General features: G+C 42.0%; 4 protein-coding genes and 2 long non-coding RNA genes across 6 annotated transcripts; all 6 read left to right on the top strand.

Annotated features, from left to right (window-relative positions):
• Nucleotides 1–3,171: 3,171 nt before the first annotated feature.
• On the top strand, nucleotides 3,172–8,958 carry LOC115177716 (uncharacterized). Its single transcript, XR_003872463.1, has 2 exons — nucleotides 3,172–3,209; nucleotides 6,244–8,958. It is a non-coding gene; the product is annotated as an uncharacterized LOC115177716 (long non-coding RNA).
• A 7,189-nt stretch (nucleotides 8,959–16,147) lies between these two features.
• LOC115178592 (cilia- and flagella-associated protein 53-like) lies at nucleotides 16,148–17,231 on the top strand. The gene is made up of 3 exons (XM_029739847.1): nucleotides 16,148–16,720; nucleotides 17,059–17,092; nucleotides 17,222–17,231. The coding sequence occupies exons 1-3, from the start codon at nucleotides 16,402–16,404 to the stop codon at nucleotides 17,229–17,231; spliced, it is 363 nt and encodes a 120-aa protein (XP_029595707.1). The 5' UTR covers nucleotides 16,148–16,401.
• On the top strand, nucleotides 17,123–41,240 carry LOC115178591 (zinc finger protein 569-like). The gene is made up of 9 exons (XM_029739846.1): nucleotides 17,123–17,156; nucleotides 17,292–17,469; nucleotides 23,607–24,304; nucleotides 26,167–26,505; nucleotides 26,674–26,794; nucleotides 35,561–35,757; nucleotides 38,451–38,492; nucleotides 38,606–38,783; nucleotides 40,236–41,240. Exons 1-9 carry the CDS (start codon nucleotides 17,154–17,156, stop codon nucleotides 41,144–41,146), a joined length of 2,667 nt encoding a protein of 888 aa, XP_029595706.1. The 5' UTR covers nucleotides 17,123–17,153; the 3' UTR covers nucleotides 41,147–41,240.
• Nucleotides 41,241–48,538: 7,298 nt separating this feature from the next.
• LOC115177695 (oocyte zinc finger protein XlCOF19-like) lies at nucleotides 48,539–52,674 on the top strand. Its single transcript, XM_029738645.1, has 3 exons — nucleotides 48,539–48,565; nucleotides 48,698–48,875; nucleotides 52,026–52,674. Exons 1-3 carry the CDS (start codon nucleotides 48,563–48,565, stop codon nucleotides 52,604–52,606), a joined length of 762 nt encoding a protein of 253 aa, XP_029594505.1. The 5' UTR covers nucleotides 48,539–48,562; the 3' UTR covers nucleotides 52,607–52,674.
• A 20,034-nt stretch (nucleotides 52,675–72,708) lies between these two features.
• Nucleotides 72,709–143,940, top strand: LOC115178590 (zinc finger protein 850-like). Its single transcript, XM_029739845.1, has 9 exons — nucleotides 72,709–72,739; nucleotides 72,875–73,052; nucleotides 79,893–80,709; nucleotides 81,956–81,980; nucleotides 126,479–127,206; nucleotides 136,089–136,104; nucleotides 138,254–138,280; nucleotides 138,416–138,593; nucleotides 142,474–143,940. The coding sequence occupies exons 1-9, from the start codon at nucleotides 72,737–72,739 to the stop codon at nucleotides 143,484–143,486; spliced, it is 2,985 nt and encodes a 994-aa protein (XP_029595705.1). The 5' UTR covers nucleotides 72,709–72,736; the 3' UTR covers nucleotides 143,487–143,940.
• Nucleotides 120,199–126,401, top strand: LOC115177717 (uncharacterized). Its single transcript, XR_003872464.1, has 2 exons — nucleotides 120,199–120,525; nucleotides 126,290–126,401. It is a non-coding gene; the product is annotated as an uncharacterized LOC115177717 (long non-coding RNA).
• Nucleotides 143,941–144,179: the final 239 nt, after the last annotated feature.

Raw genomic sequence — 144,179 nt, 5'->3', positions numbered from 1 at the left:
AATTGGTGAGGAAAGCACTTTTAAAGAGCAACCAGGCATCCTCTACTGACGGGATGAGGTCAGTATCCTACCAGGATACCCGGGCCAGGTCGATTAGAAAGGCCTGCTCGCTGAAGTTTTTAGGGAGCGTTTGACAGTGATGAGGTGATGGTCGCAGGGTGGACGCAGGCAATGAGGCAGTGATCGCTGAGATCCTGGTTGAAGACAGCAGAGGTGTATTTAGAGGGCAAGTTGGTCAGGATGATATCTATGAGGGTGCCCATGGTTATGGATTTAGGGTTGTACCTGGTAGGTTCCTTGATGATTTGTGTGAGATTGAGGGCATCTAGCTTAGATTGTAGGATGGCCGGGGTGTTAAGCATATCCCAGTTTAGGTCACTTAACAGTACGAACTCTGAAGATAGATGGGGGGCAATCAATTCACATGTGGTGTCCAGGGCTCAGCTGGAGGCTGAGGGGGGTCTATAACAAGCGGCAACAGTGAAAGACTTATTTCTGGAAAGGTGGATTTTTAAAAGTAGAAGCTCGAATTGTTTGGGCACAGACCTGGATAGTATGACAGAACTCTGCAGGCTATCTCTGCAGTAGATTGCAACTCTGCCCCCTTTGGCAGTTCTATCTTGTTGGAAAATGTTGTAGTTGGGGATGGAAATTTCAAAATTGTGAGTGTGCTAAAGCGGTGAATAAAACAAACTTAGGGAGGAGGATTCTGATGTTAACATGCATGAAACCAAGGCTTTTACGGTTACAGAAGTCAACAAATGAGAGCGCCTGGGGAATAGGTGTGGTGCTGGGGGCTACAGGGCCTGGATTAACATCTACATCACCAGAGGAGGAGTAGGATAAGGATATGCCTAAAGGCTATAAGAACTGGTCGTCTAGTGCATTGGGAACAGAATATAAAAGGAGCAGATTTCTGGGCGTGGTAGAATAGATTCAAGGCATAATGTACAGACATGGATATGGTAGGATGTGAGAACAGTGGAGGTAAACCTAGGCATTGAGTGACGATGAGAGCGGTTGTGTCTCTGGAGGCACCAGTTAAGCCAGGTGAGGTCTCCGCATGTGTGGGGGCATGTTGGGTGGGGCTGGGGGCTCTACAGTGAAATAAAACAATAATAACTAACCTAAACAGCAGTAGACAAGGCAGATTGACATTAGAGAGAGGCATATGTAGCCGAGTGATCATAAGGTCTAATGAGCAGCGATAGGTGAGTCAGGGAGAAATTCAGTAGACGCTACTACGCTAGGCGAGCTGGAGACACTGCAATTCAGAAAGCTAGCGGGCCGGGGCTAGCAGATGGATCTTCAGCGACATCGCAACGGAAAAGCCTGTTGAAACCACCTCGGACGATTACGTCAGCAGACCAGTCATGAGGGATCGGCGGGGCTCCATGTCGGCAATAAAGGGTCCAGGACAATTGGCAAAAGAGGTATTGTAGCCCAAGAATTAGCTGGTAGACCTCTTCGGCTAGTCGGGAGATGGGCCTAGCTCTAGGCTAGCTCAAGGATAACTGGTGCTTGCTTTGAGGCATTAGCCAGCAGTAGCCACTCGGTTGCAGCTAGCTAGCTGCGATGATCCAGTGTAATGGTCCAGAGCTTGCGGTAGGAATCCGGTGATGTGGTAAAGAAAAAGCAGTCTGATATGCTCTGGGTTGATATCAAGCTGTGCAGACTGGCAGGTATTGACCGAGCTGAAGCTGGCTGGTGTCCGAGTTAACGGTGAAGACCACTAGCAGTGGCTACCTGACTATTAGCTAGTAGTTAGTTAGCTGGCTAGCTAGCTTCTGATGGGGGTTCTGGTTCTAAAGTATAAAAATAGCAGATGCGTACCACATTGGGTGAGGCGGGTTGCAGGAAAGTATATTCAGTCCGTAGATGGAAAGTGATTAAAATGTATATGAAATATATACCAAAAAAAATAGGAAAACTATTATTTACACGGGACAAGACAAACACACGTCCGACTTCTTCGCCATCTTGGAATGTTTAGAGCTTGCATATTGCTAGTAGCTAGCTAGCTGTCAGCAAAGGTGACAGCTAGAGATGACATGCAAGAGTTTGCGATACAGCCTGGATTCAAACCAGGGGTGTCTGTAGTGACGCCTCTAGCACTGAGATGCAGTGGCTTACCACCGCTGTGCCACTCGAGAGCCCATACTGTTCTGGTATGCATACTGGTCTTGTATACATTTCTTCTTCTTTCTAGTGGCAGCTCATAGGTACAATAAAATATGAAAACTTCCTGTAACCCTGTTAAAAAATATATATTTGAAATGCTATTGATCTTCCTATGGGAATCCAGTGGGAATTTTTCATGAGGGCTCTACGTCTGTGTATATGAAGGTATTATTTGCAAGACGTAAGAGAAAACATATCTTTGGTTTGAAATATGACATTTTTTTGCTTATGGAAACAATACAGTAAATATTTTTCTAAACTGCGTTACCCACTCCAGTCAGCAGGTGGCGACTGTGGGTTTTTCAGGTGACGCTTCTTGCGTGATGTATAATCTTGTGAACAGGACGGGACGTTTCGTCAGCATCAACAACAAACACGGCTACTCTTTCAGCCAGGTTTTTATCTTGCTAGCTAACTTAAAACCGAAGCATTTGATGCGCTTTACACCATTTTTTATTTACATTTACATGTTTCAAACACAATTCTGTTTACGTATATCTACTGTAAACTTTAATCAAATTTGCTTGTTAAATTTGCAAACTTGTTAAGATTGATACTGAGCCTAGCACTAGGCTAGTCGCTAATGCTAACTAACTAACTAGCTAGCTAGCTAACATACCTGACTATGATCTCATTAAACTACTAAAGTTTAGAAGATGTCTGTTGTATGGAGAAAGAAGCTCTGGCGCTGAACATTGTCGTGAAAGAAGAAGAGGAGGATATTACAGTGAAAGAAGAGGAGGATATTACAGTGAAAGAAGAGGAAGAAGCTTTCAGAATGAAAGATGAGGAAGAGGAGGATATCACACTGAAAGAAGAGGAGGAGGGTGCTACTGTGAAAGAAGAGAAAAAACCTATTGTAGAGGAAGAGGGGATAGAGGCTGTCACAGTGGTAGAGGAAGAAGCTTTCAGAATGAAAGAGGAGGATGCTATCTCAATAAAGGTGAAGGAGGAAGACGTTTTGGGAGTGAAAGAGGAGGAGGACGAAGGAGAGGAAGAGGAGGATACTGAAGATCTGATTAACACCAGTGAGTATTATCTTAAAAACAGGGGCACAAATTCTCTGCAGTTGTTGAACCAATGTGTGGTTTTTAATTTTACTGAAGTTCTATACTTGTTAATGTTGTTATGTACTGAAGGGAATTTTTATTGACCCTTTATTTCTGCACCATGATGCAGGTATGGTTACCTATCAGAATGTAACAGGATCAGGAGATGTGCCAAATGGGTGGAATTTTGGTTTTGGAAGGGGGGGGGCATAACCTGGTCAGAGGGTCCTCCCTCAGAATTTTTTAGGGCACCTTAAGTTAATTTCCTGCATTTCTACTAGGGCTGTCCCCGACTAAAAAAAAAAGTACATTTATTTTGACAAATCGATTGGTCAAAATGTTATAACATTTATTTTCCATATATAGACACACCGACAGGGCTTGTGTGTAAAACTAACTAGTGATTTAATAATCCGTGCCTTCTGGGAATGCTATGAAGTCATAAAGTTATGGGCGGAGTTAGAAAGTTGACTGTGAGAAGTATTGCAATGTAAATGTGTTTTAATCCGTCTGCATCTTTCACTACATGTCGTATGAAGGTGCAGTGAGATACCCGATGGGTTGGACTATACTCTCTTCGTCAATCATCTTGCAAAAATGTCTGTTTCTTCGCTGGAAAATCAACCAACCCTCTATCGTTTCTAATAGTCGATTTCATTATGTAACAATTGAAAGAGCGACAGAGAGGAACAAAATGGTGCCATTTGAGGATGTGACGTAGAGCAGTTTTTTATTCAAACTGGACAGTTTGATCTCCATCTCTTCATTCAAAGACTCAATCATGGACACTCTTACTGACAGTTGTGGCTGCTTTGTGTGATTTACATTTTAGTCATTTCGCAGACGCTCTTATCCAGAGCGACTTACAGTAGTGAATGCATACATTTCATTTCATACATTTTTTTATTTTTTTCCCCCGTGCTGGCCCCCCGTGGGAATCGAACCCACAACCCTGGCGTTGCAAACACCATGCTCTACCAACTGAGCTACAGGGAAGGCCGACATGTATTGTGATGTATTGTTGTCTCTACCTTCTTGCCTTTGTGCTGTTGTCTGTGCCCAATAATGTGTGTACCATGTTTTCTACTGCTACCATGTCGTTGTCATGTTGTGTTGCTACCATGCTGTTGTTGTCATGTTGTGTTGCTACCATGCTGTTGTTGTCATGTTGTGTTGCTACCATGCTGTTGTTGACATGTTGTGTTGCTACCGTGCTGTTGTTGTCATGTTGTGTTGCTACCATGCTGTTGTTGTCATGTTGTGTTGCTACCATGCTGTTGTTGTCATGTTGTGTTGTTGTCATGCTGTTGTTGTCATGTTGTGTTGCTACCATGCTGTTGTTGTCATGTTGTGTTGCTACCATGCTGTTGTTGTCATGTGTTGCTGCCTTGTCTTAGGTCTATCTTTATGTAGTGTTGTCTCTCTTGTCGTGACGTGTGTTTGGTCCTATATTTATATTTTATTACATTTTTATTTTTAATCCCAGCCCTCGTCCCCGCAGGAGGTCTTTTACCTTTTGGTAGGCCATCATTGTAAATACAAATTTGTTCTTAACTGACTTGCCTAGTTAAATAAAATAAAAAAATAAAAAGTCTTATTTACAATGACGGCCTACCCGGCCAAACCCTAACCCGGAAGACGCTGGGCCATCTTGGTACTCCCCCACCATTGTGTTGAAGCCACCGTGCCTCCATCTTGGCACTCCCCCACCATTGTGTTGAAGCCACCGTGCCTCCATCTTGGTACCTCCCCACCATTGTGTTGAAGCCACCGTGCCTCCATCTTGGCTCTCCGTCACCATTGTGTTGACGCCACCGTGCCTCCATCTTGGCTCTCCCTCACCATTGTGTTGAAGCCACCGTGCCTCCATCTTGGCTCTCCCCCACCATTGTGTTGACGCCACCGTGCCTCCATCTTGGTACCTCCCCACCATTGTGTTGAAGCCACCGTGCCTCCATCTTGGCTCTCCCCCACCATAGAAATGCATTTATTTATGTCTACATTAGTTTTTGCCACGTTTATTATATTAGATACATATTAATGCATACTTTTAAATTATATTATGTGAGCTAAACATAAAGATTAAACAATCTATAAAAACATTTTCCTTAAAGTTTACATTTTTAGATATTACTAATGTTACTGTCCCCACTACAACAATAAAATACTTAAATACATGTCATTCTGTCTTTGAAACAGTTAATTGAAATACTGTAGAAATCCATTCATTCCTATGGAAGACTGCTACTGGGGAGTGCCAATATGGCCGACCGGTGGCTTCAAAGCCTGTCAATGGCCAATACATAGCATCCGCAAATCCAGGGTTTATGTACATCATTGATCGTACCCCATCAACAAAAAATATATATATATAAGCTTGTTTTACAACATTGTTTTTAAACAATGTAGGCGTAATTGTAAACAAAGACTTATAAAACTCAAAACAAGGTTAAAACTATAATTTTGATCTCATGCATGGTCAGTCCTTGCATCCAAAGTTCTATCTCTGAATTTGAGAGGGGATACATTTCTCCAACCCCCATCCCTCAGCGTTATTACCAAAACAGTGGCAAGGTGTCATCTGTTTTGTTGTTTGAACTGCAGATTTCCACTTTAGGTCTAGGAGCCTACCAAATAACAATAATGTATCCTATACTGACTAGTCTATTATCCATTAGGTCTAATACATGTATCCTATACTGACTAGTCTATTTATCCATTAGGTCTAATACATGTATCCTATACTGACTAGTCTATTTATCCATTAGGTCTAATACATGTATCCTATACTGACTAGTCTTTTTACCCATTAGGGCTAATATATGCATAACAACACTAAGTTTGATAGTGTTTATATTAGCCTCAAAGCACTACAGCCACTCTGTGATGACGCGATCACCTCTTTTATTGAGGGATCTAGTCTAGATTAAACCTCATAGGAAGACAGTTTTATCATGTGGAAGTTTCATTCAGGTCTCTCTGTTTAACCAAATACTCTGTTTATCTTTGACAGAAGAGAGACCAGACACTCACTCTGACAGCTGGAAGAGTCCTTCAGGGGAACCAGACCCAGAGACGTCCAAACCAGCAAGACCACACCACTGCTCCCAGTGTGGAAAGAGCTTTATCCGGTTAGGACACCTGAAAGAACATAAGAAAACACACACGGGAGAAGCCTTACCACTGTTTCCAGTGTGGAAAGGGGGTTTGTACAGTCAGGGCATCTAAATGTGCATGAAAGAAGACACACATGAGAGAAGCCATATCAATGCTCCCAGTGTGAAAATAAATGTTTTTCATCAGGGGAGCTGAAGTCACATGAGAGAACACACAAACACTCTTTAGAGAGGCCTTTCCAATGCTCTCAGTGTGGAAAGAGATTTATCCATTCATCGCATCTGAAAGTTCATGAGAGAATACACACAGGAGAGAAGCCTTTCCAATGATCTCAGTGTGGAAAGTGTTTTAGATACTCAGGACATCTAAAATTGCATGAAAGAACACACACTGGGGAGAAGCCCTACCGTTGCGCTGACTGTGGAAGGAGATTTACCCTGCTAGGGGATCTGAAATCACATGAGCAGACACACACAGGATAGAAGCCTTTCCAATGTTCTCGGTGTGGAAATACATTTTCCCTGTCAGAGGACCTGAAATCACATGAGAGAATAGAGAGCCTGTGTTCTGACTTATATTTTTTGTTTTGGTTTATTCCACATGAAATCAAATTGTATGTATGAAAGTTTCCTCAAAAAAATAGTTTTGTTTCTGTTTATCTTCTCAAGGCATGATCACATCTGAAATTTGAATATACTTTATATATTTTATTACGAGTTTTGATTGATTGTATATAAATGTAAACCCTTAACATGTTAATTTTATTATTTGGATATTTTTATTTCAAAATGTAAATTATTTTTAGATGAACAATAGAATGTGCATTTCTTTATTCTAACCTCTTGAATTTAGTTGGTGTGTTTCGTTTAGTTAATTTGTGTATTGGTCGTAATGGCATAATACCCAAGTCATCCAAAACGTTGACTCAAGTTTGCCAAAAAGCACCTGGACACATATCATTGCAATGTTAGGAGAGCAGGGCACTGTCCATATAGTTTAATATCATTATAGTTTAATATCATTACAGTGTTATGAGAGCAGGGCACTGTCCATATAGTTTAATATCATTACAGTGTTATGAGAGCAGGGCACTGTCCATATAGTTTAATATCATTATAGTTTAATATCATTACAGTGTTATGAGAGCAGGGCACTGTCCATATAGTTTAATATCATTATAGTTTAATATCATTACAGTGTTATGAGAGCAGGGCACTGTCCATATAGTTTAATATCATTATAGTTTAATATCATTACAGTGTTAGGAGAGCAGGACACTGTCCATATAGTTTAATATCATTGCAGTGTTATGAGAGCAGGACACTGTCCATATAGTTTAATATCATTGCAGTGTTAGGAGAGCAGGACACTGTCCATATAGTTTAATATCGTTACAGTGTTAGGAGAGCAGGACACTGTCCATATAGTTTAATATCGTTACAGTGTTAGGAGAGCAGGACACTGTCCATATAGTTTAATATCGTTACAGTGTTATGAGAGCAGGGCACTGTCCATATAGTTTAATATCATTACAGTGTTATGAGAGCAGGACACTGTCCATATAGTTTAATATCATTGCAGTGTTAGGAGAGCAGGACACTCCATATAGTTTAATATCGTTACAGTGTTAGGAGAGCAGGACACTGTCCATATAGTTTAATATCGTTACAGTGTTAGGAGAGCAGGACACTGTCCATATAGTTTAATATCGTTACAGTGTTAGGAGAGCAGGACACTGTCCATATAATTTAATATCATTATAGTTTAATATCATTACAGTGTTATGAGAGCAGGACACTGTCCATATAGTTTAATATCATTGCAGTGTTATGAGAGCAGGACACTGTCCATATAGTTTAATATCGTTACAGTGTTAGGAGAGCAGGACACTGTCCATATAGTTTAATATCATTATAGTTTAATATCATTACAGTGTTAGGAGAGCAGGACACTGTCCATATAGTTTCATATCATTATAGTTTAATATCGTTACAGGGTTAGGAGAGCAGGACACTGTCCATATAGTTTAAAATCATTATAGTTTAATATCGTTACAGGGTTGGGAGAGCAGGACACTGTCCATATAGTTTAATATCATTGCAGTGTTATGAGAGCAGGACACTGTCCATATAGTTTAATATCATTATAGTTTAATATCGTTACAGGGTTAGGAGAGCAGGACACTGTCCATATAGTTTAATATCATTACAGTGTTATGAGAGCAGGGCACTGTCCATATAGTTTAATATCATTACAGTGTTAGGAGAGCAGGACACTGTCCATATAGTTTAATATCATTATAGTTTCATATCGTTACAGGGTTAGGAGAGCAGGACACTGTCCATATAGTTTAATATCATTACAGTGTTATGAGAGCAGGGCACTGTCCATATAGTTTAATATCATTACAGTGTTAGGAGAGCAGGACACTGTCCATATAGTTTAATATCATTATAGTTTAATATCGTTACAGGGTTAGGAGAGCAGGACACTGTCCATATAGTTTAATATCATTACAGGGTTAGGAGAGCAGGACACTGTCCATATAGTTTAATATCATTACAGTGTTAGGAGAGCAGGACACTGTCCATATAGTTTCATATCATTATAGTTTAATATCGTTACAGGGTTGGGAGAGCAGGACACTGTCCATATAGTTTAATATCATTGCAGTGTTATGAGAGCAGGACACTGTCCATATAGTTTAATATCGTTACAGTGTTAGGAGAGCAGGACACTGTCCATATAGTTTAATATCGTTACAGTGTTAGGAGAGCAGGGCACTGTCCATATAGTTTAATATCATTACAGTGTTAGGAGCGCAGGACACTGTCCATATAGTTTAATATCGTTACAGTGTTAGGAGAGCAGGACACTGTCCATATAGTTTAATATCATTATAGTTTAATATCGTTACAGGGTTGGGAGAGCAGGACACTGTCCATATAGTTTAATATCATTATAGTTTAATATCAGTACAGTGTTAGGAGAGCAGGACACTGTCCATATAGTTTCATATCATTATAGTTTAATATCGTTACAGGGTTAGGAGAGCAGGACACTGTCCATATAGTTTAATATCATTGCAGTGTTATGAGAGCAGGACACTGTCCATATAGTTTAATATCATTGCAGTGTTAGGAGAGCAGGACACTGTCCATATAGTTTAATATCGTTACAGTGTTAGGAGAGCAGGACACTGTCCATATAGTTTAATATTGTTACAGTGTTAGGAGAGCAGGACACTGTCCATATAGTTTAATATCGTTACAGTGTTATGAGAGCAGGACACTGTCCATATAGTTTAATATCATTATAGTTTAATATCGTTACAGGGTTAGGAGAGCAGGACACTGTCCATATAGTTTAATATCATTGCAGTGTTATGAGAGCAGGGCACTGTCCATATAGTTTAATATCATTACAGTGTTATGAGAGCAGGGCACTGTCCATATAGTTTAATATCATTACAGTGTTAGGAGAGCAGGACACTGTCCATATAGTTTCATATCATTATAGTTTAATATCGTTACAGGGTTGGGAGAGCAGGACACTGTCCATATAGTTTAATATCATTGCAGTGTTATGAGAGCAGGACACTGTCCATATAGTTTAATATCGTTACAGTGTTAGGAGAGCAGGACACTGTCCATATAGTTTAATATCGTTACAGTGTTAGGAGAGCAGGACACTGTCCATATAGTTTAATATCGTTACAGGGTTAGGAGAGCAGGACACTGTCCATATAGTTTAATATCATTACAGTGTTAGGAGAGCAGGACACTGTCCATATAGTTTAATATCATTATAGTTTAATATCGTTACAGGGTTAGGAGAGCAGGACACTGTCCATATAGTTTAATATCATTATAGTTTAATATCGTTACAGCGTTAGGAGAGCAGGACACTGTCCATATAGTTTAATATCATTACAGTGTTAGGAGAGCAGGACACTGTCCATATAGTTTAATATCATTACAGTGTTAGGAGAGCAGGACACTGTCCATATAGTTTAATATCATTGCAGTGTTAGGAGAGCAGGACACTGTCCATATAGTTTAATATCATTACAGTGTTAGGAGAGCAGGACACTGTCCATATACACTGCTCAAAAAAATAAAGGGAACACTAAAATAACACACATGAATGAAATAATCTTATTAAATACTTTTTTCTTTACATAGTTGAATGTGCTGACAACAAAATCACACAAAAATAATCAATGGAAATCCAATTTATCAACCCATGGAGGTCTGGATTTGGAGTCACACTCAAAATTAAAGTGGAAAACCACACTACAGGCTGATCCAACTTTGATGTAATGTCCTTAAAACAAGTTAAAATGAGGCTCAGTAGTGTGTGTGGCCTCCACGTGCCTGTATGGCCTCCCTACAATGCCTGGGCATGCTCCTGATGAGGTGACGGATGGTCTCCTGAGGGATCTCCTCCCAGACCTGGACTAAAGCATCCGGCAACTCCTGGACAGTCTGTGGTGCAGCGTGGCGTTGGTGGATGGAGCGAGACATGATGTCCCAGATGTGCTCAATTGGATTCAGGTCTGGGGAACGGGCGGGCCAGTCCATAGCATCAATGCCTTCCTCTTGCAGGAACTGCTGACACACTCCAGCCACATGAAGTCTAGCATTGTCTTGCATTAGGAGGAACCCAGGGCCAACCGCACCAGCATATGGTCTCACAAGGGGTCTGAGGATCTCATCTCGGTACCTAATGGCAGTCAGGCTACCTCTGGCGAGCACATGGAGGGCTGTGCGGCCACCCAAAGAAATGCCACCCCACACCATGACTGACCCACCGCCAAACCGGTCATGCTGGAGGATGTTGCAGGCAGCAGAACGTTCTCCACGGCGTCTCCAGACTCTGTCACGTCTGTCACATGTGCTCAGTGTGAACCTGCTTTCATCTGTGAAGAGCACAGGGCGCCAGTGGCGAATTTGCCAATCTTGGTGTTCTCTGGCAAATGCCAAACGTCCTGCACGGTGTTGGGCTGTAAGCACAACCCCCACCTGTGGACGTCGGGCCCTCATACCACCCTCATGGAGTCTGTTTCTGACCGTTTGAGCAGACACATGCACATTTGTGGCCTGCTGGAGGTCATTTTGCAGGGCTCTGGCAGTGCTCCTCCTGCTCCTCCTTGCACAAAGGCGGAGGTAGCGGTCCTGCTGCAGGGTTGTTGCCCTCCTACGGCCTCCTCCACGTCTCCTGATGTACTGGCCTGTCTCCTGGTAGCGCCTCCATGCTCTGGACACTACGCTGACAGACACAGCAAACATTCTTGCCACAGCTCGCATTGATGTGCCATCCTGGATAAGCTGCACTACCTGAGCCACTTGTGTGGGTTGTAGACTCCGTCTCATGCCACCACTAAAGTGAAAGCACCGCCAGCATTCAAAAGTGACCAAAACATCAGCCAGGAAGCATAGGAACTGAGAAGTGGTCTGTGGTCACCACCTGCAGAACCACTCCTTTATTGGGGGTGTCTTGCTAATTGCCTATAATTTCCACCTGTTGTCTATTCCATTTGCACAACAGCATGTGAAATGTATTGTTAATCAGTGTTGCTTCCTAAGTGGACAGTTTGATTTCACAGAAGTGTGATTGACTTGGAGTTACATTGTGTTGTTTAACTGTTCCCTTTATTTTTTTGAGCAGTGTAGTTTAATATCATTGCAGTGTTAGGAGAGCAGGACACTGTCCATATAGTTTAATATCATTGCAGTGCGTGGAGAGCTTTATTGGCATTTCATTATATTGTGTAGCATACACAATGCTGTTTCATAAATGCATTTTGATTTGATTAGCTTGAACATGTGGTTACAATATATGCAATTACAGAATAAAATAAGAGGTGAACTATCAATTCATAGAATTTATTTGCATAGATTAAAACATGCCATCAACAACAACAACATGGACCAAGGTGTGAACAAAGTGGTCTTAAGCCTCCGATGGGCCTCTTATCATTCTCACCACCGCCAGAGAAAAGACAGGGAAGAAATCACCATTTATCTCTAGGCTGCTATACAGAGAGAAGACAGGGTAGAAATCACCATTTACCTCTAGGCTGCTATTCAGAGAAAAGACAGGGTAGAAATCACCATTTATCTCTAGGCTGCTATACAGAGAGAAGACAGGGTAGAAATCACCATTTATCTCTAGGCTGCTATACAGAGAAAAGACAGGGTAGAAATCACCATTTATCTCTAGGCTGCTATACAGAAAAAATACAGGGTAGATATCACCATTTATCTCTAGGCTGCTATACAGAGAGAAGACAGGGTAGAAATCACCATTTACCTCTAGGCTGCTATACAGAGAAAAGACAGGGTAGAAATCACCATTTATCTCTAGGCTGCTATACAGAGAAAAGACAGGGTAGAAATCACCATTTATCTCTAGGCTGCTATACAGAGAAAAGACAGGGTAGAAATCACCATTTATCTCTAGGCTGCTATACAGAGAGAAGACAGGGTAGAAATCACCATTTATCTCTAGGCTGCTATACAGAGAAAAGACAGGGTAGAAATCACCATTTACCTCTAGGCTGCTATACAGAGAAAAGACAGGGTAGAAATCACCATTTATCTCTAGGCTGCTATACAGAAAAAATACAGGGTAGATATCACCATTTACCTCTAGGCTGCTATACAGAGAAAAGACAGGGTAGAAATCACCATTTACCTCTAGGCTGCTATACAGAGAAAAGACGGTAGAAATCACAATTTACAACTAGGCTGCTATACAGAGAAAAGACAGGGTAGAAATCACAATTTACAACTAGGCTGCTATATTACTGTATATTTATTTGATTTGTCATTGTCGTTTTTCATGGGATTTTAGTGGTGATTAAAAATCATTTATCAGAATGAATTTGTCCAGAAATAGTTTTTCCAGCTCTGTGTATTGTCACATTTTAAAAAGTGAGGGAGCGCTGCTCCTCTGCACTCTGGCAGCACTACACCTCTGCTGAAAATGAAAATGTGAGGTTTTGTTTATGTCATTATTTCCATATGAAATCAGGTTGGATAAAAGCCTACTCAAAAAATACATTTGTATGTTTTTATTTATCTTACAGAGTGTGTTTATCATTAGTGATGGATATTTATCTTACAGAGTGTGTTTATCATCAGTGATGGATATTTATCTTACAGAGTGTGTTTATCATCAGTGGATATTTATCTTACAGAGTGTGTTTACATCAGTGGATATTTATCTTACAGAGTGTGTTTATCATCAGTGATGGATATTTATCTTACAGAGTGTGTTTATCATCAGTGGATATTTATCTTACAGAGTGTGTTTATCATCAGTGGATATTTATCTTACAGAGTGTGTTTACATCAGTGGATATTTATCTTACAGAGTGTGTTTATCATCAGTGGATATTTATCTTACAGAGTGTGTTTATCATCAGTGGATATTTATCTTACAGAGTGTGTTTACATCAGTGGATATTTATCTTACAGAGTGTGTTTATCATCAGTGGATATTTATCTTACAGAGTGTGTTTACATCAGTGGATATTTATCTTACAGAGTGTGTTTACATCAGTGGATATTTATCTTACAGAGTGTGTTTATCATCAGTGATGGATATTTATCTTACAGAGTGTGTTTATCATCAGTGATGGATATTTATCTTACAGAGTGTGTTTATCATCAGTGATGGATATTTATATTGTCTTTAGTGTGAAGAAAGAACAGATAGAAATGTTTTACAATCCTTTTCTAACAGTAATAGATGTATTTATTTTATTTAAGTGTCGTACACCAATTGGTGCCCGGCTTACAAGACACAATATCAAGTATGTGTGCTGTGCAAGTATGTGTGCTTTTACATTAAACAAATGAAAGTGTGTGTGTGTGTGTGTGTGTGTGTGTGTGTGTGTGTGTGTGTGTGTGTTTCTTTGTGTGTGTGTATGTGCATGAGTTTGGGTGTTGATCATTCCACTCAGAGATGAACTTAAATAGTGTAGATCAGTGATAATACTGACAGCTAGGTACAGTCAAGACCCCTTTTTTGATTGGCAATTGTAAGATGAGGTATGGACAGCATAAATATGTCTAACTCTTGCCCAGGGCTGTGAGCAGACCTTTTGGGGGGCATATAAGGGTAGGCAACAACACATCTGCCACGCTTATCCTCAACACAGGAGCCCCTCAGGGGTGCGTGCTTAGTCTCCTCCTGTACTGTGGCTTCCTGGCATCCAGGACCTATATACTAGGCGGTGTCAGAGGAAGGCCCAAAAAATTGTCAAAGACTCCAGTCACCCAAGTCATAGACTGTTCTCTCTGCCACTATCATGTGTCCTACCATGACTATATCTAACCCTACTCCATGTGTTGCCACTATCATGTATCCTACTTGGCTGAAGCTTTGATCCAGTGGAAGAAGTATTGAGGAGCAGGGAGGTTAAAGGTCACTTAAGGATATCAGTAAAGACCTATTAAATCTTTTTTAATTTTTTTTACCTAATTCTGTGTTTGTTTTTTTCACTAATTCCGTTTTCTCCGTTTAGTTTTTCCAGGTTTCTCTGGTTTTCACTCTCTAAATCACACTGTTAATAGAAAAAACAACAACATTGGATGTTCTAAGTCCACAATAATACTTAAACCACATCAGGAGACCACTTTTGAAGTCTGAGAAAAATCTAATTTGTTTTCATTTTTGTTTGTAGATACCCTTTAATTCAAGTGGCACCAGCAAGAGCCTTTCTTGGTTAGTGGTGTCTCTGTAGCACACATGTGACTGCAGAGTTTGCTGAACAAATCACTACTGGATTGATGCAAATAATCATGATATCATTCTGTCAGGTAAACATAGACTACTTTGTAGTTAACGTTTAATTGACAAACATTTTTGGGAAAGCTTTTCCATCAACCAGAAGATGGTTGTCATTAGCATCATCACTAATAGGGCTCCCGAGTGGCGCAGCGGTCTAAGGCACTGCATCTCAGTGCTAGAAGTGTCACTACAGACCCTGGTTTGATCCTGGGCTGTTTCACAACCGGCCGTGATTGGGAGTCCCATAGGGCAGCACAGCATTGTCCGGGTTAGGGTTTGGCCGGGGTAGGCCGTCAATGTAAATAATAATTTGGTCTTAACTGACTTGACTAGTTAAATAAAGGTTAAATAAAAATAAAATAAATAAAAACAGCTACTCATAGTGGTAGACAAGCGCACACACTCAGATGGGCATTTCTGGGCTGTTTCCTCTTCAGAAAGTTTAAGGAAAATACAAATCACTTAGGTGAATTTAACAACGACTTGCAGGCAGTGGGTTCAGTATAACTATGTAGAAAAAAATGAATACAGATTATACCACCACCCAAAAGGGCACTTTAGAGACTGGAAGGGTAAAGGGGCATGTGTTCTATCTGTCCATGTTTCCTTATGCAAAGTGGGCACTGCTTCATGTGGCAACAACAACACTCACATAAATAGCCCATATGCTACTGGGTGGGATAAGTTTTCATTGTATTTGGGCAGCATTATGTGAGGTGTTATTATGTGTTGTTACCGATGAGCCTTGGTCAATTTAGCTCGGAATACACCACCCTCTTCAATCTGTCACCTAATCCTGCCTAATGGGCAGGCCAGACCTGGAGGAAATGATTGGCTGTAAGAAGTAAGAGAAAACATAACATCTGGTTGTTTTTAAATTACTTCTCATGACGTTGCTTGCCAGAATAAACATTATATTGGAGATTTCTTTCCAATCTCCGTTACCCACTCCAGTCAGCAGATGGCGATATGAGTCTTTCAGGTGATGCTTCTTGAGTGACGTATAATCTAGTGGACGGAACTGGAGGCTTCTTCAACAGCGACAAAAGGCTTCTGATTCAACCAACGCGGTGGTTTGCTAGCGAACATAAAACTGAAACATTGAGGCTCTTTAGACCAATCTTGTGTATATTACTCTTAGTGTTTTAAACATAATTCTGTTTACCTATCTACTAGTTCATTTAAACGTAATTTGCTTGTTAAATTAGTAAATGTGTTAAATTGATACAGCGCTAGGCTAATCTCCCGGAGCATGAGCTCACTAATCAAGACGGAGAAAGAAGCTCTAATGAAAGAAGAGGTAAAAGCATTCAGAATGAAAAAGGAGGAAGAGGAGGCTATCACATTGAAAGAAGAAGAGGATGATATTACAGTGAAAGAGGAAGATGGGAAAGAGGTTGTCAGAGTGGAAGAGGAGGAAGTGGAAGCTTTCAGAATCAAAAAGGAGGAAGATGCCATAACATTGAAAGAAGAGAATGTAGTGAAAGAAGAGGAAGAACCTTTTGGAGTAAAAGAGGAAGAGGAGGCTATCTCAATAAAAGAGGAGGAGACTGAAGATGCGATTACCACCAGTGAGTACTGTCTTAAAAACAAGGGCACAAACTGTTGTTGAACTAATGTGTGGTTTTAAAGGGCCATTCTACTGAAGTTATACACGTGAATATGTTGTTCAGTACTGTAGGAATTGTTGAAGGGGCAATCTGCCATTGGTACATAGTTTTTAGATTTATTGAATTCTCCATGTGGTCTAAATTAAAGGGCACTTCATCTAATATAACAGGTTTTTAAAATTCAGTATTGGTACATAATTTCTACATAAAATATCAAATGGATGCAAAAGGCACCAATTTCGTTGATTGCAATGGAAGATCGTGAGTTTACCATCTGTTTGATGTTCTCATTCACACAGGAGAGAGACATGACTATCGTGGATCCTCTGGGGAGCCTCAACAACATCCTGATGCTGACGAGGCAGAGAAGAGTCTCTCCAGATCAGAACACCAGATGGTACAGCTTGGTCTGGTCTAGCATACAGCTTGCTCTATCTGGGTCTGGGCTGGGTTTCTGTAAAGCACTTTATGACAACAGTGGCATCAGCATCCATAATGATATGTGTCTGTGTCCCCTCTTTATGGTTACCAGGACAACGGTAGCCCTTCCTCCCTCCCGGAGTCCCTGTGTCGTGCCTCTCCCGGTAGCGCCTTACTGCTGGGTATGAAGAGGTTGTCTGTGCTGCTGGTGGACTGCAGGAAAACAACGGGGCTGAGTGGAACTGTGAGAGGAGGAGAAGAGAAGAAAGGATCAGATTTGACTCATCAAAGTAAGTGCTGTAGTTTAGTTTGAACAAATGAAATAGTGGTGGTGGTTGTTCCCAGTAGGGCTGTCCCCAACTAATACAAATACAGCTTTGAAGACTCTTGTCATTCTCTCAACCAGCTTCACCTGGAATGCTTTTCCAACAGTCTTCAAATCAAACTTTATTTGCCACATGCACTGAATACAACAAGTGTTGACTTTACCGTGAAATGCTTACTTACAAGCCTTTAACCAACAGTGCAGTTAAATATCAATTGTCCAGTGGGGATTTTTATGAATTGTTCAGCCGTCTAATGGCTTGGGGTAGAAGCTGTTGAGGAGTCTTTTGGTCCTAGACTTGGCGCTCTGGTACCGCTTGCCTTGGGTTAGCAGAGAAAACAGTCTATAACTTGGGTGACTGGAGTCTCTGACAATTTTAGGAGTTCCCACATATGCTGGGCACTTGTTGGGTGCTTTTCCTTCACTCTGCCGTCCAACTCATCCAAAACCATCTCAATTGGGCTTAGGTCGGTTGATTTGTGGAGGCCAGGTCATCTGATGCAGCACTCCATCACTCTCCTTCTTGGTCAAATAGCCCTTACACAGCCTGGAGGTGTTTTGGGTCATTGTCCTGTTGAAAAACAAATGATAGTCCCACTAAGCCTAAACCAGACATGATGGTGTATCGCTGCTGAATGCTTTAGGAGCCATGCTGTTTATGTGCGCCTTGAATTCTAAATAAATCTAAAAAAATGTCACCAGAAAAGCACCCCCAAACCATCACACCTCTTCCTCCATGATTCACGGTGGGAACCACACATGCAGAGATCATCCGTTCACCTACTCTGCGTCTCACAAAGACACAGCGGTTGGAACCAAAAATCTCAAATTTGCACTCATCAGACCAAAGGACAAATTTCCAGCTGTCTAATGTCCATTGCTCGTGTTTCTAGGCCCAAGCAAGTATCTTGTTCTTGTTGGTGTCCTTTAGTAGTGGTTTCTTTGCAGCAATTCAACCATGAACGCCTGATTCACGCAGTCGCCTCTGAACAGTTGATGTTGAGATGTGTCTGTTACTGGAATTCTGTTAAGCATTTATTTGGGCTGCAATCTGAAGGGGGCGTTAACGCTAATGAACTTGTCCTCTGCAGCAGGGATAACTGGGTCTTCCTTTCCTGTGTCGGTCCTCATGTGAGCCAGTTTCATCATAGTGCTTGAAGTTTTTGTGACTGAAGTTCTTGAGATTTTCTGGATTGCCTGACCTTCATGTCTTCAAGTAATGATGAACTGTTGTTTCTCTTTGCTGTTCTTGCCATTATATGGACTTGGTCTTTTGCCAAATATCTTCTGTATACCAACTCTACCTTGTAACTGATTGGCTCAAATGCATTAAGAAGGAAAGAAATTCCACCAATTAACTTTTAACAAGGCACACCTGTTAATTGAAATGCATTCCAGGTGACTACCTCATGAAGCAGGTTGAGGGAATGCCAAGAGTGTGCAAAGCATCAAGGCAAAGTGTGGCTACTTTGAAGAATCTCAAATATAAAATATATTTTGATTTGTTTAACACTTTTTTGATACCTACATTATTCCGTATGTGTTATTTCATAGTTGATGTCTTCACACCTGTTGATTGAAATGCATTCCAGGGGAAAATGACCGATAGGGCTGCCATGCTTCTAGCTCTTAGGAAACTTTGCACTATTTATTTTTTATGTGTTATTTCTTACATTATTTGGCCAGAATTTTTGGGGTGTTGTTACATACAGCCGGGATGAACTTTTGGATATCAGAGCGGCGGTAACTCACCAGCATTATGACCAGGAATTTGACTTTCCTGAATCAGATCCTTTGTTCGAACCCCGCAATTGAACTGATTCCAGAGGCTGTCCCAAAAAAAGGCTGGCGGAAAAGAGGTTCTCAGAGTGGGCTTCTAGTCTGACTCAGGAGGCACGCAAACCACTCACTGCTTCCGAGTGAACATCACAAATGTTCAGTCTCTGGATAATAAAGTTGACGAGCTCAGGGTGAGGATTTCCTTCCAGAGAGACATTGGGGATTATAGCATAATCTGTTTCACGGAAACATGGCTCTCTCGGGATATACTGTCTTAGTCTGTACAGCCAGTTAGGTTCTCAGTTCATCACACAGACCGGAATAAATATCTCTCCAGGAAGAAGGGCGGCATTGTATGTTTCATGATTAACTACGCATGGTGTGATTGTGATAATATACAGGAACTCAAGTCCTTTTGTTCACCCGACCTAGAATACCTCAATCAAATGCTGACCCTATTACCTCCCAAGAGAATTCTCTTCGGTTGTAGTCACAGCCCTGTATATTCCCCCTCAAGCCGATACCACAACGGTCCTCAAAGTACTTCACTGGACTTTATGCAAACTGGAAACCACATTTATTGTAGCTGGAGATTTTAACAATGCAAATTTGAGAAAAACGCTACCGAAGTTCTATCAACACATTGACTGTAGTACTCGCGCTGCTTAAACACTCGCTCCTAACATCACTCCCAACTTCCATGATGCCTACAAGGTCCTCCCCCGCCCTGCAAATCTGATCACGACTCAATTTTGCTCCTCCCTTCCAATAGGCAGAAACTCAAACGGGAAGTACCCATGCTAAGGACTATTCAACGCTGGTCTGACCAATCGGAATCCGTACTTCAAGATTTTGTTCACGCGGACTGGGATATGTTCCGAGAATAACATAAACTCAGTCACCGAATCAATGTATTTGTTTATCAGGAAGTGTATAGGAGATGTACCCACTGTGACTATTAAAACCTACCCTAACCAGAAACCATGGATAGATGGCAGCATTCGCGCTAAACTGAAAGCGCAGACCATCACATTTAACCATGGCAAGGTGACTGGGAATATGGCAGAAAATAAACAGTGTAGTTATTCCCTCCGTAAGGCAATCAAACAGGCAAAACGTCAGTATAGAAACAAAGTGGAGTCACATTTCAACGGCTCAGACACAAGACGTATGTGGCAGAGTCTACAGACAATCATGGACTACAAAGGGAAAACCAGCCACGTTGCGGACACCGACGTCTTGCTTCCGGACAAGCTAAACACCTTCGCCCCCTTTGTAGATGGCACAGTGCCACCGACGCGGCCCGCTACCAAGGACTGTGGGCTCTCCTTCTCCATGGCCGATATGAGTAAGACATTTAAGCATGTTAACCCTTGCAAAACTGCCGGCCCAGACGGCGTCCCAAGCCGCATACGCAGACCAGCTGAAGTGTTTATGAATATATTCAATCTGTCCCTATCCCAGTCTGTTGTCCCCACATGCTTCAATATGTCCACCATTGTTCCCGAACCCAAGAAAGCAAAGGTAACTATTGTCCTGTAGCGTTCTGTCATCATGAAGTGCTTTGAGAGACTAGTCAAGGTTCACATCACCTCTACCTTACCAGACACCCTACAGCCACCTCAATTTACTTACCACCCAAATAGATCCACAGATGATGCAATCGCCATCCCACTGCACTATCCCATATGGACAAGAAGAATACCTATGTGAGAATGCTGTTCATTGACTGTAGCTTAGCATTCAACACCATAGTACCCTTCGCCCCCAGGTGGTGAAGGTAGGAAACATCACCTCCACTCCGCTGACCCTCAACACTGGGCCCCCACAAGGATGCTTTCTCAGCCCCCTCCTGTACTCCCTGTTCACCCATGACTGCGTAGTCACGCACGCCTCCAACTCAATCATCAAGTTTGCAGACGACACAACAGTAGTAGGCCTGATTACCAACAGTGATGAGACAGCCCTACAGGGAGGAGTTGAGGGCCCTCGGAGTGTGGTGTCAGGAAAATAACCTCTTCCTCAACGTCAACAAAACGAAGGAGCTGATCGTGGACTTCAGGAAACAGCAGAGAGAGGGAGCACACCCCTATCCACATCGATGGGACCACAGTGGAGAAGGTGTAAAGCTTCAAGTTCCTCAGCATACACATCACTGACAAACTGAAATGGTCCACCCACACAGACAGTGTGGTGAAGAAGGCACAACAGCACCTTAAACCCTCACAAATCTTTACAGATGCACAATTGAGAGCATCCTGTAAGGCTGTATCACCGCCTGGTACGGCAACTGCACCGCCCACAACCGCAGGGCTCTCCAGAGGGTGATGCGGTCTGCCCAACGCATCACTGAAGGGAAACTACCTGCCCTCCAGGACACCTACAGCACCCAATGTCACAGGAAGGCCAAAAAGATCATCAAAGACAACCCCCTGAGCCACTGCCTGTTCTCCCCGCTATCATCCAGAAGGCGAGGTCAGTACAGGTGCATCAAAGCTGGGACTGAGAGACAGAAGCTGTTTTTCAGTCTGTCTCAAGGCCATCAGACTGTTAAATAGCCATCACTAGCATCTTAGAGGCTGCTGCCCTATGTACATAGACTTGAAATCACTGGCCACTTTAATAATGTTAACATATTTTGCATTACTCATCTCATATGTATATACTGTATTCTATCCTATTCTACTGTATCTGTCTATGCATTACTCATCTCATATGTATATACTGTATTCTATACTATTATATTGTATCTTAGTCTATGCTGCTCTGACATTGCTCGTCCAAATATTTATATATTATTAATTCCATTCCTTTACTTTAGATTTGTGTGCATTGTTGTGAAATTGTTACATATTACTTGTTAGTCATTACTGCACTGCTACACCCGCAATAACATCTGCTAAACACGTGTATGTGACCAATTAACATTTGATTTGATTTTACCTCATGAAGCTGTTTGAGAGAATGCCAAGAGTGTGCAAAGCTATCATCAAGGCAAAGGGTGGCTACATTGAAGAATCTCAAATATAAAATATATAGTTGGCTATACTTTTTTGGTTACTACATGATTCCATGTGTTATTTCATAGTTTTGATGTCTTTGTAGAACATTAATGTAGAAAATAGTAAAAATGAAGAAAAACTTTGGAATGAGTAGGTGTGTCCAAACTTTTGTCTTGTACTATGTACTGAACAAAAGTATAAACGCAACATATCAGATTTTCAACGAGTTACAGTTCATATAAGGAAATAAATTAATTCAGCCCTAATCTATGGGCTTCACATAACTGGGCAGGGGTGCAGCCATTGTTGTGAATGGGAGGTCATAAGCCCACTGACTTGGAAGACAGGCCTACCCGCTGGGGAGCCAAGCCCAGTCCAGACAATGAAGCTGTCCGGGTGGCAGGTCTAAGACAATGTGGAGGTCCTGGACTGGCGTGGTTTGTGGTTGTGAAGCCGGTTTGGTGCCAAATTCTCTATACTGAATTGAATGTTAATTAAAAATAAACATTAAATTCTCTGGCAACTGCTCCAGTGGATATTCCTGCAGTCAGCATGCCAAATGCACGCTCCCTCTGAGACGTCTGTGGCATTGTTTAGAGTGGCCTTTTTATTGGCTCCAGCGCAAGGTGCACCTGTGTAATGATCATACTGTTTAATCAGGTTCTTGAAATGCCTCACCTGTCAGGTGAATGGATTATCTTGGCAAAGGAGAAATGTTAACTAACAGGGGTGTAAACAAATTTGTACACCATATTTGAGATAAACAAGCTTTCATGCGTGTGGAAATATTCGGGGATATTTTATTTCAGGTCATGAAACATGGGACCAACACTTTACATATTTATATTTTTAATCTTTCCAAAATATTTCACATCCTTTTTTACTTTACTCAAAATATCGTGACATTAATGATAGTATTTCTTTTTTTTTTATTGGTTAAATTCCCCATATTTTAGGTTTAAGGAAGTGTGTAGGTCGCATTCTGTATCATACAGCTATAAAGGTTGTATATTTAGAACCACCTGCTCGATAGGAATCCAGTGATGTCTGTATCTTGAGTGTCATAGGACTGTCTAGTGTTTTGTGTTCTGACTTATAAAACAGAAATAAAAATAAGTAATGTAAACCTATCAGTAATTACCAGGATGCTCTACAACATTTGTTTTAAAATCACACAAAGATTGTTTTAAATTATGAAATGTTTGAAAGCTGGCCTCAGGTTATTGAGGAATCTGATTTGGTTTAAACCTCATAGCAAGGCAGTTTTATCATGTGGAGATTTCATTCAGGTCTCTTTTTAAATAAACACTGTCTTTGGCAGGAGGGAAACCAAACTTGGAACTGGAGATGTCCAAACCCACAAGGCGACACCTCTGCTCCCAGATTGGAAAGAGTTTTACGAAGTTAGGAAGCCTGAAAAGACATGCGAGGACACAAACAGGAGAGAAGCCATACAATTGCGCACAGTGTGGAAAGAGTTTTAACCAGTTAGGAAAGCTGAAAGTTCATGAGCGAATACACACAGGGGAGAAGCTTTTTCATTGCACCCAGTGTGGAAAGAGTTTTAACAAGTTAGGAAACATGAAATCTCATGAGCGAATACACACAGGGGAGAAGCCTTACCACTGCTCCCAGTGTGGAACTAGGTTTACCAAGTTAGGAAGCCTGAAAAGACATCAGAGGACACACACAGGGTCGAAGCCACACCATTGCGCCCAGTGTGGAAAGAGTTTTAACCAGTTAGGAAACATGAAATCTCATGAGCGAATACACACAGGGGAGAAGCCTTTCCATTGCTCTCAGTGTGGAAAGAGCTTTAGCCAGTTAGGAAGCCTGAAAGCCCATGGGCGAATCCACACAGGGGAGAAACCTTACCACTGTTCCCAGTGTGGAAAGCGTTTTAACCGGTTAGGAAAGCTGAAAGAACACATGAGACTGCACACAGGGGAGAAGCCTTACAAATGCTCAGACTGTGGGAAGACATATTACTCATCACAGTCACTTAAAAGTCACGTGAAAATCCACACAGGATAGAAGAATTACTTCTCCTAGTGTGTAAATTTATATTTCACATCACATTGACTTAATTACTTCTCCTAGTGTGTAAATTGATATTTCACATCACATTGACTTAATTACTTCTCCTAGTGTGTAAATTGATATTTCACTTCACATTGACTTAAAATTCATCAGAGAACTTGCACAGTGCTCCGTTGTCTTATATTGTTGACTGATAATGTGTTTACCTGTTTTTACCATATGAAATTGAATTATACAAAGAATATTCAAACATATATGTGTATGTTTTTATTAGAAAACATGAATTAAATATGGAGTATGTCAGTTTGAATATAGAGTAGGTCAGATTCCTTCTGTTTTAAATGGTCCTTTTTTAAACTCTGTGTGTGTGTTTATCTGGGTATGTCATTCCTCCAGCACTACAGATAATCAAGATAGATAATACAGTGATATTTGGATGTGACGCATTTGCTCCATTGTTTACATTTGCATTGTTGGCCCACTGATGATTTAATGAAATGAAAATGTTCACTGACTCTCCCACGGATTGCTGTTTATCATTGTCTCAATGAAGAGTTCCTCGTTCCACTTTCCTGGGGGCATTTACAAGCCTCCCACTGGTTGAATAAACGTTTCCGCGTCATTTCAACAAAATAAATCCATGTCATGATGTTAGACCAATGTAGAAAGCTGAATGGATTTGTAAAAAACCAACATAAGGTGCTTTTTTTATTCACTAAACTTGCAACGTAAATCCAGTGACAGGTGACATTTCGTGTAGATTTCATGTTGAATTCCCTTTAGTTGACAACTCAAAGAAATGTAAATAGAAACTAGATGTTGAACTGACGTCTGTGCCCAGTGTGATGGTTTGAATAAGCGGCAGGTGTTGGATCAATATCCACCTTAGTAGCTAAGTTTCCATGCAATTTGCGACAGATTTTCATGAAGATATTCTAAAAATCTGCATAAAACAATATACGCCTTTTTCCCCCAGAAATGTTTGCATTAAACAGACTTATTGCGGATAAAAGTCTTTGTGTGACAAATACATAGCTTTTGCTGTTAAATTCCCATGTACCGAATGAAAAATACAAGTTAAATGGGTTTCCATCACATTTTCAACTCTACTGATGGTTTTAAAAGCTGTTGAGTTATATAGAAAACGTCCTCTTGTCCTGTGCACTGTAGCCACCAGCTCACAGATACAGTGCTGGTAGGCTACCTACATGATGAGATTATTATGGATAAGAGCGCAAAAATTTTTTTGTTGTCAAATGGCAGCCAAGCATCGGTCATCATGTTACCAGGCCCTCAAAATGTATTGGAAAGGAGCATCAAGCTCATCACTTGAAGTTTCACCACCCTGTGAAGTTTATAACGTATTTAATATGTAGCCTAATAAACTGCATGGGTTCCCAAGTCGTAGTGGGAGGACCACACAATATATCATCATGTGACTCCAAGTTAACTAAGATGTGATGGTTATTAGTGTCACGACTTCTGCCGAAGTCGATGCCTCTCCTTGTTCGGGCGGTGTTCTGCGGTCGACGTCGCCGGTCTTCTAGCCATCGCCGATCCATTTTCCATTTGTTTTGTCTCGTTTTCCCACACACCTGGTTCTCATTTCCCTCATTATGTGTTGTGTATTTAACCCTCTGTTTCCCCCCATGTCTTTGTGTGGTATTGTTTATCTGTTTCCATGTATGCGCACGTTAGGCTGGTTGCGCTGGGTTATGTTCAACCCCGTGTTCGTTTCTGCAGTCTGCTTTTGGTTCACCAAATAAAAGGCTCCGTTTTGCTACCACATATCTGCTCTCCTGCGCCTGACTTCCTACAGCCCTTCACGCATACCTTGACAGAATACCACACTCATTATGGAGTCAGCAGGAGCAGGTACCGATGGTAGCGGAGTCGAGGAGCGTGTCCAGGAGCACACGGCGTTGATTCACCATCTCGGCACCGCCATGGACCGTGTGGTCCAGACGATGGATCGCTGGGAGAGACAGGGAGGTCCTCCAGTACCTCCCCCAGCACAACAGTGGTCCTCACTACCCGTCCCTCCTGTACCCGGTTCCAGTGGGATGCGTCTCACCCTTCCCGGGGAGTATGATGTGTCGGCGGCACGGTGCCAGGGCTTCCTGCTACAGCTGGACCTCTACCTGGGCACCGTTTATCCAGCTCCCTCGGAAAGGGAGAGGGTGTCCGCCCTCGTCTCGTGCCTCTCAGGGAGAGCTCTGGAGTAGGCCAACGCCATGTGGGGAGAAGGAGATGCGGCGTTGGAGGACTTCACAGAGTTCACCCGCCCAGTATTCGACCACCCGCCCAAGGGTAGAGCGGCGGGTGAATGTCTGTTCCACCTGAGGCAGGGGACGAGGAATGCCCAGGAGTTCGCACTGGAATTTCGGACCTTGGCCGCCGGAGCGGGATGGAACGACAGGGCCCTCATCAACCACTACCGTTGCAGCCTGTGCGAGGATGTTCGTCGGGGTTGGCCTGCAGGGATACCACTCTTACCTTCAACCAGCTGGTGGACATGTCCATTTGGTTGGATAACCTGCTGGTCACCCGCGGACGTCCAGAAAGGGCTCTGTCGATTCCCGTTCCCAGCACCACCGCTCCGGTGCCTATGGAGCTGGGAGGTGCTACGCACAGGGAGACCGGAGGAGGGGCTTTCACGTGTAACATCTGTGGCAGCAGAGGTCACACTGCTGGTCGGTGCCTTGTTGGTTCCTCTAGGGTTCGAGGCAGCAGGCAGGGCGCTCTGGCGTCACCCCAGGTGAGAAGGCACCATTCTCACCCAGAGCCCTCTGTTGCACACATATTTTTGTTTGTTACTTTTCCTGAGTTTTCCCCACATTCCCAGCATAAGGCGCTTGTTGATTCAGGCGCGGCTGGGAATTTTATTGACAGATCATTTGCCCATAGTTTAGGGATCCCCATCATTCCCGCGAATGTGCCCTTCCCCGTTCACACCTTAGATAGTCGACCATTAGGGTCAGGGTTGATTAGGGAGGTCACCGCTCCTTTGGGCATGGTGACGCAGGGAGGTCATACGGAGAGAATTAGTCTCTTACTTATTGACTCTCCTGCGTTTCCCGTGGTGCTGGGCCTTCCCTGGTTAGCTTGTCATAACCCCACTGTTTCTTGGCCACAGAGGGCTCTCACGGGGTGGTCGCGAGAGTGCTCGGGGAGGTGTTTAGGGGTTTCCGTTGGTGCTACTACGGTGGAGAGTCCAGACCAGGTCTCGACCGTGCGCATTCTCCCTGAATATGCAGATTTGGCTCTCGCCTTCTCCAAAAAGAAGACGACTCAATTACCACCTCATTGACGGGGCGATTGTGTGATAGATCTCCTGGTAGACGCTGCACTTCCCAGGAGTCACGTGTATCCCCTCTCACAGGCGGAGACGGAGGCTATGGAAACATATGTCTCCGAATTCCTGCGTCAGGGATACATTCGGTCCTCCACTTCACCCGCCTCCTCGAGTTTCTTTTTTGTGAAGAAGAAGGAGGGAGGTCTGCGCCCGTATATTGACTATCGGGTCTGAATCAGATCACTGTGAGGTATAGTTACCCGCTACCGCTCATAGGCCCAGCAATAGAGTCAATGCACGGGGCGCGCTTCTTCACCAAACTAGATCTCAGGAGCGCTTATAACCTGGTGCGTATCCGGGAGGGAGATGAGTGGAAGACGGCTTTCAGTACCACCTCTGGACACTATGAGTACCTCGTCATGCCGTACGGGTTGATGAATGCGCCATCAGTCTTCCAAGCCTTTGTAGATGAGATTTTCAGGTACCTGCATGGGCAGGGTGTAGTGGTGTATATTGATGACATTCTGATATACTCCGCTACACGCGCCGAGCATGTGTCCCTGGTGCTCAAGGTGCTTGGTCGACTGTTGGAGCATGACCTGTACACCAAGGCTGAGAAATGCCTGTTCTTTCAACAGTCTGTCTCCTTCCTAGGGTACCGCATTTCCACCTCAGGGGTGGAGATGGAGAGTGACCGCATTGCAGCTGTGCGTAATTTGCCGACTCCCACCACGGTAAAGGAGGTGCAGCGGTTCTTAGGGTTTGCCAACTACTACCGGAGGTTTATCCGAGGTTTTGGTCAGGTAGCGGCTCCCATTACCTCACTGCTGAAGGTGGGCCCGGTGCGCTTGCAGTGGACAGCTTAGGCGGACAGGGCTTTTAGTCACCTGAGGGCTCTGTTTACCTTGGCTCCCATGCTGACTCATCCAGATCCCTCTTTGGCGTTCATAGTGGAGGTGGACGTGTCCGAGGCTGGGATAGGAGCTGTGCTCTCTCAGCGCTCGGGTACGCCACCGAAGCTCCGCCCCTGTGCCTTCTTCTCGAGGAAACTCAGCCCGGCGGAGCGAAACTATGATGTGGGGGACTGGGAGTTGTTGGCTGTCATCAAGGCTTTGAAGGCGTGGAGACATTGGCTTGAGGGGGCTAAACACCCTTTTCTCATCTGGACTGACCACCGCAATCTGGAGTACATCCGGGCGGCGAGGAGACTGAACCCTTGCCAGGCAAGGTGGGCCATGTTTTTCACCCGTTTTGTTTTCACCCTTTCTTACAGACCAGGTTCCCAGAACGTGAAGGCAGATGCACTGTCCCAGCTGTATGACACAGAGGAGCGGCCCATGGATCCCACTGCCATACTCCCGGCCTACTGCCTGGTGGCGCCGGTAGTGTGGGAGCTGGACGTGGACATTGAGCGGGCGTTGTGTGCAGAGCCCACTCCCCTCCAGTGTACAGCTGGGCGTCTGTATGTTCCGTCTGCTGTCCGTGACCGGCTGATCTATTGGGCCCACACGTCACCCTCCTCTGGTCATCCAGGCATTGGTCGGACGGTGCACTGTCTGAGCGGGAAGTACTGGTGGCCCACTTTGGCTAAGGACGTGAGGGTTTATGTTTCCTCCTGCTCGGTGTGCGCCCAGTGTAAGGCTCCAAGGCACCTGCCCATAGGTAAGTTACACCCCTTACCCGTTCCACAGCGGCCATGGTCACACCTGTCGATCGATTTCCTGACCGATCTTCCTTCATCACAGGGAAACACCACGATCCTGGTCGTTGTGGATCGTTTCTCTAAGTCTAAGTCTAAGTAATATGAATGTTCAATACACACAATAGGTTGATCGGTTGCCAGTCAACTGCTACGTCTTTAGCCGCACAGCTAGCTAACACAGCTAGCTAACACAGCTAGCTAACACAGCTAGCTAGCTAACACAGCTGGCTAACACAGCTAGCTATCAACAAAGTCAAAATGCCCTCCAGGCCTGGTGGTGGCAGCAGTGCACTACAACCACTGTTCACCGGAGCTTCCTGAGGGAAAATAATTAGGCTGTATACAGATTGATTAAACACGTTTCCATCCAAAGTTGTTATGTCAGTAAAGTGATACCGTATAAAAAAATCACGGCAGCTGGTATGGAAACAGGAAGTTGCGATCGGTGGTGGTGCACACTCCATAGGTAAGGCTGTACAGTCCAATATGAATGTTAAATACGCACAATTTGTTGACTGGGGAGATGATGTCCCAATAAGAGTCCTGCAATAAGAGCTATGACGCTAATATTTGTGTAAGCAATTTTTTTGGTCAACATTGCTAATTGATGGACAGCGAAATTTAAACCTGATTTGTCTCAGATTTTTTTTCAGCAGATTTAAGTCAGGACTGAGAACAGACCCATTAGGAACACTCAACAAGTATTGGAAAGACATTCTGGTGTGTCTTTGCATAAACATTTGTGTGATTTTTCCCTCAGAAAAATAAAATCATATCCCAGGGTTGGGTTTTCAGAAGACAGGTGGGTTTTAACTTTTTACCTTTGCTTTGCTCCTTTCATATTTTCCTCATCAATCTACACACAACACCCCATAATGACGAAGCAAAGACAGATTTTTAGACATTTTTGCAAATGTATTTTATAATTAAAAACTGAAATATAATATTTACCTAAGTATTCAGACCCTTTACTCAGTACTTTGTTGAAGCATATTTTGCAGCGATTACAGCCATGAGTCATCTTGGGTATGTCGCTACAAGCTTGGCACACCTGTATTTGGGGAGTTTCTCTCATTCTTCTCTGCAGAATCTCTCAAGCTCTGTCAGGTTGGATGGGGAGCGTCGCTGCACAGCTATTTTCAGGTCTCTCCAGAGATGTTTGATCGGGTTCAGGTCCGGGCAATGGCTGGGCCACTCAAGGACATTCAGAGACTTGTCCCGAAGCCACTGTGTGCTTAGGGTCATTGTCCTGTTGGAAATTGAACTTTTGCCCCAGTCTGAAGTCCTGAGTGCTCTGGAGAAGGTTTTCATAAATGATCTCTCTACTTTTTTTACATTTTATTTATTATTTAACCTTTATTTAACTAGGCAAGTCAGTTAAGAACAAATTATTATTTACAATGATGGCCTACCAAAAGGCAAAAGGCCTCCTGCAGGGACGGGGGCTGGGATTAGAAATAAAAATACATTTGCTCTGTTCATCTTTCCCTCAATCCTGACTAGTCTCCCAGTCCCTGCCCTGAAAAACATCCCCACAGCATGATCCTGCCACCACCATGCTTCACTGTAGGGACGGTGCCAGGTTTCCTCAAGACGTGACGCTTGGCATTTAGGCCAAAGAGTTCAATCTTGGTTTCATCAGACCAGAGAATTTTGTTTCTCATGGTCTGAGAGTCCTTTAGGTGCCTTTTGGTAAACTCCAAGCTGGCTTTCATGTGCCTTTTACTGAGGAGTGGCTTCCGTCTACCATAATGGCCTAATTGGTAGAGTGCTGCAGAGATGGTTGTCCTTCTAGAAGGTTCTCCCATCTCCACAGAGGAACTCTGGAGCTCTGTCAGAGTGACCATTGGGTTCTTGGTCACCTCCCTGACCAAGGCCCTTCTCCCCCGATTGTTCAGTTTGGCCGGGCAGCCAGCAGTAGGAAGGGTCTTGGTGGTTTCAAACTTCTTCCTTTTAAGAATGATGGGGACCTTCAATGCTGCAGAAATTATTTGGTACCATTCCCCAGATCTGTGCCATGGCACAATCCTGTCTCGAAAAAGGAATATTTCACATCAAATAAAGGCTACTTAAAGTTCATGAGAGAACACACTGCTGCCAGTGTGTAAAGGAATATATCACATCAAATACATATTCTATATGTGTAGGGAAGTATTTAAACACTTGCTTAGGTCCAACCTCTGATCTTTCCAAACATTTTTTATACACTTGTATAATTTTTTAAAATAAAAATAGAATTGTGCTTTAGGCACATTAAATGAAATTGTAAAAAGCTGTATGTTTTTTATTTCAACACGTGCCTCCTGTATACTGTACTGGTGCCTCCTGTATACTGTACTGGTGCCTCCTGTATACTGTACTGGTGCCTCCTGTATACTGTACTGGTGCCTCCTGTATACTGTACTGGTGCCTCCTGTATACTGTACTGGTGCCTCCTGTATACTGTACTGGTGCCTCCTGTATACTGTACTGGTGCCTCCTGTATACTGTACTGGTGCCTCCTGTATACTGTACTGGTGCCTCCTGTATACTGTACTGGTGCCTCCTGTATACTGTACTGGTGCCTCCTGTATACTGTACTGGTGCCTCCTGTATACTGTACTGGTGCCTCCTGTATACTGTACTGGTGCCTCCTGTATACTGTACTGGTGCCTCCTGTATACTGTACTGGTGCCTCCTGTATACTGTACTGGTGCCTCCTGTATACTGTACTGGTGCCTCCTGTATACTGTACTGGTGCCTCCTGTATACTGTACTGGTGCCTCCTGTATTGTTTTTTTGTGTTACTTTTTTTTCTTTACTTTATTTAGTAAATATTTTCTTAACCAACAATGTAGTTAAGAAAAATAAGAGTTAAGTGCTTGTCAGTAAGCATTTCACTGTAAGGTCTACTACACCTGTTGTATTCAGCATTTCACTGTGAGGTCTACTACACCTGTTGTATTCAGCATTTCACTGTAAGGTCTACTACACCTGTTGTATTCAGCATTTCACAGTAAGGTCTACTACACCTGTTGTATTCGTGACAAATAACACTTGATTTGAACTAAATATGGAGTATGTCAGTTTCAATGTTATGGTTTTGATTAAATTATATTTTCAAACTCAGGCTGTGTGTGTTTATCTCCATCCTTCCTTGATCATTCCTTGTGGTCCTGTAGCTCAGTTGGTAGAGTATGGTGCTTGTTAAACCAGGGTTGTGGGTTTGATTCCTGGGACCACCCATATGTAAAGTGTTTACACACATGACTGCAAATCACTTTGGATAAAAGTGTCTGCTAAATGGCATATATATACACTGATTATACCAAACATTTGAACACCTTCCTAATATGGAGTTGGACCCCCCCTTTCTCCCCCAGAACAGCCTCAATTCGTCGGGGCATGGACTCTACAAGGTGTCGAAAGCTTTCCACAGGGATGCTGGCCCATGTTGACTCCAATGCTTCCCACAATTGTGTCAAGTTGGCTGGATGTCCTTTGGGTGCAGTGGGGGCTCCTCAGAGGAGGAAGGGGAGCCCCATGCTCCTGAGTGATTTTCAGAAAAATAAAAATAGTAAAATATTTAAAAGTTATCCTTTTTAGATAAAACTATACCAACTATAATCACATCACCAAATAATTGATTAAAACATACTATTTTGCATCCTCCTCTGGGTACATTGACTTCAATACAAAACCTTGGAGGATTATGATTCTCAAGGCTTCCGAAGACTTACACAGTAATTATGATAACTTCTGGAGGACGTCCTCCAACCTATCAGAGCTCTTGCAGCATGAACTGACATGTTGTCCATCCAATGAAAGGATCAGAGAATGAATCTAGTACTGAAAGCATAAGCTACAGCTAGCTAGCACTGAAGTGCATAACATGTGGTGAAAAAGACCTGTGTGCACCTACTGTTGTAAACTTTCATTCAAAGGCTAGGTTGTAGCTACCTCATGATGGGTATAGGGAACATTTTTGTATCATGTAGTATCTTAGACCTATCATTGTTACATTGAACAGGGTGAATGGAATATGAATGACAGTCATCCAACATGCTGTAGTAGAAATAAGGCCATGCTCATGAAAAACAAAATGGTCCTCCCTCATCTTAAACGGCACTGACCGCCACTGACGGTGGTGGACCATTCTTGGTATACATGGGAAACTGTTGAGCTGAAAAACCCAGCAGCGTTGCAGTTATTGACACAAACCGGTGCGCCTGGCACCTACTACCACCATACCCCATTCAAAGGCACTTAAATATGCCTGTTGCTGTCTGGAGATGTTCATCGGTGCCCCAGCACGTTTTCTAGCGATAAATCCATTCGCTATAATAGAGAGGGTCAGAAGGGAATGACCAACGACCATCTCTTTCAAATGCCAGCGTGAATCCAGGAAGGAGATTCAATGTTGCGATTGGACTGCATGGAGTCAACACTCATCTCAAGTGAACCATTTCAGCTGACAGTTCCAACAGAGGAGGAGAACTTGACTCTAGAAAAGGTGTTTTCCACGAGAGGACGACACATCCTTCATCTCCACGTTAGAAGTCTTCTTCCTAAGATGGAGGAAATTTGCCTACTCTCTAGTAACTGTAAGGTGGGAGTACTTTGCTTTACCGAAACATGGTTGGATGGTTCGATTTTAAAAAAACCCAGCTGAGATTGAAGTTGAAAATGATGTAGTAATTAGAAGAGACCGCAATCGCCAAGGCAGGGGGAGTTTGTATTTATGTAAGATCAGATATTGGGTTCAACTATAGATCAAATTTAAACCATGACGAGATTGAAGCTGTGTGGTTGGACATTTTTATTATTAACAAAATATAAACCTATTATAGTTGTAACCTATTATAGACCACCACACCAGTACAAGTTGTATGAATTGTTGGAGGAGACTTGTTCCAACTGTACAGACTTTGGTCAATCAGAGGTTATTGTTACTGGTGATTTTAATACAGATATGCTCAAAAAGGCCTGTCCTTCTACCCAAACCATCATTGACCTTGTGTTGGTGTCGGATGGGTTGTAAACTATGGGCTCAGTGATCATTCCATCATTTTCTGTAGTAGGAATGTTCAGAAAACTGTTTTTAATTGTCATAACTTAATAAAAAAAATGAAGGCTATGAAGAATTATAGTGCAGATATTATTTGTTAATTGCTTGAACAAATTGGACTGGTCTGCTGTATTGAAATGCAATGAAGTGGAGAATGCCAATGCCAGTGGAGAAGGCAATTTTAGATCATTGTTTTTACATGTGGTAGATAAGCAGACTCCAGTAAAAAAGGTTTGAATTTAGCAAAGAACTGAACCGTGGATAAATGAAAACATTTTAAAGGCAATTAAGCGTAGAAATGAACGCTTTCTGGAGTTTAGGAAATCCAGGGCAGATATATTTATAGACTATAAGAAATGAGGTCAACAGTATGATACAGAAGGCTAAGAAAATAATATTTGAATGACAAAATAGTTGAAGATAGGAACAATCCGAAGTAAACGAAGTGTCTGAAGCTGTTAGGTTACAGTAACAGATTAGAGACCGAAGCTCCTGTGGTGGAATTATTGTGATCAAAAGGAGAGGCTTTTAGATTTCTTCAAAACAATAAAACTTCATTATTTAATTAGTGCAGTAATGGAGCTGGTCGGTCATCACACCTGGAGGTGATCACTGAGAACTAATCCAGCTGGTCAGAGCCACAGCATTTTATATCACCCCTGGAGGTGATCACTGAGAACTCAACCAGCTGGTTTGAGCCACAGCATTTTATATCACCCCTGGAGGTGACCACTGAGAACTCAACGAGCTGGTTTGAGCCACAGCATTTTATAGCAAAGTCCATCCTCCTTCAGTCTACATGACAATCACCAGATGTATAGAATGGGTCACAAGGTTAACATTAGTATGAAAGATACTTATAATTCACAGCAGACAGTTTCTGCTGTAAGAACGGTTCTCGTCATGGAGTGATCAAGGTCTGGCCCCCCCAACTCCATACTGGAGCCATCTCCCCCTGGTCCCCCAACTCCATACTGGAGCCATCTCCCCCTGGTCCCCCAACTCCATACTGGAGCCATCTCCCCTGGTACAACAACTCCATACTGGAGCCATCTCCCCCTGGTCCCCCCAACTCCATACTGGAGCCATCTCCCCCTGGTCCCCCCAACTCCATACTGGAGCCATCTCCCCCTCGTACCCCAACTCCATACTGGAGCCATCTCCCCCTGGTCCCCCAACTCCATCCTGGAGCCATCTCCACCTGGTACACCAACTCCATACTGGAGCCATCTCCCCCTGGTCCCCCCAACTCCATCCTGGAGCCATCTCCCCCTCGTACCCCAACTCCATCCTGGAGCCATCTCCACCTGGTACCCCAACTCCATCCTGGAGCCATCTCCCCCTCGTACCCCAACTCCATCCTGGAGCCATCTCCCCCTGGTCCCCCAGTACAGAAACATTAACTCATATTGTGGAATGCGGTATCACCCAAAGACATTGTAAATCTCCTGTCAGTGTTACATCTCCAAGAGGCCCACTTTCAGTTCACACAGACAAAATAGAGAGTGAAAAGAACCCTCTATTCTGTTGCATAAAACAACCATTTGATGCAATAAAAGTATTATAACATAATCTTGTAATTTCCACCATAGGGTGTAGATACCCTTTAATTCAAGTGGCACCAGCAAGAGCCTTGCTTGGTTAGTGGTGTCTCTGTAGCACACATGTGATTGCAGAGTTTGCTGAACAAATCACAACTGGATTGATGCAAATAATCATGATATCATTCTGCAAGGTAGGCATAGACTACTTTGTAGTTAACATTTAATTGACAAGGTTTTTGGGAAAGCTTTTCTATCAACCAGAAGATGGTTGTCATTAGCATCATCGCTAACAGCTACACATAGTGGTAGACAAATGCACTCAGACAGGGGGATTTCCGGGCTGTTTCCTCTTCAGAAAGTTGAAGGAAAATACAAATCACTGTGGCGAATTTAACGACGACTTGCAGGCAGTGGGTTTAGAATAACTATGACAAAAAATTCATACAAATTATACCACCACCAAAATGGCACTTTAGAGACTGGAAGGGTAAAGGGACATGTGCTCTTTAAAGACTAAAAAGCAGCATTCCTCAAGAGAGGATGGCTTTCACTTCAGCAGTGATAAATTCATGAACTTCTTTGACGAAAAGATCCTGATCATTAGAAAGCAAATTACGGACTCCTCTTTAAATCTGCGTATTCCTCCAAAGCTCAGTTGTCCTGAGTCTGCACAACTCTGCCAGGACCTAGGATCAAGGGAGACACTCAAGTTGTTTAATTCTATATCTCTTGACACATTGATGAAAACAGTCTTGGCCTCTAAACCTTCAAGCTGCATACTGGACCCTATTCCAATTAAACTACTGAAAGATCTGCTTCCTGTGCTTGGCCCTCCTATGTTGAACATAATAAACGGCTCTCTATCCACCGGATGTGTACCAAACTCACTAAAAGTGGCAGTAATAAAGCATCTCCTGAAAAAAAAACCTTTGACCCAGAAAATATAAAAAACGATCGGCCTATATCAAGTCTCCGATTCCTCTCTCGAAAAAAAGAAAAGCTGTTGTGCAGCAACTCACTGCCTTCCTGAAGACAAATAATGTATACGGAACGCTTCAGTCTGGTTTTAGACCCCATCATAGCACTGAGACTGTACTTGTGAAGGTGGTAAATTACCTTTTAATGGCGTCAGTCATGTTGCCTTTTGCAAAGTGAGCACTGCTTCATGTGGCAATACCAACACTCACCTAAATAGTCCATATGCCACTGGGTGAGAGAAGTTTTCATTGTTTTTGGGCATCATTATGTGAGGTGTTATTATGTGTTGTTAGTGATGAGCCTTGGTCAATTTATCTCTGAATATGCCACCCTCTTCAATCTGTCACCTAATCCTGCCTAATGGGCAGGTCAGCCCTGGAGAAAACTATTGGCTGTAAGAAGTAAGAGAAAACATAACATCTGGTTGTTTTTAAATTACTTCTTATGACGTTGCTTGCCAGAATAAACATTGTAATTAATACTTTTCCATTCTACGTTACCCACTCCAGTCAGCAGATGGCGATATGAATATTTCAGGTGATGGTTCTTGCGTGACGTATAATCTAGTGGACAGGAGGCTTCTTCAACAGCGACAACAGGCTTCTGATTAAACCGACGCGGTGGTTTTCTAGCGAACATAAAACTGAAACATTGGAGCTCTTTAGACCAATTTGGTGTATATTACTCTTAGTGTTTCGAACATAATTATATTTACGTATCTACTAGTTCATTTAAACGTAATTTGCTTGTTAAATTAGCAAATGTGTTAAATTGATACTGCGCTAGGCTAATCTCCCGGACCTTGAGGCCATTAAGCTAGACAGACAGAAGCTCTGGTGAAAGGAGAGGTAGAAGCTTTCAGAATGGAAAAGGAGGAAGAGGAGGCTATCACATTGAAAGAAGAAGAGGATGATATTACAGTGAAAGAGGAAGATGGGAAAGAAATTGTCAGAGTGGAAGAGGGCAATGTAGAAGCTTTCAGAATCAAAAAGGAGGAAGATGCCATAACATTGAAAGAAGAGGAAGAACCATTTAGAGCAAAAGAGGAAGAGGAGGCTTTCTCAATAAAAGAGGAGGAGGCTGAAGATCAGATTACCACCAGTGAGTACTATCTTAAAAACAGGGGCACAAACTCTGCAGTTGTTGAACTAATGTGTGGTTTTAAAGGAGCATTCTACTGAAGTTCTACACTTGAATATGTTGTTCAGTACTGTAGGAATTGTTTAAGGGGCAATGTGTCGTTGGTACATATGTTTTGGGGAATTTTAAATGTGATTAATTGAATTCTCCATGTGGTCTATATTAAAGTGTTTTAATTTAGTGTAACAGGCTTTTACAATTCAATATTGGTGCATTTGCATCATAAACAATATTTTAGGGAATCATGATGAATGTGGCGATTTTAGGCCCTGTTTAGAGATATTAATGCCTCTTGTAAGACCCTTTGTGATTTTAATAAACATTAATAAGTTTACCATCTGTTTGATGTTCTCATTCACACAGGAGAGAGACATGACTATTGTGGATCCTTTGGGGAGCCTCAACAACATCCTGATGCTGACGAGGCAGAGAAGAGTCTCTCCAGATCAGAACACCAGATGGTACAGCTTGCTCTATCTGGGTCTGGGCTGGGTTTCTGTAAAGCACTTTATGACAACAGTGACATCAGCATCCATAATGATATGTGTGTGTGTCCCCTCTTTATGGTTACCAGGACAACGCTAGCCCTTCCTCCCTCCTGGAGTCCCCGTGTCGTGCCTCTCCTGGTAGCACCTTACTGCTGGGTATGAAGAGGTTGTCTGTGCTGCTGGTGGACTGCAGGAAAACAACGGGGCTGAGTGGAACTGTGAGAGGAGGAGAAGAGAAGAAAGGATCAGATTTGACTCATCAAAGTAAGTGCTGTAGTTTAGTTTGAACAAATAAAATAGATCTGCCCATTGGTATCTGTTCCCATTAGGGCTGTCCCCGACTAATACAAATACAGCTTTGCAGACTCTTGGCATTCTCTCAACCAGCTTCACCTGGAATGCTTTTCCAACAATCTTGAAGGAGTTCCCACATATGCTGAGCACTTGTTGGCTTCTTTTCCTTCACTCTGCGGTCCAACTCATCCCAAACCATCTCAATTGGGTTGATGTCGGGTGATTGTGGAGGCCAGATTATCTGATGCAGCACTCCATCACTCTCTTTCTTGGTCAAATAGCCTTTACACAGCCTGGAGGTAACCATGCTGGTTAAGTGTTCCTTGAATTCTAAATAAATCACAGACAGTGTCACCAGCAAAGCACCATCACACCTCCTTCTCCATGCTTCACGGTGGGAACCACACATGCAGAGATCATCCGTTCACCTACTCTGCATCTCACAAAGACATGGCGGTTGGAACCGAAAATCTCAAATTTGGACTCATCAGACCAAAGGACAGATTAACACAGGTCTAATGTCCATTGCTTGTGTTTCTTGGCCCAAGCAAGTCTCTTCTTATTGGTGTCCTTTAGAAGTGGTTTCTTTGCAGCAATTTGACCATGAAGGCCTGATTCACGCAGTCTCCTCTGAATAGTTGATGTTGAAGCTGGTAATGAAATTGTCCTCTGCAGCAGGGGGTAACTCTGGTTCTTCCTTTTCTGTGGCGGTCCTCATGAGAGACAGTTTCATTATAGACGTTTTTTTCGACTGTACTTGAAGAAATGTTCAAAGTTCTTGAAATTTCCCAGATTGACTGACCTTCATGTCTTAAAGAAATGGTGGACTGTCGTTTCTCTTTGCTTATTTGAGCTGTTCTTGCCATAATATGGACTTGGTCTTTTTCCAAATAGGGCATCTTCTGTATACCCCCCTACCTTGTCACAACACAACTGATTGGCTCAAACGCATTAAGAAGGAAATAAATTCCACAAATGAACTTTTAATAAGGCACACCTGTTAATTGAAATGCATTCCAGGTGACTACACCATGAAGCTGTTTGGGAGAATGCCAAGATTTGAGAGTAATAAGCTTTAGTGCGTATGTAAAAAGTCACATTCTGTATTGTACAGCTATGAAGGTTATATATTTACAACCATCTGCTCGATTGGAATCCATTGATGTCTGTGTCTTGAGTGTCATAGAACTGTCTAGTGTTTTGTTCTGACTTATACAACTGAATTAATAAAATAATTAATGTAAACATATCAGTAATTACCAGGAAGCTCTACAACATCATTTGTTTTAAATTATGAAATGTTTGAAAACTTGCCTCCAGATTATTGAGGGATCTGATTTGGATTAAACCTCATAGCAAGACGGTTTTATCATGTTGAGGTTTCATTCATGTCTCTCTTTAAATAAACACTGTCTTTGGCAGGAGAAAAACCAAACTCTGCGGAACCAGAGACTTCCAAACCAGAAAGACAACACCTCTGCTCCCAGATTGGAAAGAGTTTTATCAAGTTAGGAAGCCTGAAAAGACATGAGAGGACACACACAGGAGAGATGCCATACCATTGCGCCCAGTGTGGAAAGAGTTATAGTCAGTTAAGAAGCCTGAAAGCTCATGAGCGAATACACACAGGGGAGAAGCCTTACCATTGTTCCCAGTGTGGAAAGCGGTTTCGCCAGTTAGGAAGGCTGAAAGATCACGAGCGAATACACACAGGGGAGAAGCCTTACCACTGCTCCCAGTGTGGAAAGAGTTTTAACCAGTTAGGAAACATGAAAAGACATGGGAGGATTCACACAGGAGAGAAGCCACACCATTGCTTCCACTGTGGAAAGAGTTTTACGGAGTTAGGAAAGCTGAAAGCTCACGAGCGACTACACACAGGGGAGAAGCCATTCCACTGCTCCCAGTGTGGAAAGCGTTTTAACCAGTTAGGAAACCTAAAATCTCATTTGCGTATACATACAGGGGAGAAGCCTTACCCCTGCTCCCATTGTGGAAAGCGTTTTAACCAGTTAGGAAACATGAAATTCCATGAGCGAATACACACAGGGGAGAAGCCTTTCTATTGCTCCCACTGTGAAAAGAGTTTTACGGAATTAGGAAAGCTGAAAGCTCATGAGCGAATACACACAGGGGAGAAGCCTTACCACTGCTCCCAGTGTGTAAGTAAGTTTGCCTTATTAGGATCCCTGAAAAGACATAAGAGGGTACACACAGGTGAGAAGCCATACCCTTGCGCCCAGTGTGGAAAGAGTTTTAACCAGTTAGGAAACATGAAATCTCATGAGCGAAACTCACACGGGAGAAGCCTTTCCATTGCTCCCACTAGATAGAGTTTTACAGAGTTAGGAAACCTGAAAGCTCATGAACGAATACTGATGATGTTAGATCAATGTAGGAAACTGATTTAGATTTGCAAAATGCCATCAACATTGTCGAGTCTTTGGCATCATTAAACTGAAGACTTATTTTTTTCAAAAGTTCTCTGTAATTATTATTACGTGATTAAACTAACTTAATAATGTAACTGTAATTAACTAGGAAGTTGGGGCACCAAGGAAAATATTCAGATTACATAGTTATAATTTTCCTAATATAACTTTCAGATATTTTAATATCTGATCAATTAGTCTTCTAATTAATGAATTATTCTTTACCTCACGTTAGTCTCATTCCAAACGTCGTAAATTGTTGGTTATCTGCACGAACCTTGTCTTAAATCATTTATTTATTAACTAACTAAATAATCACAGAAATGCACAAACAAACAAGTAGATATGGTTACAAGGAAATGATAGGGGAATGTGCCCTAGTGGGCTAAACCGGCATGGAGGCTTTGGTGGACAAAAGGGAAGTGGGGGTCGACTGAGATCAGACACCACAAAGTTGATAATTATAACCATTGAAATGCTAATCCTTTGCACATGAACGCTCACTCATTCGGGAATAATTGCAATCAATATATTTACGCTCAGTGTGTCGTTGTGATCTCTGTTGGAAAGTTTGTTTCTGTTGGAGAGTTTGTCCGCCCTCTCTCTCTCTGCCGTGGTTAGAATGGATAGTTCAGAGTAACATTCAGCAATGTTGTTATAGAATAGATGTTTCGGCGGTTGTCTGTCTTCGCGTTCGATGATACCTAATTCCTAGCTGCAGACTAGTAATTAGTATCAAAGATTTGTTCTTATTCTGTCGGTTCGATAGTCTCCGAGTTTAACCACGTGGTATGGTTAAGAATTCAGCAATCGTCTGAAACCTTAGCCCTCTCGTGGTTATCGAGGTAAGCTGGTCTCTACTCAAACCTTAGCCCTCTCGGATTTGAGAGAAGCATGGTCTAAAGATAAATTCCCAAGGTGGGGGTTATATTCGGAAGAGCAGAAAGGGGCTGTCCCACGACGCCAGATCAATGTCTGTGCTTATGGGGCGGGCCTATGATTTAGTTAAACTCCAAAGGGAATTGGAGTATCCTTCATTAAACAGTTTATAATCACATTACATAATTTCACAAATAGTTTCATCTTTACTCATTCATTTTATACAATAATTAGATGATAATTGGCTGTGTGTTTTGGGTCATTGTCATGCTGGAATACCCATCCACGACCCATTTTCAATGCCCTGGCTGAGGGAAGGAGGTTCTCACCCAAGATTTGACGGTACATGGCCCCGTCCATCGTCCCTTTGATGCAGTGAAGTTGTCCTGTCCCCTTAGCAGAAAAACACCCCCAAAGCATAATGTTTCCAGCATAATGTTTCCACCTCCATGTTTGACGGTGGAGATGGTGTTCTTGGGGTCATAGGCAGCATTCCTCCTCCAAACATGGCGAGTTGAGTTGATGTCAAAGAGCTCCATTTTGGTCTCATCTGACCACAACACTTTCACCAGTTGTCCTCTGAGTTATTCAGATGTTCATTGGCAGACTTCAGACGGGCCTGTATATATATTCTTGAGCAGGGGAACCTTGCGTGTGCTGCAGGATTTCAGTCCTTCACGGCGTAGTGTGTTACCAATTGTTTTCTTGGTGACTATGGTCCCAGCTGCCTTGAGATCATTGACAAGATGCTCCCGTGTAGTTCTGGGCTGATTCCTCACCGTTCTCATGATCATTGCAACTCCACAAGGTGAGATCTTGCATGGAGCCCCAGGCCGAGGGATATTGACAGTTCTTTTGTGTTTCTTCCATTTGCGAATAATCGCACCAACTGTTGTCACCTTCTCACCAAGCTGCTTGGTGATGGTCTTGTAGCCCATTCCAGCCTTGTGTAGGTCTACAATCTTGTCCCTGACATCCTTGGAGAGCTCTTTGGTCTTGGCCATGGTGGAGAGTTTGGAATCTGACTGATTGATTGCTTCTGTGGACAGGTGTCTTTTTTACAGGTAACAAGCTGTGGTTAGGAGCACTCCCTTTAAGAGTGTGCTCCTAATCTCAGCTCGTTACCTGTATAAAAGACACCTGGGAGCCAGAAATCTTTCTGATTAAAATGCAAATCAATTTCTAAAATTTTTGACATGCGTTTTTCTGGATGTTTTTGTTGTTATTCTGTCTCTCACTGTTCAAATAAACCTACCATTAAAATTATAGACTGATCATTTCTTTGTCAGTGGGCAAACGTACAAAATCAGCAGGGGATCAAATACTTTTTTCCCCCACTGTAGTTTAACGCCGATGTGCAAAACCGATGTCAAATCTGACGTGCATTCCTATATAATGTAGGTAGATGAGGTAATTACGCCACGAAAGTAAGTGAAAGAAATAGGTTTTGAAGATGTTTTACTGGTAATGGGGACATATGTAAATGCCAACAAAATAACTTTTTGGTCAGTGTGGTGTGTGCAACCTTTAACTAGGCAAGTTAGTTAAGAACAAATTCTTATTTACAATTACCCCGGCCAAACCCAGTGCGCCGCCCAAATAAAGAAAATCCCTTTGAATGAGTAGGTGTGTCCAAACTTTTGACTGGTACTGTATACCAGTGGTGGAAAAAAGTATCCACATGTCATACTTCAGAAGTAAAAGTATAGATACCTTAAGAAAGTTAAGTGAAAGTCACCCAGTAAAATACTACTTTAAAGTATTTGGTTGTAAATATGCTGAATTATCAAAAGTTAAATTATAAATCACTTCAAATTCCTTCTATTAAGCAAAGCAGGCGGTACCATTTTCTTGTTTTCAAACGATGCATTTGTATTTAGTGAGTCCGCCAGATCAGAGGCAGTAGGAATGACCACGTATATTCTCTTAATAAGTGTGTGAATTTGAATATTTTCCTGTCCTGCTTAGCATTCAAAATGTAACGAGTACTTTTGTGTGTCAAATGTTGCATATAAAATCTTTAGTACCTAGGCATTGGGTTATATGTTAGAATGTCTAATAAACAACTATATTGTATAAATTAACAATGTTGTTTTGTCATAATAAACTGTTACCTACATCTGTATGTAGACGATACAGTTGTGTACTATATTGCCCGCCCTGCTGATCAGGCTCTATCTGAACTACAGTATGCTGTCATTATTTTACAGAAAACCTTTACTGACCTTAAATTACTATTGAATCTGTGTAAAACTAAGTATATGTTGTTTTCTAGAGTGTACAAAAATGATTCTAATGATTAAAGTGAATGTACCTTGTATGGTGTATCTGACGTTGAGCTGTCTTTTAAACAACATATTGATAAGTTAGTTCATTAAGATGCTGAGTTGGGGTTTTAGGCTGGGTTTCTGTATAGACGTTAAGCTGTCTTTTAAACAACATATTGATAAGTTAGTTAATTAAGATTCTGAGTTGGGGTTTTAGGCTGGGTTTCTGTATAGACGTTAAGCTGTCTTTTAAACAACATATTGATAAGTTAGTTAATTAAGATGCTGAGTTAGGGTTTTAGGCTGGGTTTCTGTATAGACTTTAAGCTGTCTTTTAAACAACATATTGATAAGTTAGTTCATTAAGATGCTGAGTATTAAAAGGGTCTTCTTCTATAGAAATAGGTCAGGCCTCTTGCTTAATAGTACAAAGCAGATCATTCAATCGATGTTCTTACTGGTCCTAGACTATGGTGACATCATCTATATGAATGCTGCTGCCACTTCATTAAAGCCATTAGATGCATTTGACCATAATGCACTTTGTTTTATTATGGGTACAGGTTCAGTACACATCCCTGCATTCTCCATCAGGAAGTAGGCTGACCCTCTTTGTGGTGACGTAGTTCCATTCATTGCTCTCTTTGCATTTATAAAGCTCTTTGACAGTAACTCCCTCTGTAGCTAACATCTACAATAACCATTAGAGGTAAGAGTTGGTGTTATCATACACAGTCTCAGGGATGGCTAACTCTGGGAATTCCTTTGGTCTGTACAGAGTTAGGTAAATCAGCTCTTTGCACCTTACTTGTGAAATCATCTCCAAACTTCTCTAAAAGTTTGTTTTGGGGACTCTAGGTTAATTCAGACTGCTGAGTGAGGACATGTTACAATTTACTTACATGACTGAAACCATTCAGTCATGGATGTATGTAAACATATTTACCAGGTATTGCTTGTTACAGAAGACTACTGTTGTACATTGAATAGACATTCATCACTGTTACACCTCCTTGATGTGATGGTTTTCTATGTCTGTACATAGTGTGAATAGTGGTTTCCAAAAAGTTATTACCCCCTAAACCAGAATGTTAAATGACCTTTATGATATTTTATACCACTATTACTTTGGGGTTCTAATCCCCCTCTGTCAACATCCACACTGTGAACACATCTTTAACATTCCTGAACCTTCACTATCTTCATCGCTAAACTAGCAACAATAACTATTGTCTATTGTTATTCTCAATTACCTTCCTGGCCATATGAAATCCTAGCTAAATACAATGTTTTCATGTATTTGATTATGCAAACATTTGTTTATTAGATTATATTTCTCATTAAGATGAATGTTGTTTTAATTCTATATGGGTCACGCCTTGCTTTGGTCATGTGTTCTCTTATGTGTCAATGATTTCAATTAGAATATAGCAATGATGTTCTCTCCGCAATCACTTACAGTGCCTTCGGAAAGTATTCAGACCCCTTGACTTTTTCCACTTTTTGTTATGATTGTTTTATTTAATCCATTTTAGAATAAGACTTATCTCAGCAATCTACACACAATACCCCATAATGACAACGTGATAAAAGGCTTTTAGAAATTTTGGCAAATGTATTAAAAACAAAAAACAGAAATCTTATTTACATAAGTATTCAGACCCTTTGCTACTCGACTTTGAGCTCAGGTGCATCCTGTTTCCATTGATCATCCTTGAGATGTTTCTACAACTAGATTGTAGTCCACTTGTGGTAAATTCAATTATTTTGGGGTATTGTGTGTTGATTGATGAAGAACAAATTGAATTGAATACATTTTAGAATAAGGCTATAACATAAAAAAATGTGGAAAAAGTCATGGTGTCTGAATATTTTCCGAAGGCACTGTACAAACATCACATTGAATATTGAACTCACTTTCAAAAAGCTCCATGAGGAAGAAAGGATTCCCAGATGATCTTTTAGATGTTCTGTCTTCAGGATGTTCTGGGTTGATGGCTGTTGGAGAGGGGAGGAGCAGTTGAGTGAGCTGGGGCCTTTTATTGCCCTTCCTCTGGGAGCCTGTCAGCTTGTGACATGAGAGAGAAAGAGAGGGCACTGCTTCATGTGGCAACACCAACAACACCTGTAAGATATTTTGTGTTATAAACGTACTTCTATTTGAAGAGGTTTTCAGGGACCTAATCTCTAATTTATATTCTACGTTTAGTTTTTCAGGTTTTCTGATTTGTCCCTGTTTTTTCTGGTTTCCCTCTCTAAATCACACTGTTAATAGAAAAACAAAAACATTAGATGTTCTAAGTCCACAACAATTCTTAAACCACATCAGGAGACCACTTTTGAAGTCTGAGTAAAATCGGGGGAAAAAATCTAAGATATTTTCTTTTTTTGGGTGTAGATAACGACAACTTGCAGGCAGTGGGTTCAGAAAGACTATGACAAAAAAATGAATACAAATTATACCACCACCCAAAAGGGCACTTTAGAGACTGGAAGGGTAAAGGGACATGTGTTCTACACAGGTAGAGCCCTATCTGTCCATGTAGTCTTTTACAAAGTGGGCACTGCTTCATGTGGCAACACCAACACTCACCTAAATAGCCCATATGCCACTGGTGAGAGAAGTTTTCATTGTATTTGGGCAGCATTATGTGAGGTGTTAATATGTGTTGTTAGCGATGAGCCTTGGTCAATTTATCTCTGAATACACCACCTAGGAAAATGCTACCCTCGTCAATCTGTCACCTAATCCTGCCTAATGGGCAGGCCAGTCCTGGAAGGAAGAATTGGCCGTAAGAAGTAAGAGAAAACATAACATCTGGTTGTTTTTAAATGACTTCTTATGACATTGTTTGCCAGAATAAACATTATAATTAATATTTTTCCAATCTGCGTTACCCACTCCAGCCAGCAGGCGGCGAATTTGAGTCTTTCAGGTGATGGTTCTTGCGTGACGTATAATCTAGTGGACAGGAGGCTTCTTCAACAGCGACAAAAGGCTTCTGATTCAACCAACGCGGTGGTTTGCTAGCGAACATAAAACTGAAACATTGAATCTCTTTAGACAAATCGTGTGTATATTATTCATAGTGTTTTGAACAAAATTCTGTTTACCTATCTACTGGTTCATTTAAACGGAATTTGCTTATTAAATTAGAAAATGTGTTACATTGGTACTGCACTAGGCTAATCTCCTGGAGCATTTTTTATTTGTATTTATTTCACCTTTATTTAACCAGGTTGACTAGTTGAGAACAAGTTCTCATTTACAACTGCGACCTGGCATGAGCTCACTAAACTAAGACGGAGAAATAAGCTCTGATGAAAGGAGAGGAAGAAGCATTCAGAATGAAAAAGGAGGAAGAGGAGGCTATTACTTTGAAAGAAGAAGAGGATGATATTACAGTGAAAGAGGAAGATGGGAAAGAGGTTTTCAGAGTTGAAGAGGACGATGTAGGAGCTTTCGGAATCAAAAAGGAGGAAGATGCCATAACATTGAAAGAAGAGGAAGAACCTTTTGGAGTAAAAGAGGAAGAGGAGGCTATCTCAATAAAAGAGGAGGAGGAAGACGTTTTAGGAGTGAAAAAGGAGGAGGAGGAGACAGAATATCAGATTACCACCAGTGAGTACTGTCTTAAAAACGGGCACAAACTATGCAGTTGTTGAACTAATGTGGGGTTTTAAAGGGGAATTCTACTGAAGTTCTACACTTGAATATGTTGTTCAGTACTGTAGGAATTGTTTAAGGTGTAATCTGCCATTGGTACATATATTTTTGGGACTTTTAAATGAGATATATGGAATTCTCCATGTGGTCTATATTAAAGTTCCCCTCATCTAATACAACAGGCTTTTAAAATTCAATATTGGTGCATCATTTCTACTTAAAATATCAAAGGAACCTAAAGGGACCCATTTAGTGGAACGACCCTTTTACATTCACAACACAAACAATATTTTACAAAATCATGATGGAAGTGGCCATTTTAGACATATTCATGCCTCTTGTAAGACCCTTTGTGATTGTAATAGAAGATCATAAGTTTACCATCTGTTTGATGTTCTCATTCACCCAGGAGAGAGACGTGACTATTGTGGATCCTTTGGGGAGCCTCAACAACATCCTGATGCTGACGAGGCAGAGAAGAGTCTCTCCAGATCAGAACACCAGATGGTACAGCTTGGTCTGGTCTAGCATACAGCTTGCTCTATCAGGGTCTGGGCTGGGTTTCAGTAAACTCTTTATGACAACAGTGACATCAGCATCCATAATGATATGTCCGTGTCCCCTCTTTATGGTTACCAGGACAACGCTAGCCCTTCCTCCCTCCCGGAGTCCCTGTGTCCTGCCTCTCCCGGTAGCGCCTTACTGCTGGGTATGAAGAGGTTGTCTGTGTTGCTGGTGGACTGCAGGAAATCAACGGGGCTGAGTGGAACTGTGAGAGGAGGAGAAGAGAAGAAAGGATCAGATTTGACTCATCAAAGTAAGTGCTGTAGTTTAGTTTGAACAAATAAAATAGATCTGCCCACTGGTATCTGTTACCAGGACAACCAGCAGAGTTCTGTTTGTTGAAATGAAGATAGACTGGTGGATATGGATGTTATGAATATCATAACACTGAAAAAGGATTCTGCCAATGAAAAGAGAGAAACTAATAGACTATATTCAACCTTGAAAGTTAGCTTTAGAGATACATTTTAAAGATGATCTGATGTAAGGTGCATATTTTACAAAAACTTTCCCTATAAAATTGTGGATGTTACATTGCCTGTCCCAGTCAACCTCTCCTATCTTTACAAAACTCTAGAAGAGGCAGACAAAACTCCAGACACTTCAATGTGGTCTGTATTGCTTCATTAACATCTGAGCTACACAACAAATATATCGTTTAAAACAAACTCTGTAAGCCGTTTCTAAAAGCCATGAAATATGTATAACTGAAAAGCATTTTTTGTGAGACTTGGCCTCCGTCTCTGTAATGGACAAAATTCATTTAATTTCCTACTTTATCAGGTCAAATGATCTCCAACATATAGACTTTAAAGAACATTGTTTCATTTGGAAATTAGTAACATTTTTGATGTCAGTGTGCTGCTAACAGTTTAGTTTCCTCCACTGTCCCCATACTGGACTCAAACTAGTGATCCTCTGCTTCTCAACACATCTCCTTTACAATGAACCGATTGAGTTATACAAAAGGTACCAGTTGGATAGCTCCATCTGTGACGTTTCAAGCTAGCTGTGGAGTGATCTTACAGCACGTTCTTACCTCCATTACACTTGTTCAGGTTGACTTTCCCACGGAATCGACCATATATGAACGCTGCCCTGCATCCCCACCATCACACAATTACAGTTGTTGTTTACGCAACCAAAAATAAAAGCCTTTTGGACCTAGACTTGGTGTTCCAGTACCGCTTGCCGTGCGGTAAAAGAGAGAAGTCTATGAGTAGGGTGGCTGGAGTCTTTGACAATTTTTAAGGACTTCCTCGGACACTGCCTGGTATAAATGTCCTGGATGGCAGAAAACTTGGCCCCAGTGGTGTACTGGGCTGTACACACTACCCTCTGTAGTTCCTTGCGGTCGGAGGTCGAGCAGTTGCCATACCAGGCAGTGATGCAACCAGTCAGGATGCTCTCGATGGTGCAGTTGTTGAACCTTTTGAGGATCTGACGACCCATGCCAAATCTTTTCAGTCTCCTGAGGGGGAATAGGCTTTGTCGTGGCCTCTTCACGACTTTCTTAGTGTGTCTGGACCATGTTAGTTTGTTGTTGATGTGTCCTCCTTTTCCTGTAGTCCACAAGCATCTCCTTTGTCTTGATCATGTTCAAAGAGAGGTTGTTGTCCTGGCACTACACGACCAAGTCTCTGACCTGCTCCCTATAGGCTGTCTCATCGTTGCTCGTGATCAGGCCTACCACTGTTGTCATCGGCAAACTTAATGATGGTGTTGGAGTCGTGCCTGGCCGTGCAGTCATGAGTGAACAGAGAGTACAGGAGGGGACTGAGTACACACTCCTGAGTGGCCCCCATGTTGAGGATCAGCGTGGCTGATGTGTTGTTACCTACCCTTACCACCTAGGGGCAGCCCGTCAGGAAGTCCAGGATCCAGTTGCAGAGGGAGGTGTTTAGTCCCAGGTTCCTTAGCTTAGTGATGAGCTTTGAGGGAACTATGGTGTTGAACGCTGAGCTGCAGTCAATGAATAGCATACTCACATAGGTGTTCCTTTTGTCCAGTTGGGAAACGGGAGTGTGGAGTGCAATAGATATTGCATCATCTGTGGATCTGTTGGGGCGGTATAAAAATTGGAGTGGGTCTAGGATTACTGGGATAATGGTGTTGATGTGAGCCATGACCAGCCTTTCAAAGCACTTCATGGCTACGGATGTGAGTGCTACGGGTCGGTACTAATTTAGGTAGGTTACCTTAGTGTTCTTGGACACAGGAACTATGGTGGTCTGCTTGAAACATGTGGTATTAGAGGGACAGGTTGAAAATGTCAGTGAAGACACTAGTTGGTCAGCACATGCTTGGAGTACACATCCGTGTAATCCGTCTGGCCCTGCGGCCTTGTGAATGTTGACCCGGAACAGCTGATGCTCTCATGCATGCTTCAGTGTTACTTGCCTCGAAGCGAGCATAGAAGTAATTTAGCTCATCTGGTAGGCTCGTGTCATGGGGCAGCTCGTGGCTGTGCTTCTCTTTGTACTCTGTAATAGTTTATAAGCCCTGCAAATATCCGACGAACCTCGGAGCCGGTGTAGTACGATTCGATCTTAGTCCTGTATTGATGCTTTGCCTGTTTGATGGTTCGTCGGAGGGCATAGTGGGATTTCTTATAAGCTTCCCGGATTAGAGTCCCGCTCCTTGAAAGTGGCAGCTCTTCCCTTTAGCTCAGTGGGGATGTTGTCTGTAATCCATGACTTCTGGTTGGGGTATGTACTAGAGGTCGACCGATTTATGATTTTTCAACGCCGATACCGATTTATTGGAGGACCAAAAAAGCCGATATCGATTTTTATATATATATTTGTAATAATGACAATTACAACAATACTGAGTGAACAATGAACAATTTTATTTGAACTTAATATAATACATAATAAAATCTATTTAGTCCCAAATAAATAATGAAACATGTTCAATTTGGTTTAAATAATGCAAAAACACAGTGCTGGAGAAGAAAGTAAAAGTGCAGTATGTGCCATGTAAAAAAGCTAACGTTTAAGTTCCTTGCTCAGAACATGACAACATATGAAATCTGGTGGTTCAATATTCCCAGTTAAGGAAGTGCATAGGTCACATTCTGTATCATACAGCTATGAAAGTTATATATTTAGAAAATCCTGCTCGATTGGAATCCAGCGACGTCTGTGTCTTGAGTTTCCTAGAACTGTTTAGTTTTTTGTGTTCTGACTTGTAAAACAGGATGAATAAAATAAGTAATGTAAACATATCAGTAATTACCAGGAAGCTCTACAACATTTGTTTTAAAGTCACACCAAGATTGTTAAAACTGGCCTCAGGTTATTGAGGGATCTGATTAGGATTTACCCTCATAGCAAGGCCGTTTTATCATGTGGAGGTTTCGTTGAGGTCTCTATTTAAATGAACACACTGTCTTTTGCAGGAGAAAGACCAGACTCAGAGAAACCAGAGCCAGAGACGTCCAAACCATCAAGACGACACCACTGCTCCCAGTGTGGAAAGAGTTTTAACCAGAAAGGACACCTGAACCAACATGAGAGAATACACACAGGAGAAAAGCTGTACTATTGCTCCCAGTGTGGAAAGGGTTGTAACCACTTAGGTGACCTGAAACGACATGAGAGAATACATACAGGAGAAAATCTGTACTATTGCTCCCAGTGTGGAAAGGGTTGTAACCACTTAGGTGACCTGAAACGACATGAGAGAATACACACAGGAGAAAAGCTGTACCGCTGCTCCCAGTGTGGAAAGAGTTTTACCCACTTACGTAACCTGAAAACACATGAGATGATACATAGAGGGGAGAAGCCTTACCACTGCTCCCAGTGTGGAAAGCGTTTTATCCACTTATGTAACCTGAAAACACATGAGCAATTACACACAGGGGAGAAGCCTTACCACTGCTCCCAGTGTGGAAAGAGTTTTAATCAGAAAAGCTACCTTAAAAAACATGAGATCACACACAGGAGAGAAGCCTTACCACTGCTCCCAGTGTGGTAAGGGTTGTAACCAGTTAGGGGACCTGAAACGACATGAGAGAGTACACACAGGTGAAAAGCTGTACCACTGCTCCCAGTGTGGAAAGAGTTTTACCCAGTTATTGAACTTGAAAACACATGAGAGAATACACACACAGGGGAGAGGCCTTACCACTCCTCCCAGTGTGGAAATCGTTTTAATCAGTTAGGTAACATGAGAACACATGAGATAAAACACACAGGAGATATGGATGTAGGCTACTGAACAGTGGGAAAGAGGACAGATTTAGGCTGCTGAACAGTAGGAAAGAGGACAGATTTAGGCTGCTGAACAGTAGGACAAATATATGCCTCTGAACAGTGGGACATAGGAGAGGTGCAAGCCGATACGTGGTGGGAGAGTAGGCTGCAGAGACTCGGGAATTTCGTGTTAGGTATTTACTTTCCAGTGTTTTCCCTACTGCATGTATTTTTATGTAAATAAACTGTTATCTCAGAATGATGTTGGGGATAATTAAGCACTGGTGCTATAATGTCTGGCGCCGCCTCCACTGGCCCATATGGATGTGTTTCATAGTATCATAGGGATGTGTATCATAGGATATCATAGGGATGTGTATCATTGTATCATAGGATATCATAGGGAATCATAGGGGTGTGTATCATAGTATCATAGGATATCATAGGGAATCATAGGGATGTGTATCATAGTATTGTGCTGAATAACTGCTGAATAAGTAGTGGTCCTATAAAGTAAACTCCAACAGGAAATACATTCTAATGTATAACTTTCAAGTCTAACAAGATCATTTTCATTCTGGTTTCAATTACAGTTTCATCAAACTAACAAGCAAAATACTTTTATGAATTTATTGTTACAAAATCAACTTGCAATATTCCACAGATCAAGAGCAAAGCCTTGCAGATTGATAGCTGGGGCCCATCCAATGGTAAGAGTCAGGGAAGATCCAATAGACTTGTTATAAATGTATTGTTACAAATCAACTTGCAACGTTTCTAGCCACGTAGCCTGCTAACGTTAGCCTTACCAGCCTGCTAACGTTACATTAGCACTTTCGTGTCTTTGGCTATGCCGGATTAAGTGATATGACATGCTAACTTATAAAATGATTTCTCTGTAATTAATATTACCTGATTAAGCTAATCATGTAAATGTAATTAACTAGAAAGTCGGGGCACCACGGAAGAACGTTTATAGAGCCGTTATCTTCCGAATAAACTCTTAAAATACTTAGTAATATTTTACATCGATAGCAGTCAATATTAACCCTTATCTTATTTTCAGTCTCATAATGAAAGTTGTAAATTCTTGGTTATCTTCACGAACCCTGGCTAACAAGTTGAATCAGCAATACAAAATTGGGTTTAATTATTTATTTACTAAATACCTAACTAATCACACAGAATTACAAATACACAGAATACAAATGACGTCATACAGAAAACGTCCCGGTGGACGGAACCTGGTTACACAAAGGAAAGGGGGTTGGGCTTGAATGAGAGAGCGGGAAGATTTAGGAACAGAGAAACAGCAGCTATGCTATCGTAAATACATTATCTTATGCATTCTAAATTACCGCCCATTTGGAAAAAGAAAATGCAATAAATATTTACTCTGAGCTGCGCTTCGGTAGATTGGTCGTAGATGCTGGCCGGGTTGGCCAACAGATCTTCCTGTACTCGGAACAATGTCTCTGGTGGTAAATTGGATACGGGGTGGTATCTTCGTCTGTCTGTTAGACTGGATCCGTCGTCCGTCCTTTCCTAGCCCCCGTCGACAGCGGCCGCTGCTAACTCAACGGCTAGGAAGTATCACTTCTGTAGTGAATAAGCTCAAAGTTCATACCAGTTCATACCATAGCTCACGCCAAGGTTGGCTTAGTTCTGTCCTTGATATGGTTTAGTTAACATGTGTGTCCTTCAAACGTAGAGGCTGCAGACCTCACGTGCTGGAACTAACTGGTTATCTTTTCATCAAAGGCTTATATAGTGGAGAGGGGGAAAGGAGGTGTTTCATCGTTTATAACCCCTGTCTCTTCACAGGGTTGGGCCACTGATCGAGCAGGGCACTTTCCTTATGAAAACCCAATTCTCTCATTTGGAAGCTAAAATTACATTTAATCTCCTAACAAACAATTTCAATATCAAACATTTCAATTGCATAACAATTCCATGTGACTCTGATAACTAGAGGGTGTATACTTTCTCAGGTACAGTTTATGTCGTCCTGTCATCAATCATAATGTCCCAGATAACAATGAACTGACCTCCATACTCATTACGTTATCAAGCATATTTCCAACTGGTTTTATTACCAAAATATGGTTCCTTTCCCCATTTGTTTGATGTTCCCAGACTCTCTATATTTAACAGGACAGCAGTCCTTCAGTAGGGTCAGTAAGAGAGGGGAAGGGAGAAAGGTATTTATGGGGGGGGGTCATAAACCTTACCCACAGGCCAACGTCATGACAGCACTGAATGAGTCAGCCAGTTGGAAAGATCCAATAGACTTATTTGTTAGAAGTAGTGTAAGATAGTAGTTAATAGAGAATTTGAGTTGTGTAATTTTGCCAAATCAAATTGTATTGGGTCACGTACACGTGGTGAGCAAATGTTATTGCGGGTGCAGTGAAATACTTGTTATTCTAGATCGGACAGTGCAGTAATATCTAACAAATTACACAACATATACCCAATACACATAAATCTAAGTAGGAATGAATTAAGACTATATACATATATGGACGAGCGACGTCAGAGCGGAATGGACTAAGATACAGAAGAATAGTATAGAATACAGTATATACATATGAGATGAGTAATTGTTACGTGAATTAAGTTATCAATGTTCTTAAACCGAACTTCAATTAAACTACTCAGTCTGCCCCCCAGCCTAAAAGGGTCAAAACGTTTATTTATGAGAGCTCTGAAAATCCTTACAATGTACAAAGCCTTTTATATTAACACTCACACTAACTTACATCAGTAGAGAACTCCACCCAGCTTTAGGGGGTGGTATTTTTCCACAGTACCCAGACCACCTGTCTCCTTATCTTTTACCAGCCGAACTGTTCCCAGGCCGTTGTTTCTCTCCCTAACTTAGGGAGGCCTCTTCTGTTTCTTTCCCAAGGTCGTCTTATCAACTCTGCCCTGCTCATTTTAACAGTGTCTTATTCACACAGTATTGGAATATAGTTTTTAACCCATTATTATAGCCTTATTTCCAATACATTTCAACAGGTTATTGGAATATAGTTTTTAACCCATTATTATAGCCTTATTTCCAATACATTTCAACAGGTTATAAGGTTTTTGAGTGAAATCATTTAGTCAAAACTTTAATCATATAATTTCCATTACAATCCACCCGACTGACTAAATATTTCACAGACACTATAACACATCTATTTTTATTGGATTCAGAAATGTCACACAAAATCTAACTAATTCAGAAATGTCACACAAAATCTAACTAATTCGGTAATGTTACACAAAATCAAACTAATTCAGAAATGTCAAGGAAAACAAATGCATATATTGTCAACACATACTTATCGATGACTGTTCTAAGCCTATCTCCAATCATAACACTTCGGATTAGGATTTTCGTCATGATCTTCATTTAAAGAAACAGTCTTACTTAATCCTTAAAGATAGTGTCATCTAACATGGGCTCCTCATAATTTAATGAATCCTCCACCAGGCTTGGCGGTAAGTTGTTGTCCCACTGATCTGAACTTGGAATTGGTCCGTATCTCACCATCTGCTCCGTTATCGATCTCTCCAGAACCCTGGAAATGAGACCTCTCGCACACGGGACCAAACAACAACCACACAACACAAACACACTCATACAGGTGAAAGCAGCCCATAATACAGTTCTTACAACACTTTTCCATTTCCCAAACACGGGCTGTGTTATCAGGAATGTACATGCAGCAATGAACCTAATCATTCTACCTACACCATCCTCTTCTGCCAATAACATATCGAGAGTCAGTCTATTTTACCAGGTCATGAGGGAGGTGGTGGATAATTGGTCAGAGAACCTCTTTACTGCATCCCCGGTTTCATTCATGAATCTCTGTTGATTATAAAAGATGTCATTAATCCAATCCACATTTTTATTTTTTGTCAACCACCAAAATAATGTAGTGTTAAAGCCTTCACATATTTGATTCATAGCTTTGTAGTCATCTGGAACTTCCCTGAGGATGCCAATAGCATCCATCTAGACAAAGCTACTCCCATCCTGGTCAAAACTCCTCCTGTGCCTACTTTAGCCTCCTATAACTGGCCTCTGATGACTAACTCGAACTGGTTGGACCAACAACCCCGGGCGCAAGTTCCTAACCACCCTTTTTGGTAATTTCTGTCGTATGCGTCCTTTACTGGTACTAGCCCACCCTATATCAGTTATAGGTGCTATGAGGTTAAGAATTTTCTCTTGTGCTTTCAAACCTAAGTCAGTCACATTAACGATTACCTTTCAGCCATTAAAATCATCTAAGTTCTCGGTGCCATTCTTGTATCTATAACACTGGTACTCATCAGGAGTTAAGGTGAACCGAGGTGGGTTGGCTAAGCACTTCTATCTGGCCAACCCCAATTCCTGTACAGTTGTCTGCTTCCCCAGGAAAGTGTTTAATGTTTACCTTAAATTCTACATCTTGATCTTCTTTGATTCCTTATTCTGTATGTCACTCATCAGTGTATTATATAGTTTATCTTTTACTTCTTCTCAATGACAACGGTATCGTATGATTAGTACCGGAAGGTGGTGGATCTGAATGTATCAGAAAGGTTACCAAAACTATGATGCAGCTCAGAGTCTCTACTCTTCCCCAAAACCGCCAACCCTCTCCTGCCCTTAGTCTCTCAGCTAGGTACCACCCCATACTCACACCTCTAGGAGCACACACAGTGATGAACGGTCGGGATAGGGAATCTTCGTTAAGGAGGTAACCCCCGGACCCTGTTGGTACTCGGTTCTTCTCCTAACTCTGTGTGTGATCAGCAGTGGTCATATGTGTACATACCACCTTGCAGTGGATAACGTGGACCCAAGTGACTCTCTCAGCTTTTCGAATGGCAAAGGCAGCAGTGGTTTAACAGAACCTGGTATGGGCCTTCCCAACAGGGCTGCTTCCAGTCTTTTCTCCTCAGGGACTGGATCCACACCCAGTCTCCTGGTTGGATTGAGTGAATCACCTTCTCCTGTAATTCACCTGTTGGACACAAAATCTTGGACATACGGGTTTGGTTAACAAACAGTCTTCTCATGTGTTCTGCTAGTATTTCTTCAACTTCTATGTCTACCTGTTCTGGTATCTCTAACTCCGGCATTCTATTTGTTCAACCTGATTAGCTAAAATGTAATCCATCTAAAGAGATGGCTCCTAGTAAACCAACTCTAGGGATAATATCTTGACCTCATATTTTAGGTACCATAATCATGTCCACCAAGTAAGTTGGGAATGCTTCTACCCATTTGCTATACTTATCTATTATTGTTAAACACCCCTTCTTCCCCTCTCTTCGGAATATTTCAATAAGTCCATTTCCAATTGTTGGAATGGATATCCTAAAAAAAAAATGTTTAAGTAGTTATTCTCTAGGCCACTAGGTCTTTCCTAACCTGCAGTGTTTCCTTACCTGCTCTATCACCTGTTCTACTATCCTACCCCCCTGTTGACACCTGGCTCCGCCCATGTGTCAATATTGCCGCATATCTAAACAGTGTCTTTGGTTAGATTAGTAAATTATCCTTATGTCAGACCTTCTCTTGTGGGATTGCCCCCTTTCATTTTCCACATGTCCAATTCTCCCTGGGGCATTCATCCTTGGCTATCCTGTAACAATTCTCTGTCAAGTGTCTTATGTTCTTTAAGATTTAACAACTACTTTCAACAAAATGATCATATCTTTTCCTAGCGAATTTACCAAACATAACTTAAAATCAAAACTAAAATACCTGCCTCTCCTCCTAACTTTTCATATTTTTTAAAACCAATGGAGCCGATAGTCTCTCCATGAATTAATATCCTAAAGCTAAGTGAACCAAACTAAATTCTTTTCCTATCTTCTATTCTTATTATGTCTTTTCTGTCTGTCCCAGTATTATTTCTGTCCTCACCTGTTTATAATTTAACTATGCTGGTCTCCACTCACTAACTGTTATCTAATTCTTCTGTGTCCCTTTTATCTTCTCTTCCTTGCTTATGCTCTCCTCCTGCTACTTCCAACCCATCAAGGTCTCAGTAGTGCAGGGGAGGACTTCTCCGTCTGCCCTCCCTTCTATCTGTCTGTCACTCTTTCTCATAACAGTCAGTATCAAATATGGGTTGTTTCAAAATATTGACTAAATGTCTCACTGTCTCCTTGGTTGCACTCCTGAATTTTAGAAAAATCAACCTGTCTTAGTCTTAATATCCAGATTATTCCATAGCTACTTAAATGTATCTCGATACCCTCAATGATCCTGGATCACCTACATATGTCATATATTCCTGTCTTGTTGGCTTAGACAGAAAATACATAATAAGAATAGAAGATAGGAAGAGAATTTAGTTTGGTTCGCTTAGCTTTAGGATATTAATTCATGGAGAGACTATCGGCTCCATTGGTTTTAAAAAATATGAAAAGTTAGGAGGAGAGGTAGGTATTTTAGTTTTGATTTTAAGTTATGTATCCTCCTAAATACTTGACATAAGTCTACCATTATTAAACTTATTCAACAACAAAATATAATAATACTATTATAGAAATTATTGTGTTAAATCTCTTCCACTGAATACAACCACAGCTGACTTCCTAAGGGAAAATACTTATCTAGATAATGTAAAAAATACCCCTACTACTGGTCAAAATGTTTTCAAATAACGTAATCAGATCAAAATGACTAATCTGAATTACTCCACCAAGAAAAATTATTGTACCATTATCATCATTCTGTCTTCTCATCAGTTAAATTGTGTCAAAGAACTTTAACTCCATCATAATTATCAGTTCTACGAATTTCCTTAAAGTCAGTATCACAAATTACCTTAAATTCACTATCCAAATGGCTTTTCAATGCGGCTGATCAGACCGCAAAGGAAAAGTCACCAGAGGGGTCAAAAGTCATACCACCCTTTCAGAACTGTGTTTCGTACTACATTAGACAAATGAAAGCTAAGAACTTTATCTACATTTTGTATCCCAGGTTCCCAGAACATTCCCTATCAAAAGAATTTCACGTGTTTAATTAAAACTCAGAAAACAAAACTTCAACGATTCCATGGGTGTATAACTTCTAAGATCCCATATGTGTGTATACCCCTTTAAGATATCGTGGCTTCTAAGTGTACAGAAGGAACACTATTATCTCTCCAATTTAGCTTCTTGCGATACCTATCGGTTGAGGGACTGTGTTGATCTCCACTAATCATGTCTACCCAGTCTCTGATTTTCCTCCCCTGTGACACCCACTGGCCCATGTCCTCCCACCTTTCTGAGGGCTCCCTGGCGAGAGATACATGGGGGCTCCACCTTTCTCTGAACAATGTCTGGTCTTGTGGAAGTAGCTCCACTTCCACAGCAACATGAGTGCTGTCATAGTGTAACCACTTTAACCCTATAATTCTCTCTGGGGTTCTAAGTAATGCTTCCTTATAGACAGGATCTGGACCTGGGTGTTTGTTATACCAGAGAGTACAGTGTAAGTCATCGGGAGACATTTTAATGAGTCCTGGTACCAGTTGTTCTGAGAGTTCCATCAAGGTTTTAGGAATATTTGTTATCCCCCTCAGCAAATCCTGACTGTACCAATAACATGGTTCCCTGTCCCCACAGACGACCATATTGTCTCTAACAATGTATGCCTACATTCCCTCTCAGTGGGAGTGACTGCCACATTTAGTTTCATCATCACATCTCTGCCCAACAAGTTGACTGGTCATAGTTTAGATATTAGAACAGGGACAGTGGCTTCTCCCCCAGATGACTCATGTTTCAGGGTTATAGGAGCAGATAACCGTTCCATGAATTGATGTCCTGGTGCTGACCATACTATTATCTGTTCCCCATTACTTTTATCCCTTTGGGAGCCTCGTCTACACAGATTGCTGTGCGACACGCCCCAGTATCACACAGAAATGTAATTCTCTCTCCCATTAATGTTAGTGTCAAATAGGGTTTCTGTTCCTGCTGTAATGCCAAATCAATCGTAGCCAATTCAAAAACGTCACAATCACTGTTTATAACTAAATCCTGAAAATCCTGTTTCCCCTCACTAGTGTCTGCTCCCCCGCTCTCCATAGTTAGTCATGCCTCATCTTCCTCCTCCTCTGAGTCTGGCTGTGGGCGCCTGACCTTTTTCTCTCTGTATTTGTCTCGACCCCCTCTCTTGCCTCTCTTGCCTCTGTTATTGTTACAATCTTTACGAGAATGGCCTCCCTCCTTGCAGTGGGTACACGGTGCTTTACAATTTCTGGCAAAATGTCCTATCTTGTGACAATTGAAACATTTGTATTCCTCTTTCTTTCCTGTCCTGCTTTTCTGTTCTTTTCTTTCTCACTTTTCTTATACTGCTCATAGTGGACTGCATATCTCTATACTTCCTTCAGATCTGCTAGCCCCCACCCTACGAGGTTCTGTTTGATGGCACGACTTATCTCGGGACGCATTCCACTGAGGAAAGCAACCTTTAATTGCTGACAATACGGGGCATCAAATCCATCCACTACCGGGGGTTCTATTAACCCACTATTTGCATTGGACACGTCCTTCAATCTCTCTAGGTATTGACTTATAGTTTCACTGTCTTCTTGTTTACACTCGTGGACTTTAGAGAAATCTGCATGACGGTGATAGTGGTCCCTCAGATTATTACACAGCTGTGTGATTTTCTCGACATATTGTCCATCTATCGCCCAGGGCACTACTATCAAATCACCATGTCCTGGTACCCAATACATTTTTGTTTAACCATTGATTCCAATCTTTCAACATTTAAAAAGCAAATGAAAAAGGTAATTCAGATAACCAAATGCAACCTAGCTAATTTCCAAAGCATATGAAATTGTTTTATTACAGAGGTACCAAAACTATACTTCAAGGGCTCAGAGCGAGTGACCTCACCAATTAAAACGCTATTAGCGCGCACCACCGCGGTTACACTCACCCCCCTTATAAAGAGCGCGTCCTCGCGTTAGTTTGCGACTCTACGTCCTACAGGAACACGCACGCCGGCCAGGCACATGCACAACTGTGATTAATTTGCACTGTTCCTGCGAAATAAAATAAACTCACCCTGCAATTCACTTTACTGAACTGACATTGTTTCACGTAATGGAAAAAGATTATAAGGCTAGAATACATTCACTTCCTTCTCAATCCACTGGTGTTACTAAATAATCAAACCAATAATCAATAACCAGAAACTATCACAGAGCTTTTACGATTCAACTATCCAAACCTGAACCGCTTTACAGCCAGTATATATATTACATTTTACATTTACGTCATTTAGCAGACGCTCTTATCCAGAGCGACTTACAAATTGGTGCATTCACCTTATGATATCCAGTGGAACAACCACTTTAGAATAGTACATCTATATCTTTTTGGGGGGGGATTAGAAGGATTACTATATCCTATCCCAGGTATTCCTTAAAGAGGTGGGGTTTCAGGTGTCTACGGAAGGTGGTGATTGACTCCGCTGTCCTGGCGTCATGAGGGAGCTTGTTCCACCATTGGGGTGCCAGAGCAGCGAACAGTTTTGACTGGGCTGAGCGGGAACTGTGCTTCCGCAGAGGTAGGGGGGCCAGCAGGCCAGAGGGGGATGAACACAGTGCCCTTGTTTGGGTGTAGGGCCTGATCAGAGCCTGAAGGTACGGAGGTGCCGTTCCCCTCACAGCTCTGTAGGCAAGCACCATGGTCTTGTAGCAGATGCGAGCTTCAACTGGAAGCCAGTGGAGTGTGCGGAGGAGCGGGGTGACGTGAGAAAACTTGAACACCAGACGGGCTGCGGTGTTCTGGATGAGTTGTAGGGGTTTAATGGCACAGGCAGGGAGCCCCGCCAACAGGGAGTTGCAGTAATCCAGACAGGAGATGACAAGTGCCTGGATTAGGACCTGCGCCGCTTCCTGTGTAAGGCAGGGTCGTACTCTGCGAATGTTGTATAGCATGAACCTACAGGATCGGGTCACCGCCTTGATGTTAGCGGAGAACGACAGGGTGTTGTCCAGGGTCACGCCGAGGCTCTTAGCACTCTGGGAGGAGGACACAGTGGAGTTGTCCACCGTGATGGCGAGATCATGGAAAGGGCAGTCCTTCCCTGGGAGGAAGAGCAGTTCCGTCTTGCCGAGGTTCAGCTTGAGGTGGTGATCCGTCATCCACACTGATATGTCTGCCAGACATGCAGAGATGTGATTCGCCACCTGGTTATCAGAAAGGGGAAAGGAGAAGATTAATTGTGTGTCGTCTGCGTAGCAACGATAGGAGAGACCATGTGAGGATATGACAGAGCCAAGTGGCTTGGTGTATAGCGAGAATAGGAGAATAGGAGAGGGCCTAGAACTGAGCCCTGGGGGACACCAGTGGTGAGAGCACGTGGTGCGGAGACGGATTCTCGCCACGCCACATGGTAGGAGCGACCTGTCAGGTAGGACGCAATCCAAGAGTGAGCTGCGCCGGAGATACCCAACTATATCCCTGCGAGCGCTCACCCAACGTTCTGCTTTACCTCTATCGTAAGATTAAACATATGTTACAACTTTCTCCTGTCTTTCAGCTTCACACTTATGAAATGTCTATGACCTTAAATGTACCATGTAAATCACCAAATTTATAAATTACTTAATACAACTCCCTTCAAATAAGAAAAAAATAACATTTCGCTCGGTACTATTCTATCACAATCACCTATCCGCTCATTATAATTCATTAGATTTCGGTAACTGTCTCTTCAATTTAAACTAAACAAGCCATCAAAACGTTAGGTTTATATCTTAAAAAACCACTAACAACCGTATCTTTCCAGGCAAAACATACCAACAGTTGAATGGCAATCAGCAACTCAAATTTTAATCCACTGATGCATAGGCTGAGAATCGAACCCGAGCCTCCTGCATGGCAGGCGAGACTTCTACCATAGAACCACCAACGCGCTATTGAACTGGTGGACACTCCTCGCAAATAACCCTATTTATCAATGTCTGTAGTTGTAAAATTAGGCACATACTATCGATACAATTTCCAGAACATAGCCCTAATGTAAATGTCTAAGCCTTTCTCCTGCGACCGTTGACTCTGCCTCTCTCTTTTTCTACACTTGTCACACCCTGGCTATGTCTAACCCTCGACATGCTGTTTCCCTGTCTTGTCCCCACATACCTTATGCATCTTTCTTACCATTAGTCCCAACTTTTCCACATCCAAACTTCCATCGAATTCAGACTTCCTTCTCCACATTGGACCGAAATAAATATTTATTTTATAACATTTAACTCCATGTATCGCTCATCTCCCGTTAATTCCTGCACCTCCTTTGAGGATTTGCCACCCATGGTTATTCAATAACTATTTGTTATTAGGTTGCACAATCTATGTGAGTGTTTCTATAATCTGTTATTATCCTTAATCTATGTGTGTACTTTTACTCTGTTTCAATTTAAACCTTCTATGTCTCTAACAATCTATGTGTTTTAGAATAATTATTCTTATGGATCCTGACATATTGTTTATCTCTCACACGTATACGACCATAAGTTATACTTGTTTCCCGGTCCTTTCTCGAGATTGTTTATATCTCACATGTATATGACCATAAATTATACTTGTTTCCCGGTTGTTTCTCGCGACTGTTGACTGAACAATATTTTTACCTCCCACACGAACAATCAACCCAGAATAATCATTCTATCTCTCTTGAAACTTTATCTATAGAGTTGTTTGATCGGACACTAGGTCGCATACGTATGCAATTATAAGCTACTTTCCAGGGGTCGTAAAGCCCTAGTTAATGGCCTATTTATCTATTGCTCCATGTAACTGTTGACAATAATATCTCGTATCTCACTCCGCTATATTAGGTTTCCCTTCTTCCATAGAATAGTAAGACCAAGTTTTTGCGCCGTGTTAGGTCCCAACTACCCTCCCCGCTAATATATTCTAGATCAGTTATCCGTTAGATCTCAGTACATTAGCCCGCCTAATGTATATTGACCAATTTAACCGTTAGGCCTCAACATTAGATAGTTTACATTGGTAGTGGCCACAGATACCTAGGGTCATTACGGACCCCCGCTTCGTTGCCTAGGATGGCTCCACACCCAATTCCTCTCTTCCAATTGCATAGAATACTGCCTACATCAGGGTTCTCCATATTCTGAAGACAGGTCACCAGGTTAGTATGCCCTACCGGGAACGGATATTTTGGCGTTTAACACCTAGACTACACTAACTTCCTTCTCCACTCCATGCAATCATACAGGTATTATTCCCCAAATCCGCATAAATAAAGATTTACTGACCTTTGTCTTGTAGGCTGGGAAAAGCAATGTAGGTTGGATTCCGTCACCATCCCTGTCGACCTTAGATATTTACCGGCCTGTTATGGAACCCCAATTTCAGGGGACAGGTCTTTGATTCACGAGTCAATGACCCGCCCGTGCACGGTTTTCGGCGTGTTACCTTAGGAAGACAGGGACAGATTTTGGATCCCGGCTCAAAGGACCAATTGTTACGTGAATTAAGTTATCAATGTTCTTAAACCGAACTTCAATTAAACTACTCAGTCTGCCCCCCAGAGTGTGTAAGATTCTGGTTGAATGAAGCAGACGGAGAACCAGCCTACAAGGGTCAAAACGTTTATTTATGAGAGCTCTGAAAATCCTTACAATGTACAAAGCCTTTTATATTAACACACACACACACACACACACACACACACACACACACACACACACACACACACACACACACACACACACACACACACACACACACACACACACACTAACTTACATCAGTAGAGAACTCCACCCAGCTTTAGGCGGCTGTATTTTTCCACAGTACCCAGACCACCTGTCTCCTTATCTTTTACCAGCCTAACTGTTCCCAAGCCGTTGTTTCTCTCCCTAATTTAAGGAGGCCTCTTCTCCTGTTCCTTTCCCAAGGTCGTCTTATCAACTCTGCCCCCCTCGTTTTGAAGTGGTAACAGTGTCTTGCTCACACACAGTATTGCAATATAGTTTTTAACCCATTATTATAGCCTTATTTCGAATACATTTCAACAGGTTATAAGGTTTTTGAGTGAAATCATTTGGTCAAACCTTTAATCATATCATTTCCATTACAGTAATGCATAGACTAAGATACAGTACAATAGTATAGAATACAGTATATACATATGAGATGAGTAATGCCAGATATGTAAACATTATTAAAGTGACTAGTGTTCCATTCCTTAAAGTCGTCAGTGATTCCTAGTCTATGTCTCTAGGCAGCCGCCTCTGATGTGCTAGTAATGGCTGTTTAACAGTCTGATGGCCTTGAGATAGAAGCTGTTTTTCAGTCTCTCGGTCTCAGCTTTGATGCACCTGTACTGACCTCACCTTCTGGATGATAGCGGGGTGACCATGCAGTGGCTTGGGTGGTTGATGTCCTTTTTGTTCTTTTTGGCCTTCCTATGGCATCGGGTGCTGTAGGAGGGCGGGAAGCTTGCGCCCGGTAATGCGTGGTGCAGACCGCACCCCCCTCCGGAGAGCTTTGCCGTTGTGGGCGGTGCAGTTGCCGTACCAGGCGGTGATACAGCCCGACAGGATGCTCTCAATTGTGCATCTGTAAAAGTTTGTGATGGTTTTAGGTGTTAAGCCACATTTCTTTAGCCTCCTGATGTTGAAGCGGCGCTGTTGTGCCTTCTTCACCACACCGTCTGTGTGGGTGGACCATTTCAGTTTGTCAGTGATGTGTATGCCGAGGAACTTGAAGATTTCCACCTTCTCTCCTGCGGTCCCATCGATGTGGATAGGGGGGTGCTCCCTCTGCTGTTTCCTGAAGTCCACGATCATCTCCTTAGTTTTGTTGACTTTGAGTGAGAGGTTATTTTCCTGGCACCACACTCCCAGAGCCCTCACCTCCTCTCTGTAGGCTGTCTCATCGTTGTTGGTAATCAAGCCTACTACTGCTGTGTCGTCTGCAAACTTGATGATTGAGTTGGAGGCGTGCTTGGCCACTCAGTCATGGGTGAACAGGCAGTACAGGAGGGGGCTGAGCATGCACCCTTGTGGGGATCAGAGAAGAGGAGGTGTTGTTTCCTACCTTCACCTGGGGTGACCCGTCAGGAAGTCCAGGACCCAGAGCCACAGGGCAGGGTTCAGACCCAGGGCTTCAAGCTTGATGATGAGCTTGGAGTGTACTATGGTGTTGAATGGTGAGCTATAGTCAATGAACAGCATTCTTACATAGGTATGCCTCTTGTCCAGATGGGACAGGGCAGTGTGCAGTGTGGTGGCGATTGCATCGTCTGTGGATCTATTGGGGCTGTAAGCAAATTGAAGTGGGTCTAGGGTGGCAGGTAAGGTGGAGGCGATATGATCCTTGACTAGTCTCTCAAAGCACTTCATGATGACAGAGGTGAGTGCAACGGGGCGATAGTCATTTAGTTCAATTACCTTTGCTTTCTTAGGTACAGGGACAATGGTGACCATCTTGAAGCATGTGAGGACAACAGACTGCGATAGGGAGAGATTGAATATATCTGTGAACACACCAGCCAGCTGGTCTGCACATGCTCTGAGGACGCGGCTAGAGATACCATCTGGGCCGGCAGCCTTGCGAGGGTTAACACGCTTAAATGTCTTACTCACATCGGCCACAGAGAAGAAGAACCCACAGTCCTTGGTAGCGGGCCGCGTCGGTGGCACTGTATTATCCTCAAAGCGAGCCAAGAAGGTGTTCAGCCTGTCCGGAAGGAAGACGTCGGTGTCCGCGACGTGGCTGGTTTTCCTTTTATAATCCATGATTGTCTGTAGACCCTGCCACATATGTCTCGTGTCTGAGCCGTTGAACTGGGACTAAACTTTGTCCCTATACCAACGTTTTGCCTGCTTGATTGCTTTGCGGATGGAATAACTACACTGTTTGTATTCTTCCATATTCCCAGTCTTCTTGACCTGGTTAAGTGCGGTGGTTCGCTCTTTCAATTTTGCGCGAATGCTCCCATCTATCCACGGTTTCAATAGTCATAGTGGGTATATCTCCTATGCACTTCCTGATAAACTCCTTCACCGTATTGGTATACGTGTCTATATTATTATCTGAAGCTACTCTGAACATATCCCAGTCCGCGTGATCAAAACAATCCTGAAGCGGGGATTCCGACTGGTCAGACCAGCGTTGAATAGTCCTCACCACAGGTGCTTCCTGTTTGAGTTTCTGCCTATAGGATGGGAGGAGCAAGATGGAATCTTGGTCCGATTTGCCAATTAGAGGGCGGGGGAGGGCCTTATATGCATTCTGGAAGGTAGTATAGCAATGTTCGAGGGTTTTAGCAGCGCGAATACAACAATATGTTGATAGAATTTCGGGTGCCTTTTCTTCAAATTTGCTTTGTTTAAATCCCCAGCTACAATAAATGCAGCCTCAGAATATGTTGTTTCTAGTTTGCTAAAGTCCAGTGAAGTTCTTTGAGGGCCGTCGTGGTATCAGCTTGGGGGGGGGGGGGGGGGTTATTGACCGCTGTGGCTATTATTGATGAAAATTATCTCGGGAGATAGTACGGTCTGCATTTGATTGTGATATATTCTAGGTCGAGTGAACAGAAGGACTTGAGTTCCTGTATATTATCACAGTTAAACCATACGTCGTTAGTCATAAAACATATACCTTCACCCTTCTGCTTCTCTGTTTGTTCCTGTCGGCGCGATGTGCTGAGAACCCAACTGGCTTTACGGAATCAGACAGTATATGTCGAGAGAGCCATATTTTCTGTGAAGCAGAGTATGTTACAATCCCTGGTGTCTCTCTGAAAAGCAAGTCTCACCTTGAGCTCATCAATTTTATTATCCAGAGATTGGACATTAGCGAGTAAAATACTCGGGAGCGGTGGGTGGTGTGCACGCTTCCTAAGTCGGATCAGAAGACCACCTGGAGTACCTCTCCTCCGCTGGCGTTGTTTTGGGGTCAGCCTCTGGAATAAGTTCAATTGCGCTGGGGAGAGCAAACAAAGGATCCGCTCTAGGGAAGTCGTAATGCTGGAAGTTCTGGTGAGTTACCGCCACTCTAATATCCAATAGTTCTTCCCGGCTGTATGTAATGAAACAAAACAATTCCTGAGCTAATGACGTAAAAAAATAGTACATAAACAAACAAAATACCTCAGAGTTGCTTAAGAACTAGTTACAATGCTGCCACGATGCTCTCTGTCGGCGCCATCATTTTACAACTATAGCTAATACATTAGTTAGCAAGTTACCTTGTCAATCAGGTTGCTATGGGGAGAGTCATGTCTAGCAGTTTTACTCACAGCAGGGTATTCAATTAGATGATTTTTCATTTGAAAAGGTGTCTGAGTCAACTGTGCTAGAGAGGCTGAAAGAACTTGACTGTTCCAAAGCAACTGGGCTTGACAACATTCCTGACAAATTTCTAAAGGATGCTGCGATAATTATCACCCCCTGTGTAACTCACATTGTGAATCTGTCTATTGAACTAGGGGGTTTTCCCAGTGAACTAAAACTTGCAAGGGTCATTCCTTTATACAAATAGAGAATACGTTTGATCATGGAAACTATCGGCCTAACTCTCAATCCTGTGTTCTTTATCGAAGGTCATGGAAAAGATTATGCTCAAGCAGATTGACAGTTATATTTCCTTACATTACCTATTATATGAGCTCCAATCTTGCTTCAGGAAATCCCATTCCACTGACACCTCCCTACTATATCTGACTGACCACATAAGGAAGGACGTAGACGGAGGAACATTTTGTGGTACGGTTATGTTAGATCTCCAAAAGGCGTTCGATACAGTGGATCATGAGATTCTGTTAATCAAACTAAGAGCCATGGGCTTTAACAACTTAGCAGTAAAATGGGTCAGCTCTTACCTGCAAGGAAGAAAACAGATGGTGGAATGTGGATGGGACCCTGTCTAAACCCAAAATCTGGAACTGCGGGGTTCCCCTAGGGAGTGTGCTGGGTCCACTTTTATTTCTATTGTATATAAATGATCTGAAATCTGCCTGTACATGTGACCTTTACTATATGCAGATGATTCTGCACTGTTGGTTTCCCTTAGACAAAAATGTGGTTGAGAAATCCCTCAGTGCTGAACTTTTTTAAATGCCTAGTCCATCTTGTTCGGATCCAAAGCGAAACTGAGGAAATCCCCTGATTTTAAGGTGGTAGTCGGTGACATAGTAGTCATCGCAAAATACTATGTTAAGTATCTTGGATGTGTGCCAGATAACCATCTGACAGGGGAGAGCATGGCACAAAATGTTATTTCCAAAGTGAACCATAAAATTAGGTTCCTGGCTAGAACCTCCAAATATCTGGATAATAATGCAATGTGGACATTGGCAGGGGCTCTTCTTCAGTGCCACTTTGACTATGCATGCTCTTCCTGGGACAATAGTGCTCCCAAGATAATAACAAATAAATTGCAGTCATCTCAGAACAAATTAGGATTATTCTTAAACTTCCAGCACTTATGCATCTTGACTATTCCCACTTTGAACACCTTAGATGGCTTAAAGTGGAGGGGAGAGTCGCTCAGATAAAATTGTCTTGTACATCAGATTGTCCACAGTATGGTTCCCAGATACTTATGTAACTACTTTGACTTAGTAATCAATCAAATTAAATCAAATTTATTTTTAAAGCCCTTACATCAGTTGATGTCACAAAGTGCTGTACAGATACCCAGCCTAAAACCCCAAACAGCAAGCAATGCAGGTGTAGAAGTTATGGGATAACCATAGCTATTCAACTAGAAGGAGTGAAACTGGCGTTGTTCCTTTTAGATTTAAAGTGTTATGGGGAAAGACATGTTTTTTTTATACTCAGCTGCCATTCTGAATAATCTTCCAAAGAATTTGGTACTTGTAACTGCCATAGGTAGTTTCAAGTTCTCACTGAAAAAATTGCTAAATTGTAGCATATCTCAAAAGTGAGTGGTAAGATTAGTAGGTGCCGGGGAGAGGGAAATGCCCGGTATTGCATATGGTCTGCCTTTTGGTGCCTGTTGTTTATTAGATTGTGATTGTCTTCTGTATACTAGGGATTGATTGTTTATATGTTAAGGGTATGTGAGACAATGAAGATGTACCATAGTTGTTTATTAGGAAGGGAAATTGTATTAATTAATGGATGTTGTGAAACAAACAACAATTGTGTCTGTCATTGTCTGTTGTCATTACAATCGCTGCCTAACATTGTTGTATTCCCCCTTCCCCTTTCCCTCTTCAAAAGGACCTCCATGTATATATCTGTTAAGCATTATTGTGTTATCCTTCATGATTTTCTTAAATTGTATGTGGAGGCGTCACCAGCTGGAGCGCCCTTATGTATGTATTATACAAATTGTCAAATAAATTCAATCAACATACATGTTCATGTTGAGCTTCTACTTCTCTGTACAGGAAAGTATTATTTGTAAGATGGAAAAGAAAATATATCAGCTTATTGTTAAATTATTATGACGTTCTTTCCAATACAAAAAGTGTAGTAACTGTTGTTTCCAAACTGCGTTACCCACTCCAGTCAGCAGATGGCGATGTGCGTCTTTCAGGTGACGCTTCTTGCGTGACGTATAATGGACTGGACGGACGCTTCTTCAGGAACAACAACACGGCTACTCTTTCAATCACCACGGTAGCTTGCTAGCTCACTTAAATGCAAAACATTGACGCTTTAGACCATGTTTATGTACATTAGCTAATCTCAGTGTTTTAAACAATTCTGTTGACGTATCTACTGGTTAACTTTAAGTTAATTTGGTTGTTCAATTTGCAAACTTGTTAAAGATTGATACTGAGCCTAGTCGCTAATGTTAACTAGCTAGCTAACGTCACTGACCATGAGCTCACTAAACTACTCCTCCCCTGCTAAAGAAGAGGTCTACTGGACGGAGAAAAAAGCTCTGGTACTGAACATTGTCGTGAAAGAAGAAGAAAAAGAAGAAGAAGAGGGTGTTACAGTGAAAGAAGAGGAAGAAACTTTCAGAATGAAAAAGGAGGAAGAGGAGGATATCGCACTGAAAGAAGAGGATGAGGGTGTTACAGTGAAAGATGAGAAAGAACCAATTGTAGAGGAAGAGGAAGAGGGGGTAGAGGCTGTCACAGTGGAAGACGAGGAGGAAGAAGCTTTCACAATCAAAAAGGAGGAAGAGGAGGCTGTTAAAGTGAAAGAAGAAGAAGAGGATGTTGCTGTGAAAATATATAATGAACCTTTAGGAGTGAGAGAGGGGATAGTAGCTTTCAGAATGAAAGAGGAGGATGTTATAGGGAAAGAAGAGAAAGAACCTTTTAGAGAGGAAGAGGACGCTATCTCAATAAAGGTGAAGGAGGAAGTCGTTTTGGGAGTGAAAAAGGAGGAGACAGAAGATCAGATTAACACCAGTGAGTACTGTCAACAACACGTGTGGTTTTAAAGGGCATTCTACTGAAGTTCTACACTTGAATATGTTGTTCAGTGCTGTATAAATTGTTAAAGTTTCAATCTGCCATTGGTACATATATTTTTGAGACTTTTAAATTAGATTTATTAAGTTCTCCATGTGGTCTATGTTAAAGTGCACCTCATCTAATACAACAGGCTTTTAAAATTCAATATTGGTGCATAATTTATACTTATATCAAAGGGATGCAAAAGTCTCCCAATTCGTGGAACGACCCTTTTACATTTGCATCACAAACAATATTTAATAAAATCATGATGAAAGTGTCCATTTTAGGTCCTGTTTAGAGATATTAATGCCTCTTGTAAGACCCTATGATTGTAATAGAAGATCATAAGTTTACCATCTGTTTGATGTTCTCATTCACACAGGAGAGAGACATGACTATCGTGGATCATCTGGGGAGCCTCAACAACCTCCTGATGCTGACGAGACAGAGAAGAGTCTCTCCAGATCAGAACACCAGATGGTACAGCTTGGTCTGGTCTAGCATACAGCTTGCTCTATCTGGGTCTGGGCTGGGTTTCTGTAAAGCACTTTATGACAACCGTGACATCAGCATCCATAATGATATGTGTCTGTGTCCCCTCTTTATGGTTACCAGGACAACGCTAGCCCTTCCTCCCTCCCGGAGTCCCTGTGTCGTGCCTCTCCTGGTAGCACCTTACTGTTGGGTATGAAGAGGTTGTCTGTGCTGCTGGTGGACTGCAGGAAAACAACGGGGCTGAGTGGAACTGTGGGAGGAGGAGAAGAGAAGAAAGGATCAGATTTGACTCATCAAAGTAAGTGCTGTAGTTTAATTTGAACAAATAAAATAGATCTGCCCTCTGGTATCTGTTACCAGGACAACCAGTCTTGAAGGAGTTCCCACATATGCTAAGCACATGTTGGATACATTTCCTTCACTCTACGGTCCAACTCATCCCAAACCATCTCAATTGGGCTGAGGTCGGTTGATTGTGGAGGCCAGGTCAGCTGCTGCAGCACCACATCACTCTCCTAATTGGTCAAATAGGTCTGGGTGGCAGGTGGTAGGTCTCAGACGATGTGGAAGTCCTGGGCTGGCGTTGTTATACGTGGTCTGCGGTTGTGAGACCGGTCGGAGGTACTGGCAAATTCTCTAAAACAACGTTGGAGGTGGCTTACTGTAGAGAAATTAACATTACATTCTCTGGTAACAGCTCCTGTGGATATTCCTCCAGTCAGCATGCCAATTGCACGCTCCCTCAAAACTTGAGACATCTGTGGCATTGTGTTGTGTGACAAAACTGAACATTTTAGTGACCTTTTATTATCCCCAGCACAAGGTGCACCTGTGTAATGATCATGCTGTTTGATCAGCTTCTTGATATGCAACACCTGTCAGGTGAATGGATTATCTTGGCAAAGGAGAAATGTTCACTGACAGGGATGTTATCAAATTTGTGTACCAAATTTGAGAGAAATAATATTTCGTGCATGTGGAAAAATTCTGGGATCTTTTATATCAGGTCATGAAACATGGGACCAACATATTTATATTTTTGGAACATCTACCCAAAATATTTCATTCTTTTTTTACTTTACTCAAAATATCATGACATTAATGATAGTCAAAATGTATAAACATATGTGAACTTCTAAATAAAATGCCTTTTTTTTCACCTTTATTTATCCAAGTTCTCATTTACAACTGCGACCTGGCCAAGATAATGCAAAGCAATTAACAAAAACAACAACACAGAGTTAGACATGGGATAAACAAAGGTACAGTCAGTAACACAATAGAAAAGGTCTATGTACAATGTGTGCAAATGTAGTAAGATTAGGGAGGTAAGGCAATAAATAGGCCAATTTAGCATTAACACTGGAGTGATAGATAGGATGATGTGCAAGTAGAGATACTGGGGTGTAAAAAAAACAAATTAACAATATGGGGATGAGGTAGTTGGGTGTGCTATTGACAGATGGGCTGTGTACAGGTACAGTGCTCTGACAACTGATGCTTAAAGTTAGAGAGGGAGATATAAGTCTCCAGCTTCAGTGATTTTTGCAGTTCGTTCCAGTCATTGGCAGCAGAGAACTGTAAGGAAAGGCGGCCAAAGGGGGTGTTGGCTTGGGGATGACCAGTGAAATATACCTGCTGGAGTGCCTGCTGCGGGTGGGTGTTGCTATGGTGACCAGTGAGCTGAGATAAGGCGGGGCTTTACCTAGCAGAGACTTATAGATGGCCTGGAGCCAGTGGGTTTGGCGACGAATATGTAGAGAGGGCCAGCCAACGAGAGCATACAGGTCGCAGTGGTGGGTGGTATAAGGGGCTTTGGTGACAAAACGGATGGCATTGTGATAGACTACATCCAATTTGCTGAGTGTTGGAGGCTATTTTGTAAATGACATCGCCGATGTCAAGGATCGGTAGGATAGTCAGTTTTACGAGCATATGTTTGGCAGCATGAGTGAAGGTGGCTTTGTTGCGAAGTAGGAAGCCGATTCTAGATTTAATTTTGGATTGGAGATGCTTAATGTGAGTCTGGAAGGAGAGTTTACAGTCTAACCAGACACCTAGAATATGTGGACAACTACAAATACCTAAGTCAGAACTATCCAGAGTAGTGATGCTAGTCAGGCGGGCGGGTGCGGGCAGCAATCGGTTGAAGAGCATGCATTTAGTTTTACTAGCATTTAAAACCTGTTGGAGGCCACAGAAGGAGTGTTGTATGGCATTGAAGCTCGTTTGGAGTTTGTTAAAACAGTGTCCAAAGAAGGGCCAGATGTATACAGAATGGTGTCATCTGCGTAGAGGTGGATCCCCAGCAGCAAGAGCGAAATCATTGATACAGTTGAAGTCGGAAGTTTACATACACTTATGTTGGAGTCATTAAAACTAGTTTTTCAACCACTCCACAAATTTCTTGTTCCCAAACTATAGTTTTGGCAAGTCGGTTAGGACATCTACTTTGTGCATGACACAAGTAATTTTTCCAACAATTGTTTACAGACAGATTATTTCACTTTTAATTCACTGTATCACAATTCCAGTGGGTCAGACGTTTACATACACTAAGTTGACTGTGCCTTTAAACAGCATGGAAAATTCCAGAAAATTATGTCATGGCTTTAGAAGCTTCTGATAGGCTAATTGACATCATTTGAGTCAATTGGAGGTGTACCTGTGGATGTATTTCAAGGCCTACCTTCAAACTCAGTGCCTCTTTGCTTGACATCATGGGAAAATAAAAAGAAATCAGTCAAGACCCTAGAAAAAAATTTGTAGACCTCCACAAGTCTGGTTCATCGTTGGGAGAAATTTCCAAACGCCTGAAGGAACTACGTTCATCTGTATAAACAATAGTACGCAAGTATAAACACCATGGGACCACGCAGCCGCCATACCGCTCAGGAAGGAGACGCGTTCTGTCTCCTAGAGATGAACATACTTTGGTGCGAAAAGTGCTATTCAATCCCAGAACAACAGCAAAGGATCTTGTGAAGATGCTGGAGAAAACAGGTACTAAAGTATCTATATCCACAGTTAAACAAGTCCTATATCGACATAACCTGAAAGGTCGCTCAGCAAGGAAGAAGCCACTGCTCCAAAACCGCCATAAAAAAAGCCAGACTCCGGTTTGCAACTGCACATGGGGAGAAAGATCGTACTTTTTGGAGAAATGTCCTCTGGTCTGATGAAACAAAAATAGAACTGCTTGGCCATCGTTATGTTTGGAGGAAAAAGGGAGAGGCTTGCAAGTCGAAGAACACCGTCCCAACCATGAAACACGGGGGTGGCAGCATCATGTTGTGGGGGTGCTTTGCTGCAGGAGGGACTGGTGCACTTCACAAAATAGATGTCATCATGAGGAAAGAAAATTAGGTGGATCTATTGAAGCAACATCTCAAGACATCAGTCAGGAAGTTAAAGCTTGGTCGCAAATGGGTCTTCCAAATGGACAATGATCCCAAGCATACTTCCAAATTTGTGGTAAAATGGCTTAAGGACAACAAAGTCAAGGTATTGGAGTGGCCATCACAAAGCCCTGACCTCAATCCCATAGAAAATTTGTTGGCAGAACTGAAAAAGCGTGTGCGAGCAAGGAGGCCTACAAACCTGACTCAATTACACCAGCTCTGCCAGGAAGGAATGGGCCAAAATCCACCCAACTTATTGTGGGAAGGTTGTGGAAGGCTACCTGAAACGTTTGACCAAAGTTAAACAATTTAAAGGCAATGCTACCAAATACTAATTGAGTGTATGTAAACTTCTGACCCACTGGGAATGTGTTGAAAGAAATGAAAGCTGAAATAAATCATTCTCTCCACTATTATTCTGACATTTCACTTTCTTAAATAACAGTGGTGATTCTAACTGACCTAAGACCGTGAATTACTGGGATTAAATGTCAGGAATTGTGAAAGAACTGAGTTTAAATGTATTTGGCTAAGTTGTATGTAAACTAACGACTTCAACTGTATATACAGAGAAAAGTATATACCATCGAAATGGTCGGTGATCTGTTTGTTAACTTGGCTTTCAAAGATTTTTTAAAGGCAGGGCAGGATGGGAATAGGTCTATAACAGTTTGGGTCTAGAATGTCTCCCCCTTTGAAGAGGGGGATGACCGCGACAGATTTCCAATCTTTGGGGATCTCAGACAATATGAAAGAGAGGTTGAACAGGTTAGTAATAGGGGTTGCAACAATTTTTGGAAAGAGAGGTTCCAGATTGTCTAGCCCAGCTGATATGTAGGGATCTAGATGTTGCAGCTCTTTCAGAACATCAGCTGTCTGGATTTGGGTGAAGGAGAAAGGGGGGGGGGGCTCGGGCAAGTTGCTGCAGGGGGTGCAGAGCTGTTGGCCGGGGTAGACCTGGGTAGCCAGGTGGAAAGCATGGCCAGCCGTAGAAAAATGCTTATTGAAATGATCGATTATCGTAGATTTATCGGTGGTGAAAGTGTTTCCTAGCCTCAGTGCAGTGGGCAGCTGGGAGGAGGTGCTCTTATTCCCCATGGACTTTAGTGTCCCAAAACGTTTTGGAATTAGTGCTACAGGATGCAAATTTCTGTGTATATTGGTTCCTGACTTCCCTGAAAAGTTGCATATCGCTGGCTATTCGATGCTAATGCAGAATGTCACAGGATGTTTTTGTGCTGGTCAAGGGCAGTCAAGTCTGGGGTGAACCAAGGGCTATGAGGCAGTGAGCGCTGAGATCCTGGTTGAAGACGGCAGAGGTGTATTTAGAGGTCAAGTCGGTCAGGATGATATCTAAGAGGGTGCCCATGGTTACGGATTTAGGGTTGTACCTGGTAGGTTCCTTGATAATTTGTGTGAGATTGAGGGCATCTAGCTTAGATTGTAGGATGGCCGGGGTGTTAAGCATATCCCAGTTTAGGTCACCTAACAGTACAAACTCTGAAGATAGATCAGGGGCAATCAATTCACATATGGTGTCCAGGGCTCAGCTGGGGGTTGAGGGGGATCTATAACAAGCGGCAACGGTGAGAGTCTTGTTTCTGTCACTTTAACCATACCTACATGTACATACTACCTCAATAAGCCTGACTAACCGGTGTCTGCATATAGCCTTGCTACGCTTATTTTCAAATGTCTTTTTACTTTTGTTTTATTTCTTTACTTACCTACACACAGACACACTATTTTTTTTCTCGCACTATTGGTTAGAGCCTGTAAGTAAACATTTCACTGTAAGGTCTACACCTGTTGTATTCGGCGCACGTGACAAATAAACTTTGATTTGATTCTGGAAAGGTGGATTTTTAAAAGTAGAAGCTCTAATTGTTTGGGCACAGACCTGGATAGTATGACAGAACTCTGCAGGCTATCTCTGCAGTAGATTGCAACTCCGCCCCCTTTGGAAGTTCTATCTTGTCAGAAAATGTTGTAGTTGAGGATGGAAATGTCATGACTTTTGGTGGCCTTCCTAAACCAGGATACAGACACGGCTAGGACATCCGGGTTGGCGGAGGGTGCTAAAGCAGTGAATAAAACAAACTTAGGGAGGAGGCTTCTGATGTCAACATGCATGAAACCAAGGCTTTTACAGTTACAGAAGTCAACAAATGAGAGCGCCTGGGGAATAGGTGTGGTGCAGGGGGCTGCAGGGCCTGGATTAACCTCTACATCACCAGAGGAGGAGTAGGATAAGGATATGCCTAAAGGCTATAAGAACTGGTCGTCTAGTGCGTTCAGAACAGAGAGTAAAAGGAGCAGATTTCTGGGCGTGGAAGAATAGATTCAAGGCATAATGTACAGACATGGATATGGTAGGATGTGAGAACAGTGGAGGTAAACCTAGGCATTGAGTGACAATGAGAGCGGTTTTGTCTCTGGAGGCACCAGTTAACCCAGGTGAGGTCTCCGCATGTGTGGGGGCATGTTGGGTGGGGCTGGGGGCTCTACAGTAAAATAAGACAATAACTAGCCTAAACTGCAATAGACAAGGCAGATTGACATTAGGGAGAGGCATATGTGTGATCATAGGGTCCAATGAGCAGCAATAGGTGAGTCAGGGAGCCGATTCAGTAGTTGCTACTATGCTAGGCGAGCTGGAGACACGGCGATTCAGACAGCTAGCGGGCAGGGGCTAGCAGATGGGCCTTTGGCGATGTCGGACGATTACGTCGGAAGACCAGTCGTGATAGATCGGCGGGGCTGTGTGTCGGCAGTAATGGGTCCAGGCCAATTGGCAAAAGAGGTATTGTAGCGATGATCCTTTACACTGGATCATCGCAGCTCGCTAGCTGCAATCTGAGTGGCTACTCCTGGCTAACGTCTCTGTTCCGAGCTTGCGGTAGGAATCCGGAGATGTGGTAGAGAAAAAGCAGTCCGATATGCTCTGGGTTGATATCGCGCTGGGCAGACTGGCAGGTATTGACCGAGCTGAAGCTGGCTGGTGTCTGAGTTAACAGTGAAGACCGCTAGCAGCGGCTAACTGACTTGCAGCTACTAGCTAGTTAGCTAGTTAGCTGGCTAGCTTCTGATGGGGGTTCCGGTTCTAAGGTATAAAAATAGCAGATCCGAACCACGTTGGGTGAGGCGGGTTTCAGGAAATTTAATTCAGTCCGTAGATGGAAAGTGAGATTAAAATATATACGAAAAGTAAACAATATATAAAATGATATTTACACAGGACGGGACAAGACCAAACACACGACCGACTGCTACGCCATCTTGGTATGTGTCGACCCTATCGACAACGGGGAGATGTTACTGATGTGCTTTGTGTCTGTCTTGAATGTAAAAATGAAACTTCCACACAAAATGACTTATTTACTTATTTTATGTTTAAGGAAGAGTGTAAGTCGCATTCTGTATCATACAGCTATGAAAGTTATATATTTAGAACCACCTGCTGATTGGAATCCAGTGACGTCTGTGTCTTCAGTGTCCTAGAACTGTTTTAGTTTTTTGTGTTCTGACTTATAAAACAGAAAGTATAATAAGTAATGTAAACATATTATCAGTAATTACCAGGAAACTCGACAACATCATTTGTTTTAAATTATGAAATGTTCGAAAACTGGCATCAGGTTATTGAGGGTTTGATTTGGATTAAACCTCAGCAAGGCAGTTTTATCATGTGGAGATTTCATTCTGGTCTCTCTTAAAATGAACACTGTCTTTTGCAGGAGGAAAACCAAACTTGGAGGAACCAAAGATGTCCAAACCAGCAAGACGACACCTCTGCTCCCATTGTGGAAAAAGTTTTAACCAGTTAGTTAGCTTGAAAAGACATGAGAGGGTACACAAAGGAGCGAAGCCACACCATTGCTCCCAGTGTGGAAAGAGTTTTAAGCGGTTAGACACCCTCAAAGCTCATGAGCGAATACACACAGGGGAGAAGCCATGCCATTGCGCCCAGTGTGGAAAGAGTTTTACCCAATTAGGAAGCCTGAAAGAACACATGAGACTGCACACAGGGGAGAAGCCTTTCCACTGCTCCCAGTGTGGAAAGAGTTTTAACCAGTCAGGAAGCCTGAAAGCTCATGAGCGAATACACACTGGGGAGAAGCCTTACCGCTGCTCCCAGTGTGCAAAGCGTTTTATCCAATTAGGAAGCCTGAAGGAACACATGAGATTGCACACAGGGGAGAAGCCTTACAACTGCTCCCAGTGTGCAAAGCGTTTTACCCATTTAGGAAACCTGAAAGAACACATGAGATTGCACACAGGGGAGAAGCCTTACAACTGCTCCCAGTGTTCAAAGCGTTTTACCCATTTAGGAAACCTGAAAGCTCATGAGCGAATACACACAGGGGAGAAGCCTTACCACTGCCCACACTGTGGAAAGCGTTTTAACTATTCAGGAAAGCTGAAAGAACACATGAGACTGCACACAGGAGAGAAGCCTTACAAATGCTCAGACTGTGGGAAGACATATTACTCATCACAGTCACTTAAACATCATGTGCGAATCCACGCAGGAGAGAATAATTACTTCTCCTAGTGTGTATATTGATATTTAACATCACATTGACTTAAAATTCATCAGAGAACATACACAATGCTCCTATTGTCTTATATTGTTGACTGAGAATGCTTACTTGTTTATACCATTGTACAAACTATACACAAACATATATTTGTATGTTTTTATTAGAAAACATGAACTGAATATGGAGTATGTCAGTTTGAATATAGAGTAGATCAGATTCCATGTGTTTAAATGGTCCTTTTTTAAACTCTATGTGTGTGTTTATATGCATGTGTCTTTCCTCCAGCACTACAGATAATACAGTGATATTTCGATGTAATGCATTTGCTCCATTGTTTACATTTGCATTGTGGCCCACTGATGATTTAATGACATGAAAATATTCAGACTGTAATGGAAAATATTAATTGGATGTGTCCACATAACTGAGTATGTGACTAACCTTGTAAAACTGTCCTATTATAATCTCCTGTTCCTGGGAGTATCATCCTGCGTTGCAGATCAGCTGCACCTGTGTCCTTGTATGAATGAAGTCCCTCCCAGGAACAGGAAACTATAAAGATATGTGCTCATCACCCAATGCTTCAGGAATTCAGACTGTCTACACTGCGCTGTGTAACTCTGTTATTCTGTTATTCTCTGTTACACTTTCCTGGGGGAAATTTACAAGCATCCCACTGATGAATAAACGTTGTTGCCACGTCATTTCAACAAAACAAATCCATGTGATGTTAGATCAATGCAGAAAACTGATTGGATTTGTAAAAAGCCGTCAACATCAGGAATCTTGGTTTATTTTTCACCCAACTGGCAACCTAAATCCAATGACAGGTGACATTTTGTGTTGATTTCATGTTGAATTCACTTTAGTTGAGGACTCAAGGAAATGTAAATAGAAACTAGATGTTGAACTGACGACTGTGCCCAGTGGGCTGGTTTGAATAAGCAGCAGGTGTTGGATCAATATCCACCTTAGTAGCTAAGTTTCCATGCAATTTGCGACAGATTTTCATGTGAATATTCTCAAATCTGTACAAAACTATATATGCATTTTCCCACCAGAAATGTTTCTATCAAACAGACTTATTGCGGATAAAAGTCTTTGTGTGACAAATAAAAAAACTTTGGTTGTTAAATTTCCACGTACTGAATGAAAAATACAAGTTAAATGGGTTTCCATCACATTTTCAACTCTACTGATGGTTTTAAAAGCTGTTGAGTTATATAGAAAACGTGCTCTTGTCCCGTGCTCTGTAGCCAGCAGCTCACAGATACAGTGCTGGTAGGCTACCTACATGATGAGATTATTATGGATAAGAGAGATATTATTTTATATGTCAAATGACAACCAAGCATCAAACATTATGTCACCAGAATAAGACCCTCAAAATGTATTGGAAAGGAGCATCAAGCTCATCACATGCACTTTCACCCCCCTGTGAAGTTCATAACTAATTTCATCTGTAGCCTAATAAACTGCATGGGTTCCCAAGTCGTAGTGGGAGGACCACACAACATATCATCGCGTCTCCAAGTTAACTTGGATATGATGGTTATTATATAAATATTTGCGTATAAAGTTTAGTTCGCCATTTCTCGCTTATACATTTTTACTGACACAAAAAGGTTCCCACCATGTAAAACAAATGAACAAATTGTCTGTCTGCATTTATAAAGCTGTAAAAGCATATCCTGTTTCCATCAATATCCACCTTCATGATTTGGATGAAGCCTTATTTGGAATGTCTGAGTCGTTCTATCTGATGTCATAATAACCCCTCTGATAATCAAGTGATATTTGGAATGACTGAGTATTTCTATCTGATGTCATAATACATCCCTCTGATATTCAAGTGATATTTGGAATGTCTGAGTAGTTCTATCTGATGTCATAATACATCCCTCTGATAATCAAGTGATATTTGGAATGTCTGAGTAGTTCTATCTGATGTCATAATAACCCCTCTGATAGTGATCCATTTGCTCCATTGTTTCCATTTCAGTTGGTTTCCCACTCTGATGATTTATATCTGACAGAGGGGCTTAAAGGAATAGTACAGTGATATCTTAGTGGGGCTTTAAATAAATAGTATGGTCACATTTTACAGATTGTGGCTCAGTATGCTTAGTATGATGTGAAAAAAAGAACAATCAACTATTTATTGATAATGTACTTTCCTATTCAGATTCTACATCTGCCTAGATGCAAACAGTATTTTAAAGTTGATAAAAAATAAATAATTATACACTTCTATTTTCACAATTTGAATTATTATTAACCATAAACTCCTACATCAACAATACACTGCAGCTTTGAAGTCAAGAAGAGAATGGGCTGATGGGTGGTGGTGCTACTCTATAGATAAGACTGGAGCAAGTTTTTAAAAATGATCTCTGTATTTTGCTCCGTTCATCTTTCCCTCGGTCCTGACGAGTCTCCCAGTCCATGCCGCTGAAAAACATCCCCACAGCATGATGCTGCCAACCCCATGCTTCACCGTAGGAATGGTGCCAGGTTTCCTCAAGACGTGACGCTTGGCATTTAGGCTAAAGAGTTCAGTCTTGGTTTCATCAGACCAGAGAATCTTGTTACTCATGGTCTGAGAGTCCTTTAGGTGCCTTTTGGTAAACTCCAAGCTGGCTTTCATGTGCCTTTTACTGAGGAGTGGCTTCCGTCTGGCCACCATAAAGGCCTGATTGGTGGAGTGATGTAGAGATGGTTGTTCTTCTAGAAGGTTCTCCCATCTCCAAAGAGGAGCTCTGTCAGAGTGACCATTGGGTTCTTGGTCACCTCCCTGACCAAGGCCCTTCTCCCCCGATTGTTCAGTTTGGCCGGGCAGCCAGCAGTAGGAAGGGTCTTGGTGGTTTCAAACTTCTTCCTTTTAAGAATGATGGGGACCTTCAATGCTGCAGAAATGATTTGGTACCATTCCCCGGATCTGTGCCGTGACACAATCCTGTCTGAAAAGAATAGATCACATCGAATATAGGCTACTTAAAGTTCTTGAGAGAACACACATATGCTATTACTCTTGTCTCATTTTTACAAAAATAGAATTGTGCTTTTGGTCATGCAATATTTTCTTGACATAGACACACTGATCATACCAAACATTTGGAGAGAAAAAAACATCCTAATATCGAACAGGAATCTCCTCCTTTTCCCTTAGAAGAGCCTCAATTCGTCGGGGCATGAACTCTTCAAGGTGTCCAAAGCGTTCCACAGGGATGCTGGCTCATGTTGACTCCAGTGCTTCCCACAATTGTGTCAAGTTGGCTGGATGTCCTTTGGGTGCAGTGGAGGCTCCTCAGAGGAGGATGGTGAGGACCATCCTCCTGAGTGATTTTCAGAAGAAAATAAAATGGTAAAACATTAAAAGAATTATCCTTTTTGGATAAAACTATACTAAATATAATCACATCACCAAATAATTGAATAAAACATACTATTTTGCGTCCTCCTCTGGGTACATTGACTTCAATACAAAACCTAGGAGACTCATGGTTCTCAAGCCCTTCTATAGACTTAAACAGTAATTATGACAACTTCCGGAGGACGTCCTCCAACCTATCAGAGCTCTTTCAGCATGAACCTTCTCCGCTGTGCAATCCAGTTTCCGAGCTGGTCATGGGTGCACCTCAGCCATGCTCAAGGTACTAAACGATATCATAACCGCCATCGATAAAAGACAGTACTGTGCAGCCTTCTTCATCGACCCGGCCAAGGCTTTCGACTCTGTCAATCACCACATTCATATCGGCAATAGCCTTGGTTTCTCGAATGACTGCCTCGCCTGGTTCACCAACTACTTCTCAGATAGAGTTCAGTGTGTCAAATCGGAGGGCCTGTTGTCCGGACCTCTGGCAGTCTCTATGTGGGTTACCACAGGGTTCAATTCTCGGGCCGACTCTTTTCTCTGTATATATCAACGATGTCGCTCTTGCTGCGGGTGATTCCCTGATCCACCTTTACGCAGACGACACCATTCTGTATACATCTGGCCCTTCTTTGGACACTGTGTTAACTAACCTCCAAACGAGCTTCAATGCCATACAACACTCCTTCCGTGGCCTCCAACTGCTCTTAAACGCTAGTAAAACCAAATGCATGCTTTTCAACTGTTCGCTGCCCGCACCCGCCCGCCCGACTAGCATCACTACTCTGGACGGTTCTGACCTAGAATACGTGGACAACTACAAATACCTAGGTGTCTGGCTAGACTGTAAACTCTCCTTCCAGACTCATATCAAACATCTACAATCCAAAATTAAATCTAGAATCGGCTTTCGATTTCGCAACAAAGCCTCCTGCACTCACGCCGCCAAACTTACCTTAGTAAAACTGATTATCCTACCGATCCTCGACTTCGGCGATGTCATCTACAAAATAGCTTCCAATACTCTACTTAGCAAATTGGATATAGTCTATCACAGTGCCATCCGTTTTGTTACCAAAGCCCCTTATACCACCCACCACTGCGACCTGTATGCTCTAGTCGGCTGGCCCTCGCTACATATTCGTCACCAGACCCACTGGCTCCAGGTCATCTATAAGTCTATGCTAGGTAAAGCTCCGCTTTATCTCAGCTCACTGGTCACCATAGTAACACCCACCCGTAGCACACGCTCCAGCAGGCTCCAGCAGGTATCTCACTGGTCATCCCCAAAGCCAACACCTCTTTGGCCGCCTTTCCTTCCAGTTCTCTGCTGCCACTGACTGGAACGAATTGCAAAAATCGCTGAAGCTGGAGACTCACTAACTTTAAACATCAGCTCTCTGAGCAGCTAACTGATCGCTGCAGCTGTACATAGTCCATCTGTAAATAGCCCACCCAATCTACCTACCTACATTTACATTTACATTTATGTCATTTAGTAAGAGCGACTTACAAATTGGTGCATTCACCTTATGATATCCAGTGGAACAACCACTTTACAATAGTACATCTATATCTTTTTTTGGGGGGAGGGGGGGTTAGAAGGATTACTATATCCTATCCCAGGTATTCCTTAAAGAGGTGGGGTTTCAGGTGTCTACGGAAGGTGGTGATTGACTCCGCTGTCCTGGCGTCGTGAGGGAGCTTGTTCCAACATTGGCTGAGCGGGAACTGTGCTTCCGCAGAGGTAGGGGGGCCAGCAGGCCAGAGGTGGATGAACGCAGTGCCCTTGTTTGGGTGTAGGGCCAAACAAGGGCACTGCGTTCATCCACCTCATCCCCATATTGTTTTATTTACTTTGCTGCTCTTTTGCACACCAGTATCACTACTTACACACCTTCATCTGCTCATCATCACCTGCACATCATCATCTGCTCATCTATCCCTCCAGTGTTAATCTGCTAAATTGTTCTTACTCTGCTACTATGGCCTATTTATTGCCTTACCTCCTCATGCCATTTGCACACACTGTATATAGACTTTATTTTTTTCTATTGTGTTATTGACTGTACGCTTGTTTATTCCATGTGTAACTCTGTGTTGTTCTTTCTGTCGCACTGCTTTGCTTTATCTTGGCCAGGTCGCAGTTGTAAATGAGAACTTGTTCTCAACTAGCTTACCTGGTTAAATAAAGGTGAAATAAAATGTAAAAATGAAAAAATAAATAAACTGACATTTTGCCCACCCAATGAAAGGATCAGAGAATGAATCTAGTACTGAAAGCATAAGCTACAGCTAGCTAGCACTGCAGTGCATAAAATGTTGTGAGAAGTTGACTCAAAGAGAGAGAAAGATAATTGTTGAACAGTTTTGAACAAATTAATTTATTCCAAAATGAAGCAAGAGAGAGAGATTTTGTCATGTATTTGCCACTTTCAGTTTCACTTACTTAGCTAGCAAATGCAGCTAGCTAGTTTAGCCTACTCAAACACCCGGCTCAAACAGAGGGATGCTAGCTGACTATGGCTATCCAACACAACACTGGAACTCTTCCAAGTCAAGGTAAGCTTTTGGTTTTACAAATGTATTGCCACATGGGCCCGCCAATGTAAGTGCTAAACTGCTTACTGACTTGTACACTGTAACGTTACTGCATGATTATAGCAGCTTTACTAACGCGTTAGTTCTATTAGCTATGTTGACTATGATGTTACTTTAGCTAATATGGTGACAACAATGTAGGCTGTGTGTAGCAGTTATGATATGGTTTGGGTTGGAAAGGTTTTTCTCCTGGTCACATACAGCTGATGTGTTGTGCATTGAAGTCCAGAAGCAAAGGGGAAAAGGTGAGAGGAGGAGAGAAGGAATACAACGTGGCTGTTATGAAAGTGAACTGTGTTTACGTGTGATCAGTGGTGTATTCATTCCGCCGATTCTGTTGACAAACGTTACTTAAACAGAAAAAAATGGGATAAACATACCTGAATTTGTCAAATAAAATCAAACTTTATTTGTCACATGCGCCGAATCAAATCAAATCAAAGTTTATTTGTCACGTGCGCCGAATACAACAGGTGTAGACCTTACAGTGAAATGCTTACTTACAGGCTCTAACCAATAGTGCGATAAAAAAAGTATGTGTGTCTGTCTGTCTGTCTGTCTGTCTGTCTGTCTGTCTGTCTGTCTGTCTGTCTGTCTGTGTGTGTGTGTGTGTGTGTGTGGGGGGGGGGGGGGGGTAGGTAAGTAAAGAAATAAAACAACAGTAAAAAGACAATTGAAAATAAGAGTAGCAAGGCTATATACAGAGACCGGTTAGTCAGGCTTATTGAGGTAGTATGTACATGTAGGTATGGTTAAAGTGACTATGCATATATGAAGAACAGAGAATAGCAGTAGCGTAAAAAGAGGGGTTGGCGGGTGGTGGGACACAATGCAGATAGCCCGGTTAGCCAATGTGAGGGAGCACTGGTTGGTCGGGCCAATAGTGGTAGTATGTACATGAGTGTATAGATAAAGTGACTATGCATATAAGATAAACAGAGAGTAGCAGCAGTGTAAAAGAGGGGTTGGGGGGGCACACAATGCAAATAGTCCGGGTAACCATTTGGTAACCTGTTCAGAGTCTTATGGCTTGGGGGTAAAAACTGTTGAGAAGCCTTTTTGTCCTAGACTTGGCTCTCCGGTGCCGCTTGCCATGCGGTAGTAGAGAGAACAGTCTATGACTGGGGTGGCTGGTGTATTTGACCATTTTCAGGGCCTTCCTCTGACATGGCCTGTTGTAGAGGTCCTGGATGGCAGGCAGCTTTGCCCCAGTGATGTACTGGGCCGTACGCACTACCCTCTGTAGTGCCTTGCGGTCGGAGGCCGAGCAATTGCCATACCAGGCAGTGATGCAACCGGTTAGGATGCTCTCGATGTTGCAGCTGTAGAACCTTTTGAGGATCTCAGGACCCATGCCAAATCTTTTTAGTTTCCTGAGGGGGAATAGGATTTGTCGTGCCCTCTTCACGACTGTCTTGGTGTGTTTGGACCATTCTAGTTTGTTGTTGATGTGGACACCAAGGAATTTGAAGCTCTCAACCTGCTCCACTACAGCCCCGTCGATGAGAATGGAGACGTGCTCGGTGCTCCTTTTCCTGTAGTCCACAAACATCTCCTTAATCTTGGTTACGTTGAGGGATAGGTTGTTATTCTGGCACCACCCGGCCAGGTCTCTGACCTCCTCCCTATAGGCTGTCTCATCGTTGTCGGTGATCAGGCCTACCACTGCTGTGTTGACAGCAAACTTAATGATGGTGTTGGAGTTGTGCCTGGCCATGCAGTCGTGGGTGAACAGGGAGTACAGGAGGGGACTGAGTACGCACCCCTGGGGAGCTCCAGTGTTGAGGATCAGCATGGCAGACGTGTTGCTACCTACCCTCACCACCTGGGGGCGGCCCGTTAGGAAGTCCAGGATCCAGTTACAGAGGGAGGTGTTTAGTCCCAGGGTCCTTAGCTTAGTGATGAGCTTTGAGGGTACTATGGTGTTAAACACTGAGCTGTAGTCAATGAATAGCATTCTCACATAGGTGTTCCTTTTGTCCAGTTGCGAAAGGGGAGTGTGGAGTGCAATAGATATTGCATCATCTGTGGATCTGTTTGGGCGGTATGCAAATTGGAGTGGGTCTAGGGTTTCTGGGATAATGGTGTTGATGTGAGCCATTACCAGCCTTTCAAAGCACTTCATGGCTACGGACGTGAGTGCTACAGGGCTGTAGTCATTTAGGCAGGTTGCCTTTGTGTTCTTGGGCACAGGGACTATGGTGGTCTGCTTGAAGCATGTTGGTATTACAGACTCAATCAGGGACATGTTGAAAATGTCAGTGAAGACACCTGCCAGTTGGTCAGCACATGCCCGGAGCACACATCCTGGTAATCCATCTGGCCCCGCAGCCTTGTGAATGTTGACCTGTTTAAAGGTCTTACTCACATCGGCAGATAGCATGATCACAGCTGATGCTCTCATGCATGCCTCAGTGTTGCTTGCCTCGAAGCAAGCATAGAATTGATTTAGCTCACCTGGTAGGCTCGCGGCTGTGCTTCCCTTTGTAGTCTGTAATAGTTTGCAAGCCCTACCACATCCGACGAGCGTCGGAGCCGGTGTAGTATGATTCAATCTTAGTCCTGTATTGACGCTTTGCCTGTTTGATGGTTCGTCACGGGGCATAGCGGGATTTCTTGTAAGCTTCCGGGTTAGAGTCCCTCACCTTGAAAGCGGCAGCTCTACCCTTTAGCTCAGTGCAAATGTTGCCTGTAATCCATGGCTTCTGGTTGGGGTATGTACGTACAGTCACTGTGGGGACGACGTCCTCAATGCACTTATTGATAAAGCCAGCGACTGATGTGGTGTATTCCTCAATGTCATCGGAAGAATCCCGGAACATGTTCCAGTCTGTGATAGCAAAACAGTCCTGTAGTTTAGCACCTGCTTCATCTGATCATTTATTTATAGACCGAGTCACTGGTGCTTCCTGCTTTAATTTTTGCTTGTAAGCAGGAATCAGGAGGATAGAGTTTTGGTCGGATTTACCAAATGGAGGGCGAGGGAGAGCTTTGTACGCGTCTCTGTGTGTGGAGTACAGGTGATCTAGAATTTTTTTCCCTCTGGTTGCACATTTAACATGTTGATAGAGATTTGGTAGAACTGATTTAAGTTTTCCTGCATTAAAGTCTCTGTCCACTAGGAGCGCCGCCTCTGGGTGAGTGGTTTCCTGTTTGCTTATTTCCTTATACAGCTGACTGAGTGCGGTCTTAGTGCCAGCATCTGTCTGTGGTGCAGGGGCAGAAATCCCAGGGGGGACGGGGGGGACACGACCCCCCCATCCTGGGAAAAATATGATTTGTCCCCCCAATATATCACTGAAACATAACTATGTAATTTAAATCATATTAATAATACGCAATGAAAGCAATTGTGCTGATTATAGACACTTAATAACGCGTTTTTAAGTTTCAAAAGATTGCAACCCCCCCACCCTTTGCCTCACAATGGTTTGATCCACTGCCAGTTCCTTAGCTTGCTAGGTAACAGAGAGGTCGTATCTACTGTCTGAAAGGCACTCAATGCACGTAACTGACGTGAGGTTAATCCAGTCAATCGCGCACACACACTAGCTGAATATGCAGAGCTAGCGCGCAAATATTAACTATTAAGCTAGCTAGTACCTATTCCATTTATGTGGCGTCGTCAAAGATGGAATCAGCATGCAGATAATGTAAGTTAGTGGTTCAAAGTCCCTGTAATAAGGTTAGCGATAAACTGAAATCCAAACTGAACAGAACTACACTCTCTTCTACCATTGTCTTAAATATATTTAATGGTCTCGTTGCAAAAGCTAAATTGTCGCAAGTGAACTTTTATTTATTTATTTTATTTCACCTTTATTTAACCCGGGTAGCAAAGATTATAGCAAACACCACTGAAACTGAATTGGTGCTCGCTAGCTTTGCATATTCAGCTATTGTTGGAAGCCAGCCAATATGAAACAAACTATTAAAATTACAAAAGGTTGCAGCATATGTTGTGTAAATGGTGAACTCATACAGCTGTCAACTCTTGTCATTTTAATCCGTTTCACATTTGCTAGCTACCTTTTAGATCGAAGCCCAAATAGAATGATTGAAGATGATAGAAGCCCATCTCCTACTGTAAATAACCTACACACTGTGTGTGTAGCCAGCCAGCCAGGTAGAAAAATGGCAGAAAAATAAGAGACGGACATCAGAGTACTTTTCAATACACCAAAACGCATAGTAAGAACCCTAGTAGCCTAATATCTCAAAGACTAGTTCATAAAATGTTCATAAGAAAGAAATGAAATTCTAATGGAAATGTTTCACAATGATGTCATTAGGCAGAGCAGGCACACAGACAGCAGAGTTGGGGACAGATATGCAGGGACAGACTGGCAGAGACAGGGAGTCTCAGGTAAGTTTGTTGAGTCTTTGTTTGGTAACATTATGAAAGGTTCTCAATTTTTTTTACTTGTAAAATAGGAACATAATTGGAAAATGCCACGGATACCCCCACTCTCAACTTAAACTGGTGACTGAACTAAGATTTGTTAAAGGCAATGGTATTGCTGTTGTGATTAGTTGTGGAGTTTTGGGTACCGGTAGTTAGGAGTAAGGCAAACACCTTATTTCTTTGGTTCCTCAATATACATTTACCATATTACAATGTAGGCTATGTTTTACAGCACTACTTTTGGTGTCCCCCTCAGGAATTGCTCTTGAGAAAATTTCATGTAATTGTCCCCTCCAAAGTTGATATCAGATTTTCGCCAATGCTGTGGTGGTAAATAAACAGCCACGAAAAGTATAGCTGAGAACTCTCTAGGCAAGTAGTGTGGCTTGCAATTTATCACAATATGCTCTACTTCAGGCGAGCAAAATCTAGAGACTTCCTTAGATTCCGTGCACCAGCTGTTGTTTACAAATATGCACAGACCCCCCCCCCCCCCCCCCGTCTTACCGGAGTGTGCCGTTCTATCCTGCCGGTGCATCGTGTATCCAGCTAGCTGAATATCCACGTCGTCATTCAGCCACGATTCCGTGAAACATAGGATATTACAGTTTTTGATGTCCTGTTGGTAGGATATTCGTGATCGTACCTCGTCTAGTTTATTGTCCAATGATTGCACGTTGGCGAGTAATATTGACGGTAACGGCAGCTTTCCTAGTTGCCTTCTGCGGGTCCGGACGAGGCATCCGGCTCTTCTTCTTCTGCGTCGCTTCCTTTTGCGAATAATTGGGATGTCTGCCCTGTGGGGTGTTTGGAGAATATCGTGTATGTCCTGGTACCGAGTCAATGTGCGGGGGTACAGGTTAGTCGAGGTAATTTGTACATGTAGGTAGGGGTGAAGTGACATTTCATAGATAATAAACAGTGAGTAGCAACAGTGTACAAAACAAATGGAGGTGGGGTCAATGTAAATAGTCCGGTGGCCATTTAATTCATTGTTCAGCAGTCTTATGACTTGGGGGTAGAAGCTGTTAAGGAGCCTTTTGGTTCTAGACTTGGTGCTCCGGTACCGCTTGACGTATGACTTGGGTGACTGGAGGATCTGACAATTTTTTGGGCTTTCTTTATATAGGTCCTGGATGGCAGGAAGCTTGGCCCCAGTGATGTTCACTACCCTCTGTAGTGCATTACGGTCAGATGCCGAGCAGTTGCCATACCAGGTGGTGATGCAACCGGTCAGGATGCTCTCGATGGTGCAGCTGTATAACTTTTTGAGGTTCTGGGGACCCATGCCAAATCTTTTCAGTCTCCTGAGGTGGAAAAGTTGTTGTCTTGCCCTCTTCACGACTGTCTTGGTGTGTTTGGACCATGATAATTAGTTGGTGTCTTCACGACTGTCTGTCCATGTGTAACTGTCTGTCACCTAAAAAATGTATCTCGACCTGTGTGCACCGACGTTGTAAACTTTAGTTCATAGGCTAAGTTGTAGCAACCTCATGATAGGTATAGGGGAAATGTTATTATCATGTAGTAACCTAAACCTATCACTGTTACATTGAACAGGGTGAATGAAATATGAATGACAGTCATCTAATATGCTGTAATAGAAATAAGGCCATGTTCATGAAAAAAACAAATCGTCCTGCCTCATTTTAAATGGCACTGACCGCCACTGTTTGGGTGGTGGATGATTCTTGGTACACATGGGAAACTGTTGAGCTGGAAAAACCCAGCAGCGTTGCAGTTCTTGACACAAACCGGCACCTGGGACCTATTACCATACCCTGTTCAAAGGCTCTTAACTATTTTGTCTTCCCAATTCCCCCTCCGAATCGCACATATACACAATCCATGTCTCATTTGTCTCAAGGCCTAAAATGCCTTATTTAACCTGTCTCCCCCTTCATCTACACTGATTGAAGTGGATTTAACTAGTGATATCAATAAGGGATCATAGCTTCCAGCCCCAGCTAACACACCTGACTCCAATAATCACCTAATCATGATCTTCAGTTTAGAATGCAGTTTGATTAATCAGCTGTGTTTGCTAGGGATGGAGAAAAGGTGTGACATCAATCAGGCCCCCGAGGACTGGAGTTTCCAACCCCTGGTTTACAGGATGATTTGTATCTTAGCTTAAAGGGAATAGTACCGTCACATCTAGATAAAAACGAATGTAAAAACTGAACAGAGCAAATGTGTATTAAAACACAACCTATTCATATAAGTATTTATTCAGCATCTACATATTCATATTAAGCTTCTACGTATGTGTACAGGAAAGTATTATTTGTAAGACGTAAGAGAAAATATATCAGCTTATTGTTAAATTATTATGACGTTCTTTCCAATACTAAAAGTGTAGTAACTGTTGTTTCCAAACTGCGTTACTCACTCCAGTCAGCAGATGGCGATGTGCGTCTTTCAGGTGATGCTTCTTGCGTGACGTATAATGGCCTGGACGGACGCTTCTTCAGGAACAACAACACCGCTACTCTTTCAACCACCTCGGTAGCTTGCCAGCCAACATAAAACTGAAAGATTGACGCTTTAGACCATGTTAATGTACATTAGCTAATCTCAGTGTTGTTAACACATTTCAGTTGACGTGTCAACTGGTTAACTTTAACCTAATTTGCTTGTTCAATTTGCAAACTTGTTAAATATTTATACTGAGGTTTGCACTAGGCTAGTCGCTAATGCTAACTAGCTAGCTAACATCCCCGACCATGACCTCACTAAACTACTCGTCCCCTGCTAAAGAAGAAGGGGTCTGCTGTATGGAGGAAGAAGCTCTGAGGCTGAACATTGTCGTGAAAGAAGAAGAGGATGTTATAGAGGAAACAGAGGAAGAACCTTTTAGAGAGGAAGAGGATGCTATCTCAGTAGAGGTGAAGAAGGAAGACGTCTTGGGAGTGAAAGAGGAAGAGACAGAATATCAGATTACCACCAGTGAGTATCGTCTTAAACAGGGGCATAAACTATGCAGTTGTTGAACTAATGTGGAGTTTTAAAGGGGCATTCTACTGAAGTTCTACACTTGAATATGTTGTTCAGTACTGTAGGAATTGTTGAATTGGCAATCCGCCATTGGTACATATATTGTTGGGACTTTTAAATTAGATTTATTAAATTATCCATGTGGTCTACATTAAAGTGCATTTCTAGTGTAACAGGCTTTTAAAATAGAATTTTGGAGCATAATTTCTACTTAAAATATCAAAGAGACGCAAAGGGCACCCATTTCGTGGAACTACCCTTTCACATTTGAATTTTAGGTCCTGTTTAGAGAGATTAATGCCTCTTGTCTGTTTGATGTTCTCATTCACACAGGAGAGAGACATGACTATCGTGGATCCTCTGGGGAGCCTCAACAACATCCTGATGCTGACGAGGCAGAGAAGAGTCTCTCCAGATCAGAACACCAGATGGTACAGCTTGGTCTGGTCTAGCATACAGCTTGCTCTATCGGGGTCTGGGCTTGGTTTCTGTAAAGCACTTCATGACAGCGGTGACAACAGCATCCATAATGATATGTGTCTGTGTCCCCTCTTTATGGTTACCAGGACAACGCTAGCCCTTCCTCCCTCCCGGAGTCCCCGTGTCGTGCCTCTCCTGGTAGCACCTTACTGCTGGGTATGAAGAGGTTGTCTGTGCTGCTGGTGGACTGCAGGAAAACAACGGGGCTGAGTGTAACTGTGAGAGGAGGAGAAGAGAAGAAAGGATCAGATTTGACTCATCAAAGTAAGTGTTGTAGTTTAGTTTGAACAAATACAGTAGATCTTCCCACTGGTATCTGTTACCAGGACAACCAGCAGAGTTCTGTTAGTTGACAGGAAGATAGACTGGTGGATATGGATGTTATGAATATCATAACACTGAAAAAGGATTCTGCCAATGAAAAGAGAGAAGCCAATAGACTATAAACCATGATGAAAGTTAGCTTTGGAGAGAGAGTTTCAAGATGAACCGATGTAAAGTGCATGTTTTACAAAAACCTTTTCCTAAAAACATTATGGATGTTACATTGCCTGTCCCAGTCAACCCCCTTATCTTTACAAGACTCTAGAAGATGCAGACAAAACTCCAGACACTTCAATGTGGTCCGTATTGCTTCATTAACATCTGATCTACAGAACTTGTTAAAAATGGCAAATATATATTTTACAACAGGCTTATTTTTTTTGTCTTGGCCTCTGTCTCTGTGATGGACAAAATTCATTTAATTTCCTACTTTAACAGGTCAAATAAAGCCAGAACTCCAACATATAGACCTTACAGAATATGGTTTCATTTGGAAATGTGTGATCCTCTGCTTCTCAACACACGTGACCGCCCTCCTTGATAATTAACTCTATTCAGAGTGCTAGAGCCACACACTCACTATAGCACAATAAGTGGTGTGTATTTAACAGATGGTGAGATCAGAAACATCAGTCCCTTTGTTTGCTCTGTTTTTGAGCTACTCTGCTTTCTGACAAGGGAAAGCCTTTTCAACTATAAATGTGTATTTGGCTGCCATTTAGGCTGCAACAACAATACAGTGGGGGAACACCCCCTGATCTGTTGTTTTATGACGGGTCACCTACGCCCAGTACCCAAACAGCTAGTCCCATCCTGGGATTTTTCTCTTGTGCTTGAGGCTATTTCTGCTGTTGGAGCCACTGGAAAGAGTAGAAATTAGATTTATCTCGTTTTAAACCGCTTAAGCCATTACATCCGTATAATGAGTTCCACCCCCATACCCTCATGAGGTTCTATAGTAGCAAGGATCTGACACCTCCGGAGGGCTTGATGGCTCAATCCACCAGAGGTATGGTTACAACATAGGCATTGTTCAAAGGCATCTCTGTTCAAGATATCTGTAATGCAGCATGTTGTGGTGATATACCTTCATGAGGTTCTACTGACTGGACATCACTGCACATACGGTGAGTAGAGTGGGGACCTCTGAGGGATGATCCTGTCTAGACTTGGCATCAGAGAGTATATGAGCTCTATGGCAGATCTCAGAGGGATGATCCTGTCTAGACTTGGCATCGGAGAGTACAGTGCCTCCGGAAAGTATTCAGACCACTTGACTTTTTCCACATTTTGTTAGGTTACAGCCTTATTCTAAAAACACAATACCCCATAATGACAAAGCAAAAACATTTTTGTTTGATATTTTTGCTAATTTATCAAAAAATACAAAACTGAAATATTACATTTACTTAAGTATTCAGACCCTATACTCAGAACTGTTCAAGCAGCAGGTTCTGCTCTGGAGCAGGTTTTCATCAAAGATCTCTCTTGGAGTCTTAAAGGAGGACTGTAGCATCTAATGATGAAACATTATGGAGTCTTAAAGGAGGCCTGTAGCATCTAATGATGAAACATGATGGAGTCTTAAAGGAGGACTGTAGCATCTAATGATGAAACATTATGGAGTCTTAAAGGAGGACTGTAGTATCTAATGATGAAACATTATGGAGTCTTAAAGGAGGACTGTAGTATCTAATGATGAAACATTATGGAGTCTTAAAGGAGGACTGTAGCATCTAATGATGAAACATTATGGAGTCTTAAAGGAGGCCTGTAGTATCTAATGATGAAACATTATGGAGTCTTAAAGGAGGCCTGTAGTATCTAATGATGAAACATTATGGAGTCTTAAAGGAGGACTGTAGCATCTAATGATGAAACATTATGGAGTCTTAAAGGAGGCCTGTAGTATCTAATGATGAAACATTATGGAGTCTTAAAGGAGGACTGTAGTATCTAATTATGAAACATTATGGAGTCTTAAAGGAGGACTGGGATGGAAAGGAAAGGGGAGACCTAGTCAGTCACAACTGAATGCATTCAACTGGAATGTACCTTCCGCATTGAACCCAACCCCTCTGAATCAGAGAGGTGCGGGGGCTGCCTTAATCGACGTCCACGTTATCGGCACCCGGGGAGCAGTTGTTGGGGGTTAACTGCCTTGCTCAAGGGTAGAACGGCAGCTTTTTTCTACCTTGCGGGTGTGCGGATTCGAACCAGCAACTTCTTGGTTACTGGCCCAACATCTCTAGTCTACAAATTTCACAAATGTTCCAACTTCAATTCATTATTTCTCAATGATGCTTTAAAGGAGAAGTTTACCCAACATCCAGAAACTCCTAAGTGATTCCATACATTGAAACTAGTCCAGTGTAGTTTGCCCTCTCCCCCTCTCTCTCCCTGTAGTGTTGTACTGAAACAGCTGCAGAAACGTGTACGTGACTCGTGACGTTGGTGGATGCGGTCCTGGCTCTGCTGCTTTGTCAGTTAATTTGTTATTTAATTACAGCTATGGCCTTTGGCTTTCACCTGGAATTGTTTATTTATGTCTGAGAAAAAAAAAACTTTTCAACCCATAAAATGTATATAAATATGATGATATCATAATGAATTAATGACATGTCACACCTCATAACATGGCTTTGGAAAGTATTCAGACCCCTTGACCTTTCCATATTTTGTTACGTTACAGCCTGATTCAATCTACACACAATATCCCTTAACGACAAAGCGAAAACAGGTTTTTAGACATTTTTGCAAATGTATAAAAAAATATATCTTATTTACATAAGTATTCAAACCTTTTGCTATGAGACTCAGAATGGAGCTGAGGTGCATCCTGTTCCCATTGATCATCTTTGAGATGTTTCTACAACTTGATTGGAGTCCACCAGCGTCACGTCTGGAGGAAACCTGGAGGAAACCTGGCATCGTCCCTACAGTGAAGCATGGTGGTGGCAGCATCATGCTGTGGGGATGTTTTTCAGCAGCAGGGACTGGGAGACTAGTCAGGATTGAGGGAAAGATTAACGGAGTAAGGTACAGAGAGATCCTTGATGAAAACCTGCTCCAAAGCAGTCAGGACCTCAGACTGGGGCAAAGGTTCATCTTCCAACGGGACAACGACCCTAAGCACACAGCCAAGACAACGCAGAAGTGGTTTCGGGACAAGTCTCGGAATGTCCTTGAGTGGCCGAGCCAGAGCCCGGACTTGAACGTGATCGAACATCTCTGGAGAGACCTGAAAATAGCTGTGCAGCAATGCTCCCCATCCATCCTGACAGAGCTTGAGAGGATCTGCAGAGAATGAGAGAAACTCCCCAAATACAGGTGTGCCAAGCTTGTGGGGTCATACCCAAGAAGACTCAAGGCTGTAATCGCAACCAACGGTGTTTCAACAAAGTACTGAGTAAAGGGTCTGAATGCTTGTGTAAATTTGATATTTCAGTTTTTTAATACATTTGTAAAAAAAAAAATAATAATCCTGTTTTTGCTTTGTCATTACGGGGTATAGTTTGTACATTTTAATGAGATAAAAATAAAATTTAATCAGTTTCAGAAAACAGTCAAGGGGTCTAAATACTTTCCGAAGGCACTGCGTGACAGTTGAAGTCTGAAGTTTACATACACTTAGGTTGGAGTCATTAAAACTCGTTTTTCAACCACTCCACAAATTTCTTGTTAACCAGCTATAGTTTTGGTAAGTCGGTTAGGACGTCTACTTTGTGCATGACACAAGTAATTTTTCCAACATTTGTTTACAGAAGGTTACATACTCTTTAAACAGCTTGGAAAATTCCAGAAAATGATGTCATGGCTTTAGAAGCTTCTGATAGGCTAATTGACATCATTTGTGTCAATTGGAGGTGTACCTGTGGATGTATTTCAAGGCCTACCTTCAAACTTGACACCAGGAGAAAATCAAAAGAAATCAGCCAAGACCTCAGAAAAAGAATTGTAGACCTCCAGAAGTCTGGTTCATCCTTGGGAGCAATTTTCAAATGCCTGAAGGTACCATGTTCATCTGTACAAACAATAGTACGCAAGTATAAACACCATGGGACCTCGCAGCTGTCATATCGCTCTGGAAGGAGACGCATTTTCTGTCTCTTAGAGATGAACATACTTTGGTGCGAGAAGTGCAAATCAATCCCAGAACAACAGCAAAGGACCTTGTGAAGATGCTGGAGGAAACGGGTACAAAAGTATCTATATCCACAGCAAAACGAGTCCTATCGACATAACCTGAAAGGCCGCTCAGCAAGGAAGAAGCCACTGCTCCAAAACCGCCATAAAAAGCCAGACTACGGTTTGCAACTGCACATGGGGACAAAGATTGTACTTTTTGGAGAAAAGGACAACAAAGTTGGCCATCACAAAGCCCGGACCTCAATCCCATAGACAATTTGTGGGCAGAACTGAAAAAGCATGTGTGAGCAAGGAGGCTTACAAACCTGACTCAGTTACACCAGCTCTGTCAGGAGGAATGGGCCAAAATTCACCCGAGTTGGGTGAGAACGTGGTCCATTTCGTTGAGGCGATGTGACAGTCTCACCTCATGAGAACGTCGTCCACGTAGATTATCGTCCCCCTAGAGGCTGCGTCTGGCATTGCCTTGTGCAGGAAGATGTTGAACACTGAGGGGGAGTTCATGTACCCGAACGGGCTACAATTGAACGTGAAGAGCTTGTTCGAGAAAGAGAAAGCCAACTTGTGTTGGTCACGAGGGTCGACGGTCATGGTCCAGAAACCGTTCGCCACGTTGACGAAGTACTTGGCTTTTGCCACCTTGGCAACTCTTGGTCGAGCTGTGTCATTGGTCAACGAGACAACAGAACCAGTTTGTTGAGTTGTCTATAGTCAACGGTAAGACGCCATTTACCCGTTGGTTTCAGAACAGGCCACACGGGAGCGCTATACGTACTGTTACATTCCCTGATTATCCGTTTAGCTAATAAGGAATCGGTAATCTTTTGTGCCGCTGCGTATGCTGCGAGCGGGATTTTGTATTGTCTCAAAAACGTTGGAGTTGCTCCGGGTGGCATAGGAATACGCACCACATGGATACCCGTAACCCCCTTAATCCAGCGAGTCTGTTGACCAGATCTCACTGTTTGTTAAACAATTCTCTCAACTGATGGCGTTCCGTGTCATTGACGAGCATCAGCCTCCGACAGTAGTTGTATTACCTGTGCATAGAAACCAGGATATGGTTTGGCGACATTGTACAGGTCTTCATCGGGTGGTGACGGCATGTCACTGTTGGGAGAGTCATCGATTGTTACCTCACAAGAGTGTACTTCACATGCAGGAGGAGACACGATATCCTCCTCCGTGACGATGGAGTATATTAACAGTTTGCTGTCAGAATCGACATACAGCCTGAACGTTGATGTGTCGTCAAGTGGCAATACAGGAGTTATTGCAATTGCTTTTGACGGACAAGTAAATGGCGTACCTCCCTCGCCATCTAGGTCAGGGAGGACGGAAGAGGCCCAATCACAGGAACAACCAGTTCAAAATCATGGAAGGAGTAATCGATCAATGTTCCTAGCTGAGTGTGCCGATGAATGGAAATATCCGCTTGAGTCAGATTTTGTAGCAGGAGGTAAGTGGATCTAGCGGTTAGCTCCAACAGCGGGTTGCCATTGATAGTTAGCCCCAAGTCGAATAGTTGCGGAGAGGTTTGGAAGAACGCAGTGGTGCCTTCCATCCGGTATCTGGCGCCAGGTTCAGTCTTACAGAAACCTCTGTGGTTCTTGCCAGAATCATCATGCCGGACTCAGTTATCACCTTGCAAGCTTCAGGAATAGTCTACCCGGATGCCATTCGCACCGGGTCGAAAGACAAGGCATGTTGGTTTGGCTGCGCCAAAGACCAAAGAACTTGGTGTATGGTATCGAGTTTAACACCCAATCTTACCAAAATGTCCGCTCCCACATAGACTGTATGTGGGAGGTCCGCGACAACCAGTAGGTAGTGAGATATTTCCTCAGTTCCAATGAGGATTGATGCACACACCTCTATTGCGGTGAGCGTTGTCTGGGAAGTCATTCCCAGTGGAAATCTAAACGTTTTCGGCACAAGGGGATGGCAGTTAGCTGTTTTCGAAATTTCGTTTAACATTTCCAAACTAATTGCGGATTTTTCTGACCAGGTTGCCAGTCTGGCATCCTCAACCATAGTGCTGTTTAGGCACACGCCCCCTATCAGAGGAGGTCGGTAAGTGTCGACTGGTGAATCACCCAAGCCACACAGGAAAACCCCATGTTCGGCTAAGTTCCGAGTTGAACTCGCCTTGTCATTTGTCATCAATGGCGGACTCATGACCAAGTTCACCGGGTTTACAATGTATGACAGGTAGCCTTGGAAGAATGCGGTGAAGTCAACTAGAGGTGACTCGCCGATACCGATTATTGGAGGACCAATAATCGCCGATACCGATTATTGGAGGACCAAAAAAAACCGATGCCGATTAATCGTCCGATTTATTTTTGTAATAATGACAATTACAACAATACTGAATGAACAATTATTTTAACTTAATATAATACATCAATGAAATCAATTTAGCCTCAAATAAATAATGAAACATGTTCAATTTGGTTTAAATAATGCAAAACAAAGTGTTGGAGAAGAAAGTAAAAGTGCAATATGTGCCATGTAAGAAAGCTAATGTTTAAGTTCCTTGCTCAGAACATGGGAACATATGAAAGCTAGTGGTTCCTTTTAACATGAGTCTTCAATATTCCAAGGTAAGAAGTTTTAGGTTGTAGTTATTATAGGAATTATAGGACTATTTCTCTCTATACGATTTGTATTTCATATACCTTTGACTATTGGATGTTCTTATAAGCACTTTAGTATTGCCAATGTAACAGTATAGCTTCCGTCCCTCTCCTCGCTCCTACCTGGGCTCAAACCAGGAACACATCGACAACAGCCACCCTCGAAGCAGCATTACCCATGCAGAGGAAGGGAAACAACTACTCCAAGTCTGAGCGAGTGACATTTGAAACGCTATTAGCGTGCACCCGGCTAACTAGCTAGCCATTTCACATCAGTTACACCAGCCTAATCTTGGGAGTTGATAGTCTTAAAGGGGGGGAACGTTCCAACAGTAATCTGTTCCAAAAAACGTAAAGTAAAAGGTTGCCAACCAACAACGCATACAAAGTAGCAACGCATACAAACCTACCTAACTAGCTGCCGAATAGGCATCAACTCACCACGTAGCTTATTCTTAATGTTTGTCCATAGGCAAACAGACATGTGAGGACAAACATTGTTCGGAATAAACGTGATGAGTGAAAAACGCAATGAAATAGACCACTCCCTACCCGGTATCTTATTCTGCCGCTATACAACTTTGTATGCGTTGTTTTTTGGAAACCTTGTTATTTACGAAGTTTTTGCAATAGATTCCTGTTGGGACGTTCCACAAATTATACCCACCCAGGTTGAAGTCATAAACAGCGCAATGCTTGAAGCACAGCGAAGGGCTGTTTGAATGAATGCTTACGAGCCTGCAGCTGCCTACCACCGCTCAGACTGCTCTATCAAATCATAGACTTAATTATAACATAATAACACACAGAAATACGAGCCTTAGGTCATTAATATGGTCGAATCCGGAAACTATCATCTCGAAAACAAACGTTTTTTTCTTTCAGCGACATACGGAACCGTTCCGTATTTTATCTAATGGGTGGCTAAGTCTAAATATTCCTGTTAGGCATTGATGTTTATGGTTAGGTACATTGGTGCAACGACAGTACTTTTTTTTCGCAAATACGCTTGTTAAATCAACACCCGTTTGTCGAAGTAGGCTGGGATTCAATGAAAATTAACAGGCACCGCATCGATTATATGCAAAACGGCAAATCGGTGGCCAAAAATACCGATTACCGATTGTTATGAAAACTTGAAATCGGCCCTAATTAATCGGCCTTTCCGATTAATCGGTCGACCTCTAAAGTCAACGGAGTTGGCATAGATATTTGTGACCAGACTTGGTTGGTTTTCCAATCCATTAGTGGTACCAAACGGTCAATTAAATCTATCCCAATAAGCATCCGTTCGATGTCGATGGTAGTCACGTACACGGGGTGTATCAGTGACACGCTTTCAAAGTTGAGTTTAAGTAGGAGACGCTTGGTTAGTGGCGAGGAAGCTTCGGTGAAACCCCTAAGCTTCGTGTCGCAATGTTCCGTTTTCAACCAACGTTTTGTTGGGTCCACTGCCCCTTTTAGTTCATCCAGCAAGGTTTCGGATATGAGTGAAAGATTCGGGTTCGACAATATCAGAGTGTGATAGGTCAAACTGTCCTCCAGGACTGTTCTAATGTATGGCCTGTTCGAGTTGGTTTTTCTCGTCATATCCCCAACAAAATGGAGTGGGTTGGGAGTACCGAGCGGTTTGTATTCTGTGTTGCTTTCCAAGACTGATAACTCACCTATGTGACCCAGCGGGTCCTCTATCGGAATGGGAGAGGAATCATTTGTTGCAAAGGTGCTTATCTTGTGCATCTCCCCATCCATATACAGGTCTGTAGACAACCTGCGGGCTTGTCTAGAATGAGTGGGCCCTGAACAGGGATTGAAGTGGGGGCGGGGGTAATGGAAATGTTGACATCCTCTCGAATTGCATGTGTTTCGGCGGACTTGGTTCCCAAAAATTTTACGCCTAGTCATGCTGACTTGTCCTCTTTCTCAAATTTCTTACGATGCAGTACATCTCTTATCAGAGCTTCTATATCGTTTCGGTTAGCGTTTAGATCATTGTTGAACACTTTGTTGCCCTTGTTGCGCTTGTTACCCTTGTGTCCTGACCCTTTGTGAGGGTTAGGCGCAGGGACATATCGGCCAGGTTGATCTCTACGGGACCTGTTAGATTGGGGACGTTCATCATAGCTATTGTTACTGCGGTCGGTGTGGTGGTTACTTGGTTGCCACCCCCTTTGATCGTCATCTTTTACCGCACCTGTCCCTAATGCTGCACCTTCTAATTGGAGTGATGGTTCCCGCCTAAGCTTGAAAGTCGAGATGTCCGGAATCTTAGCCCGGCTTGCTTTTGATGCTTCAAAAGCGGTGCCTGCAAGCTCTCGGAGTGTCGAGATTGGCAACCCAACGTCGGCAGTAGGGCCCAAGTAGTTGATGAAGTTGGGAGACGTTTGACAGAAAGTTGTTTGAATGGTAATAGGTCTTCCATTCCTGTTTCAGAGCATGCCAAAGTAAGCTGAACGAAGCCGGTGATAGCAGGCTTGTGGGTGTTCATTTCGAGCTAGTCTGATATTGTTAGCCAATGAGCTGTCATGTTTGCGAGTCGCAGAACCACTGAATTCTATTTTCAAAACCGTGGCAAGTTTAGCGTAGTCATTTTGCACATGTTGCTCTTGTAGACGGATGAACCTTGTCGCGTGTCTATTGGACATTCGCTTCAATAGGTAGAGCCTGTCGGCATTCGTAGCATTTGGGTAGCCATCCAAGGCGTCCTCTATGTCTGCTAAGAATTTCTCTGTGTCGTTTGGCTTTCCTGGAACGGGGTCAAAGAGGCAGAAGTTTTTGACGATTTTGTCAAGGCGATCCCCGCCGAGTGCGCGGGGAGCATCTGCACCCTCCCGTTGGGAATTGTGGGCCGAAAGGCCAAGAGGAAAAGTCAAGCTGTGGTTGTGTTGACGAGGAGGCCCCATGTCACTGTGGGCCGAATGGCCAAGAGAAAGAGGCTGAAATCTCCTGTCGTCTACATTCCCTCGTTCTCTGAGCTCCGGATGTGAGCTAGGTTGCTTGGTTTGGTTGTCCCACAATAGTGCGTGACTGTTCTGGAGTTCCTCCAGATGATACCTAAGGGTGGTGTTCTACTTCATCGCAGATTCCACCTGGGAGTTGAGGGTGTTTATTTTAGACACGTAACTGTCGCCCTTGCTCCGCTCGGCCTCATACTTATCTGTCATGGTTTGCAGGGAGAGGTCTCGAGTGTGGAGTGAGAGATCCAGTGATGCGATGTCCTCCTTTTGTTTAGAGGTCACATTTTCCAACTTTCTCACCTGGTCTTTCTCATCCTTCATTAAATCAGTGACTTAAATGAGTTCTGCTGTTTTGTCCTCCAATTTGGTCATTGTGTTCATTAACTGATCGTCTTTGGTCTGCAGCTTTTGGAATAGAACATTATTGCTTTGAGTGGTTTCATTCAAAACCGTTTGCAGGGCATCAAGTTGCTCGCCCCGGTTTCTAGCTAGCTCGTCAGATTCATATAGTTTTGCGTGGACAACATCGTATTTAGTTTTGGCTAAAACGAGTTGTTCCTTTAGAATACGAACTTGGTCAAGAGTTTGTTCGCGTTCTTTGTTATACGTGTTAGCCAGATCTTCCAATTTATCTGTTCTCACACACAGTTCCTCGGCTAGCAGTAGCTTATCTTTTTCGGCTTTCGATGCCAGCTCCCTGGTTCTCTCCACCTGTGCCTTGAACTCTCCAGCTTCCTGCTCGTGCCTCTGTTGGGCTGAGGTACTGGTGCACTGTCCCTCTCTGCTGGTGGGCATAGTTGAGGGCTAAATTGGAGAGAACCTTCACAAGGCCTCCGCCTGATGGTCTATTTTGGAGAGCGTCTGTCGCAATGTCTACATTTTGCTCGCTTATGGCATAGAAAACTAACATTTTCAGCCCCTCGGCATAGTTAGGATTTGCATCGTTGCTGAGGTCAGCGATCAATCTTTCCGTGGGTGAAGGTCCACTGATTAGAGGGGGAATGGGTGGAAACCCATCTGATGGATTGCTCATTGTTATGATTATCAGTTATTTCAATTTACGTCTCTCTTTAAATAAACGCTGTCTTTGGCAGGAGGAAAACCAAACTTCGAGGAACCGAAGATGTCCAAACCAGCAAGACGACACCTCTGCTCCCAGTGTGGAAAGAGTTTTAACCAGTTAGGAAGCCTGAAAGCTCATGAGCGAATACACACAGGGGAGAAGCCTTACCACTGCTCCCAGTGTGGAACTAGGTTTACCAGATTAGGAAGCCTGAAAAGACATGAGAGGATACACACAGGAGTGAAGCCACACCATTGTGCCCAGTGTGGAAAGAGTTTTAACAAGTTAGGAAACATGAAATCTCATGAGCGAATACACACAGGGGAGAAGCCTTACCACTGCTCACATTGTGGAAAGAGTTTTAGAGAGTCAGGAAACCTGAACGCTCATAAGCGAATACACACAGGGGAGAAGCCTTACCGCTGCTCCCACTGCGGAAAGCGTTTTAACCATTCAGGAAAGCTGAAAGAACACATGAGACTGCACACAGGGGAGAACCCTTGCAAATGCTCAGACTGTGGGAAGACATATTACTCATCACGGTCACTTAAACGTCATGTGAGAATCCACACGGGAGAATAATTACTTCTCCTAGTGTGTAAATTGATATTTAACATCATATTGACTTAAAATTCATCAGAGAACATACACAATGCTCCCATTGTCTTATATTGTTGATTGAGAATGTGTTTACCTGTCTTTACCATATGATATTGAATTGTACAAAATATTCTTAAACATATATTTGTATGTTTTTATTAGAAAACATGAAGTGAATAGGGAGTATGTTAGTTTGAATATAGAGTAGATCAGATTCCATGTGTTTAAATGGTCCTTTTTTTAAACTCTGACTGTGTGTATGTTTTTCTGAGTGTCATTCCTCCAGCACTACAGATAATCAAGTGATAGTTGGATGTGATGCATTTGCTCCATTGTTTACATTTGCATTGTTGGCCCACTGATGATTTAATGAAATTAAAATGTTCACAGACTCGGTAATGGAAAAGGGTAATTGTAAACTCAGCAAAAAAGAAACGTCCTCTCACTGTCAAGTGCGTTTATTTTCAATGAACTTAACATGTGTAAATATTTGTATGAACATAAGATTCAACAACTGAGACATAAACTGAACAAGTTCCACAGACTTGTTACTAACAGAAATTGAATAATGTGTCCCTGAACAAAGGGGGGGTCAAAATCAAAAGTAGCATTCAGTATCTGGTGTGGCCACCAGCTGCATTGAGTACTGCAATTCATCTCCTCCTCATGGACTGCACCAGATTTGCCAGTACTTGCTGTGAGATGTTACCCCACTCTTCCACCAAGGCACCTGCAAGTTCCCAGACATTTCTGGGGGGAATGGCCCTAGCCCTCACCCTCTGATCCAAAAGGTCCCAGACGTGCTCAATGGGATTGAGATCCGGGCTCTTCGCTGGCCATGGCAGAACACTGACATTCCTGTCTTGCAGGAAATCGCGCACGGAAGGAGCAGTATGGCTGGTGGCCTTGTCATGCTGGAGGGTCATGTCAGGATGAGCCTGCAGGAAGGGTACCACATGAGGGAGGAGGATGTCTTCCCTGTATGCACAGTGTTGAAATTGCCTGCAATCACAACAAACTCAGTCCGATGATGCTGTGACACACCGGCCCAGACCATGACGGACCCTCCACCTCCAAATCGATCCCGCTCCAGAGTACAGGTCTCGGTGTAACGCTCATTCCTTCGACGATAAACGCGAATCTGACCATCGCCCCTGGTGAGACAAAACCGCAACTCGTCAGTGAGAGCACTTTTTGCCTGTCCTGTCTGGTCCAGCGACGAAGGGTTCATGCCCATAGGCGACATTGTTGACGGTGATGTCTGGTGAGGACCTGCCTTACAACAGGCCTACAAGCCCTCAGTCCAGCCTCTCTCAGCCTATTCCGGACAGTCTGAGCACTGATGGATGGATTGCGCGTTCCTGGTGTAACTCGGGCAGTTGTTGTTGCCATCCTGTACCTGTCCCGTAGGTGTGATGTTCGGATGTACCGATCCTGTGCAGGTGTTGTTACACGTGGTTTGCCATTGCGAGGACGAACAGCTGTCCGACCTGTCTCCCTGTAGCGCTGTCTTAGGCGTCTCACAGTACGGACATTGCAATTTATTTCCCTGGTCACATCTGCAGTCCTCATGCCTCCTTGCAGCATGCCTAAGGCACATTCCCGCAGATGAGCAGGGACCTTGGGCATCTTTCTTTTGGTGTTTTTCAGAGTCAATAGAAAGGCCTCTTTAGTGTCCTAAGTTTTCATAACTGTGACCTTAATTGCCTACCGTCTGTAAGATGTTAGTGTCTTAACGACCGTTCTACAGGTGCATGTTCATTAATTGTTTATGGTTTATTGAACAAGCATGGGAAACAGTGTTTAAACCCATTACAATAAAGATCTGGGAAGCTATTTGGATTTTTACGAATTGTCTTTGAGAGACAGGGTCCTGAAAAAGGGACGTTTCTTTTTTTTGCTGAGTTTGTGTCCACATAACTGAGTATGTGACTAACCTTGTGAAACTGTCCTATTATAATCTCCTGTTTTTGGGAGTATCTTCCTGTGTTGCTAACCAGCTGCACCTGCATTCTTGTATGAATAAAGTCCCTCCCAGGAACAGGAAACTATAAAGATATGTGCTCATCACCCAATGCTTTGGTATTCAGATAGTGTTGACAATGTAATTGTTATTCTCTCTGAGCTCAGAAATAAAGAATCTTGGTTTGACTTGGACTCCAGCAGATCCTTATTTTATAATATCCACCACAACTAGCCCACGGATTGTGGTATTATTATTGTCTCAATGAAGAGTTTGTTGTTTGACTTTCCTGGGGGCATTTACAAGCCTCAAACTGGTTAAATAAACGTTTCCACGTCATTTCAACAAAACACAATTTTTTTCCATGGACTTGCAACCTAAATCCAATGACAGGTGACATTTTGTGTTGATCTCATGTTGAATTCACTTTAGTTGACGACTCAAAGAAATGTAAATAGAATCTAGATGTTGAACTGACGTCTGTGCCCAGTGGGCTGGTTTGAATAAAATGCAGGTGTTGGATCAATATCCACCTTAGTAGCTAAGTTTCTGTGCAATATGCAAAAGATTTTCATGTGAATATTCTAAAATCTGCATAAAACAATATATTCCTTTTTCCACCAGAAAGGTTTCTATCAGACAGACTTATTGCGGATAAAAGGCTTTACGTGACAAAAAAATACTTTTGCTGTTAAATTCCCATGTACCGAATGGAAAATGCAAGTTAAATGGGTTTCCATCACATTTTCAACTCTACTGATGGTTTTAAACACTGTTGCGTGAAATAGAAAACGTGCTCTTGTCCCGTGCACTGTAGCCAGCAGCTCACAGATACAGTGCTGGTAGGCTACCTACATGATGAGATTATTATGGATAAGAGAGCTATTATTTTATTTGTCAAATGGCAACCAAGCATCAGTCATCATGTCACCAGAATAAGACCCTCAAAATGTATTGGAAAGGAGCATCAAGCTCATCACGTGCACTTTCACCACCCTGTGAAGTTCATAACTAATTTCATCTGTAGCCTAATAAACTGCATGGGTTCCCAAGTTGTAGTGGGAGGACCACACAACATATCATCGCGTCTCCAAGTTAACTTGGATATGATGGTTATTATATAAATATTTGCGCATAAAGAAGTTTCCACCACCATTTCTCGCTCATAAATGTTTACTGACACAAAATAACCCCACCATGTCAAACGAACTAACAAATTGTCTGTCGGCATTTATAAAATTGGAAAGGCATATCCTGTTTCCATCAGCCTGGCCATTACTTTTGAAGTGGTTGGATCAATATCCAACTTCAAGATTTGGATGAAGCCTGATTTGGAATGTCTGAGTAGTTCTGATGTCATAATACACCCCTCTGATAATCAAGTGATATTTGGAATGTCTGAGTAGTTCTATCTGATGTCATAATAACCCCTCTGATAATCAAGTGATATTTGGAATGTCTGAGTCGTTCTATCTGATGTCATAATACACCCCTCTGATAATCAAGTGATATTTGGAATGTCTGAGTATTTCTATCTGATGTCATAATAACCCCTCTGATAATCAAGTGATATTTGGAATGTCTGAGTAGTTCTATCTGATGTCATAATACACCCCTCTGATAGTGATCCATTTGCTCCATTGTTTCCATTTCAGTTGGTTTCCCACTCTGATGATTTATATCTGACAGAGGGGCTTTAAAGGAATAGTATGGTGACATATTAGTGGGGCTTTAAAAAAATAGTATGGTGACATATTAGTGTGGCTTGAAATAAATAGGATTATTAATCATAAACTCCTGTAGCAACAATACACTGCAGCTTTGACGTCAAGAAGAGAATGGGCTGATGGGTGGTGGTGCTACTCTATAGGTAAGGCTGTCCAATATGAATGTTCAATACACACAATAGGTTGATCAGTAGCCTGTTAGCTAGCTGCTACAGTCCAATATGAATGTTCAATACACACAATAGGTTGATCAGTAGCCAGTTAGCTAGCTGCTACAGTCCAATATGAATGTTCAATACACACAATAGGTTGATCAGTAGCCAGTTAGCTAGCTGTTACAGTCCAATATGAATGTTCAATACACACAATAGGTTGATCAGTAGCCAGTTAGCTAGCTGCTACATCTTTAGCCGCACTGCTAGCTAACACAGCTGGCTAACACAGCTAGCTAGCTAACACAGCTAGCTAGCTAACACAGCTAGCTAGCTAACACAGCTAGCTAGCTAACACAGCTAGCTAGCTAACACAGCTAGCTATCAACAAAGTCAAATTGCCCTCCAGGCCTCGTGGTGGCAGCAGTGCACTACATCCACTGTTTACCAGAGCTTCCTGAGTGGAAAATAATTAGGCTGTATATATAGCTTGATTTTGGAGCCATCAGCATACCACCCTGCATCCCACAGCTGGCTTGCTTCTGAAGCTAAGCATGGTTGGTCCTGGTTGGTTATGCAAACATTTGTTTATTAGATTATATTTATCAATTGGAATATTGTTTTATTTCTAAATGGTCATGCCTTGCTTATGTGTTCTCTTATTGGTCAATCATTTTAATTAGAATATAGCAATTATGGTCTCTCCTCAATCACTTACAGTTTCTTTGGAAAGTATTCAGATTGGGGACATTGCCTTGTGTAGGGTGCCATCTTTCGGATGGGATGTTAAACGGGTGTCTTGACTCTCTGGGGTCACTGAAGATCCCATTGCACTTACAATAAGAGTAGGGGTGTCTTGGATTATTTCCCAATCTGGTCTCATACCTTGATGGTCATCTAACCATCCCCAGTTTATAATTAGCTCATTCATCCCCTCTCCCTTGTGACTATTCCACAGGTTGTTGCTGTAAATGAGAATGTGTTCTCAGTTGACTTGCCTTGTTAAATAAATAATAACCATGTTTCTGTCAAGTTTATTAATTAGGATATATACAAATATGATGATGTCATAGTGAATTCATGACATGTGTTTAAACAAGACTTTTCATACATGGCTATATACATTATATACACTATATACATTTTATATACACTATATACATTTTATATACACTATATACAGTGCCTTCAGAAAGTATTCAAACCCCTTGACTTTTTCCAAATTTTGTTAAGTTCAGCCTTTACAGCCGGGGTGGCAGGGTAGCCTAGTGGCTAGAGCGTTGTCCTAGTAACCGAAAGGTTGCAAGGCCATCATTGAAAATACGATTTTTTTCTTAACTGACAGGTCTTTAGAAATTGTTGCTAATTTATTAAAAATACAAAAACTGAAAAATAACATTTACATACCCTTTACTCAGTGCTTTGTTGAAGCACCTTTGGCGGCGATTACAGATTTGAGTCTTCTTGGGTATGACGCTACAAGCTTGGCAAACCTGTATTTGTAGAGTTTCTCACATTGTTCTCTGCAGATCCTCTCAAGCTCTGTCAGGTTGTATGGGGAGCGTTTCTGCACAGCTATTTTCAGATCTCTCCGGAGATGTTAGATCGGGTTCAAGTCCGGGCTCTGGCTCGGCCACTCAAGGACATTCAGAGACTTGCCCCGAAGCCACTACTGCATTGTCTTGGCTGTGTGCTTAGGGTCGTTGTACTGTTGGAAGGTGAACCTTCGCCCTCAGTGATCTGGAGCAGGTTTTCATCAAGGATCTCTCTGTACTTTGCTCGGTTCATCTTTCCCTTGATCCTGACTAATCTCCCAGTCCCTGCTGCTGAAAAACATTCCCACAGCATGATGCTGCCACCACCATGCATCACTGTAGAGATGGTGCCAGGTTTCCTCCAGACGTGACACTTGGCATTCAGGCCAAAGAGTTCAATCTTGGTTTCATCAGACCAGAGAATCTTGTTTCTCATGGTGTGAGAATCCTTTAGGTGCCTTTTGGCAAACTCCAAGTGGGCTGTCATGTGCCTTTTACTGAGGAGTGGCTTCCATCTGGCCATTCTACCATAAAGACCTGATTGGTGGAGTGCTGCAGAGATGGTTGTCCTTCTGGAAGGTTCTCCCATCTCCACAGAGGAACTCTAGAGCTCTGTCAGAGTGACCATCTGGTTCTTGGTCACCTCCCTGACCAAGGCCCATCTCCCCCGACTGCTCAGTTTGGCCGTGCAGCCAGCTCTAGGAAGAGTCTTGGTTGTTCCAAACTTCTTCCATTTTAGAATGATGGAGGCCACTGTGTTCTTGGGGACCTTCAATGCTGCAGAAATGTGTTGGTACCCTTCCCGAGATCTGTGCCTCGACCCAATCCTGTCTCGGAGCTCTACAGACAATTTCTTCTACCTCATGGCTCTGTTTTTACTCTGAATACTTACTGTTATGTAAAGAAGGTGTATTTTTTATCTTTAATAAATGTTTCTAAAAACATTTTTGCTTTGTCATTTAAATGTTTTATAAATGTTAAATGTTTTATATTTAACTAGGCAAGTCAGTTAAGAACAAATTCTTATTTACAATGACGGCCTACCGCTGAACAGTGCCTTGTTCAAGGGCAGAACAACAGATTTTTACCTTGTCAGCTCAGGGATTCGATCTATCAACCTTTTAGTTACTAGCCCAATACTTTAACCAATAGGCTACCTACCGCCCCAAATTATGGGCTATTGTGTGTAGATTGCTGAATATATATACTGCTCAAAAAAATAAAGGGAACAGTTAAACAACACAATGTAACTCCAAGTCAATCACACTTCTGTGAAATCAAACTGTCCACTTAGGAAGCAACACCGATTGACAATACATTTCACATGCTGTTGTGCAAATGGAATAGACAACAGGTGGAAATTATAGGCAATTAGCAAGACACCCCCAATAAAGGAGTGGTTCTGCAGGTGGTGACCACCGACCACTTCTCAGTTCCTATGCTTCCTGGCTGATGTTTTGGTCACTTTTGAATGCTGGCGGTGCTTTCACTCTAGTGGTAGCATGAGACGGAGTCTACAACCCACACAAGTGGCTCAGGTAGTGCAGCTCATCCAGGATGGCACATCAATGCGAGCTGTGGCAAGAAGGTTTGCTGTGTCTGTCAGCGTAGTGTCCAGAGCATGGAGGCGCTACCAGGAGACAGGCCAGTACATCAGGAGACGTGGAGGAGGCCGTAGGAGGGCAACAACCCAGCAGCAGGACCGCTACCTCCGCCTTTGTGCAAGGAGGAGCAGGAGGAGCACTGCCAGAGCCCTGCAAAATGACCTCCAGCAGGCCACAAATGTGCATGTGTCTGCTCAAACGGTCAGAAACAGACTCTATGAGGGCCCGACGTCCACAGGTGGGGGGTGTGCTTTCAGCCCAACACCGTGCAGGACGTTTGGCATTTGCCAGAGAACACTAAGATTGGCAAATTCGCCACTGGCACCCTGTGCTCTTCACAGATGAAAGCAGGTTCACACTGAGCACGTGACAGACGTGTCAGAGCCTGGAGACGCCGTGGAGAACGTTCTGCTGCCTGCAACATCCTCCAGCATGACCGGTTTGGCGGTGGGTCAGTCATGGTGTGGGGTGGCATTTCTTTGGGGGACCGCACAGCCCTCCATGTGCTCGCCAGAGGTAGCCTGACTGCCATTAGGTACCGAGATGAGATCCTCAGACCCCTTGTGAGACCATATGCTGGTGCGGTTGGCCCTGAGTTCCTCTTAATGCAAGACCTCGTGTGGCTGGAGTGTGTCAGCAGTTCCTGCAAGAGGAAGGCATTGATGCTATGGACTGGCCCGCCCGTTCCCCAGACCTGAATCCAATTGAGCACATCTGGGACATCATGTCTCGCTCCATCCACCAACGTCACGTTGCACCACAGACTGTCCAGGAGTTGGCGGATGCTTTAGTCCAGGTCTGGGAGGAGATCCCTCAGGAGACCATCCGCCACCTCATCAGGAGCATGCCCAGGCGTTGTAGGGAGGCCATACAGGCACGTGGAGGCCACACACACTACTGAGCCTCATTTTGACTTGTTTTAAGGACATTACATCAAAGTTGGATCAGCCTGTAGTGTGGTTTTCCACTTTAATTTTGAGTGTGACTCCAAATCCAGACCTCCATGGGTTGATAAATTGGATTTCAATTGATTATTTTTGTGTGATTTTGTTGTCAGCACATTCAACTATGTAAAGAAAAAAGTATTTAATAAGATTATTTCATTCATTCAGATCTAGGATGTGTTATTTTAGTGTTCCCTTTATTTTTTTGAGCAGTATATATATATATATATATATATATATATATATATATATATATTTATCCATTTTAAAATAAGGCTGTAACGTAACAAAGTGTGGAAAAAGTCATGGTGTCTGAATATTTTCTGAAGGCACTGTACAAACATCACATTGAATATTGAACTCACTTTCAAAAAGCTCCATGAGGAAGAAAGGATTCCCAGATGATCTTTTAGATGTTCTGTCTTCAGGATGTTCTGGGTTGATGGCTGTTGGAGAGGGGAGGAGCAGTTGAGTGAGCTGGGGCCTTTTATTGCCCTTCCTCTGGGAGCCTGTCAGCTTGTGACATGATGAGAGAGAGATGGCCTACCTGTAAGATATATTGTGTTATAAACATACTTCTATTTGAAGAGGTTTTTGACCATTCGGGGACCTAATCTCAAACGCTCATGAAAAAAATATTGTCCACACGAAAGACTGAATTTGGGAATAAAAAGGCCTAAGCCTTGTTGTGGATAAATGTCTATAAAGAATGACTGGTATTAGATATCTGCTCCATTTTTGGGGGACATGTTGACAAGATGTTGGGGAATCACTGGAGGGGAATGTTGACCAACTGAGCATCTCAGTGTACAGTTCAATAAACACAATAGGAGTTTTGGTACATTTCAGTCTTCTGTGATGTATTTGAAGTGTCATATTGGGATGTAAACTCAAATAGGAATACATCTAAACTATATCTGACATGGTACTGGTGTCTTCTTTTTTAAAGCCCATAACCATGTGTGTGATGTGTCAACAAAAAAGGGCACCCCCCCATAAAAAGATCCTGCAACAGAAAGCTGCTCAATATGTTGAGTAAGTATTTTGCTTACCATTATATCTAACCCAACTCCATGTGTTGCCACTATCATGTATCCTACCATGACTATATCCAACCCAACTCCATGTGTTGCCACTATCATGTATCCTACCATGACTATATCCAACCCTACTCCATGTGTTGCCACTATCATGTATCCTACCATGACTATATCTAACCCAACTCCATGTGTTGCCACTATCATGTATCCTACCATGACTATATCTAACCCAACTCCATGTGTTGCCACTATCATGTATCCTACCATGACTATATCTAACCCAACTCCATGTGTTGCCACTATCATGAATCCTACCATGACTATATCCAACCCTACTCCATGTGTTTCCACTATCATGTATCCTACCATGACTATATCTAACCCAACTCCATGTGTTGCCACTATCATGTATCCTACCATGACTATATCCAACCCTACTCCATGTGTTTCCACTATCATGTATCCTACCATGACTATATCTAACCCAACTCCATGTGTTGCCACTATCATGTATCCTACCATGACTATATCCAACCCAACTCCATGTGTTTCCACTGTCATGTATCCTACCATGACTATATCCAACCCTACTCCATGTGTTGCCACTATCATGTATCCTACTTGGCTGAAGCTTTGATCCAGTGGAAGAAGTATTGAGGAGCAGGAAGGTTAAAGGTCACTTCAGGATACAGCTGTTACTCTACACACCATCCCTAGATAATCCAGTAATGAGAGAAAATGTCTAGAATATTTAGGGCTGTTTTATTTGATTTTTTTTTTTTTACAGGTTTCTGATTTGTCAGTTTTTCAGATTTTCTCTCTAAATCATACTGTTAATAGAAAAACAAAAACATTAGATGTTCTAAGTCAACAACAATACTTAAACCACATCAGGAGACCACTTTTGAAGTCTGAGAAAAATCTAAAGTAATTGAAGATATTTTCATTTTTTGGGGTGTAGGTAACCACAACTTGCAGGCAGTGGGTTCAGAATAACTATGGCAAAAAATGGATACAGATTATACCACCACCCAAAAGGCCACTTTAGAGACTGGAAGGGTAAAGGGTCATGTGTTCTACACAGGTAGAGCCCTATCTGTCCATGTAGCCTTTTACAAAGTGGGCACTGCATCATGTGGCAACACCAACACTCACCTAAATAGCCCATATGCCACTGGGTGAGAGAAGTTTTCATTGTTTTTGGGCAGCATTATGTGAGGTGTTATTATGTGTTGTTAGCGATGAGCCTTGGTCAATTTATCTCTGAATATGCCACCCTCTTCAATCTGTCACCTAATCCTGTCTAATGGGCAGGTCAGCCCCGGAGAAAAGTATTGGCTGTAAGAAGTAAGAGAAAACATAACATCTGGTTGTTTTTAAATTACTTATTTTATTCCCATATTCTGCATTAGATGTAGCTAAACTCCAGTAAACAGAGATTAGATTCTTAATCACATTTTCTAAATCATCATGCAATAACAATGAGTTATTTAATTTCCAATAACCACCAGAGTATTTCTTAACATCATTACTACACATTCTTACAGTCAACCATATGACTTTATGATCCGTCAGGACTGCAGGCAGTATTTTTACCTCTACAGTGTTGGGCTCAAGACTAGAGGTTATCACCCACAAATCAATTCTTGATTGTAAAGAACGATCTCTATTACTCCATGTGTATTGTATCTCTCCAGGGTTTTTTTACTCTCCATATGTCAATTAAGTCCAGGCTTTGGCAGCAATTCACCAACTTGTTCACACCAATGTTAGGCCTATGGGGCAATCTATCAGTCACATTAGAATAAACCATATTAAAATCTCCACCAACTATAATCTGACTGGATGGATATTTTCTCAGAAGATTTTTAAGAATTTCTTCAATTTCCTCTAGAAGTAAGTAATTTGGAGGACTAGAACAGGATCCATATACATTACACAACACAAATAATCTGTCCATGTGGTTGATGACCGCTACTAGCCAATGTCCATTGGAGTCCATTTGAGTAAACAAAAATGTCCCTTTGAAATTGTGTGCTAAAATTGCAACCCCAGCTGAATGATTAGTCCCGTGGGCCCAAAATAGTACATTGCCCCACTGATTTTTCCAATAATTATAGTCCTCTTTGCATGAATGTATTTCTTGAAAGAATACAAGATCTGCGTTGCAGTCCTTACAAAACAGAAAACAAGCTTCTCTCTTCAACAGGCATTGATTGACATAAACTTCAAGTTCATATCTATAGAATAGAAAGAAAAATCCTATGCAATCTCAACTTTACCCTCTCTATAAAAAGTTGCTTCATATATGTATTAACAGAAGTCTTAACCTGTAAAACAGTAACACCATAATTCAGAACTAGAAGTTCAGTTTGCAGTGAGGAAGGAGCTACCTTGTAAACCTACCGACAGAACAAATCACCCCGGTCGTATTTCTTTACCGTTGGCGAAAAAGGCTCTGATTCCCCTGTAGTATCCACCCTTTTCTTGATTTCGGGCCTGTTGTACAAGAGGCCACAATTGTGCCTTTGCTGCCTTGTCTGCTGCAGGCAAGTCCTCACCGAATCTAAGTTCTCTCTTTCAGAAAGGCGCTTTCCTTTGCTTTCTTCCAAACTGCATCTCTCGCTGTGCGAAAAGCAAACTGGATGATGATCGAGCGGCTGACGAAGGCATCTTGTTTCTTCCCAATACGATGAGCAACATCCACAGCCATATCTCCATTGGGGAAGTCCGGTGCCACACGGTTACAGATGTCTCTTACTAAGCGCTTCACATTCTCATCCTGGTCCTCCGGGACACCGTAAAGCCGTAGCCCCCACCTTCTCCGGTATCGCTCTGCTTCCGATAAGCGCTCTTGCATGTCTGCAAAGGTCTTCTCCTGAGCAGTGCATTTCTCAGATGTAGCAGTGTTTGCAAGTTTAAGCTCTTCGATACTTTTGTATGCATGATTCAGAGAGGTCTCGAGGTCAACTATTTTTGATGTGTTTTCGCGTATCATTTTCTCCAGACCTTCGGCTCTTTCGTTTATCTTTGCAGAGACAGCGTCGATTATGTTGACCTGTAGTTCGCGCAAAGACAATTCTTTCTGTATTTTTGGGTGCAGGACTATTGACTGCATTTTCAGAATCAACCGAATGTCCAGAATCAATTTCTTCTCCTGAGGAGTCAGGTGGTGGTTTTTCTCCACCGTATGAGTGCTCAGCTAGCAACTGCCTTCTCCTCCCTTTGCTCTTTCGCACATTTTTTCTTCCATTTCTCAAAGTTTCAGATCAAATTAGTGGTCAACTAAGCGTTGTTCTCTATTGTGTTTACTATAAGCCTAGTTCCGTTACATTTAAGTAAGTTTGAGAGGGATAAAAGTTAAGGTTACTCGGAGCAAGCCGAAATGTCGTCTGCAGTCGCCGCCATCTTCAGCGCCTCTCCGTGACGTATTGTAATGAAACAGCAGGGAGCAGGTCTCGAACCCTCGACCTTCAAGCCCGAAGTCCGGCGCGCTATCGACTGTGCCGCAAAAGTATACTCCGCCCAGACGTAAGAGAGAGAACAATGGCTAAACCCGGTCTTAACTTCCAATGCTCCATCCCCCTGCCCAACCCCCTCCACGCCACTCCGCCAACCACCAGGCTGCCCGGTATCAGAACATTCCAGGCATTCCCGTGATTGGCAGATAGCACGTTGATTGGCATGACCCCGGGAACACTGGTAAGTACGACACAACCCACTAATAGCCTAACACATAACCCACAACTGTCTGTGCGGGTCGCTACAGTATAATCTAGTGGACGGAACTGGAGGCTTCTTCAAAAGCGACAAAAGGCTTCTGATTCAACCAACGCGGTGGTTTGCTAGTGAACATAAAGCTGAAACATTGGAGCTCTTTAGACCAATCTTGTGTATATTATTCTTAGTGTTTTGAACACAATTACGTATCTACAAGTTCATTTAAACGTAATTTGCTTATATTATTCTTAGTGTTTTGAATGTAATTATGTTTACCTATCCACTCGTTCTTTTAAACGTAATTTGTTTCTTAAATTTGCAAATGTGTTGAATTGATAATGCGCTAGGCTAATCTCCCGCAGCATGAGGTCACCAAACTAGAAGGAGAAAGAAGCTCTGATGAAAGGAGAGGACGAAGCTTTCAGAATGAAAAAGGAGGAAGAGGAGGCTATCACATTGAAAGAAGAAGAGGATGATATTACAGTGAAAGAGGTTGTCAGAGTGGAAGAGGAGGTAGAAGCTTTCAGAATCAAAAAGGAGGAAGATGATGTGACATTGAAAGAAGAGGAAGAACCTTTTGGAGTAAAAGAGGAAGAGGAGGCTATCTCAATAAAAGAGGAGGAGGAAGACGTTTTAGGAGTGAAAAAGGAGGAGGAGGAGACAGAATATCAGATTAACACCAGTGAGTACTGTCTTAAACACAGGGGCACAAACTCTGCAGTTGTTGAACTAATGTGTGGTTTTAAAGGGGCATTCTACTGAAGTTCTACACTTGAATATGTTGTTCAGTACTGTAGGAATTGTTAAAGGGGCAATCTGCCATTGGTACATGTATTTTTGTGACTTTTAAATTAGATGTATTTCATTACCCTTGTTGTCTATATTAAATTACACTTCATCTAATACAACAGGCTTTTAAAATGCAATATTGGTTCATAATTTCTATTGAACGTATCAAAGGGCACCGATTTCATGGAACGACCCTTTAACATTTGCATCACAAACAATATTTTCAAAAAACATAATGAAAGTGGCCAATTTTAGGCCCATTGTAGACATATTAATGCCTCTTGTAAGACCCTATGATTCCAATAGAAGATCATAAGTTTACCATCTGTTTGATGTTCTCATTCACACAGGAGAGAGAAATGACTATTGTGGATCCTCTTGGGAGCCTCAACAACATCCTGATCCTGTCGAGGCAGAGAAGAGTCTCTCCAGATCATTACACCAGGTGGTACAGCTTGGTCTGGTCTAGCATACAGCTTGTTCTATCAGGGTCTGGGCTGGGTTTCTGTAAAGCACTTTATGACAGCGGTGACATCAGCATCCATAATGAGATGTCTCTGTATCCCCTCTTTATGGCTACCAGGACAACGCTAGCCCTTCCTCCCTCCCGGAGTCCATGTGTCATGCCTCTCCCGGTAGCGCCTTACTGCTGGGTATGAAGAGGTTGTCTGTACTGCTGGTGGACTGCAGGAAAACAACGGGGCTGAGTGGAACTGTGGGAGGAGGAGAAGAGAAGAAAGGATCAGATTTGACTCATCAAAGTAAGTGTTGTAGTTTAGTTTGAACAATTACAGTAGATCTTCCCACTGGTATCCGTTACCAGGACAACCAGCAGAGTTCTGTTGACATGAAGATACACTGGTATCTGTTACCAGGACAACCAGCAGAGTTCTGTTAGTTGACATGAAGATAGACTGGTGGATATGGATGTTATGAATATCATAACACTGAAAAGGATTCTGCCAATGAAAAGAGAGAAACCAATAGACCATATGAAAGTTAGCTTTAGAGAGAAAGTTTCAAGATGATCTGATGTAAGGTGCATGTTTTACAAAAACATTTCCTAAAATCATTATGGCTGTTACATTGTCTGTCCCAGTCAACCCCCTTATCTTTACAAGACTCTAGGACACACAAACTAAACTCAAGACACTTCAATGTGGTCTGTATTGCTTCATTAACATCTGATCTACACAACTTAACATAGAATTAAAGATACAACTTGTATGTTTTGCTTCATTAACATCTGATCTACAGATATATTATTCTACACTACTGGTCAAAAGTTCTAGAACACCTAGTCATTCAAGGGTTTTTCTTAAATTTTACTATTTTCTGCATCGCAGAATAATCGTGAAGGCATCAAAACTATGAAATACCACATACGGAATCATGTAGTAACCAAAAAAGTCTTAAATAAATCAAAATATATTTAAAATGTGAGATTCTTCAAAGTAGCCACCCTTTGCCTTGATGACAGCTTTGCACGCTCTTGGCATTCTCTCAACCAGCTTCATGAAGTAGTCAGCTGGAATGCATTTCAATTAATAGGTGTACCTTGTTAGAAGTTAATTTTTGGAATTTATTTCCTCAATGCTTTTGAGCAAGTCAGTTGTTGTTGTTACAAGGTAGGGGTGGTATACTGAAGATAGTCCTATTTGGTAAAATACCAAGTCCATATTATGGCAAGAACAGCTCAAATAAGCAAAGAGAAATGACAGTCCATCATTTCCTTTAAGATATGAAGGTCAGTCAATCAGGAAAATTTCAAGGACTTTGAAAGTTTCTTCAAGTGCAGTCGCAAGAACCATCAAGCACTGTGATGAAACTGGCTTTCATGAGGACCACCACAGGAAAGGAAGACCCAGAGTTACTTCTGATGCAGATGATAAGTTCATTAGAGTTACCAGCCTAAGAAATTGCAACCCAAATAAATGTTTCAGAGTTTGTTAGGTTCTTATTTTTCAGATTAAATAACCCACGGACACTAGAAAAGCTTTTACCCAATTTTAATTATTTCCAAAGGTTCTGTACAGCTGTAATCAGACAACTCAACATTTGTCCCACTCAGATATATCCCACTTAACCTGTTGGGGGTAGGGGGCAGTATTGACACGGCCGGATAAAAAAAGTAGCCGATTTAATCTGGTTACTACTCCTGCCCAGTAACTAGAATATGCATATAATTATTGGCTTTGGATAGAAAACACCCTAAAGTTTCTAAAACTGTTTGAATGGTGTCTGTGAGTATAACAGAACTCATATGGCAGGCAAAAACCTGAGAGGATTCTGAACAGGAAGTGGCCTGTCTGACAAGTTGTTGTTCATCTTGGCTCTTTTTATTGAAGACTGAGGATCTTTGCTGTAACGTGACACTTCCTACGGCTCCCATAGGCTCTCAGAGCCCGGGAAAAAGCTGAATGATATCGAGGCAGCCCCAGGCTGAAACACATTAGGGCGTTTGGCAAGTGGCCAATCAGAGGACAATGGGCTTAGGCGCGTGCCCGAGTCGACCCCATGCTTTATTTTCTTTCGTCTGTTTACCTAAATGCAGATTCCCGGTCGGAATATTATCGCTTTTTTACGAGAAAAATTGCATAAAAATTGATTTTAAACAGCGGTTGACATGCTTCGAAGTACGGTAATGGAATATTTAGAATTTTTTTGTCACGAAATGCGCCATGCTCGTCACCCTTCTTTACACTTTCGGATAGTGTCTTGAACGCACGAACAAAACGCCGCTATTTGGATATAACAATGGGTTATTTGGGACCAAACCAACATTTGTTATTGAAGTAGAAGTCCTGGGAGTGCATTCTGACGAAGAACACCAAAGGTAATAACATTTTTCTTATAGTAAATCTGACTTTGGTGAGTGCTAAACTTGCTGGGTGTCTAAATAGCTAGCCCTGTGATGCCGGGCTATCTACTCAGAATATTGCAAAATGTGCTTTCACCGAAAAGCTATTTTAAAATCGGACATATCGAGTGCATAGAGGAGTTCTGTATCTATAATTCTTAAAATAATTGTTATGCTTTTTGTGAACGTTTATCGTGAGTAATTTAGTAAATTCACCGGAAGTTTGCGGGGGTATGCTAGTTCTGAACGTCACATGCTAATGTAAAAAGCTGTTTTTTGATATAAATATGAACTTGATTGAACAAAACATGCATGTATTGTATAACATAATGTCCTAGGTGTGTCATCTGATGAAGATCATCAAAGGTTAGTGCTGCATTTAGCTGTCTTCTGGGTTTTTGTGACATTATATGCTAGCTTGAAAAATGGGTGTCTGATTATTTCTGGCTGGGTACTCTGCTGACATAATCTAATGTTTTGCTTTCGTTGTAAAGCCTTTTTGAAATCGGACAGTGTGGTTAGATTAACGAGAGTCTTGTCTTTAAAATGGTGTAAAATAGTCATATGTTTGAGAAATTGAAGTAATAGCATTTCTAAGGTATTTGAATAACGCGCCACAGGATTCCACTGGCTGTTACGTAGGTGGGACGATTTCGTCCCGCCGGCCCTAGAGAAGTTAAGACACCCCTCCTTCTCGCCAATCCTTCTTATGGTTTAACAGGAAAAGAGTTAAAAGGGTAACAGGATGCCAAACCCCCTTCAGGGGAACTGAACCCTAACCCCTTATTTCCTGACCACAACCCCTCCTTCACCTAATCCACAGATATCCATCTGTCTTCCCTATATCAACACGTCGCTCTCCTCTCCTCCATCAAACACATTCCAAAGTCTTCTGGCTTTCCACCGAGAACCCTTAACTTTCTCCTTTGATTCTATGCTTCTTTTCTATCATTTATTTAATATCTCACTGTTCAAAATGTTGAACCCAACAGTTCAAGTAACAGACACATCTCAACATCATCTGTTCAGAGGAGACTGCGTGAATCAGGCCTTCATGGTCGAATTGCTGCAAAGAAACCACTACTAAAGGACACCAGTAAGAAGAAGAGACTTGCTTGGGCCAAGAAACACGAGCAATGGACATTAGACTGGTGGATATCTGTCCTTTGGTCTAATGAGTCCAAAGTTGAGATGTTTGGTTCCAAGCGTCATGTCTTTGTGAGACGCGGGGGAGGTGAACGGATGATCTCTGCATGTGTGGTTCCCACCGTGAAGCATGGAGGAGGAGATGTGATGGTGTGCGGGTGCTTTGCTGTTGGCAATGTCAGTGATTTATTTAGAATTCAAGTCACACTTAACCAGCATGGCTCCTAAAGCATTCAGCAGCGATACACCATCATGTCTGGTTTGCGCTTAGTGGGACTATCATTTGTTTTTCAACAGGACAATGACCCAACACACCTCCAGGCTGTGTAAGAGCTATTTGACCAAGATGGAGAGTGATGGACTGCTGCATCAGATGACCTGGCCTACACAATCCCCCGACCTCAACCAAATTGAGATGGTTTGGGATGAGTTGGATTGCAGAGTGAAGGGAAAGCAGCCAACAAGTTCTCAGCATATGTGGGAACTCCTACAAGACTGTTGGAAAAGCATTCAAGGAGAAGCTGGTTGAGAGAATGCCAAGAGTGTACAAAGCTGTCATCAAGGCAAAGTGTGACTACTTTTGAAGAATCTAATATATATTTTGATTTGTTTAACACTTGTGGTTACTACATGGTTCCATATTTGTTTTTTAATAGTTTTGATGTCTTCACTATTATTCTACAATGTAGAAAATAGTAAAAATAAAGAAAAACCCTTGAATGAGTAGGTGTGTCCAAACTTTTGACTGGCGCTGTACATTCAATTCCCTGGCAACAGCTCCAGTGGACATTCCTGCAGTCAGCATGCCAGTTGCCCGCTCCCTCTGAGACATCTGTGGCATTGTTGTGACAAAATTGCACATTTTAGAGTGGCCTTTTATTATCCCCAGCACAAGGCGCACCTGTGTAATAATCAAGCTGTTCAATCAGCTTCTTGATATGCCACACCTGTCAGGTGGATGGATTATCTTGGCAAATAAATGTTCACTAACAGGCATGTAAAGAATTCTGCAATCCTTTTTTTCAGCTCATGAAACATCCAACACTACAAGTTGTAATTATATTTTTGTTTATTGTAGTAACTGTCAGTTTTAGGAACATCTACCCAAAATATTTCACCTTATTTTTTACTTTACCCAAAATATGACATCAGCGATAGTCAAAATGTTGAAATAAGAAATTAGGCCATTTAAATTACTTATTTACTTATTTTATGTTTAACTTCTTTGAGCTAGGGGGCAGTATTTTGACATCCGGATGACAAGCGTGCCCGTAGTAAACTGCCTGCTACTCAGTCCCAGAATCTAAGATATACATATTATTAGTAGATTTGGATGGAAAACACTCTGAAGTTTCTAAAACTGTTTGAATGATGTCTGTGAGTATAACAGACCTTGTTTTTTTTTTTTTAGGTCACTCTCTCTTTTCAATGGGTTTTCATTGGGATTCCAGATTTCTAAGCGACTGGCTTGCAGTTCCTATCGCTTTCACTGGATGTCAAACAGTCTTTAGAAATTGGTGGAGGTTTTTCCCTTGAGAAATGAAGAAGTAGCACCTTTCAGAGCGAGGCTCGAGGAAAGTGTACTCTTTGATAGAGGCGCGCAACCAGAAATTTGATCGCTTATTTACGTTAATAAATACCTAAAGTTGTATTAGGAAAGTTGTTTGAAAGGTTTGGACAAAGATTACAGGTAACTTCTGAGATATTTTGTAGTCATGTTGTGCGTTTTGGAAACTTTTTTTCTGGATCAAACGCGCCAAATAAATTTACATTTTGGATATATAACGACGGAATTAATCGAACAAAAGGACCATTTGTGATGTTTATGGAACATATTGGAGTGCCAACAGAAGAAGCTCGTCAAAGGTAAGGCATGAATTATATATTTTTTCTGCATTTTGTGTCGCGCCTGGCGGGTTGAATTATGATTGTCTGTGTTTGTTTACTGAGGTGCTATGCTCAGATTATAGCATTGTTTGCTTTCGCATTAAAGCCTTTTTGAAATCTGACACGTTAGCTGGATTCACAAGAAGTGCAGCTTTAATTTGGTGTATTGCATGTGTGATTTCATGAAAGTTTAAATTTTAGAGTAATTTATTTGAATTTGGCGCTCTGCATTTTCACTGGACGTTGGCCAGGTGAGATGCTACCATCACACATATCCCAGAGAGGTTAAGGAAGTGTGTAGGTCACATTCTGTATCATACAGCCATGAAAGTTATATTTTCAGAACCACCTGCTCGATTGGAATCCAGCAACATCTGTGTCTTCAGTGTCCTAGAACTGTTTTAGTTTTTTGTGTTCTGACTTGTAAAACAGGATGAAGAAAATAAGTAATGTAAATATATCAGTAATTACCAGGAAGCTCTACATTTGTTTTAAAATCACACTAAGATTGTTAAATTTGGCCTCAGGTTATTGAGGGATCTGATTAGGATTTACCCTCGTAGCAAGGCCGTTTTATCATGTGGAGGTTTCATTCGAGTCTCTTTTTTTTTTTTAAACACTGTCTTTGGCAGGAGAAAGACCAGACTCAGCGGAACCAGAGCCATATGAAAAAAGCGCCACTCCCTCGTGCTCCAGCAGCACTACATCCCCATTCAGAAGATAATAAAACACGTTTCTTTTAGTTACTTTTTTTCTCAACTTGTTTCTATTACTTTTTGTTTTGTCAAGCTAACTTACAGAGTAGGTAGCTAGCCAGGTAGCCAGATACGTCCAAACCAGCAAGACGACACCAGTGTTCCCGCTGTGGAAAGTGTTTTAACCTGTTTTGGGTCCTGAAACGACATGAGAGAATACACACAGGGGAGAAGCCTTACCACTGCTCCCAGTGTGGAAAGTGTTTCAACTGGTCAGGGGAGCTGAAACGACACGAGAGAACACACACAGGGGAGAAGCCTTGCCACTGCTCCCAGTGTGGAAAGTGTTTCAACTGGTCAGGAGAGCTGAAACAACACGAGAGAACACACACAGGGGAGAAGCCTTGCCACTGCTCCCAGTGTGGAAAGAGTTTCTTGATTTTAGGAAACCTGAAAGTTCATGAGAGAATACACACAGGGGAGAAGCCTTACCACTGCTCTCAGTGTGGAAAGTGTTTCAACCAGTCAGGTAACCTGAAAAAACACGAGAGAATACACACAGGGGAGATGCCTTACCACTGCTCCCAGTGTGGAAAGACTTTTAATATTTTAGGAAACCTGAAAGCTCATGAGAGAATACACACAGGAGAGAAGCCTCACCACTGCTCCCATTGTGGAAAGTGTTTTAACTATTTAGGGGACCTGAAAAAACACGAGAGAATACACACAGGGGAGAAGCCTTACCACTGCTCCCAGTGTGGAAAGAGTTTTAACAATTTAGGGAACCTGAAACGACATGAGAGAATACACACAGGGGAGAAGCCTTACCACTCCTGCCAGGGTGCAAAGCTTTTGCCCATTTAGGAAGCCTGAAAGAACACATGAGACTGCACACAGAGGAGAAGGTTTACAAAAGCTCAGAATGTGTGAGAACATATTACTCATAAGTCACTTCAACATCATTAGAGAATCCACACAGGAGAGAGGAATTACTTCTCTTAGCGTGTATATTGATATTTCACATCTCATTGACTTAAAATTCATCAGAGAACATACACAGTGCTCCCGTTGTCTTATATTGTTGACTGATAATGTGTTTACCTGTTTTTACCATATGAAATTGCTTCTTCCAATTATTGATAAACATGTACCTGTTAAGAAACTGACTGTTAGAACTGTTAAGGCTCCATGGATTGATGAGGAATTGAAAAACTGTATGGTTGAAAGAGATGGGGCAAAAGGAATGGCTAATAAGTCTGGCTGGTTTACGTACTGCAAATTGAGAAATGATGTCACCAAACTCAACAAAAAGAATAAACTTTATTTTGAAGACAAGATCAATGATATAAAGAATGATGGAAAAAAACTTGTAAAAAAACATCATGAAAGAAAAGCAGTGCAAGTATTGAATTTTGTAAAGTTAGTGTGGGAGAGGTGGAAAATTGTTATCGATCATTAATGACAAACCTCCTGGCATTGACAACTTAGATGGAAAGCTACTGAGGAAAGTAAATGACTCTATAGCCACTCCTATCTGTCATATTTTTAATCTGAGCCTAGAGGAAAGCCGAAGTAATTCCACTACCCAAGAGTGGTAAAGCGGCCTTTACTGGTTCTAACAGCAGACCTATAAGCTTGCTGCCAGCTCTTAGCAAACTGTTGGAAAAATTGTGTTTGACCAAATACGATGCTATTTCTCTGTAAACAAATGAACAACAGACTTTCAGCATGCTTATAGAGAAGGGCACTCAACATGTACTGCACTGACACAAATGACTGATGATTGGTTGAGAGAAATTGATAATAAGAAGATTGTGGGAGCTGCTGTTGTTGAAAAAATGTATGTGCTGTGGCTTTTCAACCTCTGCCATATCGTGGATTCAGAGCTATCTATCTAATAGAACTCAAAGGGTTTTTAATGGAAGCTTCTCTAATGTCAAACATGTAAAGTGTGATGTACCGCAGGGCAGCTCTCTAGGCCCTCTACTCTTTTCTATTTTTACCAATGACCTGCCACTGGCATTAAACAAAGCATGTGTGTCCATGTATGCTGATGATTCAACCATATACGCATCAGCAACCACAGCTAATGAAGTCACTGAAACCCTTAACAAAGAGTTGCAGTCTGTTTTGGAATGGGTGGCCAGTAATATACTGGTCCTGAACATTTCTAAAACTAAGAGCATTGTATTTGGTTCAAATCATTCCTTAAGTTATAGACCTCTGCTGAATCTGGTAATGAATTGTGTGGCTGTTGAACAAGTTGAGGAGACTAAATTACTTTTTACTCCAAAAAGCAAGTTCTGCAGGCTCTAGTTTTGTCTAATCTTGATTATTGTCCAGTCGTGTGGTCCAGTGCTGCAAGGAAAGACCTAGTTAAGCTGCAGCTGGCCCAGAACAGAACGGCACGTTTTGCTCTTAATTGTAAACAGAGGGCTGATATAAATACTATGCATGCCAGTCTCTCTTGGCTAAGAGTTGAGGAGAGACTGACTGCATCACTTCTTCTTTTTATAAGAAACATGAATGTGTTGAAAATCCCAAATTGTTTGCATGGCCTGTAAGGGAATTATGCCCTATGTGCACAGAAGAGACCACAGGAAAACTTATTTGATCAGAGGTTAGTTTGTTTAATAAGGATTGCAACCCGGAGTATACACTTACAGCAATTTGCAAGCAAGAGAATCTACTGAGGATCACCCCGCCCAGGGTGATGTCCCTTAACTTTAATACCATATAAGCTCATAATTAATAGTTGCTAATACAAAGATGTCTCTGCTAGGTGGAGTTCAGCTTATTGTGTTATTGGCAGTTAGTTTCCCAATCACTCTTCCCCTTATTGCTATCATGTAAGACTGGAACATGTTATCAACAGGAACTCTTAGTTCCCTTTATCTATCTGTTACCTAAAATATAGTTTCAACACATAGACATCTGACTTTGTATAGTTGACCTTTTCATGCACTTGCAAGGTGTCTACCACTGATTCTTAATGTCAAGCTAAAGCAAAAGATGAATCATTGTACTTTTGTCATCACAGGTGTTCCTATAATGTACAGATATCATCAAGGTTCTTACAAGTCAACTTACACACAGCTCTGACACACACTTATCCCACCAGACATGCCACCGGGGGTCTTTTCACAGTCCCCAAGTTTCCAGAACAAATTCAAGAAAGCGTACAGTATTATATAGGGCCCTTATTGCATGGAACTTCCTTCCATCTCATATTGCTCAAATAAACAGCAAACATGGTTTCAAAACACAGATAAAGCAACACCTCACGGCACAACCCCTCTCCCCTATTTGACCTAGGTAGTTTGTGTGTATGCATTGAAATGTAGGCTACGTGTACCTTTTACAAAATGTATGCAGTTCTATCCTTGAGCTGTTCTTGTCTATTGATGTGCTGTATTATGTGTCATGTTTTGTGTGGACCCCAGGAAGAGTAGCTGCTGCTTTTGCAACAGTTAATGGGGATCCTAATAAAATACCAAACTGTTATTCTCTCTGAGCTCAGAAATAAAGAATCTTGGTTTGACTTGGACTCCAGCAGATCCTTATTGTATAATATCCACCACAACTCGCCCACAGATTGCTGTTTATCATTGTCTCAATGAAGAGTTCCTCATTCCACTTTCCTGGGGGCATTTACAAGCCTCCCACTGGTTGAATAAACGTTGTTTCCACATCAAATTAAAAAACATCTTTAACATTGATGAACCTTCACTATCTTCATCCCTAAACTAGTAACAGTTACTATTGTCTATTGTTATTCTCAGTAACCTTCCTGACCTTATGAAATTCTAGCTAAATACAATGTTCCCACCAGTTGTCATGTCTTTAGTTATGCAAACATTTGTTTATTCGATTATATTTCTCATTAAGATGAATGGTGTTTTAATTCTATATGGGTCACACATTGCTTTGGTCATGTGTTCTCTTATGGGTCAATGATTTTAATTAGAATATAGCAATGATGCTCTCTCCTCAATCACTTACAGTTTCTTTGGAAAGTATTCAGACCCCTTGACTTTTTTCACATTTTGTTACATTACAGCCTTATTCTAAAATGGATTAAATAAAACTATTTCCTCAGCAATCTACAGACAATACCCCATAATGACAAAGCAGAAGCAAGCTTTTTATAAATTTTTGCAAATGTTTTAAACACAAAAAAAATGTTTTACATAAGTATTCAGACCCTTTGCTATATGAGAATCAGAATTGAGCTCAGATGCATCCTGTTTCCATTGATCATCCTTGAGATGTTTCTACAACTAGATTGGAGTCCACCTGTGGCAAATTCAATTGATTGGACATGATTTGGAAAGGCACACACCTGTCTATATAAGGTCCCTCAGTTGACAGTGCATGTCAGAGCAAAAACCTAGGCATGAGGTTGAAGGAATTGTCCGTAGAGCTCCGAGACAAGATTGTGTTGAGGCACAGATCTGGGGAAGGGTAAAATATTTCTGCAGCATTGAAGGCCCCTGTTTTAGCCCCCTGCAGTAAAAGGTTATTCATGGGGTAAAATGATCTGTTTAAAAAGGACACATCGTTAACAATACAATTATCTTTTTTTTCAATTTCTTACAGTTCTTTTATTTTGTGGCCTATATCCTCTCAATCCTTCCTTCATAAACGGAAAACATATGTGTACCTCAACACATGTCTGCAAGGGCCCCTCTAGGTTCCCAACCTCTTGACCATTAAATCTGGATAGCTGATAACTATTTTTAAAGGGTAAAGTGATCTGTTTAGGTCGTCAGTAAAAGAAGCATAGTTGAAGAGTACAATGAACCTTTCAAAGAGGATGGTGTGAGGCCTCTGGGGCTTTTTGGGGGGGGGGGGTTGACTGAGACATCCCTCGGACACTCTTTTATGGGGGGTAAAATGTATCTGTTTAGGCCGTTAGTAAAGGGGACATCTTACATATTACAATGACCCTTTCAAAGACAGACATCCCCCGGACATCTCCCATATAACTATTTTTAAAAGGGTAAAAATGATCTGTTTAGGCCGTTAGTAAAACATGTGTTGAAAGACACCTGGGGGTCCAGGTTGTTAATTATTTTGTGTACATATAGTTCCCCTGTGTGCAAGGGCCCCCCTAGATTCACAACTTCTTCACCCTTAACATTCCCAGCCAAGGGGAGAGACAGAGGGAGAGAGATAGAGGGGGAGAAAGAGAGAGAGAAAGATGTAATTCATTGAAAGTAAATTACATTTTCTTTCAAAGCTTTTATTTTATTCAAAAATGTAGTACAGACAACATACATATTAAAAATATTAAAGTTTACTATGTAATATTAAATTCTAAATTATGTCACTAATGTTTTATTACTAAAGATCTTTATATAAATCACATGTTATTATTACATGTAGCAACACCACATGACAACAACATGGTAGCAACACGACATGGTAGGAACACCACATGACAACATGGTAGCAACACGACATGGTAGCAACACGGCATGGTAGCAACACGACATGGTAGCAACACGACATGGTAGCAACACCACATAACAACATGATAGTAACACCACATAACAACATGGTAGTAACACCACATAACAACAACATAGTAGCAGCACCACATGACAACAACATAGTAGCAGCACCACATGACAACAACATGGTAGCATCACAACAACAACATGGTAGCAACACAACATGGTTGCAACACAACAACATGGTAGTAACACAACATGACAACAACATGGTAGCAACACAACATGGTAGCAACACAACATGACAACATGGTAGAAGCACCACATAACAACATGGTAGTAACACAACAACATGTTAGAAAAACAACATGGTAGCACAACAACAACATGGTAGAAGCAGAACATGACAGCAACACAACAGCAACACAACAACATGGTAGCAACACAACATAGCAGCAACATGGTAGCAACACAACATGACAGCAACACAACAGTGCAGCAACACAACATGGCAGCAACACAACATGGTTGCAACACCACATGACAACATGGTAGCAACACAACATGGTAGCAGCACAACATGGTAGCAGCACAACATGGTATAAACATTATTGGGCACAGACAGGAGCACAAAGGCAAGAAGGTAGAGACAACAATACATCATACGAAGCAGCCACAACTGTCAGTAAGAGTGTCCATGATTGAGTCCTTAAATTAAGAGATGGAGATAAAACTGTCCAGTTTGAGTGTTTCTTGCAGCTTGTTCCCGTCGCTAGCTGCAGCGAACTGAAAAGAGGAGCGACCCAGGGATGTGTATGCTTTGGGGACCTTTAACAGAATGTGACTGGCAGAACAGGTGTTGTATGTGGAGGATGAGGGCTGCAGTAGATATCTTAGATAGGGGGGAGCGAGGCCTGAGAGGGTTTTATAAATAAGCATTAAACCAGTGGGTCTTGTAACGGCTGTCGTAGGAGAGAGAGGACCAAGACGCAGCGGGTTGCATGTTCATTATATTTATTGTGAACACGAGAAAAACAAGAAAACAAAGAACGACAGACCGACAGTTTCACAGGCTAAATAATAACAGCAGTGCGAAATACAACTACCCACAAAATCCCCAGGTGAAAACAAGCATCTAATATATGACTCCCAATCAGGAACAACGACGTACAGCTGTTCCTGATCGGGAGCCACACAAACCACACAGAAATAGACAGACTAGAAAACCATAGAAAACCAACACTAGAACAATTACTCAAACCCCAGACTACATAAACCAAACACCCCTTAAATAACACACACAACCCGAACCATATGAAACAAATACCCCTCTGCCATGTCCTGACCAAATATAAACAATTACTCCCACTGCTGGTCAGGACGTGACAGTAACGGGTGTACAGAGACAATCAGTTTACAGAGGAGTATAGAGTGCAGTGAGGAGCTAGCGGAACCCCTCACCAACAGCCAGTGAAATTGCAGGGTGCCAAATTCAAAGAACAGAAATCTCATAATTCAAATTATTATACACCATTTTAAAGATAAACTTCCCGTTAATCCAACCACAGTGTCCGATTTCAAAAAGGCTTTACGGCGAAAGCATACCATGCGATTATGTTAGGTCAGCGCCAAAACTTGAAAATTGCAATGCAATGGCACTTATAAATGTAGGTCCTTCAAACACCCACAAACAGGGAAATCGATCCCAATCAAAGGTGTTAATACGTGTTCCACTAAGGCAGTTATTTATCTTATAACTTGTCCTTGTGGTAAAAATGATGTGGGTAAAACAACGTGTGAATTAAAAGTACGTATCTCAGAGCATCGTAGCACCATTAGGTGCAAAAACTTGACTTACCCAGTTGCGGCCCACTTTTTGGAAGAAAACCACTCGATTTCGTCTCTGCGTTACATTGGCATCGAACATGTCACCTTCCCTAGGAGAGGGGGTGACCTTGATAATTTATTGTTAAAACGAGAGGCTGCCTGGATCTTTAACTTAAAGACCCTTGCACCCTTCGGTCTCAACATAGACTTTGATCTTAAGCCAGTCTTGTGATTATTGTGAATTTCCCATTGTAATTGTTTGTAAGCTTGTGTAGTCTAAAATGAATCTATGATCGAATGCTATCCATTCGTTTTTTTGTATGGTGTTCTTTGTATGCCATTTTTATATTTGAGAATTAACCAATGATATTAGGCCAAACTTGGCCATGATTACAGACACCTGTGTGTCTTTTGACACTATATAAACGAGTCATCTAGCAGTGTTTGTGATCATACCCTGATGAAGACAGCTTGGCTGTCGAAACGTTGGATATAAGATTTTTGCATCTGAGCTCCTAGAGTGTGCGTCGCTCCCTTATTTTCAAGTTTTCTACTCCGCTAGCCAGCACCTCGCCTTAATAGGTGTGCGTTTCTTTTTCTTCTAGATAGGTCAGCGCCAAAAACCTCCTTATTGTTTGTGCGTTTAGTTCAATATTCCAAAGGCACAACACGCGGTTGTTCAATTAAAGTTCGTAGAAACATGTCAAACGATGTTTGCAATCAATCCTTAGGGTTTAATCATAAATATTCAATAATAATACAACAGGACAATACCGTTTTATTACAGAGGAAAAAGAACGACCGGCGCGCCCGCAGGACCGCGCGAACAACAAATCATTGGTTTCATCTGAGCCACTTCCTATTTGTGGTCTTATTCGACCCCCTTTCACAATTCAAGCCTGAAACAACTTCTAAAGACTGTTGACATCTACTGGAAGCCTTAGGAAGTGCAATTTGACCCCACAGACACAGGATATTGGATAAACAATCCCTTGAAAACTACTAAACTCAAATTTTCCACATCCTGGTTGGATTTTTCTCAGGTTTTCACCGGCCATATGAGTTCTGTTATACACACAGACATAATTTTTTAACAGTTTTGGAAACTTTAGAGTGTTTTCTAGCCAAATGTACACATTATATGCATATCCTAGCTTCTGGGCCTGAGTAACAGGCAGTTTACTCTGGGCACGCTTTTCATCCAAACTTCCCAATGCTGCTCCCTATCCCAAACAGGTTTTAAACAGTGGGTCTTGCGACTGGTATACAGAGATAACCAGTTTACAGAGGAGTATAGAGTGCAGTGAGGAGCATTGGTGGCAAATCTGATGGCCGACGCGTAAAGAACATCTTGCCGCTCAATGTATCCTACTATGACTATATCCAACCCTACTCCATTTGTTGCCACTATCATGTATCCTACTTGGCTGAAGCTTTGATCCAGCGGATGAAGTATTGAGGAGCAGGAAGGTTAAAGTTCACTTCAGGATACAGCTGTGACTCTAGACCATTCCTAGATAATCCAGTATAGAGAGTCCATTTATAGAATATTTAGGGCCCTATCAAGTCCGTTATTTTTCTCTAATTCCGTTTTCTCCGTTTAGTTTTTCCAGGTTTATATCATATCAATTTTTTTCTCTCTAATTCCATTTTCTCCGTTTAGTTTAAGATTTTTCTGGTTTTTGCTCTCTAAATCACACTGTTAATAGAAAAACAACAACATTGGATGTTCTAAGTCCACAACAATACTTAAAACTTCTTAGGGATAGGGGGCAGTATTCTGAATTTTGGATGACTGAGGTGTCCAAAGTAAACTGCCTGTTACTCAGGCCCAGAAGCTAGCTATATGCATGGTAGTATTGGATAGAAAACACACTAAAGTTTCTAAAACTGTTAAAATTATTTCTGTGAGTATAACAGAACTGATTTGGCAGGCGAAAACCCGAGGATCAATTTTTTTTCTGTTGACCTGCCAGTCAATTCCAACCTTAAGCTATTGAAAACAAAGACTTTCGCCTCCTAAATTGCAGTTCCTATGGCTTCCATTAGATGTCAACAGTCTTTATACATGGTTTCAGGCTTGTTTTCTGAAAAACCAACGAGGAATAGTTGTTTATCCTCAGTGAGCTCTATAGCAAAACGAGTCTCATTGAGCGTGTGACCGAGGTCGCGCGCTGCGTTCTTTTCCTTTCCTATTGAAAATAGTTTGCGCCGTAGGAAATATGATCATTTATTTAGATATTAGAGTATCTAATAAAGAATTAGAAACCATGTTTGATTTGTTTGGACAAACTTTACTGGTAATTTTTGGAACTCCTATGTCTGCATTCTGAACAGGTGGATTACTGAACTCAATGACGCACACTAAACAGACTATTTGGGATATAAAGAAGGACTTTATCGAACAAAACGGCCATTCATTGTGTTCCTGGGACTCTTGTGATTGTGATCAGAGGAAGATCTTCAAAGGTAAGTGACTTATTTTATCGCTATTTGGGATTTTGTGACGCGTGTGCTTTTTTGGATAATATGCTGTTGTGGGGCGCTGACCTCAGATAATCGAATGCTGTGCTTTCGCCGTAAAGCCTTTTTGAAATCTGACGATGCGGTTAGATTTCCAAGATTCTAAGCTGAAGAATCATGTATGACACTTGTATTATCATGAATGTTTAATATTGCGTTTATTGTATTTTGAATTTGGCGCTCTGCAATTTCCCCGGATGTTGTCGAGGTGAGTCGCTAGCGGGACGAAATGTTATGCCACATCAGGAGACCACTTTTGAAGTCTGAGAAAAAGCTAAGACATTTTCATTTTTGGGTGTAGATACCCTTTAATTCAAGTGGCACCAGCAAGAGCCTTGCTTGGTTAGTGGTGTCTCTGTAGCACACATGTGATTGCAGAGTTTGCTGAACAAATCCCAACTGGATTGATGCAAATAATCATGATATCATTCTGTCAGGTAGGCATAGACTACTTTTTAGTTAACATTTAATTGACAAGGTTTTGGGGAAAGCTTTTCCATCAACCAGAAGATGGTTGTCATTAGCATCATCGCTACCAGCTACACATAGTGGTAGACAAATGCACTCAGACAGGGACATTTCTGGGCTGTTTCCTCTTCAGAAAGTTTAAGGAAAATACAAATCACTTAGGCTAATTTAACGACGACTTGCAGGCAGTGGGTTCAGAATAACTATGACAAAAAATGAATAGTCTTTAATCTGTCACCTAATCCTACCTAATGGGCAGGTCAGCCCTGGAGTAAAGTATTGGCTGTAAGAAGTAAGAGAAAACATAACATCTAGTTGTTTTTAAATTGCTACTCATGACATTGTTAGCCAGATGAAACTATTTCATAATTTTCTTTCCAATCTGCGTTACCCACTCCAGTCAGCAGATGGCGATATGAGTCTTTCCAGTGATGCTTCTTGCGTGACGTATAATCTAGTGGACGGAACTGGAGGCTTCTTCAACAGCGACAAAAGGCTTCCGATTCAACTAACGTGGTGGTTTGCTAGCGAACATAAAACTGAAACGTTGAAGCGTTTAAGACCAATCTTGTGTATAGTACTCTTAGTGTTTTGAATATATATTTTTTGCCTATCTACTAGTTCATTTAAACGTAATTTGCTTGTTAATTTAGCAAATGTGTTAAATTGATACAGCACTAGGCTAATCGACCGGAGCATGAGCTCACTAAGCTCGACGGAGATAGAAGCTCTGATGAAAGGAGAGGAAGACGCTTTCAGGATGAAAAAGGAGGAAGAGGAGGCTATCACATTGAAAGAAGAAGAGGATGATATTACAGTGAAAGGGGAAGATGGGAAAGAGGTTGTCAGAGTGGAAGAGGAGGAAGTGGAAGCTTTCAGAATCAAAAACGATGAAGATGCCATAACATTGAAAGAAGAAAATGTATTGGAAGAGGAGGAAGTGGAAGCTTTCAGAATCAAAAAGGAGGAAGATGCCATAACATTGAAAGAAGAGAATGTAGTGAAAGAAGAGGAAGAACATTTTAGAGTAAAAGAGGAAGAGGAGGCTATCTCAATAAAAGAGGAGGAGGACGACGTTTTGGGAGTGAAAAAGGAGGAGGAGGAGGCTGAAGATCAGATTACCACCAGTGAGTACTGTCTTAAAAACAGGGGCACTATGTAGTTATTGAAATAATGTATTGTTTTAAAGGGGCATTCTACTGAAGTTCTACACTTGAATATGTTGTTCAGTAATGTAGGAATTGTTTAAGGGACAATCTGCCATTGGTACATATGTTTTTGGGACTTCGATGTATTGAATTCTCATTCTCCATGTGGTCTACGTTAAAGTTCACCTCATCTAATATAACAGGCTTTTAAAATTGGTGCATAATTTCTACTTAAAATATCAAAGGGACGTAAATGGCACCCATTTTGTGGAAATGACCCTTTACATTTGCAACACAAACAATATTTTACAAAATCACGATGAAAGTGGCCATTTTAGACATTCATGCTTCTTGATTGCAATAGACGGTCATAAGTTTACCATCTGTTTGCTGTTCTCATTCACACAGGAGAGAGACATGACTATTGTGGATCCTCTGGGAAGCCTCAACAACATCCTGATGCTGACGAGGCAGAGAAGAGTCTCTCCAGATCAGAACACCAGATGGTACAGCTTGGTCTGGTCTAGCATACAGCTTGCTCTATCGGGGTCTGGGCTGGGATTCTGTAAAGCACTTTATGACAACAGTGACATCAGCATCCATAATGATATGTGTCTGTGACCCCTCTTTATGGTTACCAGGACAACGCTAGCTCTTCCTCCCTCCCGGAGTCCCTGTGTCGTGCCTCTCCCGGTAGCACCTTACTGCTGGGTATGAAGAGGTTGTCTGTGCTGCTGGTGGACTGCAGGAAAACAACGGGGCTGAGTGGAACTGTGAGAGGAGGAGAAGAGAAGAAAGGATCAGATTTGACTCATCAAAGTAAGTGTTGTAGTTTAGTTTGAACAAATACAATATATCTCTTAGTTGACATGGAGATAGACTGGTGGATATGGATGTTATGAATATCATAACACTGAAAAGGATTCTGCCAATGAAAAGAGAGAAACCAATAGACCATATAAAACCTTGATGAAAGTTAGCTTTAGAGAGAAAGTTTCAAGATGATCTGATGTAAGGTGCGTGTTTTACAAAAACTTTCCCTAAAAACATTGTGGATGTTACATTGCCTGTCCCAGTCAACCCCCCCTATCTTTACAAGACTCTAGAACTAAACTCCAGACACTTCAATGTGGTCTGTATTGCTTCATTAACGTCTGATCTACAGAACTTGTTAAACATGCAAATGTACAGTTGTAGTCGGAAGTTTACATACACCTTAGCCAAATACTTTTAAACTCAGTTTTTCACAATTCCTGACATTTAATCCTAGTAAAAATTCCCTGTAATAGGTCAGTTAGGATCACCACTTTATTTTAAGAATGTGAAATGTGAGAATAATAGTAGAGAGAATAATTTATTTCAGCTTTTATTTATTTCAACACATTCCCAGTGGATCAGAAGTTTACATACACTCAATTAGTATTTGGTAGCATTGCCTTTAAATTGTTTAACTTGGGTCAAATGTTTTGGGTAGCCTTCCACAAGCTTCCCACAATAAGTTGGGTGGATTTTGGCCCATTCCTCCTGACCGAGCTGGTGAAACTGAGTCAGGTTTCTAGGTTTTTCCTCCAAACATAACAATGGTCATTATGGCCTAACAGTTCTGTTTTTGTTTCATCAGACCAGAGGACATTTCTCCAAAAAGTACGATCTTTGTCCCCATGTGCAGTTAAAAACCGGAGTCTGGCTTTTTTATGGCGGTTTTGGAGCAGTGGCTTCTTCCTTGCTGAGCGGCCTTTCAGGTTATGTCGATATATTACTTTTTTTTACTGTGGATATAGATACTTTTGTCCCTGTTTCCTCCAGCATGTTCACAAGGTCGTTTGCTGTTGTTCTGGGATTGATTTGCACTTTTCGTACCAAAGTACGTTCATCTCTAGGAGACAGAACGCGTCTCCTTCCTGAGCGGTATGACGGCTGCGTGGTCCCATGGTGTTTATACTTGCATACTATTGATGAACGTGGTACCTTCAGGCATTTGGAAATTGCTCCCAAGGATGAACCAGACTTGTGGAGGTCTACAATTTTTTCTGATGTCTTGGCTGATTTTTTTATTTATTTTTCCATGATGTCAAGCAAAGAGGCACTGAGTTTGAAGGTAGACCTTTGAAATACATCCACACCTCCAATTGACTCAAATGATGTCAATTAGCCTATCAGAAGCTTCTAAAGCCATAACATAATTTTCTGGAATTTTCCAAGCTGTTTAAAGGCACAGTCAACTTAGTGTATGTAAACTCCTGACCCACTGGAATTGTGATACAGTGAATTATAAGTGAAATAAGACATTTGTGGAGTGGTTGAAAAACGAGTTTTAATGACTCCAACATAAGTGTATGTGATCTTCCGACTTCAACTATATGTATATTTATGTATATATATATATATATATATATATATATATAAAAAAAACAGTGTCAGCCTTTTTTAAAAGCTGTGAAATCTACTTTAATTGGTCAAATAAACTCCAACATATAGACTTTAAATAACATTGTTTCATTTGGAAATGACTAACTTTGTTTGTTCATGTAACTGACATCAGTGTGCTGCTAACAGTTTAGTTTCCTCCACTGTCCACATACTGGACTCAAACTAGTGATCCTCTGCTTCTCAACATGCGTGACCGCTCTCCTTTACAATGAACCGATTGAGTTATACAAAAGGTACCAGTTGGATAGCTCCATCTGTGACGTTTCAAGCTAGCTGTGGAGTGATCTTACAGCACGTTCTTACCTCTGTTACACATGCTCAGGTTGACTTTCCCACGGAATCAACCATATACAGTACCAGTCAAAAGTTAGGACACAACTACTCATTCAAGGTTTTTTTTTAATTTTTACTATTTTCTACATTGTAGAATAATGGTGAAGACATCAAAACTATGAAATAACACTTACGGAATCATAGAGTAACCAAAAACGTGTTAAACAATATGCCACACCTGTCAGGTAAATGGATTGTCTTGGTAAAAGAGAAATTTTAACCAACAGGGATATAAACAAATGTGTGCACCAAATTTGAGAGAAATAAGCTTTCCTGCGTATGATAAAAAATCTGGGATATTTCAGCTCATGAAACATGGGACCAACACTTTACATATTTATATTGTTTGGAACATCTACCCAAAATATTTCACCTTCTTTTTTACTTTACCCAAAATATCATGACATTAATGATAGTCAAAATGTGTGAACGTCTAAATAAAGAAATGCCATTGTGTCGACCCTATCGACAATGGGGAGGTGTTACTGATGTGCTTTGTGTCTGTCTCCAATGTAATTTATTCATTTTTTAATTAGGTTTTAACCTCTCTAGGGGGTGTGGGACGGTATCGTCCCACCTGGCCAATATCCGGTGAAATTGCAGAGTGCCAAATTCCAATTAAATTACTATAAATATTTAACTTTCATGAAATCACAAGTGTAATACATCAAAATAAAGCTTAACTTGTTGTTAATCCAGCCGCCATGTCAGATGTCAAAAAGGCTTTACGGCGAAAGCAAACTATGCGATTATCTGAGGACAGCACTCGCACACAAAACATTACATACAGTTACCAGCCAAGTAGATTAGTCACGAAAGTCAGAAATAGCAATAAAATTAATCACTTACCTTTGATCATCGTATGGTTGCACTCACAAGACTCCCAGTTACACAATAAATGTTCGTTTCGTTCGATAAAGTCCCTCTTTATATCCAAAAACCTCAATTTTGTTTGCGCGTTTTGTTCAGTAATCCAATGGCTCAAATGCAGTCACAACAGGCAGACAAATTCAAAATAGTATCCGTTAAGTTCGTATAAACATGTCAAACGATATTTATAATCAATCCTCAGGTTGTTTTTAGCCTAAATAATCGATAATATTTCAACCGTTAACTAGCGTCGTCAATATAAAAGAAAAACAAGAAAGGCACGCTCTCATTCGCGGGCAGTAAACAGCTCTGGGTACATCTCACTATCCACTCACTCAAAGTTGTCATTCTCCCTAATTTTTCAGAATAAAAGCCTGAAACAATGTCTTAAGACTGTTCACAACTAGTGGAAGCCATAGGGAACGGAATCTGGGTCCTATCCCTTTAAGTTGTGGAAAGGCTTTCATTGGAAAAACAGCCATTTCAAAATTATTGCACTTCCTGGATGGATTTTCCTCAGGTTTTCGCCTACCATTTCAGTTCTGTTATACTCACAGACATTATTTTAACAGTTTTAGAAACTTTGGAGTGTTTTTTATCCAAATCTACTAATCTATTATATGCATATCCTAGCTTCTGGGCCTGAGTAGCAGACAGTTTATTTTGGGCACGCTTTTCATCCGGAAATGAAAATAGTGCCCCCTACCCTAGTGAGGTTAAGGAAGTGTGTATGTCACATTCTGTATCATACAGCTATGAAGGTTATATATTTACAACCACCTGCTTGATAGGAATCCAGCGATGTCTGTGTCTTCAGTGTCATAGAACAGTTTAGTTTTTTGTGTTCTGACTTATAAAACAGAAATAAAAATAATGTAAACATATCAGTAATTACCAGGATGCTCTACAACATTTGTTTTAAAATCACACAAAGATTGTTTTAAATGATGAAACGTTTGAAAGCTGGCCTCAGGTTATTGAGGGATCTGATTTGGTTTAAACCTCATAGCAAGGCAGTTTTATCATGTGGAGATTTCATTCTGGTCTTTAACACTGTCTTTGGCAGGAGGAAAACCAAACTTGGAGGAACCAACGACGTCCAAACCAGCAAGTCGACACCTCTGCTCCCAATGTGGAAAGAGTTTTAGTCACTTTGGAAACATGAAAGCTCATGAGCGTATACACACAGGGGAGAAGCCTTTCCATTGCCTCCAGTGTGGCAAGTGTTTTAACCTGTTAGGGGCCCTGAAACAACATGAGATAATACACACAGGGGAGAAGCCTTACCACTGCTCCCAGTGTGGGAAGTGTTTTAACCTGTTAGGGCCCCTGAAACGACATGAGAGAATACACACAGGGGAGAAGCCTTACCACTGCTCCCAGTGTGGCAAGTGTTTTAACCTGTTAGGGGCCCTGAAACAACATGAGACAATACACACAGGGGAGAAGTCTTACCACTGCTCCCAGTGTGGAAAGTGTTTCAACCAGTCAGGGGTAATGAAACGGCATGAGAGAATACACACAGGGGAGAAGCCTTACCACTGTTTCCAGTGTGGAAAGAGTTTTAACCATTTAGGGAACCTGAAAAAACACGAGATAATACACACAGGGGAGAAGCCGTACCACTGCTCCCAGTGTGGAAAGAGTTTTAACCATTCAGGGGACCTGAAAAAACATGAGAGAATACACACAGGGGAGAAGCCTTACCACTGCTCCCAGTGTGGAAAGTGGTTTAACCTGTTAGGGGCCCTGAAAAAACATGAGAGAATACACACAGGGGAGAAGCCTTACCACTGCTCCCAGTGTGGAAAGAGTTTTAACGATTTAGGGAACCTGAAAAAACATGAAAGAATACACACAGGGGAGAAGCCTTACCAATGCTCCCAATGTGGAAAGAGTTTCAACAATTTAGGGAACCTGAAAAAACATGAGAGAATACACACAGGGGAGAAGCCTTACCACTGCTCCCAGTGTGGAAAGTGTTTCAACCAGTCAGGGAAGCTGAAACGGCATGAGACAATACACACAGGGGAGAAGTCTTACCACTCCTCCCAGTGTGCAAAGCATTTGCCCATTTAGTAAGCCTGAAAGAAGACATGAGACTGCACACAGAGGAGAATGCTTACAATAGCTCAGACTGTGGGAAAACATATTACTCATAAAAGTCACTTAAACGTCATTAGAGAATCCACACAGGAGAGAGAAATTATTGATATTTCACATCTCATTGACTTAAAATTCATCAGAGAACATACACAGCGTTCCCGTTGTCTTATACTGTTGACTGATAATGTGTTTACCTGTTTTTACCATATGAAATTGCTTCTTCCAATTATTGATAAACATGTACCTGTTAAGAAACTGACTGTTAGAACTGTTAAGGCTCCATGGATTGATGAGGAATTGATCATCTGTATGGTTGAAGGAGATGGGGCAAAAGGAATGGCTAATAAGTCTGGCTGGTTTACGTACTGCAAATTGAGAAATGATGTCACCAAACTCAACAAAATAATAAACTTTATTATGAAGACAAGATCAATGATATAAAAAATGATGGAAAAAAACTTGTTAAAATACAGAATGAAAGAAAAGCAGTACAAGTATTGAATTTTGTAAAGTTAGTGTGGGAGAGGTGGAAGAATTGTTATCGATCAATAATGACAAACCTCCTGGCATTGACAACTTAAATGTAATGCTACTGAGGACAGTAGCTGACTCTATAGCCACTCCTATCTGACATATTTTTAATCTGAGCCTAGAGGAAAGTCTTTG

This window comes from Salmo trutta, chromosome 38, assembly GCF_901001165.1.
Source record: "Salmo trutta chromosome 38, fSalTru1.1, whole genome shotgun sequence".
Lineage (NCBI taxonomy): Eukaryota > Metazoa > Chordata > Actinopteri > Salmoniformes > Salmonidae > Salmo > Salmo trutta.
The sequence above is the reverse complement of the archived record's forward strand: the minus strand, read 5'-3'. Positions and strand labels throughout refer to the sequence as shown.

Bases quoted from the DNA above. Each gene is read 5' to 3' on its own strand.
- LOC115178590 (XM_029739845.1), top strand. The intron at 80,710-81,955 runs GTGTGTATATTG...CGTGCTCTGTAG, and splicing joins GAGAATAATTACTTCTCCTA to CCAGCAGCTCACAGATACAG. The intron at 138,281-138,415 runs GTACAGCTTGGT...TATGGTTACCAG, and splicing joins CCAGATCAGAACACCAGATG to GACAACGCTAGCTCTTCCTC.
- LOC115177695 (XM_029738645.1), top strand. The intron at 48,876-52,025 runs GTAAGTGCTGTA...TGTCTTTTGCAG, and splicing joins ATCAGATTTGACTCATCAAA to GAGAAAGACCAGACTCAGAG.
- LOC115178592 (XM_029739847.1), top strand. From the start codon at position 16,402: ATGAGCTCACTAATCAAGACGGAGAAAGAAGCTCTAATGAAAGAAGAG. The intron at 16,721-17,058 runs GTGAGTACTGTC...TCATTCACACAG, and splicing joins TGAAGATGCGATTACCACCA to GAGAGAGACATGACTATCGT.
- LOC115178591 (XM_029739846.1), top strand. The intron at 17,470-23,606 runs GTAAGTGCTGTA...TGTCTTTGGCAG, and splicing joins ATCAGATTTGACTCATCAAA to GAGGGAAACCAAACTTGGAA. The intron at 38,784-40,235 runs GTAAGTGCTGTA...TGTCTTTGGCAG, and splicing joins ATCAGATTTGACTCATCAAA to GAGAAAAACCAAACTCTGCG.